A 144,179-nucleotide genomic window follows, 5' to 3' on the forward strand; every position below is an offset into this window, starting at 1 on the left:
CAGAATGGATATCTTGATTGTCAAGGAGGAGAGCTGCTGACTTGCCAAGATGTGACATCACCACCAAGCAAGCCTATCAGAATCTAAGGATCCTACCTGACTTGTCTTTCTTGTTTACATCATGACAAGATTAAACAAAATTCAGCAACAAAAAAAAAGCTGTATTTTCTGTTTTATCCACAAAATGCAAATAAGTAGTAATTCACAATGTTTCCCGTATAAAACTGTTGGGTATTATGTGTTATCTTTACAAAAGAACTGTCTAAGAGCTCCGATAGCTATACCAAAAGTTGTTTGATCCAACTGGCATCCTTAGAGCCCGACACTCTCATCAGAGAGGTTAAAAATGAGGGAAAGGGACAATTTCGATTATTTGTGCTATGGGAAGGTAATATGTTGTATATTCCCTGTGTGATTAACACATTATGAGCCACAGCCTCTTTAAAGTTAAATTAAATAAAGTACCATAATTAAAAAGAAGCTAAACTAACTTGTAGATTGGGTATTTTCAATGTGTTTGCGCAAGATTGTCATACGACAAAGTATAAAATAGTGCTTATGAAAAAATTATGAAAAAATGTAAAAAGTTTGAAAAAAAGAGAGTTTCTGCCCGACAGCAGCAGCGCTATGCTTTTTGTTTATTGCTATTGTTCACCTGCTGTCTCAGATCTAGATGAGTCTCATATCAGACTGCTTGGGTAAAAACAGCTGCACTCTGGGTCCCTGCAGGGTATGATTTCACATTCACTGATTCATCTTTATGTCAACTTGTGTAATTCACTTTTTACTACCCATTAAGACCTGAGGCCGCTACAAATAAAACCCAAGACAAACCATCTTTGATAAAAACCTCTTCAGCTTTATTTTCTACCGGATGTGACTTTTTCAGACGGGGACTGGAATGTTAAGTGTCTTGTGTAGAATAGGGTTGGGGTGTGAGGTATCATTATGTTGGGTTCCAGGGCATGCCGGGGTATAAGGGAATGAGAAGGTGGACCTCTTAGCAAAAGAAAGTTTAGAAAGAGAAATAAACACCCACCTGCCCCTGGGGAGGGTGGAGCAGAGGGGATTAATTAATTATTTATTCATTCACAGATTGGTGTTCAAATCCCTTGCTTGACTTTACAGTGGTCCTTCTCTCTTGATATAATTTCCTGCATGGCCTTCTTGCACAATATACAAAATGGCTCCACCACTTTGAGAACCACTGACATAAGCTATAAGGCATAAGGGACACTAGTAGGAAAGCTTGTGATATATTCTTCGGGACAACTCTATACTTTCTTTGAGTGTTTCCGCTCTCCCCATGTAGGCTGTCTGTCTAGAGGTAGTATAAATTCATTGACACCCTTTTATCCAAGAGACCATACCAAAGTTTTAAATTATAACCAGAGGTTGTGGAATACGCTCGCATGACAAATCCACCAAGGTGGAATATGCTTTTGTATACTATTGTTACATGTCTGTTAGGAATTCAACCCTGTTTATAATGGCTTGCGGCAAACAGAAATGCTCCAGTAGAGGACATTAAAGACTTGGCAAAGCAATGGCAACTTACAGAACAAACTTTATTTATTTTTTCACTTAATTTTGTAGAACAGGGGTCTTCAACGTTTTTTAGGCCAAGGACCCCCTAGCTGAGAGAGATGAAGCAGGGACCCCACACTACATTTTGTAAAAAAATGTTTTGCAGATTAAACTTTTTCATAGATAGGCTAGCTTCATAGACTTGTTGGACAGAACTATCATCACTGTATGCTGGATTCATGTTAACCCATTTAGACGCCTTCTAAATCCTGACCTAAGTTTTCTGAAAAACTTCAAATATTTATTCAAAAATTACCCAAAAAATATATGTTGCTATAGACTGTACATAGCAACAAGAACCCTAAAAGGGGTTCCCGGCTCGAAAGGTATAGTTACATAATGGGGTTTAACCACTTAAACCCTCAATACTTAGTAGACTTGACCCTTGGCTCTGTACTTGGTCTGCTCTTTTCCCCCCTCTAAACCAAACCTTTTTGCGGAAAATAGCAGATCTACAAGCTGTGAGCTTTGTATTTTTGGCTAAAGTTCTCCTCAGAATAGGGATGCTAGGGTTCAAGTGGTTAATGTACAAAAACTCCTATCGCACAGATAGATTTGGAGGACCCCCTGTTGAAGACCCCTGCTGTATATACTTTTTCACCCATTACAATCAAACTACCGCCAAAGAAAAAGAAAAAGAGACAATGTACAATGACAAAAGGTTTACCAACAACTGAGTAGACCGTTGAAAGGTGACAACAACTCTGACTATGACTTGACTCGACCATTCAGGTTCACATCATTTAATATTCATCTAGAGGTCGACTTCTTGCTCTTGAGATATTTCTGTAAAAGAACAAACACAAACGAGAATCAAACAGGGCAACCAAATAGACCAAACTACTTCACTAGCTCCAATTTCTATGTTCATAAAAGTTCCCACAATGTCCAGCAGAGGGCAGCGACTGCAGTTCTTAGAAGTTGTACATCTTGAAGGACCTAATCTGAGTTCCCAGAAGTTTTCGCCAGCTCTCGCATACAAACGGGAGTGGCGAGGAAACTTCTGGGCCAGAGCCCTGGTATTTGTGCGCAGGATGTAACTTACGCTCAGAATCTGAGCGGACACGCCTCTTACCGGTCTGAGAGCTGTGCAACTCGTCTAAACAGTCCGACGAGAGGCAAACAGAAGTACACAACAATGGCGGCCGCAATTTCTCAAGGAGAAATTGCTTCCCGTCGCTCCTATTTACATGCAACACCCACTGCATGTGGATCCGCCCCTTTTCTTCATTGGCTGTTGATTTGAATCAGAACGCAGTGGCCGTGTCCCTGCTGTACAGGCTGTGCGACGTCTCCCAGACTATGAAGGACCAAACCGCTTGTCTGACATGTTTAGACCATGAAGTAGGCCTCATGATATACAGGCTGTTCCTGCCGACCATTCTAGTTTGTTTGCCAAGAAGCCATTGCATTCTAAATCAAGTTGCAGATTTGAAACATGCTTAATTTATGAAAACACAGTGACAGTTCTGTTGCCATTATTATTAATACTAGACCATACCCGGTCGGCGCAGCGCATCCGTGGGGGGATATGCGCACATGATCTGGCAACCCGGGAGGCAGTTCGTCCCATAGCTGGGCAGCCCCGTAACCATGGCGACAGTGTTTGACACAAAAACGCTAATAAGAAGCTGAGATGTGATGAAATTGAAAAACGGGCTTCACAGTTGCGTTCAGATGGTAATGGTCAATGGCTGTGTGCAAAATCAGAGCAATTGGTCCAGCCAGTGAGGAGAACCGGGTATCTTCACTCACGTACTCACCACTACAGAGGTTACTAGAATTATAGTAGGATTATAGTAGGATAGTAGGATGTCAAAATAATGTTAACATTGAGGTTCTTCTTTTTTTCCAAAATTAAGAGTAGCCAATATTTTTTTTTAGGGACGGGTATCATTAGGATTTTAGCAATTCCAATTCTTATAGATTCCCTGTTTAAGAAAAAAAAGAGCTGATGCTGAATCTAAATGATTTTGTCCTAACATTTAAATGATATGTAGCCATTGTTTGCTATAGTAGCCGATAAGCAGAACCAAAATTCTATTCTTTTTATGGGTAACCGATATTTGAAGAAGGCAAACGAGACAGACATCTGCGATGCAACATCATCTTGTGGCACGTGCGTCCAAACTGTACCTGCCAGTTCTCATGGTGCTTCTGGCTCTTGCAGTGGTTCAGCTCCGACTCCCGGCCTCCAGTGAAGAAGCGGTTGCACAGTTTACAGAAAAATCCCTTTTTGGGAACCAGGAACTCCAGGCCTGCAGGGACAATACCAATGTACAGAAGAGTATTGAACACTTTGGAGAAAATCTACCTTTTTAATAAATTATGTGAAATGAGCTTCTCAACGTGTAATCCAGGGGGCCCAACAGGGGTCTGTAAGTGTACAATTCAGTTTTTTCCCCTTTGGGACCACAATCTACACTGTAAAGTCCACAGTCAAATGGAGTTACAGAGTAGACCCGTAACGGTCCATTTGGGCGTCTGGTGGTCCCTTGACCCGACATTGCGGACCAGTGTTATAGCTCGGTGGTTCTCAAGGGGTCCTTGAGGGGGTTCCAGGGGGTCCCCAGATAAATGAGGGATAGTTAGGAACCAAATTGACCCAAGTGGTTGTAACTCTGAGAGTGTACAAATGGAACCGGTTCCATTTGTACACTCTCAGAGTCATGGTGGTCCTTATGGTTGTCTGTGGTCTAATGCAGAGGTTCTCAAAGTGGGGTCCGGGGACCCCCAGGCCAGTACCCTATATGCATCAGCTATTAAAAAAAACATCTTGACATTCTTTGAAAATGTTTGAATATTTTTGACATTTTTAACACCTTGGCACATAATCTATTCAGATGGGGGTCCGCGGCCAATACACATTAACTTAGGGGTCCATGACATGAAACAGTTTGAGAACCAGTGTTATAGCTGACGGCATGGACAGTTATCTCACCAACAGCACTGTTAGGGTCACAGGGAGGAGGAGGAGGAGGAGGGTTGTCAGCAGTGGCTCCATGCGTCTTCTGTTTCTTCTGCATAGGTTCTTCCTCCTTCTCTTCAGGGATCGGGCGCTTCGCTGAAACAAAGAGAATGTTGGGAGTGCCAGGGTTAAATAAAACGAATATTATTGCAAAGCACATTGTGGTGAAGTCATTCTACTGTTTTAAGAAGACTGTAAAAACAACGTTTGATAAATGGCATGATAGCATTATTATATTATAGCTCGGTGGTTCTCAAAGTGGGGTCCGGGGACCCCCCTGGGATCCTTGAGGGGATTCCAGGGGGTCCCCAGATAAATGATGCATAGGTAGGAACCAAATTGACCCAAGTGGCTGTAACTCTGAGAGTGTACAAATGGAACCAAATGGACGGCCATAGCTGAATGGTTAGTGAGCCTGCGTAGGGAGCCAGAGGCCCTAGTTGCCCCAGGTTCGATTCCAGGCCAGGTCAGCATATGTGTCGATGAAATGAAATTTGTCCCTGAGCAAGACTCTTAACCCCTAATTGCTCACAGGTTCTCATTGGAAACAAGACCGCAAGGACTTTCATGAACGACCTGTTAAAAGGAATTATCCTTAACCCTTATGGGTCCATTTGGTTCCATTTGTACACTCTCAGAGTTATGGTTGTCCGTGGTCTAATGCAGAGGTTCTCAAAGTGGGGTCCGGGGACCCCCAGGCCAGTACCCTACATACATCAGCTATTTAAAAAAAAAATCTTGACATTCATACCCCAGATGGAATGATTTGATCCTGGAGAACGCTAACTTTTTTTCTTTTTCTTTAAAGATTTGTTTTTGTCTTTTCGGCCTTTATTGATAGTTTTTTCAGCGAAGATGGATAGGAAAGAGGGAGAGAGAGACGGGGAGAGACACGTGCCAACGGTCGTCGGGAGCGGGACTCGAACCCACGCGGCGCTGTCAGGCTACAATGAGCCTAAGTGTCCGGAACGCTAGGCCAGCGATCCGGGCCGAAGAATGCTAAACTTGAGCACTTTATTCCTTGGGTTTTTATAAGTTTAGATATCAGGCCCAACATTTGAATAAGGTATAATAGGTTATTTTTCTTAACCGGGTGCAAGGATGGAAATGACAAAGTTTCGATGTTACTAAGTCTTCGTCAGATGACCCGTAGTGACGTCGAAGCGTTGTCATTTCCATCCTTGCACCCTGTGTAACCACTTTGTCCATATTATACTTTGACTATTAAAAATAGCAGATATAGAAGCTCATAGCGCGGCACTAGTGCTGCTATAGATCTGCTATTTTATGAAAAATCGTGAACATTTTTGCAAATCTTTGGATATATATATTTTTAAAGCGAAAATGTTTAACTCAAATCTTTGCTTCTTGGGGGTCCCTTGAACTAAATATTTTGAGATGGGGGTCCGCAGCCAAATACATATCCTTTTGGGGTCCTTGACATGAAAAAGTTTGAGAACCACTGAAACATAATTCTCTGTCTAAGACATTTGCAAGAGTAGATTTTGTTAACTTTTGAATTTTACTTTTTTTATTTAATAATTTAAACCTTTATGTATATAAACATGCTTTTATGGATTTGTTGGTCATCCTCAATTTATAAGCCCTTTGGGTCAATTCTTGTTGTTTTTAAATGTGCTATATAAATAACGATGAGTTGATCATTCATCCTACCAGAGACAGAGGCAGCTGTCTTCTCTTTGTCCTCCTCATCTTCCACCTGCTCTACTTTCTCTGTCACCTCCTCCTCAGCCTGGCTGTGGCTGACTGGACCTTGGTTCTCCTGCTCTCCTCCTGCTGTGGGCGTCACACTGGAGGAGCATGTCTCGGGGGTGGTGGCAGCCTTAGGTGAGCTGGATGTCGTAGCTGGAGCAGATGCAGGGAGGGAATCGTCTGCCAGGGTGGAGTTAAAGACATCAAAATGCTTTAGGTCTTTTCAGCAGATTTTGTATTTCGGTGCCAGTCGCGTAGATCTACCCGAACCTATTTAAAGCCGCCACGTGCCAGTCGCGTAGATCTACGCCAACTGGTGCTTTTTCCTTGTTTTCGAAAAAAAAGTTCACATTGCACTTTTTTTCAATTTTCGATACGGCACATTTTATTGTAGCACCACCGGAAATGGAATTATTCGGGATCCGGTTTTGCCGATCCCGTCGGCCTCCGTTCTAATGACGAAACTGAAACGCCATTTTGTCTTTGTAGTTTTTCTCCTCGCTGATCACTGTTTAACATAAACCGTTCTAACTACAACATGGAGGCACCGTTTGACACGTGGTTTTCACTGGTAGAAGCAGGGAGATGTCCGCGAACAAAACAAACAGTGCAGAGGATTTTAACAAGGTCTATGGCGACGTGAATAAAACAACAATAAAACATTGGCACTGGTGAGTACATTATGAGATTAACCTCTGGCATGGAATGTGTTAAGACCGGGAACGCATCAGTGTCATTTTTAGATTTCTTGCTTGTAGATCTGCTATTTTTGAAAAATCACGAAAATGTGTGCAAATCTTTGAATATATATATTTTTTAAAGCGAACATTTGTAACTCAAATATTTGCTGCTGGGGGTCCCTGGAACAAAATATTTAGAGATGGGGGGGGGGGGGGGGGGGTCCACGGCCAAATACATATCGTTTTGGGAGGTCCTTGACATGAAAGTTTTAGAACCACTGATGTGAAATATTTTGTTCCAGGAACCCCCAGATCAAAGATTTGAGTTAAAAATGTTCGCTTTAAAAAAGAAAAAAAAAAAAAATATATATATATATATATTCAAACATTTGCATACATTTTCACGATTTTTCGAAAAAATAGCAGATCTACAAGCTCATAGCGCGGCACCGAGAGCCGCACTTATGAGCTTGTAGATCTGCTATTTTTGGAATAGCCAAAGAATATGGCACGGATGCGTTCCCGGTCTTAAAGGATTAAACTACAGTAAACCTAAACCATCAAATTAAACCAGTTCATAAATATGCAGGAACAGAGGGGGTGGTGCTACCTGCTACAGGCAGAGGCACAGGTGCATCCAGCTGGTAAGAGGAGCACATGGCCTCGGGGGGGACAGGCGAGTGTGGGTGCTGCTCGGCTGTGACGCCCGGGTCCAATGTGGTTGGTTCCACACATGCAGGACTTCCAGAGGCGGTCGCAGTGGTTTCAGACGACTCTGGAGCGGCTGTTGCCAGGGTGAGAGGCCCGGGCGAGCCCTAACAGGTTGACAACAAGTACACGGTCAACACGTTAAACACGGAAAAAAAGATAATGTCCTCCTCCGATTGAGTGTCCACCATGTTCACCATTAAGACAGAGGTGTCAAGCTTGCTGCTACGAAAATCATTTGCTACTTTTTCCATGCTGCGTCTTAGCTTTCCTACCATCTGTCCCTCCTACACTGAATCCCTCTGTTTTTACCGTCATCGCCTTGAATTATAAAAGTTGAAATAAAGTTACTTAAAAGGTAGGGTAAGTGATATTTTGGGGATTTTTTTGTTAAAAAGGTTAAAGTATTATATTCTGATAGTAATCACTGCTACAGAGCGTTTGTTCGGTCACAGGGTCTCTCCAGCTCTTAAGTAAAGATAATAAAGTACATTTTCAGGTAGGTGACAACATTTAAGCCAATCAGGAGAGAGCACTGAAAATGCATTTTCTGTTTAATAATAATAATAATAATAAACTTTATTCGTATAGCCTTTCATGACATGAAATGCAGCGCAAAGTGCTTTACAGAGCAAGAATACAAATACAGTTACAACCAACCAATTTAACAATAAAGCAAAAAAAAAAAAGAATAAGATAAAAGCAAAAGCATAAAACAACATTAACCCTTTCACGCATAACGGTCACTACAGTGGACAGTTATTAAAATGTCATTTTCTATTATAAGAATAGGTTTTGATGTCAGAGTTGCATACTAGCCTATACAGGGGACACTAGAGCATCACCTCAATACTGCCATCCAGTGGCCAGGTGTTGTAACTGCAACATATTTTTTTCAACATCCAAGATGGCTGACAGAAATGTAAACAAGCCCAACAGCTCAGGAATATCTATCCATTCCTTCTAAAGTAGGAGACCCCTGCAGGTAAAAAAAATATTATTACATCAAGTAACATCTAATAAGCACTATAGTTGTGAAAAATTCCCAAGTATTGATTTTATATTAGGAGGAAATTATGATTGATCATCTGTCCACTAAATTGGACCGCATGCATCACTGGCTCTATTTTAACTACAATTCATACTTTTGCTGCCACAGTTTACTCTTGAAAATGTTTCATCTGCAGTAACCTTTTTGGATATAAATCAATGTATTCATGTTATTAGAAAGTAACCTGCATTGTTTGTATCAAAAATAATATTTTGTGCATATTCTTTTACATTATGCGAGTACATTTGTGTCTATTTATATTTTGTAGAGGTCATGTGCAGCTCATTATAGACCTAGGCCTACAGGATAGTGGAGTAACTATTATATGACTAAAGTGAGGATGATGCTAGTAGCCAGTGGTGATCAATGGCTGCCAGAAAAAGAAGGATAAGCAAATATGATTAAAACCTAACTGTGTGATGGGTGATGGTTGATTTAAGAGCTGGAGAGACATGGGAGACTCCTTTTACTGAACAAACACACTATAGCAATGAGTACTATCACAATATAGACCCATTTTGCAATTTTTTGAATAATTGCAAATCACTTACCCTACCTTTAACCCATTTTCAACATATCTTCATATAATTGGTCCTCACTAATGCTCTTACTCATTATAATAAGGTACCATTTTTGTCTACTCAGTCCGTCTCAGAGGAGGGCTGTGGACAGTTCAGAAACCTACCTACCAGTGACATCATCGGTAGGCAAGTTTGGTCATTTAAAAAAAGATTTAACATGTTTTTATTATTATTAATAAATTAAGAACCATAGCTTCTATTATTATAGCATGCACACTGTCCAGGAACAGAAAGCCTGCCGTTTCTATTGGCATGGATTCCCCATCGATGAAGTAACTAATAGTCAACAAAAATAGTTGATATTTGCATGACACCCTTGTGCAACAAAGGATACAATAACGCTCAAGTGGATAATCGATGATTAGATATACTGTGCATGCATACATGCATGCATGTATGCATGCAAACATGCTTCTCAATTATTCAATTAATCGAAAAAGTAATCGATAGAATCGCTAAGAACAAGAACAACAATAGATAGTTGCAGCCCTACACCGAAGATACGTGTTGCATCCGTGATGCATTGTGAGCATGTAGAGTGCTTTTTTGGGGGGCTCCTCTCCTACCTTAATATCCTGCCGGTCTTTACTCGGTCCTTTTCCAGCAGCTTCATCCTTGCTGCTGGTCTTCTCATCAGTAGCGTCTCTCAGCTCGCCCTCCTTCAGCTTCTTGGCATCAAAGTCACGCTTGGTTTCTAATATTCTTCTGTGTGTCTTTGTCTTCAGGTGATTTTCTTGATCATCAAGCCCTAGGTTGCACTTACAGAGTTTACAGCAAAGGTTGACCTTTCCTCTACGATTAAATTCCTTAAGACATTCACCCGTCTCACACTTCTGTCCCAACAGTTGTAAGCTAATTTTGTGTCTTCTTCCCTTCAGGTGCGCCTCTTTAGCCTCCTTCACAAAAATACCATTGCAGAGTTTACAGTGAAGACGGTCCCTGCCGCTAAGATAAATCTCCTCAAAATATCCATCTTCGCCGCTGCTCTTTGCATGACCCTCTGCATTTCTGTTGTCCATCTTAACAGTTTTTTTCTTCTCTCCTGGGACAGATGTGTCATTCTCTTGAGTGGAGTCCTCCTTGTCAGCAGTGGGCACTGTGTGGCTCTCTTTGTCATCGGCAGGCGACTCCTAGGAACAGAAAACAAAGACATGTCAAGCTGGGCAACAGTTCAAATTAAACCAAATCCACGAGAGCAGTATGACAGGAAGTGTTAACTAAAATGAGATAACACCAGCAGTTGATTTCTGGGTCAAAGTGAAAATATGTTTAACACATTAAGACCTGGAACGCATCTGTGTCACTTTTTCATTTGAGCTAAAAAGCATTATTTTACACTTTGGCTATTCAAAAATAGCAGATCTACAAGCTCATAGCGCTGAATGGGTTACGGTATAGTGGTGTCGCTTGCCAAAACTAGAACAGACACAAGCTAACAATGTGTCACATTGCAGCCATTTAAGTTGTAGATCTGTACTTTTTGGCCAGGGACAGCATCGTGAGATGGAGTATAAATTAAGCGTAACAGTATACATTAGTAAATATCTAATTGTTGGCTAATGCAACGATGGGCACGCCATAAGTAGCACATCTACATGCTCACAAGATGTCGCATCTGCAAAGCATTCTGAGCTTGTATGTCAGGTGTTTTCCATGTGCGACACCATCCTACGACCAGCGGTGGACAAAGTACATACTCAAGTAAACACTTAAGTATTCAAAAGTACAAATTACAAAGTACATTTTCAGAAATGTTCAGAGAGGTTCGTACAATTTTCAAAAAATGTGAAAATAGCAGATCTACAAGCTCTCAACACAACATGTTGAGGGTACTTAGCTCTGCTATTTTCACTAGATTTGAAATAGGGCTTAAGTGGTTAATTCATAACATATTTTTGAAAGTTTTGAGAGTCCCTTCCTAGACATGCAGTAGAGTCAAAAGCACAATATTTCTATTTGAAATGTAGCGGTGTTAAAGTCAACAGCTTGCAAAAAACAAATGCTCCCAAAATGTACTTAAGAACAGTACACAAGTAAATGTACTTAGTTACTGTCCACCACTATGACTATGACGAAGTATAAATTGGGCTCAAGGCTGAGCTAGGTGACCTGGGGAAGACGGTGTGACGTCACTGTGGTATCCAAGGAAATGGCAGCTGGCATTACCGGGGAGGCCGCTCACATCTCCCTTACCTTATCTACCATCACTGTAGTGTCCATGGCAACGGCGCCGCGCAGAGGGGAACTGGGGAAGTCGTTTACGTCTCCCACCTTGTCTACCGTCACAAAGTCCTGGAGGTCTGCGAAGTCTTGGAACTGATCCTCCTCTAACTCCACCTGATGATGGTTGATGAAATAGATGAGAACACAACTGGATAGAACACTTTGTTTGGGGTTGTTTTTTACCCCCTTTTTCTCCCCATTGTAGCCGTTATGCCCATTGATTCCTCTCCAACACACGTGTGTTGTCACTGCTTTTGTACCCTACCGACTCACCTGCCAGTGAGGAGCCCCCACCGGGAGGATTCGTCCTACTGCTCTCACCCAACACTCCCTGCTCACAGGTGCCGCCCCAGCCCGTAGGAGTAGCAGTGACAAATATCACCCTCTCCAGCACACGGGCCATTATTGTGTTCGTATAGACTCTCGACAAAGCCGGATGCACCGCGGTGGATTCTAACCCCCAGCCTCCACGATAGTGGGCAGGCACTTTACCACTGCGCCAACCAAGCGCCCATATACAACATATTTAATTGACCTGTAGGATTATTGTTGGATGGTATGTGTGTTTTTTTCTGCACAATGTGCAGAAGAAACACAGTCAGCTGCAACTCACAGGAAGTGTGTTCTCTTTCAACCTCTGTAGCGTAGAGAGTCGTTAAAGGGTCTACACCATGAATTTTAACTTGTATGTGTTTTTTTGGTCTCCCCTACCTCTCTTCTATCCTCAAAAATACCCCAGTTTGAACACTCAGGCTTTCACAGCAAAGGGTTTTCTGTAAATTGGTCTAAAAACAGGCCGAACTGATTTGGCCCCCCTGCCTACGTAATTCCTCCCATTTTTCAGTTCCACCCCCCCCCCCCCCCCCCCAAAAAAAGAAATCCTTTAAAAAAAAATTTTTTTTTTCTTTTTTTTTTTTAATTACTTTTTTCACACAGAACCAGGAGATAACATGCATACAAACTGGATCAATAGCGCCCCGTGCCAAACAGGGCAATGTGGTATTGCAGGTGAAAGTGCTTTATAAGCCAGAGAGAAGTTAGTTGGAATGAGTAATACTGTATCTGAGGCTTGATTTAGGCTCAACCCTTTTGAAAAACGTTTGAGGGACATAAACAATATGATATTAAATATTATTATTATTTTTTTAATTCATGGTGTAGACCCTTTAATTATCTCATGCTTACAAGGAAAATTAACTACCCAATCTCTACTGACAAAAAAACTACAACATTCAGCATTAGTCAGCAAAACAGAACATCTACCGGTATATCAAATACCTTGGGAAGTTCAAGATGAGCAGGCTTGCTGGACGAAGCCTCTCCATCACCAGCAGCAGAGCAAGATGACTTTGTCTCCCTCGGTCCAGAGCTAATCTTGTCCAATTTCTCTCGTGACGTGTTGATGGTTTTGCCCTCTTTGCGTTGTTTGGAGAGGGTCAGTCTTATTTTGTCAGTCTTCACGTATGCTTCCACTTGTGTGGGAGCAGCGTCAGAAAGCTCCTCTACAACCTTAATATCCTGCTGGTCTTCACTCTTTCGTTCTTTTGAAGCTGCTTTCCCAGCAGCGTCATCCTTGCTGCTGGTCTTCTCACCAGTCTCGTCTCTCAGCTTGCCCTTCTTCGCCTTCCTGGCACACTTGTTGGGGAGCGTGGGGAACACCTTTTCTATCAGTGAAGCAACGTGTTTTCTTCCATTCAGGTGTTCGATTTTACTCTTAAGGCTATTGAGGTGGCACTTACAGAGATGACAGTAGAAGTTCATGTTCTTATTAATCTCTTCAACATATTCTTCATTCTGGCTTGACAGCATCTTGTGCCCTTTTCCGTCTTTTTCGTCTTTGTCATCGTCAGGTGACTCCTAGGAACAGAAACCAAGGACACGTCAAGCTGGAAAACAGTTCAAATTAAACCAAATCCACGAGAGCAGCTGACCCGTGTGACAGTGCTGTAAGTGTTAACTAAAAGGTGTTAAACACCTGCAGTTGATTTCTGTTTCACAGTTTAAATCAGTTTGAAACACTTTTACAGGATACAATCATGTAGCTTATCGTTGGCAAGTATCTAGTCTGTCGTCTAAATAATAAAATCATCTGTATTCAGCAGTCAGTGATACTTTGTAAATGACATTAAAACTACTGTAAAAATATAGAAATGTGGGTGCACAGCAGCAACCAGTTGTGGCCATTGGCAATCAACAGACTGCTGCTGATTTTAGGCCATTGGCTCTTAAAGTGGGGTCTAGGGTTCCTTGAGGAGGTTCCAGGGTCTCCCCAGGTTAAATGATTGATAGTTAGGAACCAAATGGACCAGTGCAGGTCTGTAACTCTGAGAGTGTAATCGTACATGTGTAAACTCTCAGAATTATGGGGGTCCGTGGCTTAATGCATATCAAACTGGGGTTACCTTGAGTGAATCCAGGGAGGCAGTCAGCCAGGGAGGCAGCCAGTGAGGTCCCCACACCAGGTTTTGGTCTATGGGGTCTCGCCATGCGGTGAAGTACAGGGGATTGCTCTGGATGATACACGGAAACCTGTAGTAGTGATTCCTGATTTTCACGCCCACGCCATCTGCCAACATCTCACAGAGGATCTGGAATGAGGGAAGGATTGTTTTGGTCAATGAATACCAAGGGTGCAACAGTTACTACTAGTACTAAAGACATTATTAAAAATGAAACAGTGAAATTAGAAGATCTACAAGCTCAAAATCATGTGTTGCAAGTTGGGCTATTCTTTTTATAAATTGCTTGACAATGCTGAACAAAATAGGTCTTAAGTAACCACTTAAAGACAGTCAGTCTAATCGATTTATAGGATTATAAAAATAAAAATAAATCAGATCAGGTTCTTCCGGTGAGCGTCACAACAGAATACAAATTGCATAGAGTTCAACACGGTGCATCGCTCCACTTAAAAGTGCATCACCAGATGTTTCATTAAGTTTGCCGTGTCACCACTTTGCAAAACGTTGCACGCTGTTGGAATCCCCTCGAGTATAATTCCGCCACACAGTTTAGTCCGTTTTAGCTCAGCGGTTCTCAAGACATGGTCCGGGGACCCCCAGGGGTCCAGGCCGGGGGTGCACAGCTAAATGATTGATAGTTAGGAACCAATGGACCCTTATGCTCCGTTCACACTGGCAGATACAGGCTACCATGCTTTTTCAATGGAAGTCAGCGACATGAAGATACAAAGACACATCCGACAGAGTTCATCCAAAGCATTATAAAAAAGGTTTCAACTTCAGATACAAAGATACTGTGTAGCTTTGTATCTTTTGTATCTGCCGGTGTGAACACAGCATTACAGGCCTGGTGGACAAAGTACACTCTCTGAGTTATGGGGGGGTCCTTGAAATTAATATGTTTGAGAAACACAGATTTAGAGTTAGACATTGCTGTACCGGCATGCTGCTGTCATATACACACGGGCTACAAATTCACGCCCACTTTTGACACAGCGCCGCTACTCGAGGTCCTTTAGAACGATGAACTGTAGCTCTCAATGCAATCTCTATGAGGCATTGTAAAATACCGTAATTTCACTGGTTAACTACCGAGGCTGTAGCGATTTTTTTTGTGTTCTAATAAAGTGTCCCATTTGTTTGATGTATCCTTTTTAATGTGACATACCTGCCATCTCAATATACAACCCATAATATACTATAATATTCTCCATCAGTGTCTCAAAAGTTCTAGCATCTGAAATCTAAGGTTTAAGTGGTTGCATGGTATATACGTCACAGACGCATCCCTTGAGGTTTTCAATACCCAGATACATTTGTGTCTCTCATGTATCATTTTTATAGGCTATTTATTTGGACAATTATCCAAACAGCATCTTGCAAGACAATTTGTATATTAATACTAACCTGGAGTATTCACTAAGTAGTTGAAAATGTCGGGATATGTCACGCCTCCATTTAGTTGGGTTATTTCCCCAACTTGCATTCAGGCAAGTTAATACAACAACGGTAAACCCACGCGTTTTAATTTGTCATGTACCGTCGGAGCTCTGTGGTGGGTAGAAACTTAATATAAGCCTCTGAGATGTTCAAAATATAGAAGTATTAACAAAGTCAGTCGGGATTGGGATGAGAATTCCCCACTTCAGAGTGGACGCTCGGCGCTCCTAAAGACAGTAATGTCACTGAAATGTAACTACTGTGTCTGTCTGCCGTCTACCCTCTGCTGTGTTAACATTATGGGTAACTAGGGATGTGCGATATGTATCGGCCAATATAGTTGTTTTTAAATAATCGGTATCGGCCTGATATCGGTAACGGTCTCAAAATGGGGGGGGGGGGGGGGGGGGGTAGGTGTCGGGTTTCACATGGTGTACAGACGTGCGCGCTGCCTCTCATTCACTCAGACAGAGACCGAGTGTGTCTCGTTGTGAACGCTGCACGGCAGTGCTCGCGTGTTGCTCCACTCGTTAATTCATTTGCTTCAGGTGTATAGAGCGTGGCAAAAATCCTGAAGGGGGCGTCAACAAGTGTCTTTTGGTAGCGGCGGACATCTTTGAGGGGTAAAAACCAGGTTGACTTAACATTGCCCCCCTCAAGTATGTCTGCGGCTACTATACCACACCCCCCGTGGTGACGAGTCGTTGGCACGCTCTATAAGCCCAGCGAAGCTTATTAAAGTAGTGATTGGGCTAAAGCAGAGCTTCAAGAACTGTGTTCCAAAAATAAACACGCCACCCCGGCGATTTTACTCATATGGATATAAAGCATCGACTGAAGGTGTAAATGTACACATTTACCCAAAGAGTAACACAATATAAACACTAGAAACGAGTCAAACAACCCAAAGACTACATTTCCCATGAACGCGGCTGCTGTAGGGACAGTGATATCAGACCCGGAAGTAGCAGTTCTTAAGACTTTTAAGGCAGAATTCATTCCATTTTTCGCCAGAAACAGGCTGTATCAAATATGAATGAATATCATAAACGATGCAGAGCCACCCCCCTGACAAAAACGCTGGGGTGGTGTGTTTATGTTTGGAACACAGTTCTTATATGACGTGATCTAAGTCCCAAATGGGGATTTCAACACAAAAAATAAAGCCACAAACCCGTGAAACATTACCCTCTAGTCACATCAGACTTCAGTGCTCTATAGAACATGCTAATGAGTGCTAAGTGCTAACAAGTAACAACAAACAAATGTATGCTAGTAACACACACACACACCCCCACCCACACACACAGTGTAGGACGGTGGTTCTAAAAGTGGGGTCCGGGGATCCCCAGCTAAATGATGGGTAGTTAGGAACCAAATGCACCCTTATGGGTCTGTAACTCAGAATGTACAAATCAAACCAAATGGACCCTTATATGGGTCTGTAACTCGGAGTGTACAAACCAAATGGACCCTTATGGGTCTGTAATTCAGTGTCCAAATGGAACCAATTGGTCACAATTTTCAAAGATAGGCCTACTGGAGAAACTTTTCAATAGCATACTAGATTCTTTTTTGGAAAGATTTAATGTAGCCTACTCTCAGAGAGTCAATATGGTTTTAGAACTAACAGATCAACATCTCAGGCATTGATGGAATCCATTGAAAGAATCACAGATGCAATTGGAATATTAATTTACCTCAAAAAAGCTTTTGACACCATCTATCACAACATATTAATGAACAAACTGGAGAGAATTGGTATTAGAGGCATTGCAGTAGACTGGATTAAAACAAAGTTATTTGGACAGACGTCAACAGTTTGTGAAGCTGGGCAAATACAGCTCAAATCATTTGGACATTGCTTGTGGCGTCTCCCAGGGGTCAGTATTGGGGCCCAAACCTTTTATTCTTTACATCAATGATATTTGCCAAGTTTCTAAGCTGCTGTCACTGGTACTTTTTGCAGTTGACACAAATGTTTTTTTTGCTCTGGGGATTATCCAGAGAATAATATAACATCATTTGGAATAAACAAGCATTGCTGTATCAAATTCAGTGTTTACACGTGTTTTTCAGAACGGATAAAACAGTTTTTTTATCGATCATATCGACATCGGTTATATCGGCGTTATCGGCCATAACAGCAATATATTATATTGGATATCGATATCGGCCAAAATGTCTCATTGGTGCATCCCTATGGGTAACCCATAAAAGTGGCAAATTAATTGTGAAACACATCAATTATTAAGAAAACAAGAAGATATGTTGACAAAGACACTCCATACATTTGGAAACATATTTTTATTTAAATCAATATCGTCTCCAGTTAATGTAGGATCATTTTAAAAGTAGGCTAACTCTCATATCCTCTCATAGGGAATGCATTGTCAGTTGTAGTACATCGTTCTAACGGACCTCCACTGGAGGCGCCGTCTCAAACGTGGGCGTGAAATTTGTAGTTCCTGTGTTGGTCTATAGAGCGTCGCAGTTCCGCCATTTCCTGGTGCCGGAAGTAAATACTCGATGCATTTTTCCCATTGACTTTTCCAAAAATATTTATATCAATCAATTTAAGCCTAGAATCAAGCTATCCAGGATAGCGGTGAATCATGACCATAAAACCTTTTTTTCTGTGATTTTTAAAATTTTTATATTTAATGATATGATACTATATTTAATAAATACCCTTTGTTTTGCCGTTTTCAAAAAAGTTTTTTCACAGAATCAAACGTTTTATGGTCATGATTCACCGCTATCCTGGATAGCTTGATTCTAGGCTTAAATTAATTTATATAAATATTTTTGTAAAAGTCAATGGGAAAAATGCATTGAGTATTTACTTCCGGCACCGGGGACTGCGATGCTCTATAGCAAGTGCAATCTGTTGCTTCTGTTGCCTGTAATGTTTGTTTTGGAGCACCAGAGGGCAAATTGACAGCTTAGGTATAGAGCGTCGCAGTTCCCGCCCACTTCCAGTTGCCGGAAGTAAATACTCAATGCATTTTTCCCATTGACTTTTCCGAAAATATTTATATAAATTAATTTAAGCCTAGAATCAAGCTATCCAGGATCCTGGTGAATCATGACCATAAAACGTTTGATTCTGTGAAAAAACTTTTTTGAAAACGGCAAAACAAAGGGTATTTATTAAACATAGTATATCGTATCATTAAATATATATTTTTTTAAAAATCACAGAAAAAAAGTTTTTATGGTCATGATTCACCAGAATCCTGGATGGCTTGATTCTAGGCTTAAATTCATTGATATAAATATTTTTGGAAAAGTCAATGGGAAAAATGCATTGAGTATTTACTTCCGGCACCCGGATTCTGCGCAACTGCGATGCTCTATAGAAGTGGTGACCGAAATATGCGTTGTGATTCGGTCCAGTAGGTACCTGACCTATAGGGGTTTTGGTACCCAAGCCTACTTATAGGGGAGGGGAACATAGGCTAATCAAATACAAAATAAATATGTTTTTTTTTAGGCATGGCGAATGGCTTGGGCATCCCTGCTCCAACACATGCAACTGTAACGTGTTTCTCACCATGTTGTGATTGAGAACCAGGATGTTGTGGACCGTTCCGATTCGCTCGACCAATTTCTGGACCTCTGAGGATGCGGTGGGCGTGTCAGGAACATTTCTGATCACCAACAGACGATTCCAGCCTACCAGCCGTGCCTCCTGCAAAACATTCCATTAGGGGTGTGCCGATTTTTGAATAGCCAAAGACATCATAAAATGACACAGATGCGACCCCTTCCCGGTCAAATGGGTTAAGGCTCAAGGCCGCTCACATCTCCTACCTTATCTACCATCGCTGTAGTATCCATGGTAACGGCGTTGGGCGGAGGAGAACTGGGGAAGTCGTTTACGTTTCCCACCTCGTCTACCGTCTCAAAGTCCAGGAAGTTTGGGAGGTCTTGGAACTGATCCTCCTCTAACTCCACCTGAGGATGGCGATGAAATAGATGAGAAGACACAGGATAGAATACAACCCTTTTTTTAAACTCTCTCAGTGCCACACAACGAGATATCCCGAGTTGTTTTTAATGCCCTCAGTGCCAAGAACGAAAAATCCTGAGTTAAAAAAAAACAAAAAAAACAGCTCCATCCACTCCTTGTAACTGAAAAAGGCTGTATCTCGCTTCCTAAGCACTTTTTTTTTACTTTGAAAAAAAAAGAAAAATTGCTGGCACAGTATGAACATATTTTTTTATTTCATTGGCACTGAGAGAGTTAATTGACCTTATCATTGTTGGATGGGCGAATGCCCGGGCCGAGCGGTGCGAAGCGGAACATTATTTACTTTTCTAGGGTTTGCCTTGGAAAAGAATAAAAAAAACAACAACCTTAAAATCCAGCTGGTCTTTACTCGGTTCTTTTCCAGCAGCTTCATCCTCGCTGATGACCTTCTCATCAGTCCCGTCTCTCAGCTCGCCCTCCTTCAGCTTCCTGGAGTGCATTCCGTCCTAATTTCACCAAACGATACGATACGATATTTGGCTCACAACTTCGATACGATATCGATACGATACGACACGCTCTTTTTATTATGAAAATATATGGAGGAGGAAAAAAGTAAATGCAAACAAATAATTCTGTTTTTGCATTATTCAGACATGCAAACTTGTAGCTTTTCAGCTACAATAGCCGTTTTCAATCCAAATAGGGCAATAGTGTGACACCTGACCCGAAAAAGAAAAAAACATGTTGTCACCCTTTTCACCTCGGGGCTGTTTGCATGCCTGATTATAATGATTGTAAAAAAATAAAATAATATATATATATTTTTTTTTTTTTCAAAACGATATTTTTTTCCCCAAAACGATACATATCGTCACGAAAACGTATCGCGATATATCGGCACACCCCTACATTCCATCATCAATTAACCACATGAACCCCAACGTCCCTATTCTGGCCATGTCATAATAAGTGTAGGTGAGCATTCGCTTAAAATAGCAGATTGTGTGTTGTGAGCTTGTAGTAAGGGGCCACAGTTAATCAAACTAATCAATGTAATGTGTACTTGTTTGGCAAGGAACGTAGTGAATTTTAATTCTCATAGTTGCCTTATAGTGTGATTACAAGTCACTGGGTGTCATAAGTAAATGAATTAAATTGTGCTGTTCTTGCCATTATTGTTACGTTGTGCTTATCTACCAAGATATTGATTGATTGATTTGGTGGCTTGTAGATCTGCTCTTTAAGGGAAGCAACACCATTGCACGATGGTGTATACATTAAAAAAAATCTGTTGTAATTTATGCATTTTATGGACTTTTGGGTCAACTTCTGTTTTTAAATGAGTCATATAAATAAAGATGGCTTGACACTAAGTCTGCCATTAAGCTAAGAGGGAAAGACTACAATACTTACCCTTGACATAGCTGGACTCAGAAGATTGTACAGCGCCACCTGCAGTACAGTTAGATTATTTTCAGGATTGGCATTTATAGGTGGACAACACAACATTGAAAATACATAATATATATTACATATGACAAAATGTTTACACCATGGAATCAACAAATGCGAATAAACTAGAGCGTAGATAGAGACAGGATTGCAGATTAGGGGTAGAAGCGTACTGGTGTGTTGAGACTGATGGCCAGTTCTAAGTTGGTCATCTTTAGTTCAGAGTCATTGATTTTCATCGGGGCGACGCTGTGGTTCTTCACCATCTCCTCAGCCATCTCCGCGTCTGGCATCAACAGCAGCACCTAATGGACAAACACCAGAAATAATGTATTTTTTAAGTCAGTCATTTATTTGTGATGTCTAAAATAAATGCATTTATTCATTTTTTGCACTGTGCAATTTTTGTTTACAAAGCGTAAAAGGCACACAAAAAAGTAATTTAGAATGATATGTTAGGATAAGGATAATTCCTTTTAACAGGTCGTTCATGAAAGTCCTTGCGGTCTTGTTTCCAATGAGAACCTGTGAGCAATTAGGGGTTAAAAGTCTTGCTCAGGGACAAATTTCATTTCATCAACACATATGCTGACCTGGCCTGGAATCGAACCTGGGGCAACCAGGGCCTCTGGCTCCCTAGGCAGGCTCACTAACCATTCAGCTATGGCCCTGTTCCAGTGTTCAATGCCAAAAAACACAATTAAATCCGTATTCACAATTATTTGGTTTGCAACGGTGTCTCTTCCCAGTGGCACCGGGAAAGATCTCCCTAGGGAGACGCTCGGGGAGGCATCCGTACTAGATGCCCGAACCAGCTGGCTGGCTCCTTTCCAAGTCAAGGAGCAGCGGTTTTACTCCGAGTCTCACCTTATCTCTATCGAGCTTATTCTTTCGGTAATGACCCACACTTGAAAATTGTGAATACAAATTTCCTTATCACCTGTAATCTTCCCCACACCTGTCCTGAACAATCACGATTCATATGATTTGATACCACCGTGGGGTGTGCTTAACAAATCTATTGAGCGTATCTATATTCAACAATGATTATGGAATATAATAACATCAGTTATACAAAATCTCTTATGCAGCCTTGTGAGAACACAATATCAGAATGGTCTGTCCAGCACTCATTGCTGATGAGTGCCAATAGGAAAATGTAGTTTTCAAAACCCTCCCCTGCAATGTGTGTGTGTGACGCCTTCACACCCACCTTTCCTAACTGCGTAGCCAGGATGATGTCAGAGGGCGCTCCAAACGGCTGGCACAGTTTGATGACATCACTCTCAGTCCAGCCGCTCTCAGGAAGCCCAGTGATCAAAACCGTGGATTTTGAACTAAATTCCTCTTCTGTTTTCTTGTCAAGTTCAGGTCCGTTTCCTGTAGGAGAAAACACACAGCTGTCCTGCTAAATTTCTTGTTTAGTCAACCAAAACCTTTCACAGAGACAATACCTGGCCATCTTTAATGAGCAACAGAGTTAACATGGAGTGTAGGAGACGACCCGAGTGAGTGAGTTAGTGAGTGAGTGAGTAATATGAAGCAGGGGCAGCATGGGCATGTGGGCAGTACAGAGCAGAGGAAGACCATCTTTCTTTGGTGTTTCGCCTAACCCTAACCTTAACCTCAAGGGATGTCCGCTGGCCTAGCGGTCCAGGCGCATACCACATAAGCTGGTAATCCAGCATGACATCGCGTCGCGGGTTCGACTATCTATTTCCTATCAGCCTACTGTCCTGTACAAATAAAGGCATGAAAGCCCCAAAAAATATCTTAAAAAAAAAAAAAAAACATAGCCTCACAAAAACTATGCCTAAACCTAACCTTAAAAACACGCCCATCTGGGCGAAACACCTGAAAAAGATGTTCCTGCACAGTGCAGCTGTGCGTGTGTGTGCGTGCGTGTGTGGGGGGGGGCTGGTAATATTTTTCAATTCATTTAGGAATTCAGTGTTCCTAAATACATTTAACAATTTGCACACATCTACTTTTAGTCGCAAATGCGAGTGAAATGGTTACAGTGTTGAGGTCTGACGCTGTTCATTTCCATTACACTTCTGGGTAAAGAGGCTCTCAGGTTGACCTCTGTATATTGAATAAATACTGATGTATATGGTTTATTCTCTCCATGGGCTTTGGCATAATCTTACCTGAATCATCACCACCTATGGCAGACAGCTCCTGGATAGATGTCCTGTGAAGACACAAACACCAATATTTGATTGGCTCAGGGTATGTCATGAGTCCGGAACACCCTGGGGTACAAAAGCATGACTCAGCCTCCTCCTCTTAACATTCTCCTCTCTGCTCGCCAAATGCGCACAGAAAGGGGTGTCAGGTGAGTAGTAAACTCCGAACCTACTAAAACCGGGGTTCCATTCGTAACCTCTAGTTTTACCACGGTTCTACGTTTACTGCGCACTATGGGATTCATAAACTCCCCTTGAGGCAATGAGCCATACAACCCTAACAGGCCCGCACGCCACTCAGCCCCCTAGGCCCCACGGGCACCCCCAACCCACTGGGCTGGGGTGCGGGATAGATAATAAAGGTTAGGCCCTGACAGACTCTAGAGTCCGCCTTATTCACTAACAGGCAGACACGAGCCCGTCTCATAACTCAAAATGAGGAAACAGGGCCCCATCCCCTGGGACCCAGCCCAGCTGGTCCCATGGAAACCCAAAGAGAAGTCGAGAGATAGGGAGAAAAGGCCCCTAGCCTACTCCCCTCCCTCCACTGGCCCGGAGGCAGCAGCCACGCCTAGGACCGTGTGCGCCAAGGATGATGCCGCCACGCCCAGGCTGTAGAAAGCCGCAGAGGTCGATGGAGACGACCAATTTGCAGCCGCACAGATCTCCTGGATCGAAGCTCCCCTGTAGAGAGCCCAGGATGTAGCCATGCCTCTAGTAGAGTGAGCCCTCAGACCTATCGGAACTGGGGCACCACTACTCACATAAGCCAGTCTAATGGCATCACGCTGATATCCCATAGTGAGTAGTAAACGTAGAACCGTGGTAAAACCTCGGATGTGTTATGAGATGTGGGGGAGTGAGAGGGTATGCACAGCAGGCTTGGAAAAGAAGGGAGAACACATCTAACTTACCCTTTACTGACTGCTGTTGAATCGTCTTCTTCTGGTTTCTAAAAGAAACAAGGCAATAAATAACATGCATTTATACCAAGACAATAAATCACATACTGTAAGTAGAGTATTCAGACTTCAAATGGATCACACTGTATCTGAACCACTTTAACTCTATATATGTTGTTGATCCCTAGGGGTCTGTAATTGTTCACCTCTATAACACTCTCTTCGCTGAAAATAGCCGATCTACGAGCTCAAAACACCTCACGCTGTGAGGTTGTAGATCTGCTTTTTTCACTGAATATCCGGCTAGTATGACATGCCCAGGATAGGGATGCTCGGGTTCATGTGGATCTCTTATTGTTTCATGTTTTTCAATCTTCAACACGCATGCAAAATAAATGTTTGTCCCTGATGGAACTATCACTAAATATTAATATATAACTAAATGAATACAATAAATGTGAACCTTGGCTAAAGTGGCAGTAATGGGCTGGTCTCCGATGGAGAGGCTGCTACACTGGGCCAGAGCCAGAGCATCCTCTTCTCTCTCCATACACACCGATGCCTAGGAGGGAAGACAATCACAGTCAGTTTATTCTGCTATTTTCATTAAAAAATAAAGAGAATAATGTTAAGCGTCTATTAAATCGTAATTGAGGCCAAAAGTTTGAATTAATGGTGTTATGAATTTGAAGTCATATCACCCAGACTTAAGGAGAGTACCTTCTGTCCTTGGTCTGCCTCGCTCCCAGACAACAGAACCACGTTGTTGTACTTCCCGAAGTCCCTGACCCACGTTTTCACTTCTTGTTCTGTGGCCGTTGTGGGGATGCCCGTCAGGTACACCAGACACGCTGCAGTGCAGGATGGGGTGAGGGTACTCTGGATCTCTTTCTTGATTTTCTTGGCCGGCGGACCTTTGGCAGACTGGAAAATAAGACTTTTAGGGCTCTTTTCGACTATAAGAGCTAAGTCAGTGGTTCTCAACTGGTGGGCCGTGAGGATATTGCAAATGGCAAAACAATTCAAATAACTTGGCAAAACAGAACGGTTTTAATGATGATATAGCAATAACATTAAGAATGATTATTTTTTATGTCATGGAACTTTTTCTTTAAAACCTTGAAAAGTGAGTTTTCATTGTCACAATGCTAAATAGGAAGTATACGATAATTAAAATAAACATGCTCTGAAATGCATGCGGCCCAACCGTCTGACCACTTAACAGAAACGGAACAGAAAAAAAGCTAAAATATTAGTCAAAAAGAGCCAGAAGAGAGGCAACATTCAGAGTAAGGAAGACCCTGAGCTGAAAAGGCGTTTGCACCTAACTACTTTGGAGTAGTATTGACATGCCAAGGGTGCAATTTGCTCTGTAAAAGATTAAGAATTTCATAATTTAAAACTATATTATGTAACTTCAAATAATAGTCTATTAGACCCACTGTATCATCAGCCTTGGAGCTCCCTGGCTCAGTTCTCTTGGACCCAGGCTTAAGCTTGGTCTTCATTGGGGACTTGGCTGATGATGGTAGTTTGTGTTTTGTGTGTGCTAATCTGAGTTCCCAGAAGTCCTTGCCAGCTCCCGCAGAGTCATCATGTCTGGCAGATACATCGTGGGGACGTTTCAAACCATCGCGAGAAGAACTCCCTGTAGCTGCAGATTGAGGCAGGGGGGGGGGGGAGCGTTGATAAAGAAAGGCGACAAAGGGAGCCCAACGCAACCAATCGACATTGTGATCTGTAGAGCCTTGCTGCTAGGGAGCTAAACCTGCCCTAAAGGAGGTGCTAGAGAACAGGTAATGTGTTCACCAAAAACTGTGATCTGCCAATTAGATGAGATATCTTCTGTACAATTAGAAAATGGCTAGTGGAAAAGGACACAGGGTCATCAAAACCAGTGGGATTGACCAGGATGCCACACAGTCAGGGAATATTATAAAAATATTCAAACAAATTCAGGTGTCTATTAACACATTTTTTTGGAGTTGAAATTCAACTCCCCTAAGGGAACCCGTGATTGCTGCTGATAGTTTGGGTACTGCAACTTTATCTGTGAAAACTCAAAAAAGTATTAATTCTGCCTTAAATAGCGTATGAGGGGTAAAACTAAGTTGTTGTCTTTTTAAAATATATATATATACTGTATATATATTCTGAATCCATTGCAAGCATTTGTTTTGCGCCAAAACGACTCCTTGGCATAAATACTTCCATGCCTACTTTTCCTGCTAGTCGCAAACCCATTTTGTTTGTGTGAAAATGAATATTGCTCGGTGCAATTTCTGCCTATACTTAAAGTTATCCAATTTTCAGCAGATGTCATGGGTTTCACTTGGGGAGTTGAATTTCAACCAATACTCCCTGAATAACAAGACCTATTAGCGCCATATTGTGTATTCTAAAAAATAAAAAAATACAAAAGATCAAAACGATTTACTAAACCAGAGACATCTGTAAACTATGGGATCTTTGAGAGACCTAGTCATTGCTAGACTCTGAATCTGCCTAACTTTTCACCTCACTTTATCTGCCCAACAGAGTCTGCATGTGAACTTTCAACAAGCCAACATTCTTGAAAAACTATGCTCTGATCTGACCAAATAAACAAAGTAAAGGTGTGCCAAGAACTTGATCTTATAAAATATGTTGTGGTTGATTCCACTGACTTGTATGTAGCATCTCTCGTGTAGTATCTCATTTACCTTGGTGGTGACCATGATAGGAGATCCATGACCTCTTGTCCAGCCTTTGAGAGTGGGGACCCCCTCTGTGTTTGTCAGGAGGAGGGCTAGGGCTTGGAGGCCAAGAATGGGACAGGGAGATGGTTTGGCTGTCATCTTTGACCGGGGAGCGTTCCCTCCTAGAGTGGCCAGCAGGAGTTGAAAAGGCAAACACAGATGGGATTCTGTGTTTGCCAGAAAGAGAACTATGGGTTGGAGAACGCTCCTTGGTGTGCCAGGTGGTTTGGCTGTCATCTTGGCCCAGGGAGTGTTCTCTCCTAGAGTGGCCAGGAGGAGACGAAGAGGGAAAGGGAGGTGAAGATAAAATTCTGTAAACGGCAATAGTTTAATTTTAAAGTGACATCTTCCATGTTTTCAATGTTTCAGTGTTAAAAGTGCTTAAAAAACAACATACAATAATACAAAAATAAGTGATACTGACCTTGGTAGCTTGCGTTTCCACTCTGGGTACCTACACAGTACACACACAAAGTTGTTAGCACATTATTTAACACTATAGGCAAGCACTTTTCACATAAAATACACAGTACAGTTTTCAGTAATCATAGGGAGATTCATGGCTTCTACAAGACATTGGGCCCTATTTTGCGTGTCTTAACCCATATAGACCTGAGGCCGATTCTAAAAACGGCTTCTAAATCCTGACTAAAGTTTTCTGAAAAACGTAATGTATGTTGCTATATACTGTACATAACAACATCATCCCCAAAAGGGGTTCCTGTCCTGAAAGGTAGTTTCAAATAGGGGTTCCCGCCCAAAATAGGTTAAGACCTGGAGACGTGGCCAATGCTGTTTGGCCACTCAAAACAGACAAACAGCATTGGCCACCCCTCCAGGTCTCAAGTTAAGTCATAAGACCTGGTACTTAAGACGCAAAATAGGGCTCCATTGTGTTTAAATTCCGCCTTACTTGTTGCGTAGGTCTCGACAGGAATCAGAGTGTTCTACGCTTTTGACATGCTCAATCCAATCCTGGAGAAAAAACAATGAGAGAGAGAGAGAGAGAGAGAGAGAGAGAGAGAGAGAGAGAGAGAGAGAGAGAGAGAGAGAGAGAAATGTCAGGAGAAAAATGGCCAATCATGTGGACGCCAGTTAATTGCAGGCACAAATCAAACACATTAGTAAAAATGCAGATAGAAAGCATATTTAAAGTAGTGTGGCTCTTAATACTGCCATGGCTTGGGTCTCAGGAGGCAATGTAAGCAGCAGAAAATACAAAACCGTTCTGAGAGAAGTATTCCATTAACCTTTTCTTTTAAGACGCAGAACTGAAAACGTGACCCTATTTTTCAAATGTTCCAATTTTAATCTTGTCTGATAAATCTTTTTGTTTTTGTTTTATCACTTTCCCTTGTTTATCCTGTATGAGTTCTCTCTCCTGATTGGATTAAATTGGTATAACAAACTGAAAATATATTTTCTGTTTATTAAAGAACTGGACAGACAGACCCCTGTTACTTTTACTCAGAGCTATTTAACAATAAACTTTTTCCCAAAAAAGGAAATCACTTACACCCTTAGTTCTGATGTGCCATTTTTTTATGTTCTTCTTCTGTGCAGTTTGTGTTTTATTTCTTTATTGCATTGCTGGTCCCATTGTAAGCTTGTATTATTCTTATTGAACCTTTAATGTATGCTATTTAATGACTTCTTTCTTTAAGTAAAGGATTCTAAATAAGCCTGTTGGCTTCTTCCTTTTCTTGCACAATAACTTGTTTTCTTTTGATATGTATTTTTTTTATCAATTTTCAGGCATTTCCCCAGAAGGCCAGACATATCAATCACCAGGATCAATTTAAGATGGGGCTCTTGCCAGTAGCTAACCGGTGCATCAGATCATACTTCATCATTTCAATGTTCCGACTTATCTCCAACGGAACATTTGTTGCATGTCTCCCCCTCCGTCCTCAGTTTCCTGTCCTTCTAAATTACTACACTATTACTCTAAATAAAGCCTAAAAGTAAAACTATATAAAACAATTTTCTGAATAAAATTAACCATGCTGTAGATAGATGACATAAAAAAACAACCATAACCTGTAAAGCAACTACATATTGGTGGCAATCAATCATATTAAATTGACTGAGAGCCCAGATATGTCTCAATGTAAAATAAGAAGACTTGGCTAAACAGACAGAAAGAAAGGTTCTGAGTAATATCCTTCATTATTTAGGCAACTGAATGACAGCGACAATCAAGAGTTGATTCAGCTTCAAGCTGGACTGTTTGTTCTAAATTGCCATCAAGAAGAAATAAAAAGGATGTTCAACTAAATAAATTACATTTATTATAAAAATACATCGATTTCATATCCATACAATTTGCAGACGTATAATTGAGATTGCGAGAACTCATTGTCATTTGACAGTTTCACCATGACCAAGACTATGTAAATCATTATATCATTACTACACCCAAAAACAATATAATTAAGCTGACCAGAGATTATTTTCATTATTGATTCTGGTCCTGGTCCTTTTTTTAAATCTGTTATATTTAATGTTATTTTAATCAGAGTTATATAAAACGAATACTAAGATGTATGTAGGCCATAGTAAACTATAAACCAGATTGCGAAAGAATCCTCGTCTCTTTTCACCTTCAAAAGAGTCCTCTTGATATTGTAATTTCTGGCCTTGTTTTTTCCCTTCACCAGCCACTTATCATAATATTGTTAAACGATCCGATTATATATCTGACATTCAAACCAATGAGAACTGGTAGCCACTGGTCGGCATTGTAGTTTGGAACCAGGGATAAATCAATTGGTTTCAATTAAGGACAACACTGAGCAGAATGACAAAAGATGACATATCTGACAACTGCCTTCATAAAGCGAAAGACTTAAATTCAAAGTGTGCAGGTATTCCTTTAAAGAGACCCATAGACAATGACACAATGACACGTTGGCACTCACCTTAACATGCTCACAGTCTACCTCACACAAGGAGCAGGTATGAGGGTACACCTTTGGAGACTCTGCTGAGAAATCACACATCATGGTGGGAGTGGGTAACCCCATGGTGGTCCCATGTGATTTCAAAACAGGATGTCTGGAATCTCTGGTTGATGACGAGGAATCGTTCCATGTTTCAGATGAAGGGCTTGGTCTGGGGCCGTCTCTACTGTACTCTCGGTCTGGATGACGAGATCTGTACAGTGGGGGAAATTCTCTTGCAGGCGACAGTCGTGTGTTCTTGTGAACCTCACCTCCTGACCTGCAGTAATCCAGGTCAACATGCTTGTTTGGTTCAAAGGGTTGAAGACGAGCATGCCGCCTTTCAGGCATGCTCTCTCTACCACTGCTGTCATCAGTGGCTTGACTAGCATGACCGTAGTCAATGACTTTCCCTGCAGCCTGTGGAACGCTGTGGTACCTGGGCACTTCTGGGGATCGCAAACGTCCAGTATTTCTACCGGAGCGGGCAGGAGGTGGCAGTATATCATGGATGGCGCGTGAAGCACTCTGAGAATATGAAGAGGAAGCCGTACTGTTCTGTCTTTTTGATTTATTCGTCTGGATAAACCGAAGGATGAAGGGTAAATTGTCAGGGTTTAGCTGATCTTCAGGGTACTGACTCAGAAACTCGAGATCCTCATTGGAGAGCCCCAAGGTGGCCAAGATACTCTCTGCACGTTCTGGGGTGTATAAAACTTGCTTATCCACAACTCCACCACCGCCATTTCCACCACCATGGGAGCCCCTAGACTGAGGGGAAGGTGGGTCATAGACAGGGGCTTGCATCCAGGCCTGATTACCAATTGCAGAGGGGCTTCTCTGCGACTGCTGGGTGACAGTGGAGGGAGGACTGGCAAACATTTGGCTGGGGTGTGGGTAGTTTGACCAGTCCATCCCTTGCTGGTGGCCTAGTTGGTTGGAGCTGTAGCCTGCAGTTCCTGACATTTGGTCCGGATTTGGCCGCAACCTTTGGTTCGGGTTTAGCCGGTTCATAAGGTCCATGAGACAATGGCCTATGTCCCCGGATCCCCTGCTAGCCATGGTCGATACCAGCTCGTCAGGCAGATGGCTAGGAGGAGGGTACTTGAAACGATTTTGCTGCTGCTGTTGATTTGGCTGCTGTTGGTGAGGAGTAGGACCGGGCCTATTGGAGGAAGGCTGTGGCGGCCCCTGTTGCTGGCTGTGGTGGTGATATATTGTGTTGCAATGTTTAACCCCACTCCTACACTTCTCAGCACACACTGTGTACTCAGATGTTTCTGGATAGCGGGGAGACAACAATCACGCTGCCGCTATCACGCTGGCTGACAACAGTTTCAGCTGCTGGAGCAGTACGTTGCTGGAGGACGAGCTGGGCCTGAGCTTCAATCTGGACCAATTGCAGAGCTGCCACTGCAGCAGCACCAGCTGCAGCTCCAAAGAGGCAATGGGCCCCTCCGGTGCCGGTGGTGGTGCCAAATGTTCTGCTCTGGCTCAAACGGAGGGGGTGAACAAGATTGATTGTCTCTCTGTGAGCACAGCAAAGCTGGGAGATGGAAAACAGAAATATTAGATTAAAAATGAACAAGCTTTTCCTCTGAAGTCTGAAAATGTTTTGAGACAAAGTCCTTGTCTGTACACGTTAGGGTTGCCACCGTCCTGTAAAATACGGAATCGTCCGGTATTTGGAAACTAAGTTTCCCGTATTGAACTGATACGGGACGCAGTTTGTTCCGTATTTTGAGGTCGGGGAATCAATGTGAATCATTTATATGAAATTACAGTAATTCTGCTGTCCTGCAGCAGCTCCCCTTCCTGTCCCCCTCTCGTTGCTGTGTGACTGTCAGTGGGCTGTGCGAGTCTGGGTCTGGTGTCTGAAAATGCGCTCAGCTCATTGGCTCATTTACTCATGACACGACCAATGAGAGAAACGCTTTCAGTGTTGCTAAGATACGATGTCTGTTGCCCCCCACACCCTCCCTCCATTCAAACCACAACAAACCTGCAGCATGACAATGCGACTACCAGCTCAGAAGACAAGTTGAATGTCTAAAGTAACAAAAAATGACCAAAGTCATAATAAAGCCGCATGCGGCAGGCTTTTTTTGCCCCAATCTTTTCATAGACCTGATTACTTGTTTTTTGGATTGCTTGTTTCTCTAGCCAAACCTGGCAACATTTAGCGTCGCAGATTAACGCTCTAATGTTTTTTATATAAGTGGTGGCAACATTTTTAGACACCACACAGGTCTTCCCAACAATAGCTAAGATTGAAGTCAGTGTGAACATGGCCAAATAATAACTTAATAGCCAAACTAGGTCTAATGAAGCACGCTAGCATTTAGGCTAACCCTCCTGCCTGAAGCTCTCTCCCTTTCTTTCTCTCTGCTGCAAAGAAGGAGAGGCGGGGGCTGCAAAGCGCCGTCTCCCCATTGGCATACAGGGGGGGGGGGTGTAAAGGACTGCCAGGACAGCCAATGACAAATAGGTGTCAAAGGAGGAGAGGCGGGTGCTGCAAAGGACCGTCTCCCCATTGGCGGGAAGTGTGAAGGACAGCCAGGACAGCCAATGACACTTAGGTGTCACTCAGGTGTCGGACTAGGACTAGTGCTGTCTGTAGAGCCGCTAGCTTTCAGCATGCGGCTAAAAACTAAAGACTGAAACGTCAAGAGTAAAAAATAAGGGTGAGTAGACAGTGTGACAAGATTATGTACAAGGCAAACTTTTCAGCCACGGTACTGTAGAATCCACGATGTAAACAACAAAGTAATAAGCAGCATAGAAGCCAGGGAGCAATGACAAAGTCACACACCTTGTCTGCCAGAGGCCCCCAGAGACTAACATGGTGTGCGAAATCATGTCAATCAATCATGTTGATTTTGTGTTTAACCCCAACTCTGGTTGTTGTTACTTAAGCTCGTAGTATGCAAATATGACTAGTTAAACTACTGGGTAACCAGCGGAGTCTGGATACACCTGACAAGCCTGTATGCTTTAGAAAATAGTCTGAAATAAGGTAAAGTATACTTGATTTGAACATGCTGAGCAAGTTAAAACGACAAGCTGTTATAAAAGGTGTTGGTTCAAGTCTCTACAGCTCACAGCTCCAGTCCCTGCATGTAAACAACGTAATAATATAATGTATACAATACATCATAATCAATGTAAACAGCTGCACACGAATGCAAAAGCAACTTCTCTTCCCCGCTAAAGACCATTTTGTCTACTTTATTTATTTTATCCCACATTAATTGTGATTCACAATCTCTATTTTATACAACACATATATTTAATTGTACCTTTTTATCACGTATTATTGTGGATCTCCTGGATGTAGGTGTCAGGTTGTTTGTTTATTCCATAGTTAGGTTTATTCTCTTCAGAGCGACCGTCTCAGGACAGCTCAGGATGACTAATCGAAAGCAGAACGAAGAGAGCTGCGGACAGTCGCCGTCTGAAAACGTCACATCCGGTAGAATAGTATAATATATTTGAAAAGATATGGCAGGGACTCAACCATTTAGATTTCTTGAGGGTCTCAATCTACACTGTATAAATATAATCATAACGGGTCCATTTGGTTCCATTTGTACACTCTCAGAGTTACAGACACTTAAGGGTCAATTTGGTTCCTAACTATTAATTTGGCTGGGGACGTGGGCCTCAAGGACCACTGGCTGAGAACCACTGATGTGGACAGTGGTGGAAGAAGTACTCAGATATTTTGTACTTAAGTAAAAGATAGCAATATTACAATATAAAAATACCTGTGGCCTGTGTTCAAAATGTTACTTGAGTAAAAGTACAAAAGTATTGGCATCAAAATATACTTAAAGTACCAAAAGTAAAAGTACTAAAATGTTTGAAAATAGCAGATCTAGAAGCTCATATCGCATCGTTGTGAGCTTGTAGATCGGATGTATAACAGGGCTGAAATGGTTAATGTGTGTGTAATAATATAATCATTTATATCTGCAAAGTAACTAGTACCTGAAGTTTTCAAACAATTGTTGTGGAGTAAAAGTACAATATTTGCCTCTGAGATGTAGTGGAGTAGAAGTAAAAGTATTGAAAATTGTAAATACTCCAGTAAAGTAACAAGGAAACCAGGAGACCTGGTTCTGCCAGACCCCTAGTGGTTGATATCTGCATGGCCGGACTTCGCATGACGTGTGTGCAGAGGAAAAGAGGGACAGACCGACCGACCGACAAAGCCTCCTAACAAAAATGCCTCAATTGTACTTGAGTACAGTGCTTGAGTAAATGTACTTAGTAACTTTACACCACTGAATGTGGACAGGGTGAGAGAAACACAGAAACAGAGCTGGTAGCTCGAGTAGAATGTTCACTTATACAAAAAATCCTATAATATTGAGCGCTTTTGAAGCATGGCAGGAGTCCCATAAATTATTAGGAAAAGATACATCTCTGATGAGATTGACACCTTTATGGGAAAACCCTAATATTCCATACCCCATAGCTGATGGTATATTGAAGCGATGGGTCAATAATGGAATCAGAACTGTGGGGGATCTATAATAACGATATATTGTCAAACCTTCAACAATCGTCGTCCAAATGAAACCTTCCTAGACATGACCATTTTAAATATCTCCAAATTAGACATTGGATTCAAGAAAAATCTACAGACTTTCCAAATATCCCAAATAAATCCCCTTTGGAAGATCACATGGTTAGTGCACTTGTTACCTCTACCAAAGGTCTAACATCCTCCATAGTATTCTAAACAAAAATCTGCCACTTTATAATGCAATGACTTTTAAACATACATGGGAGACAGACTTGGGATGCACTTATGATGATGTGGATTGGCAAAACATTCTAGAGAGATCTCAGAGTGTTGATTTCTACAAAACATAGACACATGCAATTTAACATTTTTCATAGAACTTACTTTACCCCACTCAGATTGCACAAGATTGATGGGAATATTTCTGCTCTGTGCCAAAGATGTAAAATATCAGAAGGTAACCTGGTTGATATGTTATGGAGCTGCCCATACTTAGATGATTATTGGAAGTTCATCTTGTCCATTGTCTCGGAGGTCGTAGAATTTGACATTCCACATGACACAAGAATATGGTTACTGGGGGACGTCAATCTGCTCAATGTAAACTTTAATAAGAAATATTTTGTGTCGCTCGACAGTACAGCCGCGAAGAAAGTTATTCTAGTTAATTGGAAATCTGAAAATTCGCCTTCACAGAGACATTGGCTAAATGAACTTTCATCTGATTGCACACCAGAAAATATATTGTATAATGTAAGAAGAAAACCTGCAATATTTCAGAAGATCTGGGGTAATTTCTTTGACATTCTTCCATCATTATCTCCTAATAGTTGATTTTTCTATCTCCTCTGGATTTTTATTTTTGTTATATTATATTTGATATTGTCTGAAAGGTGTTGTGAAAAAAGGAAAATAAGAGACTGTTGAGGGTTGAGTAGTATACCATTCTGGGAATGGGTGGGGGGAGGGACTGGGAGGACTGTTTTTGTATTTTTTTCTGTTGTGTTTTTGTGTATCGTGTCTTTTCCTTTATTCTTTGTCTTTTTTATTGTGTCTTGTTTACAAAAAAAGGAAAAAAATAAATGTGATATGTGTACATTGTGCAGTCAATAAATAAATCATTATAAAAAAATAATGTTTGCTTATAATGATGCCCAGAATAGGGACACTATGACACATGAACAAGATATCTTACGTATAGTGCATTACAAACAGTGTGTTCTGCTGCAACTCTACTGCGCTGCTATTATATGATGTCAACTTCCAGGAACCATTGAGAGGCTCCATGATCTGGAACTTGCCGTAATAAATTGGTCCATTGGAGTGAATGGAGTTGTCGGCACTCTCTTCCCATTGCTCTGTTGAGGATGTGGACCTGAATGACCTCAGTTGTGTGTATCACAAGAGGGTCAATAGTAAAGCTCAGAATATTCTTCAGGACCCCTCTATATATACCATCTTTATTGAGTGCTCCCTCTGTAGTACACACACAGTTGTCATATATTATCACCACTTTACCCAAATCCAGCTGAAGTGGAGTTAGGAGTTTTGTCCAAACAAAGTTAGGTGGAGTTAGGTGTCTGAACAGCTGACAATAGCTCCAATCGCTGCTGAGGGAGAGGTTTCAAATGGGGCTAAATTCCTAAAAGCTAACAATGGATCTCCAAGCTCACAATGCATCACAACGTGTGAATTAATGCCCTGATGCTTCATGACACTTATTATATAGGCCTACAACAACAGGACATTAAATATTACAATAACGTCTGCAAAGAGGGGTTCACAGAGTTGGAGTTCCTGTTTCTAAAACGTTGTTGATATTTAGTATGAGTTATTGGTTGATATATTGATTCTTGTACCACAAGTCCATCTGTGCTTATTACCAAGATGTTTTACTGTACCAATTCTTAATAGTTAAATATTGAAATAGAATCCCAATCAATTGTAATGTAAACATTACAAATGTAATAACAAATTCTAAACAACTTCTTATCAGGTAACAACTACATATTCTTGTAACTCATGTCTTGCATTACCAATGCTGGCCAAATCAATCAACTACATGGCAGAAAACACAAGCATCACACATCCCACTACATGCCTGACCTCGCAAAAAAACAACTCCCACAGACGTACAGGGACTGACCTGCTTCACACTGTCACCCGTCTACACATGACATCTTATGTCATATGTCCTTGTTTTGACCTATCAGCGTTTCTGTAAACCCTCTGAAACAGAGAGAATGGTCTTTTTATGTCTGGACTGTGCTTTTCCTCATGTTACGATGACTTTACTGATGTTTAACCAGACTGCCATATGGATTCAATGAATATTATGGTTCTAACCATGGATTGTTGCCCCTTTATCCTTTAATCTGTCTCTAAGTACCGTGATTATAGTTCTTCCTCACCTTTATTACTGAATGTACTATTTGTGCCCCTAGAGAAGATTGCCAATTTCCTAAGTGATCCTGGGCGCTACACCAGCCCTACACCAGTCCCCCACAGCCTAGGGAGGCCAGGGCCGAGCTCATGCTTCCTTCAATGCATGAGAGCCAACTGACCTTCTTGTCACCTGACAGGGGGGAGTTTCCCCGGTAGGACGTATCGCGTGGAAGGAACACGTTATTCCAACCAGTTCCATTCCCCTCCATCAGGCGCTCTGGCTGTCATGGGGGAGGCGGTATAGCAACCAGGATTACTTCATGTTTTTGTGAGGGTATTAACTACCCTCGGAGACACGGGGAGAACATGCAAACTCCACACACAGAGTAGGCCCTTACATCAACCCCACCTAGGGTATGGGCGCTGATGACGCGGAGGAGAGGACACGCCCCCAGCGTCCCCGGCGGGAATTGAACCCAGGACCTTCTAGCTGTGAGGCTAGAATTATTATTTAAAAAATGTAAAAAAAACAATTGTAAAACCTTTAAAAAATATTGCTTTTTAAATGCAAACAAAGTTAGCTAGCTAGCTTACATGTCTTGTACTTGCATGTCATGTGGTGGGATTTCCACAATAGTAATTATTTATTCAATTATTTATTCATTCACAGATTGGTGTTCAAATCCCTTGCATGACTTGCTACAGTGGTCCTTCTCTCTTGATCTAATTTCCTGCATGGCCTTCTTGCACAATATACAAAATGGCTCCACCACTTTGAGAACCACTGACATAAGCTATTGGATATCAATAGAGGGACACTAGTAGGAAAGCTTGTGATATATTCTTCGGGACAATTCTATACTTTCTTTGAATGTTTCCGCCCTCCCCATGTAGGCTGTCTAGAGGTAGTATAAATTCATTGACACCCTTTTATCCAAGAGAACATACCAAAGTTTTAAATTATAACCAGAGGTTGTGGAATACGCTCGCATGAAAAATCCACCAGGGTGGAATATGCTTTTGTATACTATTGTTACATGTCTGTTAGGAATTCAACGCTGTTTATAATGGCTTGCGGCAAACAGAAATGCTCCAGTAGAGGACATTAAAGACTTGGCAAAGCAATGGCAACTTACAGAACAAACTTTATTTTTTTTTCACTTCATTTTGTAGAACAGGGGTCTTCAACGTTTTTCAGGCCAAGGACCCCTTAGCTGAGAGAGATGAAGCAGGGACCCCACACTACATATTGTAAAAAAATGTTTTGCAGATTAAACTTTTTCATAGATAGGCTAGCTTCATAGACTTGTTGGACAGAACTACCATCAGTGTACGTTGGATTCATGTTTACCCATTTAGACACCTTCTAAATCCTGACCTAAGTTTTCTGAAAAACTTCAAATATTTATTCAAAAATTACCCAAAAAATATATGTTGCTATAGACTGTACATAGCAACAAGAACCCTAAAAGGGGTTCCCGGCTCGAAAGGTATAGTTACATAATGGGGTTTAACCACTTAAACCCTCAATACTTAGTAGACTTAACCTTTGGCTCTGTACTTGGTCTGCTCTTTTTCCCCCTCTACACCAAACCTTTTTGCGGAATATAGCAGATCTACAAGCTGTGAGCTTTGTATTTTTGGCTAAAGTTCTCCTCAGAATAGGGATGCTAGGGTTCAAGTGCTTAATGTACAAAAAATCCTATCACACAGATAGATTTGGCGGACCCCCTGTAGTAACTGTGAGGACCCCTGTTGAAGACCCCTGCTTTAGATACTTTTTCAACCATTACAATCAAACTATCGCCAAAGAAAAAGAAAAAGAGACAATGTAACAAAAGGTTTACCAACAACTGAGTAGACCGTTGACAGGTGACAACAACTCATGACTTGACTCGGTCATTCAGGTTCACATCATTTAATATTCATCTAGAGGTCGTCTTCTTGCTCTTGAGATATTTCTGTAAAAGAACAAACACAAACGAGAATCAAACAGGGCAACCAAATAGACCAAACTACTTTACTAGCTCCAATTTCTATGTTCATAAAAGTTCCCTTAATGTCCAGCAGAGGGCAGCGACTGCAGTTCTTAGAAGTTGTACATCTTGAAGGACCAAACCGCTGGTCTGACATGTTTAGATCATGAAGTAGGCCTCATGATATACACGCTGTTCCTGCCGACCATTCTAAAGCATACCGTAGTTTGTTTGCCAAGAAGCCATTGTATTCTAAATCAAGTTGAAGATTTGAAACGTGCTTAAAATTATGAAAACACAGTGACAGTTCTGTTGCCATTATTATTATGTCAAAATTATGTTAAGGTTTTTCTTTTTTTCAAAAATTAAGAGTAACCAATAATTGTTTTTAGGGGCGGGTATCATTAGGATTTTCGCAAATTCCAATTCTTATCGATTCCCTGTTTAAGAAAAAAAAGAGAGCCGATGCTGAATCTAAATAATTTTGTCCTAAAATGTAAATGATATGTAGCCATTGTTTGCTACATATAGTAGCCGATAAGCAGAACCAACATTCTATTCATTTTATGGGTAACCGATATTTGAAGAACGCAACGAGACAGACATCTGCGATGCAACATCATCTTGTGGCACGTGCGTCCAAACTGTACCTGCCAGTTCTCATGGTGCTTCTGGCTCTTGCAGTGGTTCAGCTCCGACTCCCGGCCTCCAGTGAAGAAGCGGTTGCACAGTTTACAGAAAAATCCCTTTTTGGGAACCAGGAACTCCATGCCTGCAGGGACAATACCAATGTACAGTATAGAAGAATATTGAACATTTTGGAGAAAATCAACCTTTTCAATACATTGTGTTAAAATGAGCTTATAGCTCACCGCCTCTCAACGTGTGGGCAGGGGGTCCACCAGGGGTCTGTAACTCTGAGAGCGTACAATTCAGGGTTTTTTTCCCCGTTTGGGACCACAATCTACACTGTAAAGGCCACAGTGTTAATTTAAACTAACTCAAATGGACCCGTAATGGTTCCATTTGTACACTCTCAGAGTTACAGAGTAGACACGTAACGGTTCCATTTGGACCTCTGGTGGTCCCCGGACCCGACGTTGCGGACCAGTGTTATAGCTTGGTGGTTCTTAAAGTGGGGTCCGGGGACCCCCAGGGGTCCTTGAGGGGGTTCCAGAGGGTCCCCAGATAAATGAGGGATAGTTAGGAACCAAATTGACCCAAGTGGCTGTAACTCTTGAGTGTACAAATGGAACCAAATGGACACTTGGTTCCATTTGTACACTCTCAGAAATATGGTGGTCCTTATGGTTGTCCATGGTCTAATGCAGAGGTTCTCAGGTATCAGCTATTAAAAAAAAAACATCTTGACATTCTTTGAAAATGTTTGAATATTTTTAAAATTTTTAACACATTGGCTGCCAATCACGCATAAATGCGATCTATTAAATAGCGCACTTGGCCACCAAGATCGCATAAACACGATCTATTGAAAAAAATGATTTTTTTTTTTAAATGTATTTTTTTATTTGACCCAAAGACCAAGGAGATATGACTCCCATCCACTTACACTTACACTTACACACACAGTTGTTAACCAAAAACTGAATAAATCTGTATCTCGGCTCCTGAGTACTTTTGTTTTTTCAATGAAAAATCTCTGGCAGACAACTGCAAAAAATCTGAAATAATTCTGGCAGATATTGTGTTAACACCAAAAAATCTTGTATGGTTTCCTTGGCACATAATCTATTCAGATAGGGGTCCGCGGCCAAATACACATTAACTTAGGGGTCCATGACATGAAACAGTTTGAGAACCAGTTATAGCTGACGGCATGGACAGTTATCTCACCAACAGCACTGTTAGGGTCAGAGGGAGGAGGAGGAGGAGGAGGGTTGTCAGCAGTGGCTGCATGTGTCTTCTGTTTCTTCTGCATAGGTTCTTCCTCCTTCTCTTCAGGGATCGGGCGCTTCACTGAAACAAAGAGAATGTTGGGAGTGCCAGGGTTAAATAAAACTAAATATTATTGCAAAGCACATTGTGGTGAAGTCATTCTACCGTTTTAAGAAGACTGTAAAAACAACGTTTGATAAATGGCATGATAGCAATGTCATATTTTGTCTATGATAGCCCAGATGGAATGATTTGATCCTGGAGAACGCTAACTTTTTACATTTATTTTTCAAGATTTGTTTTCGTCTTTTCTGCCTTTATTGATAGTTTTTTCAGTGAAGATGGATAGGAAAGAGGGAGAGAGAGACGAGGAGAGAGGCAAAGGTCGTCGGGATCGAGACTTGAACCCACGACACGCTGTCAGGCTACAATGAGCCTAAGTGTCCGGAACGTTAGGCCAGCGATCCGGGCCGAAGAATGCTAAACTTGAGCACTTTATTCCTTGGGTTTTATAAGTTTAGATATCAGGCCTAACATTTGAATAAGGTATAATAGGTTATTTTTCTTAACCAGGTGCAAGGATGGAAATGACGAGGTTTCGATGTTACTACGTCTTCGTCAGATGACCCGTAGTGACGTCGAAGCGTTGTCATTTCCATCCTTGCACCCTGTTAACCCATTCAAACCGGAACACATCTATCTAACCACTTTGTCCATATTATACTTTGGCTATTAAAAAATAGCAGATATACAAGTTCATAGCGCGGCACTCGGTGCTGCTATAGATCTGCTATTTTGAACATGTTTGCTAATCTTTGGATATATATATTTTTAAAGTGAACATTTTAAACTCAAATCTTTGCTTCTCGGGGGTCCCTGGAACTAAATATTTTGAGATAGGGGTCCGTGGCCAAATACATACAATTTTGGGGGTCCTTGACATGAAAAAGTTTGAGAACCACTGATATAGAAACATATATTTTTTCATAAAACTGTTAGGATTTAGAAGACATTTGCCAGAGTAGATTGTGTTAACTTTTTAATTTTACTTTTTGATTTAATAATTTAAACTTTTATGTATATAAACATGCTTTTATGGATTTGTTGGTCATCCTCAATTGATAAGCCCTTTGGGTCAATTCTTGTTGTTTTTAAATGTGCTATATAAAAGACGATGAGTTGATCATTCATCCTACCAGAGACAGAGGCAGCCGTCTTCCCTTTATCCTCCTCATCTTCCACCTGCTCTACTTTCTCTGTCACCTCCTCCTCAGCCTGGCTGTGGCTGACTGGACCTTGGTTCTCCTGCTCTCCTCCTGCTGTGGGCGTCACACCGGAGGAGCCCGCCTCCAAATCGGGGGTGGTGGCAGCTGGAGCAGATGCAGGGAGGGAATCGTCTGCCAGGGTGGAGTCCATATTGGCTGTAGTTAAAGACATCAAAATGCTTTAGGACTTTTCAGCAGATTTTGTATTTCGGTATTAACTCATTTAGACCGGGAACGCATCTGTGTCATTTTTAGATTTCTTTGGCTATTCATAAATAGCAGATATACAAGCTCAGAGTGCCGCGCTATGAGCTTGTATATCTGCTATTTTTTTTAAATCATGAAAATGTGTGCAAATCTTTGAATATAATTATTTTTAAAGCGAACATTTGTAACACAAATCTTTGCTTCTGGGGGTCCCTGGAACAAAAATATTTAGAGATGGGGGGGGCGAAATACATATCGTTTTGGGAGGTCCTTGACATGAAAGTTTTAGAACCACTGATGTAAAATATTTTGTTCCAAGAACCCCAGATCAAAGATTTGAGTTAAAAATGTTTGTTTTAAAATATATATATATTCAAACATTTGCATAGATTTTCACGATTTTTATCACGGCACCGAGAGCCGCACTATGAGCTTGTAGTTCTGCTATTTTTGGAATAGCCAAAGAAAATGACACAGATGCGTTCCCGGTCTTAAAGGATTAAACTACAGTAAACCTAAACCATCAAATTAAACCAGTTCATAGATGTGCAGGAACAGAGGGGGCGGTGCTACCTGCTACAGGCAGAGGCACAGGTGTATCCAGCTGGTCAGAGGAGCACATGGCCTCGGGGGGGACAGGCGAGTGTGGGTGCTGCTCGGCTGTGACGACCGGGTCCAACGTGGGTTCCACACATGTAGGACTTCCAGAGGCGGTCGCAGTGGTTTCAAACTTCTCTGGAGCGGCTGTTGCCAGGGTGAGAGGCCCGGGCGAGCCCTAAGAGGTTGACAACAAGTACACGGTCAACACGTTAAACACGGTAAAAAAAGGACAAGATATTGTCCTCGTCCGATTGAAATGAAGCGTCCACCATGTTCACCGTTAAGACGCAGAGGTGTCAAGCTTGCTGCTACGAAAATCATTTGCTACTTTTTCGATGCTGCACTCTACAACAGTGGCTCTCAACCAGTGGTCCTTGAGGGGGTTCCAGGTGGTCCCCAGCTAAATAGCTGAGAGTTGGTAACCAAATGGACCCTTATAGATCTTTAACTCTTGAGAGCGTAAAATGCATTTTACGCTCTCAAGAGTTAAAGAGTTACAAGAAGTCTACACATTTAGAAAACATAGAAGAATTAAGTTTTGGGTCTGGGAGGCTAAAGCTTATCAAACGGTGGTCCGTGGCTCAAATGCTGAATAAATAATGGACCTTGATATGAAAAAGGTTGAAAAGCACTGCTCTACAACAAACAAAAAGTCAAACTCTGCCAAGTCGCAGTTGGCTTGTGAACTTCCTTTAAATTATCAAGTTCAAAGTGTTTTCTCCCTAGTGAGACCTCTGTGTGTGAATGGGTACTTGAATCACTTTTTTGTCATATTTGTTCAAGAAATAGTAAATATTTGAGGTGTGGCAAAACGTTGATTTGAGGTGACTGTTACAAGGTGACAAAAGTTCATTTTCAAATCTGATTATTATGCTGTACTGTACTCGTTAAGACCTCAGATGGCCATTATGCTCACAGCAGCCAAAGACCAGCTGGGTGGACATTCAGATAACTGAGAATGCACACACCACCACATTAAGTTAATTAACTTTTCCATTGATGTCAGACGTAACCTTGGACCAATGCAAATGTGGGCTGTTGTCACCTTGATCTTCTAATGGTCCCCACATTCTTTTTTTTTTGGGGGGGGGGGCGGGGGGCAGATGACAGTGAAGTGACAATTTAAGGACTTTTAAGACCTTTTTAAAAGGTCTTGAAAGTTGTTACAAGGCGTTGTGAGCTTGTAGATCTGCTATTTTCACAATAATTAGCTGTGGAACCGAGTCAAACTAAATGTAATGCCTCAACTCCTATATTCCAAGTTCCAAGTAAATATCCCTTCTTTTTTCTTAATTATTTTTTTGTTTAATTATTATTTCAAAAGATTTTCAAACACTACAATAATAATATAATAAGAATAATAATAATTAAAAAAGCAGAATTCAGAAATGTTCACAAAACCATGCTACAAATTGTCAAAAAATTAAAAAATTAAAAGCGGAGTTAAAAAGTTATGTGGAAGCGCCGTTCTGATGGAATTACCCGAGGCGTGTCTTCTGGGACGGGCGTGGCCTCGGCCTCCGACTCCTCTTCTGTGCTCTTCACCATCACCACCGCTTCTGAGGTATCCATGGGTACGACAGCGGGCGGCGGAGGACAAGCGGGGAGGTCGGACTCGTCTCCCGCCTCCTTTGCCGTCGCTGTGGTATCCGTGGCAACGGCAACGGCATCGGGAGGGGGAGGGGGAGGACCGGTGATGTCGTTGACGTCTCCCACCTCGTCCACCGTCACAAAGTCTGTCATGTCAAACGGGAAGTCTTGGAACTGGTCCTCCTCCGACTCCACCTGAGGATGGTGATGAACACGACAGGATACAGAATACAACACATTTTACAGACCTGAAGGATTATCGTTGGCTGGTAATATAATTGCCGATGGGTAAATATGCAGACGACAACTTTCACGTATGTGCAAATGTACTGTGACAAATATCAAGAAAACAAAAAAAATGAATAGACTGAAGTAAGGGTATTAACTGTACATGTACCGTATTGGTACAGGGCATGTTTTTAATACAGAAAACGATATCTGAAGTGATTTTAGGCCGCAGTTTCTAAATAAAATGTGCAGACTTATTGAGTGCTTCAGTGCCTCATTTGGGTAGTATATTTTGAAGTGCCCAGGTAAATTGTCTTTATTCATATTATAGTCCTCTACTGTGCGCGTTAAGACGTCCCTTTGAAACTCTATCAAATACCTTGGGAAGTTCAAGATGAGCAGGCTTGCATGAAGAATCCTCTCCATCACCAGCAGCAGAGCTAGACGACTTGGTCTCCTTTGGTCCAGAGTTAATCTTGTCCAATTCTTCTGGTGAAGAATTTCTCTCTTCGGGTTGTGTGGCGAGGGCCATTTTTATTTTGACCGTCTTAGCGTCCGCTTCCGGGTTGCAGACTTGTGTGAGAGCAGCGTTACTATTGATCTTCTCCTCAGTATTGTCTCTCAGCTGGCCACTCGTGGGCTTTTTTTCCCACTTGTCCAGTTTTTCTTTACACTCGAGTTCTAATCTTCTTGCGTGTCTCTCTGACTTCAGGTGCTCGTCTTTAGCATTAACCTTTATGCTACATTTACAGAGTTTACAGCTGAGAAGAACGACCCGGCCATCACGATTATGAACCTCCTCAACATACTCATCCAGCTCACTATTCTCTACTAGCAGTTGTAAACTAATAGCGTTATCAGTCTTCACGTCCGCTTCCGGGTTGCATACTTGTGTGGGAGCAGCTTTGGAAAGCTCCTCTCCAACCTTAATATCCTGCTGGTCTTTCCTCAGTTGTTTCCCAGCAGCTTCATCCTTGGTGCTGGTATTCTCATCTGCATAGTCTTTCAGCTTGCCGTCCTTCATCCTCTCCCACAGTGAAGCAATGTGTTGTTTTCCTTTCAGGTGTCCGTTATAAAATTTACTTGGGACTTTGCACTTACAGACAGAACAGTAGAGCATGGTTGATTTCCCATTAACCTCTACAATACATTTATCCTCGCTTAAGATCTCAATCTTGTCTCTCTTCTCGCCGCGGTACAGGCTCAGGCTTTGCAGCATCTTGTGCATTTTTTCATTCAGGTGGGAGTCTACAAATTTAGCGTCTCTACTTTTCAATTGGCTTTCACAGAGTGTACAGAAGAAGTCTATGGCAGTGCCATCGTAACAAATGTCCACAAGATGGTCATACGTTCCATTCTGTTGAGGAGTGAGCACTATGTGGCTGTCTTTGTCATCATCAGGTGACTCCTAGGAACAGAAAAAAGGACACGTCAAGCTTGTTAAAATGAGACCGAATCCATGGGAAAAACTGACCTGTGCGACATTTTAAATGTGACTTCCTGTCACGCATGTATCTTATTGTTAGCAAGTATCTAAACAGGATAAAAAGGCTTGTTAACCAACTGTGAGTTGTCATCTAAATCAAGGGTTCCCAAACTTTTCAGGCCGCGACCCCCAAAATAATCAAATTTGAACTGGGGACCCCTCCACCCTGACAAGCACATGGAATTGTAGGCATTACATTTAGCTTGACTCGGTTCCACAGGCAATTGTGAAAATAGCCAAACTACAGGCTTAACAGGTTCCTGTCTCTCCCCTATTGTCTCCATCTTAGCTTTCCTACCATCTGTCCCTCCAACACTGACTCCCTCTAAAAAATGTTACCGTCATCGCCTTAAATTATAAAAGTTGAAATAAAGTTACCACTTAACCCATTTTCAACATATCTTCATATAATTGGTCCTCACTAATGCTCATTATAATATGGTACCATTTTTGTCTACTCAGTCCGTCTCAGAGGAGGGCTGTGGACAGTTCAGAAACCTACCTACCAGTGACATCATCGGTAGGCAAGTTTGGTCATTTAAAAAAAGATTTAACATGTTTTTATCATTATTAATGCAAGAACCATAGCTTCTATTATTATAGCGTGCAAACTGTCCAGGAACAGAAAGCCTGCCGTTTCTATTGGCATGGATTCCCCATCGATGAAGTAACTAGTAGGTGAGTTTCTGAACTGCCCACACCCTCCTCTGAGACACAGCCTGAGAGGACAAACATAGTAATACAAATAATAATAATAATAATAAGCATTAGTGAGGACCTATTAAATGACGATAGGATGAGAATGGGTGAAGTGGTCCTTTAAGTCAGGGGTTCCCAAAGTTGGGGTCTCGGGACACTGACGGACGACGGTGGGGTCACGAAATTATTTTGGGTCTATTTGTTTTTTCTAAATCACTTTTTTTTACAGACACATTTCAATCTACAGACACATTCTGACCAATCTAAAAATGATTACAAATAGTACATTTTACGCATCTCATTAAGTACTGTAAATGTGATTGATTGAATTATATATTAACAAGATTATTAACAGTACAAGTAGTAGGCCTACCGTCAAAAGTAATACTAAAATACATTACAAATGCACACAGAACGTGCAAGTTTATGTGCATAAATTACCTCCACGGTTAGGTGGGGTCGCGAGTCAATGGCCGGCTGGCCGCATTATTTTGGTGTCGCGGGCTGAAAAGTTTGGGAACCCATGCTTTAAGTTGTCAACAATTTAAGATCAAAGTTGCTAGGAATGTTCTCAAAATCCCTATATACCTATAGCAATTCATGCCACCTAATAGCTATGCAGGTATCCAGGGCTGGCCAATACCATCTGAAATGATTAGGCTAGATGGTGGCTAGTAATGCCTAATTTATACTCGGTAGTACAACGGTGTGGCGCAACTAAGTAGGCCCAACTAATAGATGTAACCATTTTTTTTTTTATTATTATGATAAAATTGATAATCGACCATTTAATAAAAAAAATATCTATCCTTATTTTGTCATTACAGGTGAAACATGTCCCAAAAAAATTGATATTAAGGGGAGAAAATGGAAAAGTGCAAAATGTATAACTGATTTCATGTAAAAACTGAAACTAATAAAAATATTTGTTAAAAAAAAAAAAAAAAAAAAAGTGATATTTGCATGACACCCTTGCGCAACAAATACAATAACACTCAAGTGGTAGGATAATCGATGATTAGATATACTGTGCATGCATGCATACATGCATGCATACATGCATACATACATATATTTATAAAACATGCTTCTCAATTATTCAATTAATCAAAAAAGTTATCGATAGAATCGCTAAGAACATAATAGATAGTTGCAGCCCTACACCGAAGATACGTGTTGCATCCGTGATGCATTGTGAGCTTGTAGAGTGCTTTTTTTGGGGGCTCCTCTCCTACCTTAATATCCTGCTGGTCTTTACTCTGTCCTTTTCCAGCAGCTTCATCCTTGCTGCTGGTCTTCTCATCAGTATCGTCTCTCAGCTCGCCCTCCTTCAGCATCTTGGCATCAAAGTCACGCTTGAGTTCTAATAGTCTTCTGTGTGTCTTTGTCTTCAGGTGATTTTCTTGATTACTAAGCCCTATGTTGCACTTACAGAGTTTACAGTGAAGGTTGACCTGTCCTCTACGATTACAGAATTCCTCAAGATATTCATCCGTCTCACACTTCTGTCCCAACAGTTGTAAGCTAATTTTGTGTCTTCTTCCCTTCAGGTGCTCCTCTTTAGCATCCTCCAAAAAAATACCATTGCAGAGTTTACAGTGAAGACGGTCCCTGCCGTTAAGATAAATCTCCTCAAAATATTTATCTTCGCCGCTGATCTTTGCATCACCCCCTGCATTTCTGTTGTCCATCTTAACAGTTTTTTTCTTCTCTCCTGGGACAGATGTTTCATTCTCTTGAGGAGTGGAGTCCTCCTTGTCAGCAGTGGGCACTGTGTGGCTGTCTTTGTCATCAGCAGGTGACTCCTAGGAACAGAAAACAAAGACATGTCAAGCTGGGCAACAGTTCAAATGAAACCAAATCCACGAGAGCAGTATGACAGGAACTTGGAAGTGTTAACTAAAATGAGTTAACACCAGCAGTTGATTTCTGGGTCAAAGTGAAAATATGTTTAACCCATTAAGACCTGGAACGCATCGGTGTCACTTTTTCATTTGAGCTAAAAAGCATTATTTTACACTTTGGCTATTCAAAAATAGCAGATCTACAAGCTCATAGCGCACCGAGTGCCGCGCTACGAGCTTGTAGATCTGCTATTTTAGAAACATTGTGAAATGGACCTTCTGGGGGTCCCTGGAACAAAATATTTTGAGATGGGGGTCAGCGGCCAAATTCATATCATTTTGGAGGTCCTTGACATGAAAAAGTTTGAAAACTAGAGGTTACGCAGGTAACCCCGGTTCTTTTAGTTCTGGAGCGAGACACTCACTATGGGAAACAGCGCCATCTGGCGATGCAACAGAGCTACACAATACGCTCCCGGGGCCCATTCATTGGGCTAGAGGGTATGTCACGTCACCGGCTGTCCCTTCCCCTTTCCGGAAGGACATATAAGGCCTGGTCGTGACCAAGGGGCAAGGCTGAGATATTTACTATGAGGCCAACCCGGATGTTTAGTAAATGTCCAGCTTGAGGCGCTGTTTCACCCGTGCCGACCTGTGAGTTCAGAAAGAATTTATTTTAACGCAAGCCGATGGGTTTTTACCAACTTTCAGACTCGATTTTCTTACTGTAATAAAAATTGTCATAAATTCTATATGCTTCCAGTCGCTAGTTTAAAGTCTCCTTTCAATCATCAGGATATGCGTTTTGCTAAATTATGGTTCTATTTATTATAAAATTGACGATAAAGTAGGCTATTCTCTAGGAGGGGCGGGATGATTTGATTGACACGCTACACAACCAATAGCATTCATTCCCCGCCCCCCGCTCTTGATTGACAAGTTACCCAACCAATAATGGTCTGAACTCATTCTGACGCGTAGTGAAAGATGGCGGAGCCACAGTCTGCAGCAAAGGATTCATTTTCGGTCTGTAGAAAGCAGCGGAGGGGGTTTGTCCATCTCATTTATACAGTCTATGGTCGTGACGTAGTACTTCCTCTTAACACAGGTCCTCTGTTTGCAGTGGCGAAACAAAGGGGCGTTTGGTGAGTGTCTCACTCCAGAACTAAAAGAACCGCGGTTACCTACGTAAACTCTAGTTCTTTGTCGTTCTTTCGTGAGACACTCACTATGGGATCTATAAACCCCCCGGAAGCGTTAAAAACGTTCAATCCCTGGAAAAAACGCACATACCCCCTCCGGCTCAGGGGCCCGCACACGGCGGGGCCCCAGCCTCTGGGGCGTCCAGACCCACCGGGCCCGGGCGCGGCATAAGGGATAAGAGAAAGGAGACCCTGACAGACAGAAGTCTGCCTTATTCAGCTAATAGACGACAAGGTCCATCACCTACCAATCCTACAATAAGGGAACAGGGCCCCCTGCTCCCGAGACCAACAGATCGTTAGCCCCCGGGATCACGTCAGGAGGAGAAAGGCACCTCAAGTAGATGAGGCTGCCACGCCCAGGACTGCGTGCGCCACCGAGGAAGCCGCCACGTCCAGGCTGTAAAAGGCTGCAACGGTCGAAGGAGACGACCCTTTTTTGTATATATTTTTTATTTTTTCATGCTTTTTTTGTACATAGTGGTATTTTTTTTCCTCTGTATTTTTATGTTGATTTTTGAACTGTTTGGTTGCTACTCTATATGTCTATGAAATTCATTCAAGAACCCCAACGGAAACAAGTCCGCAAGGACTTTTTTGGCCGGACCTTTTAGACAAAAGTATTATAAATGTAACTGTGTTGTTTTACATACTTTTGCCTAATAAAAATTTCAATCAATCAATCAAAGCGGCCGTGCAAATCTCCTGGACCGAAGCCCCCCTAGAGAGGGCCCAGGATGCAGCCACCCCCCTAGTCGAGTGCGCCCTCAGTCCAACAGGCACTGGAGTCCCACCACTAGTATAGGTGAGCCTTATGGCCTCAACTATCCATCTGGAAAGCGTCGGCTTAGCGACCGCCTTCCGCTGGTCACCTCGGCCATAAGAGACATACAGCTGCGTCGACGACCTGCTGGCTACCGTCATCCGACAGTAGAGCCTCAAGGCCCTCGCTGGACAAAGACAGTGTAACCGTTCATCCTCCGCCGAAGCGAAAGGAGGTGGATGAAACGCTACCAACTCGTCCGGAGCCGGTGCTACTACCCCGGTCTTGGTAACGAACGCCAGGTTCGGCTTCAGCAGAACCCTCCTGTCATCACCAGAGAACCTCAAGCACTCCAAACTCACCGAGAGTGCATGCAGGTCACTAACCCTCTTAGCCGTAGACAGGGCCACCAGGAGGACCATCTTAAGGCTAACTATTTTCAGGCTCGCAGTCTCGAGAGACTGAAAAGGAGAGAGGCAAAGTGCATTCAGCACTACCGCCAAATCCCAGGCTGGAAACAGAGGCCTGTTAGTCGGCCTGGCGCCGCCCATGAACCGCCGTACCAGGGGATGCTTGCCAACCGTCCCGCCCTCGAAACCTTCGTGGCAGGCGGAGATGGCCCCCTGGTACACCTAGACCATTGAAAAAGCCAAGCCCTGATTTAACCTGCTCTGCAGGAAAATAAGAATGCTAGGTACCGGCGCCCGAAAAGCCACCACCACCGGTGACTGCACTTGGCACCATGACACAAAAAACAGCCGCACAAGTCTAAGTTGGCCGTTTCACGGGCCAGACTCACAGGTCCAGGTCCCGGGGGCTGGGGTGGTTGATCTCGGTCCCCGCTTGCTGCAGCAGGTCCGCGATCGGAGGGAGGGGCCACGGTTCGGCGTAGAGGAGAGGAGTTATCTTCGATCTCCACACGCCCCATGCTGGAGCTACTAGTACCAGCAGAACAGACAAGCCCTGGAGCCTGACCCTCTCCAATGTTGGGCGGATCAGCTCCAGCGGCGGGAATGCATATAGCAGTTCCCTCGGCCAGCTGTGAGCCAACACGTCCAGCCCCAACGAGAGGTCCGTCGCCTTCACCGAGAAAAAGCGAGAGCACTTCGCGTTCTCTGCTGAGGCAAACAAATCGACCTGTGGTCGGCCGAACCTGGTCCAGATCATTTCCGCTATTCTCGGATTGAGTGACCAATCCGAGTACCAAAGCCTGCCCCTGGACAGCAGATCCGCCCCGCCGTTCTGGAGGCCTGGGACATGGACCGCACAGACTCACAGCAGGCGCGAGTCGCACCACATTGTCAGCTCGCGGGCCAGGCTGTCCAACATTCGTTGAGCCTAAGCCTCCCTGCTTGTGATGTAGCACATGGTCGTAGTGTTGTCCGTCCTGACCAGGACATGGCAACCGCTGATGCGCGCCTCAAGTCGAGGCGCGCGTCGAGACCCCATGGTAGGTGGGATGTTGAGATCCCGCACCCACCTCTGAAACGGTCTCATAAAGAGTCTGCCTAGGCGGACCAGGTGTATGGCCGAAGCCATGAGACCCGCTGCCTGCAAGCACAGCCTGTACGTGACTTTCTCTCCTACTTGAAAAGACCTCACACAGGCTAGGAAACTGTCTATCCTCTCCTTGGATAGACGTGCCACCAGCGTGGTTGAATCCAGTGAAATCCCTATGAAAGAGGTTTGTTGACATGGAATCAGCACGCTCTGAAACCCAACAACGTCAGATGGGAGATAGCTATCTCCGTGTGTCTCGCCACCTCTCGACTGGAGTCCCCTGCCAGGAGCCAGTCGTCGATGTAAGTCGACAAACGTATCCCGTCTCCTCAACGGAGCTATAGCCGCCCCGTGCATTTCACAAACACATGGGGGCTCAGGGACATTCCAAACGGGAGGACCGTGTACTCGTACACTTGTCCCTCGAACCCGAAGCGCAGAACCTTTCTGTGCGGTGGGTAGATGGGAATGTGGAAATACACATCCTTTAGGTCTATGCTGGTGCACCAGTCGCCCTGACGCACCGTGCGTAATAACGTCGCGGTTGTCAACATGCAAAACTTGTCGAGACCTCTCAGATCCAGGATGCGTCGTACACCCCCCCACCCTATTTCTTGACCAGAAAATATTTTGAGTAGAAACCCAGTCGTTTCTGAACCGGAGATAATTCTCTGATGGCGCCCTTGCTTAGGAGAGAGAGAACCTCCTCTCGTAAAGTTATCGCCGCTCCGCCCGTCGCACGGGAGAACACAACCTTGTCTGACATAGGGGGTTTCGTGGAGAATTGCAATTTGTAACCCTTCTGTATGGTGCGCAGCACCCAAGGAGACGGGTGGCAAGCTTTCCACTGCGTTAAGCAGCGAGCTAGGGGGTTGGGGAGGGTTGCTGGTGTCACTTGTCCCACAAACCGTTCGGTCGTTGCCATGGTGAGGTGTCCGATCACTCCGGTGGGACCACACGTGTGGTGCCCACTAGAGACAGTATAGGCGTTATATGACTGACTGGGAGATTCAAGGAAGTCACGTCACCCCGCACGCGAACACGATGCCTCCCTGATGCCAACATCCGGTCTGAGCAGGTTGTCGCCATCTTGCCTACCTTCCGTGCGGCCATCTTGTGAAACCCTTTTACTACAGTGGCGCCTTCTCCCGGATGGGAGATATGGGAGATAAAACCGGCGTGACCCCTGTGCCAAGGTGCAAAGGCGCCCTCTGGCGGACAGAGGTGATACTGATTTTATTACCTGCATTGGTGTAAATACATCAGTAGGTTTGTCCCACAAGTGTTCGGAAAACCGAGAACTGGGTTTACCGAGCACTGTGGGCTCATAGGGGGACCATCGAGAACGGGGGGCCGCCATGTAGGTGGCTCCCGTTCTCCCAGGTCTACATGCAGGGTTGGAGTAAGACAAGGTTTTGTACTTTGCAGCAAATCTATTGGAACAAATACCGGGGATTGCATTACAGACCTCACAGAAATGTGCGAATTTTTTTGCTGTTTGGCCGTGGAGGAGTGGTCCAAGACTCTGTCCTCGAGGTGCAAAAAGGGTCCCTGTCTCTTCCCCGTTAGAACCGGGGGGGTCCGCGTCCGTCCAGTCTGGCCGTGCAGCTCTGGGTGGAGTGCCCTCCTCTCGCCGCAGGTCTCTCCCCTCGGGGTCTGTTGTTGGAGGAGGAGGCGAGCGGTTCGAAGACGCCCATGGCGGCCTCCTGGGTCGTCCTCCTCTCCTCTGTGAAGGACTTGATGAACTTGGCACCGTCCTTGAAGAGGTTCTCTGGGTCCAGGTCGAGGTCCATAAGCTGCTTTCTGGCCTCCTGGCCGGCCTCGCCGGGGAAATGAACAAGGTCCAGCCACCTGGTCCGTTCCTGCATGGCGCAGAGGTCCATGGACCGACCGGTCCAATGAGTGGCGTGCAGGTTCAGCTGAATGATCAGCTGCATCACCAGCTCGATCTCCTCAGCGTGGTCGCCTAGTGCAGGTTTCAGGTCCTGAAGCAGCGCGCTCAAGGAGCCTTGTAACAGGGTGCTGGCGTTGAGAGTCTTGGCGACGAGGGCCATCGCTTTGAAAGACTTCTCTGTGGCTGCTGAGGCAGCTTTCTCTTTCTGGAGGGCGAAGGTAGGCTTGGAGGTGAGGGAGACGCGTCCCCTACTCATCGCCCCCAGACTGGTGGCCAGAACAGAGTCCATGGGGGGGAGACTGAGTCCCAGTCCCACCCCCCCTGCCACGTTGGTGTCGAAGCTGAGCTTCACAGGGTCAGCGTGGCCCTTCCAGGAGGATTGGAGAGCTTCCTTGAAGCCCGTGGCCACTGGGAGCTTCCTGATCCGCGGGCGGCGAGGCTCTGGGGCAACCATGCCCGGGAAGGAGGGTGTAGCTGCGGAGGTGGAGGCCTGGGGTTCCTCTACCTGGAGCTGCTGGCCACATCTGAGCACCGCCCGATGGAAGGCCGTGGAGACGGAGAGTTTGGGGACTCTCGGGGCCTCGTCCGTAGGGGCCTGGAGAGATATATAGGTTTTTCAGTTTTTAAAAGCGTGTAGCCTTGTAACATCTGCGAACAGAGGAACTGAAGAGGGAGTACTACGTCACGACTGGGCCTTATATGTCCTTCCGGAAAGGGGAAGGGACAGCCAGTGACGTGACATACCCTCTGCCCCAACGCAGCGTCTTGGCGGCCCCTTGTGGTCAAACCAACGAACGTACATTAGTAGCGTGATAGTAGCGTCGCTCCTTTTGAACCAAGTAGCGTTTTCTGTAGTGTAGCTATTTTTAGACCCAAGTAGTGATGTAACGTCCATCAACGCTACACACTCCTCTCTGGAGAAAAGTTGACTGCTAAATAAAGTTTTGTGAAGAAAAAAAAATCCACGGAGAAAATCCATGATGATTGGTTGGTTTAGATATGACAACTCACGATTGGGTAAGGAACATTACGGGTAGGCCAATCAGAGGCAGGATAAGGCGGGTCATGCCAAATCAGGAAGGAAATCAAAAAACAGACCAGAGACCACATGAAGACTGAAGAGAGCAGTCCGCGATGTGCAGTGGGATCCATAATAACGTGTCCGCAATACTTTTCAGCTGTGTGTGGTACTTTTAGATGGATCATACAGTGACAGAAAGTCAAGATCTATCCACCGTCCCAGCCATGGCTGTTGATAGCAGCCACAGAGCATGGATCACAGATGATATATTATAACTATGATCACAGACAGAGCCAGCTAGTTTTGATAGCCATTAGAAATAGTGCTGCCAAATTGTGCGAAAGAAACAAGCAACCAGGTCTATAAAAATAAGCCCAAAATAATCTGATGAAAAGCTTTACATAACCATTGCATTGTCAACTGTTCCCAAACAGCACACAAGTCAATGCCCTTTTTTGTCAACAGATAACTAATAGATAGCTGCTATTTCACTGTAGGCAGAAAATGAATAACATTATGGGGTGGGGAAAAGAAAAGGCAAACTAAAATAAATACATACAGTAGGCTACATAAGAGGGAAAAGATAGTCTAGAGCACGTGGTTCTCAACCTGTGGGTCGGTACCCCCAGGGGGGTCCCCAGATGATTTTTGGGGGGTCCCCAGATGACAGTGAAGTGACATTTTAATACAAAAAAAAAAGAAAGAAAAAAAAGTAGATCATTACAATCAACAAACTATACTATAAAAACTGTCAGATATTGGCCAAATAGTCAAATAATATAAGAAAGAGGCAAAAATTGTGAAAATAGCAGATCTACAAGCTCACAACGCTCGCATTGTGTGTCATTGTGAGCTTGTAGATCTGCTATTTTCACAATTTGTATCTGTGGAACCAAGTCAAACTAAACAATGCCTCAACTCCTACATTCCAAGTGCTTGTCAGGGTGGGGGGGTCCCCAGTTAAAATATGATTATTTTGGGGGGTCCCCGGTTCAAATATTATTTTGGGGGGTCACGGCCTGAAAAAGTTGAGAACAACTGATCTAGAGCAGTGTTGATAATTCATATCTTTTATATACATTTATTTGGATTTAAATACAGTCTAAATTGATCAATTGATTTTACTTACAAAATAAGGAATATATAAGAATATTATTGGAAAATGTCAGTTTTGTTTGACATCACACATATACATTATAATAAACAATCAAACTGAGCATTTCTGCCTGCCTATTTGTTTGGTGGAAAGTTGTTCTTGATCATGAAGTTGATAAAAGTAATTCAAATAAGTAGTGTCGATGTAGCTAGCTACTTTTGCCGTGTAGCTTGTAGTGTAGCTTACTACATTTCTCTGACGATAGCTTCCGTTGTAGTTGAGCTACATTTAATCGAGAGTAACTGGTAGTAGCTTGCCCATCACTGCATTCAAACTGGGAACGCCCATTTTAGTTGTTGCTGTATATCGCTGTTGTCGGGCAAAAACCTCTTATCTCAATCACTCATATCCTAACTGTGTTTTTTCGTAAATGAATGCCCTACTTGATCATACTACAGCGTTTCAAATTCAAAAATAGCAGATACAAAAGCTCGAAACGTAGTGCAAAGCTATTTTTTTTTTATTTGAATACTGAAAAGTAACAGTTATGGACATATGAGGTTTCCACCCAACAGAGACGATATATAGTAACATCATTCTATTTTTGCTAAAGTTTTTCCGAGAACTTCCGAGAAATTTAGAAGGAGTTTTTAGAATCGCCATCAGGTCTAAATGGGTTACGGTATAGTGGTGTCGCTTGCCAAAACTAGAACAGACATAAGCTAACAATGTGTCACATTGCAGCCATTTAAGTTGTAGATCTGTACTTTTTGGCCAGGGACAGCATCGTGAGATGGAGTATAAATTAAGCGTAACTAACAGTCTACATTAGTAAATATATAATTGTTGGCTAATGCAAAGATGTGGCACGCCGTAAGTAGCACATCTACATGCTCACAAGATGTCGCATCTGCAAAGCATTCTCAGCTTGTATGTCAGGTGTTTTCCATGTGCGACACCATCCTACGACCAGTGGTGGACAAAGTACATACTCAAGTAAACACTTAAGTATTCAAAAGTACAAATTACAAAGTACATGTTCAGAGAGGTTCGTACAATGTTCAAAAATTGTGAAAATAGCAGATCTACAAGCTCTCAACACAACATGTTGAGGGTACTTAGCTTAGCTCTGCTCTTTTCGCTAGATTTGAAATAGGGCATAAGTGGTTAATTCATAAGATATTTTTGAAAGTTTTGGTCCTTAAGAGTCCCTTCCTAGACATGCAGTAGAGTCAAAAGTACAATATTTATATTTGAAATGTAGCGGCGTTAAAGTCATCAGCTGGCAAAAAACAAAATTAAAAAACAAATGCTCCCAAAATGTACTTAAGAACAGTACACAAGTAAATGTACATAGTTACTGTCCACTAGGGCTTTCACGACTAGAGATTTTTACAGGTCGACTAATTTGACCCAGTGGTAGTCGACTAGTCGAAATTTAAATTAAAAAAAAAAAATTACAAAAAAAAAATGTTTTTTTTTTTTTTGGGTGGCACTGTTTTAATACCATCCTACTACTATATTACTATTATTATTATCCTCCTGCCCTTATTTTTATGGCGTTTTAAGGGAAGCGCTTCTGGCACAGCAGCACAGCACCACAGCAGCGTCTCCAAGGATCCCCATTGCCCAATAATAGGCTTTTATTGGGCATGCTTTTGACCCCCTTTTGATAAAAAATAAAGTCAGGAGGATAATAATAATAGTAAGATGGGCCATTACTATAGCATTAAAAATTAAAGTAAAAAAAAAAAAAAAAAAAAAAAAAAGTTTTTTTTTTTTTTTCTCTTCAACTATTCGACTAGTACCAACAAGGTCGACTAGTGGTTATACTAGTCGACTAGTCGACTAGTTGGTGAAAGCCCTACTGTCCACCACTATGACTATGACGAGGTATAAATTGGGATCAAGGCTGAGCTAGGTTAGCCTGGTAAACCCTCCCTCCGGAAATCTCATTTCCATTTGATTCCAGGAGTGAGTCTGGCCTGATTGCCCATTGTGGGAGTTTCTAGCGGAATTAAAAACTAACCGAGCCAATCAGCGTCCTCGCTCATTGTTTTGTGATTGACAGCGGGGGTAGGCCAATCAGGTGGAACCAGAGTGGTTCACACGTCATTAATCAATACACCTTTCATACAAGCTGCTCATTAACATCAAAGACAAACCAATTACTCCTGGCGATAATCACTGCAGCCTAAAGTGGCTTAATTGGACATCAAATGGCCACTTGGACATCAAAGCTACATTACTCCCACCCATCTCCAGCCCATATAGGTCTGCAGGCCAGACTCACTCCTGAAATAAAATACAATTGAGATTTCTGGAGGGAGGGTTTACCAGGCTAGAGCTAGGTGACCTGGGGAAGACGGTCACATCTCCATTCTTTTGTGATATCACTGTGGTATCCATGGAAATGGCAGCTGGCAGAACCGGGGAGGCCGCTCACATCTCTCTTACCTTATCTACCATCACTGTAGTATCCATGGCAACGGCGCTGGGCAGAGGGGAACTGGGGAAGTCGTTTACGTCTCCCACCTCGTCTACCGTCACAAAGTCCTGGAGGTCTGGGAAGTCTTGGAACTGATCCTCCTCTAACTCCACCTGAGCATGGTGATGAAATAGATGAGAACATAACTGGATAGAATACAGCACTTTTTTGGGGGATGTTCTTTACCCCCTTTTTCTCCCCAATTTAGCCGTTATGCCAATTGATTCCTCTCCAACACACGTGTGTTGTCACTGCTGTTGTATCCTACCGACTCACCTGCCAGTGAGGAGCCCCCACCGGGAGGATTCGTCCTTCTCCTCCCACCCAACACTCCCTGCTCACAGGTGCCGCCCCAGCCCGTAGGGGTACAAAGCAGTGACAAATATCACCCTCTCCCGAACACGGAACACATTATTGTGTTCGTATAGACTCTCGACAAAGCCGGATGCACCGCGGTGGATTCTAACTCTCAGCCTCCACAATGGTGGGCAGGCACTTTACCACTGCGTCAGCGAGCGCCCATATACAATATATTTAATTGACCTGTAGGAGTATTGTTCGATGGTATGTGTGTTTTTTTCTGCACAATGTGCAGAAGAAACACAGTCAGCTGCAACTGACAGGAAGTGTGTTCTCTTTCAACCTCCGTAGCGTAGTGAGTCGATAATTATCTCATGCTTACAAGGAAAATGAACTACCCAATCTCTACTAACAAAAAAACTACAACATTCAGCATTAGTCAGCAAAACAGTAGCCTGGGTGCCAGCCTGCTTCGCTACGTTCGGCGGATTTTTTTTTCTCTCTGCGCTTATAAGTCTGGAATGCCTCATATCTCCAGGAGGCGGGACACAGCAGCCAAGGTTCGAAACCTACCGTGGCTTCTGATTGGTCTGTGGTGCGGGGCGGGACAAAAAAAACGGTGTGATCGTTTTGATTCGTCATTCGTTTGAACAACATCCAATCAGCAACGACGTTGCCTAACGTAACATATGTAGTTCCAGTGTAGTTCTACAAGACGAGTCAATCGGGGGCATTCCAGACTGATAAGCGCAGAGAGAAAAAAAAATCCGCCGAACGTAGCGAAGCAGGCTGGCACCCAGGCTAGCAAAACAGAACATCTATATCAAATACCTTGGGAAGTTTAAGATGAGCAGGGTTGCTGGACAAAGCCTCTCCATCACCAGCAGCAGAGCTAGATGACTTTGTCTCCCTCGGTCCAGAGCTAATCTTGTCCAATTTCTCTCGTGACGTGTTGATGGTTTTGCCCTCTTTGCGTTGTTTGGAGAGGGACAGTTTTATTTTGTCAGTCTTCACGTATGCTTCCACTTGTGTGGGAGCAGCGTCGGAAAGCTCCTCTCCAACCTTAATATCCTGCTGGTCTTCCCTCTTTCGTTCTTTTGAAGCTGCTTTCCCAGCAGCGTCATCCTTGCTGCTGGTCTTCTCACCAGTCTCGTCTCTCAGCTTGCCCTTCTTCGCCTTCCTGGCACGCTTGTTGTCCAGCGACTTCTTTTCTATCAGTGAAGCAACGTGTTTTCTTCCCTTCAGGTGTAGGATTTTACTCTTAAGGTCATTGATGTAGCACTTACATAGATGACAGTAGAAGCGCCTGAGGTTAATGTTCTTATTAACCTCTTCAACATATTCTTCATTCTGGCTTGACAGCATCTCGTGCCTTTTTCCGTCTTTTTCGTCTTTGTCATCGTCAGGTGACTCCTAGGAACAGAAACCAAGGACACGTCAAGCTGGAAAACAGTTCAAATTAAACCAAATCCACGAGAGCAGCTGACCCGTGTGACAGTACTGTAAGTGTTAACTAAAAGGTGTTAAACACCTGCAGTTGATTTCTGTTTCACAGTTTAAATCAGTTTGAAACACTTTTACAGGATACAATCATGTAGCTTATCGTTGGCAAGTATCTAGTCGTCTAAATAATAAAATCATCTGTATTCAGCAGTCAGTGATACTTTGTAAATGACATTAAAACAACTGTTAAAATATAGAAATGTGGGTGCACAGCAGCAGCCAGTTGTGGCCATTGGCAATCAACAGACTGCTGCCAATCAACAGACTTTTAGGCCATTGGCTCTTAAAGTGGGTCTAGGGGTCCTTGAGGAGGTTCCAGGGTCTCCCCAGGTTAAATGATTGATAGATCGATCTGAGAGTGTAATCGTACATGTGTAAACTCTCAGAATTATGGGGGTCCGTGGCTTAATGCATACCAAACTGGGGTTACCTTGAGTGAATCCAGGGAGGCAGTCAGCCAGGGAGTCAGCCAGTGAGGTCCCCACACCAGGTTTTGGTCTATGGGGTCTCGCCATGCGGTGAAGTACAGGGGATTGCTCTGGATGATACACGGAAACCTGTTGTAGTGATTCCTGATTCTCACGCCCACGCCAGCTGTCAACATCTCACAGAGGATCTGGAATGAGGGAAGGATTGTTTTGGTCAATGAATACCAAGGGTGCAACAGTTACTACTAGTACTAAAGAGATTATTAAAAATGAAACAGTGAAATTAGAAGATCTACAAGCTCAAAATCATGTGTTGCAAGTTGGGCTATTCTTTTTATAAATTGCTTGACACTGCTGAACAAAATAGGTCTTAAGTAACCACTTAAAGACAGTCAGTCTAATCGATTTATATGATTATAAAAATAAATCAGATCAGGTTCTTCCGGTGAGCGCCACAACAGAATACAAATTGCATAGAGTTGAACACGGTGCATCGCTCCACTTAAAAGTGCATCACCAGATGTTTCATTAAGTTTGGTGTGTCACCACTTTGCAAAACGTTACACGCTGTTGGAATCCCCTCGAGTGAAATTCCGCCACACAGTTTGGTCCGTTTTAGCTCAGCGGTTCTCAAGACGTGGTCCAGGGACCCCCAGGGGTCCAGGCCGGGGGTGCCGAGCTAAATGATTGATAGTTAGGAACCAATGGAACCTTATGCTCCGTTCACACTGGCAGATACAGGCCACCATGCTTTTTCAATGGAAGTCAGCGACATGAAGATACAAAGACACATCCGACAGAGTTCATCCAAAGCATTAAAAAAAAAGGTTTCAACTTCAGATACAAAGCTACAAAGATGTTTGAGAAACACAGATTCAGCGTTTTGGCCATTTTTGTACCGGCATGCTGCAGTCATATACACACACGGGCTGACACGGGTGCCTACAAATTCACGCCCACTTTTGACACAGCGCCGCTACTCGAGGTCCTTTAGAACGATGAACTGCAGCTCTCAATGCAATCTCTATGAGAGGCATTGTAAAATACCGTAATTTCACTGGTTAACTACCGAGGCTGTAGCGATTCTTTTTGTGTTCTAATAAAGTGTCCCATTTGTTTGATTTATCCTTTTTAATGTGACATACCTGCCATCTCAATATACAACCCATAATATACTATAATATTCTCCATCAGTGTCTCAAAAGTTCTAGCATCTGAAATCTAAGCTTTAAGTGGTTGCATGGTATATACGTCACAGACGCATCCCTTGAGGTTTTCAATACCCAGATACGTTTGTGTCTCTCATGTATCATTTTTATAGGCTATTTATTTTGGACAATTATCCAAACAGCATCTTGCAAGACTATTTGTATATTAATACTAACCTGGCGTATTCACTAAGTAGTTGAAAATGTCGGGATATGTCACGCCTCCATTTAGTTGGGTTATTTCCCAAACTTGCATTCAGGCAAGTTAATACAACAACGGTAAACCCACACGTTTTAATTTGTCATGTACCGTCGGAGCTCCGTGGTGGGTAGAAACTTAATATAAGCCTATGAGATGTTCAAAATATAGAAATATGAACAAAGTCAGTCGGGATTGGGATGAGAATTCCCCACTTCAGAAGTTTAGAGTGGACGCTCGGCGCTCCTAAAGACAATGATGTCACTGAAATGTAACTACTGTGTCTGTCTGCCGTCTACCCTCTGATGTGTTAACATTATGGGTAACAAGGGATGTGCGATATATCGGCCAACCGATATATATCGGCCAATATAGTTGTTTTTTAATGAATTGGTATCGGTCTGATATCGGTCTCAAAATGGGGGGGGGGGGGGGGGGGGGGTAGGTGTCGGGTTTCACATGGTGTACAGACGTGCGCGCTGCCTCTCATTCACTCAGACAGAGACTGAGTGTGTCTCGTTGTGAGCGCTGCTCGGCAGTGCTCGCGTGTTGCTCCACTCGTTAATTCATTTGCTTCAGGTGTATAAGCCCAGCGAAACTTATTAAAATGGTGATTGGGCAAAAAAAGAGCCTCCGCGACCGTGTTGGTGGACACACACACATAGCAGTAGTTAGGCGCTGTTTGGCAATACTTGTTGCTATAGAGCAAGTCCTGACGTCACTAACAGAGGGCGCTTTTCGCTGGTTTGTGGCTTTACTTTGTGTGTTGATATCCTCATTAGGGAATCTTAGATCGCTTCAAGAACTGTGTTCCAAAAATAAACACGCCACCCCGGCAATTTTACTCATATGGATATAAAGCATCGACTGAAGGTGTAAATGTACACATTTACCCAAAGAGTAACACAATATAAACACTAGAGTCAAACAACCCAAAGACTACATTTCCCATGAACACGGCTGCTGTAGGGACAGTGATATCAGACCCGGAAGTAGTAGTTCTTAAGACTTTTAAGGCAGAATTCATTCCATTTTCGCCAGAAACAGGCTCAAATATGAATAAATATCATAAACGATGCAGAGCCACCCCCCTGACAAAAACGCTGGGGTGGTGTGTTTATGTTTGGAACACAGTTCTTATATGACGTGATCTGAGTCCCAAATGGGGATTTCAACACCAAAAATAAAGCCACAAACCCGTGAAACATTACCCTCTAGTGACATCAGACTTCAGTGCTCTATAGAACATGCTAATGAGTGCTAAGTGCTAACAAGTAACAACAAACAAATGTATGCTAGTAACACACACACACAGTGTAGGACGGTGGTTCTAAAAGTGGGGTCCGGGGATCCCCAGCTAAATGATGGGTAGTTAGGAACCAAATGGACCCTTATGGGTCTGTAACTCAGAATGTACAAATCGAACCAAATGGACCCTTATATGGGTCTGTAACTCGGAGTGTACAAACCAAATGGACCCTTATGGGTCTGTAATTCAGTGTCCAAATGGAACCAATTGGTCACAATTTTCAAAGATAGGCCTACTGGAGAAACTTTTCAATAGCATACTAGATTATTTTTTGGAAAGATTTAATGTAGCCTACTCTCAGAGAGTCAATATGGTTTTAGAACTAACAGATCAACATCTCAGGCATTGATGGAATCCATTGAAAGAATCACAGATGCAATTGGAATATTAATTTACCTCAAAAAAGCTTTTGACACCATCTATCACAACATATTAATGAACAAACTGGAGAGAATTGGTATTAGAGGCATTGCAGTAGACTGGATTAAAACAAAGTTATTTGGACAGACGTCAACAGTTTGTGAAGCTGGGCAAATACAGCTCAAATCATTTGGATATTGCTTGTGGCGTCTCCCAGGGGTCAGTATTGGGGCCCAAAACTTTTATTCTTTACATCAATGATATTTGCCAAGTTTCTAAGCTGCTGTCACTGGTACTTTTTGCAGTTGACACAAATGTTTTGCTCTGGGGATTATCCAGATAATAATATGACATAATTTGGAATAAACAAGCATTGCTGTTTCAAATTCAGTGTTTACACGTGTTTTTCAGAACGGATAAAACTGTTTTTTTATCGATCATATCGACATCGGTTATATCGGTTATCGGCCATAACAGCAATATATTATATTGGATATCGATATCGGCCAAAATGTCTCATCGGTGCATCCCTATGGTTAACCCATAAAAGCGGCAAATTAATTGTGAAACACATCAACTATTAAGAAAACAAGAAGATATGTTGACAAAGACACTCCATACATTTGGAAACATATTTTTATTTAAATCAATATCGTCTCCAGTTAATGTAGGATCATTTTAAAAGTAGGCTAACTCTCATATCCTCTCATAGGGAATGCATTGTCAGTTGTAGTACATCGTTCTAACGGACCTCGACTGGAGGCGCCGTCTCAAAAGTGGGCGTGAAATTTGTAGTTCCCGTGTTGGTCTATAGCAAGTGCAATCTGTTGCTTCTGTTGCCTGTAATGTTTGTTTTGGAGCACCAGGGGGCAAATTGACAGCTTAGGTATTGAAGTGGTGACCGAAATATGCGTTGTGATTCGGTCCAGTAGACCTATAGGGGTTTTGGTACCCAAGCCTACTGGGAACATAGAATAATCAAATAAAAAATAAATATGATTTTTGTGAGGCATGGCGAATGGCTTGGGCATCCCTGCTCCAACACATGCAACTGTAACGTGTTTCTCACCATGTTGTGATTGAGAACCAGGATGTTATGGACCGTTCCGATTCGCTCGACCAATTTCTGGACCTCTGAGGATGCGGTGGGCGTGTCAGGAACATTTCTGATCACCAACAGACGATTCCAGCCTACCAGCCGTGCCTCCTGCAAAACATTCCATCATCAATGTCATATGTCATAATAGGTGTAGGTGAGCATTCGCTTAAAATAGCAGATTGTGTGTTGTGAGCTTGTAGTAGGGGGCCACAGTTAATCAAACTAATCAATGTAATGTGTACTTGTTTGGCAAGGAAAGTAGTGAATTATAATTCTCATAGTTGCCTTATAGTGTGATTACAAGTCACTGGGTGTCATAAGTAAATTAATTAAATTGTGCTGTTCTTGCCATTATTGTTACGTTGTGCTTATCTACCAAGATATTATTGTTATTGATCTCAGATTTAGGAAAAAAGTCGTTTCCCAAAAAGAACAGATCTACAGTACAAGCTGTCACAGTCTAAATACAATGCATTGATTTGGTGGCTTGTAGATCTGCTCTTTAAGGCAAGCAACACCATTGCACGATGGTGTATACATTAAAAACAATCTGTTGTCATTTATGCATTTTATGGACTTTTGGGTCAACTTCTGTTGTTTTTAAATGAGTCATATAAATAAAGATGACTTGACACTAAGTCTGCCATTAAGCTAAGAGGGAAAGACTACAATACTTACCCTTGACATAGTTGGATTCAGAAGATTGTACAGCGCCACCTGCAGTACAGTTAGATTATTTTCAGGATTGGCATTTATAGGTGGACAACACAACATTGAATGGGAAGGAAATCAGGACTAAGTTATAAGTTATGTCCCAAAAAGACAGAAATAATCAAAAAATATATATAAACTAGAAAATGTGCTCCTCGGAGCACAGGTCTCCGCCAGTACTGTTCCTGATTAATCCTGTCTTACCTATTTATATTACATATTGTCACGTGTCACCTGACCAATGTTAGCTTGGCTGATGGAAGCTCACTTCAAAAAATATAAATGATTTTTTAAGTGACACACCTATTTATAGGTTTGTATTTCGTCATGCGTCTCGCTAGCCAATCAAAGCACACCCTTTCAACAAATTGTCACGTGTCACGTGAAGCTTGACCAATGTTAGCTTGGCGGACACACGGAAGGACGGAGACGAAAACATACTCTCCACCTCTGGCGGAGACAATAAAATACATAATATATATTACATATGACAAAATGTTTACACCATGGAAATAACAAATGCGAATAAAGTAGAGTGTAGATAGAGACAGGATTGCAGATTAGGGGTAGAAGCATACTGGTGTGTTGAGACTGATGGCCAGTTCTAAGTTGGTCATCTTTAGTTCAGAGTCATTGATTTTCATCGGGGCGACGCTGTGGTTCTTCACCATCTCCTCAGCCATCTCCGCGTCTGGCATCAACAGCAGCACCTGATGGACAAACACCAGAAGTAATGTATTTTTTAAGTCAGTCATTTATTTGTGAAGTCTAAAATAAATGCATTTATTAATTTTTTGCACTGTGCAATTTTTGTTTACAAAGCCTAAAAAGGCACACAAAAAAGTAATCTAGAATTATATGTTCCAGTGTTCAATGCCAAAAAACCCAATTAAATCCGTATTCACAATTATTTGGTTTGCAACGGGGTCTCTTCCCAGTGGCACTTGTAGCAAGGATCTCCCTAGGGAGGCATCCGTACTAGATGCCCGAACCACCTACTGTAAGCTGGCTCCTTTCCAAGTCAAGGAGCAGCGGTTTTACTCCGAGTCTCACCTTATCTCTAAGGGAGTATCCGCGATCTTATTCTTTCGGTAATGACCCACACTTGAAAATTGTGAATACAAATTTCCTTATCACCTGTAATCTTGCCCACACCTGTCCTGAACAATCACGATTCATATGATTTGATACCACCGTGGGGGTCGGCTTAACAAATCTATTGAGCGTATCTATATTCAACAATGATTATAGAATATAATAACATCAGTTATACAAAATCTCTTATGCAGCCTTGTGAGAACACAATATCAGAATGGTCTGTCCAGCACTCATTGCTGATGAGTGCCAATAGGAAAATGTAGTTTTCAAAACCCTCCCCTGCAATGTGTGTGTGTGACGCCTTCACACCCACCTTTCCTAACTGCGTAGCCAGGATGATGTCAGAGGGCGCTCCAAACGGCTGGCACAGGTTGATGACATCACTCTCAGTCCAGCCGCTCTCAGGAAGCCCAGTGATCAAAACCGTGGATTTTGAACTAAATTCCTCTTCTGTTTTCTTGTCAAGTTCAGGTCCGTTTCCTGTAGGAGAAAACACACAGCTGTCCTGCTAAATTTCTTGTTTAGTCAACCAAAACCTTTCACAGAGACAATACCTGGCCATCTTTAATGAGCAACAGAGTTAACATGGAGCGTAGGAGACGACCCGAGTGAGTGAGTGAGTAATATGAAGCAGGGGCAGCATGGGCATGTGGGCAGTACAGAGCAGAGGAAGAGCCTCTTTCTTTGGTGTTTCGCCTAACCCTAACCTCAACCTCAAGGGGCGTCTGCTGGCCTAGCGGTCCAGGCGCATACCACATAAGCTGGTAATCCAGCATGACAGCGTGTCGCGGGTTCCCAACTCCCGTTCCCAACGACCTTTGCTGTATGTCTCCCCCCCATCTCTCTCCCCATTTCCTGTCAGCCTACTGTCCTGTACAAATAAAGGCATAAAAGCCCCAAAAAATATATCTTAAAAAAAAAAAAAAAACCTTAGCCTCACAAAAACTATGCCTAAACCTAACCTTAAAAACACGCCCATCTGGGCGAAACACCTGAAAAAGATGTTCCTGCACAGTGCAGCTGTGCGTGTGTGTGTGTGCGCGTGCGTGTGTGGGGGGCTGGTAATATTTTTCAATTCATTTAGGAATTCAGTGTTCCTAAATACATTTAACAATTTGCACACATCTACTTTTAGTCGCAAATGCGAGTGAAATGGTTACAGTGTCGAGGTCTGATGCTGTTCATTTCCATTACGCTTCTGGGTAAAGAGGCTCTCAGGTTGACCTACTGTATATTGAATAAATACTGATGTATATGGTTTATTCTCTCCATGGGCTTTGGCATCATCTTACCTGAATCATCACCACCTATGGCAGACAGCTCCTGGACAGATGTCCTGTGAAGACACAAACACAAAGTAGTGTAACTAGAGGTTACGATGTGAACACAGTTTTAGTAGGTTCGTAGTTCACTACTCACTATGGGATATCAGCGCCCCCAGGCGATGCACAGAGCAACATACACACTCTCCCGGTGCCAATATTTGATGGGCTCAGGGTATGTCACAAGTCCGGAAGACCCTGGGGTATAAAATAGTGACTCAGCGTGACTCAGGCTCCTCCTCTTAACATTCTCCTTTCTGCTCGCCAAATGCGCACAGAAAGGGGTGTCAGGTGAGTAGTAAACTCCGAACCTATTAAAACCGGGGTACATTCGTAGCCTCTAGTTTTACCACGGTTCTACGTTTACTACTCACTATGGGATTCATTAACTCCCCTTGAGGCAATGAGCCATACAACCCTAACAGGCCCGCACGCCACTCAGCCCCCTAGGCCCCGCCCTCACGGGCGTGACCTACGGCCCCACGGGCACCCCCAACCCACTGGGCTGGGGTGCGGGATAGATAATAAAAGTTAGGCCCTGACAGACTCTAGAGTCCGCCTTATTCACTAACAGGCAGACACGAGCCTGCCTCATAACTCAATATGAGGAAACAGGGCCCCATCCCCTGGGACCCAGCCCAGCTGGTCACATGGAAACCCAAAGAGGAAGTCGAGAGATAGGGAGAAAAGGCCCCTAGCCTACTCCCCTCCCTCCACTGGCCCGGAGGCAGCAGCCACGCCTAGGACCGTGTGCGCCAAGGATGACGCCGCCACGTCCAGGCTGTAGAAAGCCGCAGAGGTCGATGGAGACGACCAATTTGCAGCCGCACAGATCTCCTGGATCGAAGCTCCCCTGTAGAGAGCCCAGGATGTAGCCATGCCTCTAGTAGAGTGAGCCCTCAGACCTACCGGAACTGGGGCACCACTACTCACATAAGCCAGTCTAATGGCATCTCAGATCCATCTAGAAAGCGTCGACTTAGTAACCGCCTTCCTTTGAACCCCATGGACAAAAGAGACAAAGAGCTGCATCGATGATCGATTGGCCGCTGTCCACTGACAATAGAGCTTCAAGGCTCTCACTGGACAGAGACAATGCAACCGCCTAACCTCCGCCGAAACGAAGGGAGGCGGATGGAAGGCCACCAAATCAACCGGATCCGGGGCAACCTCCCCGGTCTTGGTAACGAACATCAAGTTAGGTTTAAGCAAACCCCTCCTGTCGTTTCAAACTTCATGCACTCCGAACTCATCGAGAGTGCTTGCATGTCACTGACCCGTTTAGCCGTATTTAACAATACCTCATCTGTCATAGGAGGTTTCATGGAGAATTGTAGCCTGTAACCCTTGTGAACGGTGCACCCAAGGATTCGGCTTGCAAAGTTTCCATTGATCCAAGCACCGAGCGAGCTGGTTGCTGCTGGGTGCTGATTGCTGATGTCATCGGTTCTGCGGAACACGTGATCGTTTCCATGGAGACCGGAGACGCTGACTCCGGGGATGTGTGTGGGGGGGGGGGGGGCAGGACACGCTGATATCCCATAGTGAGTAGTAAACGTAGAACCGTGGTAAAACCTCGGATGTGTTATGAGATGTGGGGGAGTGAGAGGGTATGCACAGCAGGCTTGGAAAAGAAGGGAGAACACATCTAACTTACCCTTTACTGACTGCTGTTGAATCGTCTGCTTCTGGTTTCTAAAAGAAAGGAAACAAGGAAATAAATAACATGCATTTATACCAAGACAATAAATCACATACTCTAAGTAGAGTATTCAGACTTCAAATGGATCACACTGTATCTGAACCACTTTAACTCTATATATGTTGTTGATCCCTAGGGGTCTGTAATTGTTCACCTCTATAACACTCTCTCCGTGAAAATAGCCGATCTACGAGCTCAAAACACCTCACGCTGTGAGGTTGTAGATCTGGTATTTTCACTGAATATCTGGCTAGTATGACATGCCCAGGATAGTATTGTTTCATGTTTTTCAATCTTTAACACGCATGCAAAATAAATGTTTGTCCCTGATGGAACTATCACTAAATATTAATATATAACTACAGTAAATGAATACAATAAATGTGAACCTTGGCTAAAGTGGCAGTAATGGGCTGGTCTCCGATGGAGAGGCTGCTGCACTGGGCCAGAGCCAGAGCATCCTCTTCTCTCTCCATACACACCGATGCCTAGGAGGGAAGACAATCACAGTCTGTTTATTCTGCTATTCCGCTATTTTCATTAAAAAATAAAGAGAATAATGTTAAGCGTCTATTAAATCGTAATTGAGGCAAAACGTTTGAATTAATGGTGTTATGAATTTGAAGTCATATCGCCCAGACTTAAGGAGAGTACCTTCTGTCCTTGGTCTGCCTCGCTGCCAGACAACAGAACCACGTTGTTGTACTTCCCGAAGTCCCTGACCCACGTTTTCACTTCTTGTTCTGTGGCCGTTGTGGGGATGCCCATCAGGTACACCAGACAAGCTGGAGTGCAGGATGGGGTACTCTGGGTGTACTCTTTCTTCATTTTCTTGGCCGGCGGATCTTTGGCAGACTGGAAAATAAGACTTTTAGGGCTCTTTTCGACTATAAGAGCTAAGTCAGTGGTTCTCAACTGGTGGGCCGTGAGGATATTGCTAATGGCAAAACAATTCAAATAACTTGGCAAAACACAACGGTTTTAATGATGATATAGCAATAACATTAAGAATGATTATTTTTTATGTCATGGAACTTTTTCTTTAAAACCTTGAAAAGTGAGTTTTCATTGTCACACTGCTAAATAGGAACTATAATACTTTAGTTCCATTGATCCAAGCCAGAAAACAATCAATAAATTGATCATTAAAATAAACATGCTCTGAAATGCATGCGGCCCAACCGTCTGACCACTTAACAGAAACGGAACAGAAAAAAAGCTAAAATATTAGTCAAAAAGAGCCAGAAGAGAGGCAACATTCAGAGTAAGGAAGACCCTGAGCTGAAAAGGCGGTTGCACCTAACTACTTGGGAGTAGTATTGACATGCCAAGCGTGCAATTTGCTCTGTAAAAGATTAAGAACTTCATAATTTAAAACTATATATGTAACTTTAAATAATAGTCTATTAGACCCACTGTATCATCAGCCTTGGAGCTCCCTGGCTTAGTTCTCTTGGACCCAGGCTTAAGCTTCGTCTTCATTGGGGACTTGGCTGATGATGGTAGTTTGCGTCTGGCAGAGTCATCATGTCTGGCAGATACATCGCGGGGACGTTTCAAACCAACGCGAGAAGAACTCCCTGTAGCTGCAGATCGAGGCAGGGGGGAAAAAAGGGAAGCATTGATAAAGAAAGGCGACAAAGGGAGCCCTACGCAACCAATCGACATTGTGATCTGTAGAGCCTTGCTGCTAGGGAGCTAAACCTGCCCTAAAGGTGGTGCTAGAGAACAGGTAATGTGTTCACCAAAAACTGTGATCTGCCAATTAGATGAGATATCTTCTGCACAATTAGAAAATGTGGCTAGTGGAAAAGGACACAGGGTCATCAAAACCAGTGGGATTGACCAGGATGCCACACAGTCAGGGAATATTATAAAAATATTCAAACAAATTCAGGTGTCTACAAACACTTTTTTTTTTTTAAGTTGAAATTCAACTCCCCTGGGGGAACCCGTGATTGCTGCTGATAGTTTGGGTACTGCAACTTTATCTGGGAAAACTCTAAAAATTATGAATTCTACCTTAAGTAGCTTATGATGGGTAAAACTAAGTTGTTGTCTTTTAAAAAGTATTCTGAATCCATTGCAAGCATTTGTTTCGCGCCAAAACGACTCCTTGGCATAAATACTTCCATGCCTACTTTTCCTGCTAGTCGCAAACCCATTTCGTTTGTGTGAAAATGAATATTGCTCGGTGCAATTTCTGCCTATACTTAAAGTTATCTAATTTTCAGCAGATGTCATGGGTTTCACTTGGGGAGTTGAATTTCAACCAATACTCCCTGAATAACAAGACCTATTAGCGCCATATTGTGTATTCTAAAAAAAACTGAACTGTCGGTTGTCTCAGACAAGCTTTGAAACATCATCACATAATTTACTAAACCAGAGACATGTGTAAACTATGGGATCTTTGAGAGACCTAGTCATTGCTAGACTCTGAATCTGCCTAACTTTTCACCTCACTTTATCTGCCCAACAGAGTCTGCAGGTGAACTTCCAACAAGCCAACATTCTTGAAAAACTATGCTCTGATCTGAATAAATAACAAAGTAAAGGTGTACCAAGATCTTATAAAATATGTTGTGGTTGATTCCACTGACTTGAATGTAGCATCTCTCGTGTAGCATCTCATTTACCTTGGTGGTGACGATGATAGGAGGTACGGGGGGTCTGGTATGATCTCCTGTCCTGCCTTTGAGAGTGGGGACCCCCTCTGTGTTTGTCAGGAGGAGGGCTAGGGCTTGGAGACCAAGAATGGGACAGGGAGATGGTTTGGCTGTCATCTTTGACCGGGGAGCGTTCCCTCCTAGAGTGGCCAGCAGGAGTTGAAAAGGCAAACGCAGAGGGGATTCTGCGTTTGCCAGAAAGAGAACTAGGGGTTGGAGAACGGGACATAGAGCGAGAACGCTCCTTGGGGTGCCAGGTGGTTTGGCTGTCATCTTGGCCCAGGGAGTGTTCTCTCCTAGAGTGGCCAGGAGGAGACGAAGAGGGAAAGGGAGGTGAAGATAAAATTCTGTAAACGGCAATAGTTTAATTTTAAAGTGACATCTTCCATGTTTCAGTGTTAAAAGTGCTTTAAAAAACAACATAAAATAATACAAAAATAAGTGATACTGACCTTGGTAGCTTGCGTTTCCACTCTGGGTAGCTACACAGTACACACACACACAGTTGTTAGCACATTATTTAACACTATAGGCAAGCAAGAAGTCCAACAACACACCTTTCACATAAAATACTGATAGGTTGCTCTATCATTTATCATTCACCTTAGGCTTTTGATCACACCGTGTATAAACTTTTATCGCAAATAACTTGACACGTGACAAAAAGAGCTCAAGTAACTTGTACAAGGAGCACGAACACCTCTATAACCGGAGTCATACTGATGGTACTCAGCTGGTGCATAGGCACCGTCGGAGGTGCGTCAGGCAGAGATGCCCTGCAGGCACCAACATCTGCCTGTAAACAAAATTTGCTTTCTGGGAAACCAGTGACTACTGAGAAGAGATCAGTTGGAGTCCAGGGAAGACTGGAGGACTGTCAGGAAAGTCTGACTGGCAGCGGGGAAGACTGCACCTGGGGTGGGCGGGCTAGTTACCCTTCCCCACAGGCCAAGTAAGGCCAACCCAAGCAAACTACAAGAAAAGGAAAGAAAAGACAACCCAAAGGTCCTCCGAGAGGTGGGATGCAAGAAGGACCAATAAGGACGGACACAACGGAAACAAACGGAACGGACAAGACAAAGGAAAAGATTCTCAGGACATACACTTGTGGATGGACAAGGGAAACAACCTTCAGAGGTTTGAGAATACACCAAGGGATCAACAAGTGTCCCAGGGATGACCAAATGCAACCTTGCACTGCCCAGGCAGATGAGACAAGAAGGGAACAAAGCCAGGTTGAGCACCACAGCGCTATTGAGCCCACTGTTGCAGATGGTCAAAATACACCAGAACCCCCTGACACCAACTCCCCGGTGAACCCTCAAGCGGAAGAAAGGACCCCAATAACCGAGAACAGAAGAAAGGAGAAAGAGCCTGGCAGGAAAAAGAACATCATGTGGCCAAAGGCAAATGACTCTGAGATCTGGAGTAAGTTGGACAATGCCCTGGCACTCACTCTTAAGAACTCCCTTAAAGGCAAAGTGGAAAACAAAGTGAACATCTTTAGTGAGATAATCTACGATGAATGCCTTTGCAGGTTTGGTCAAAAAGGGAAGATGAAGGAACACATGCCCAAAGCCAAGAGTAGAAGAGAAAAGGAAATCCTTCAGCTCGTGAAAGAACGAAGAGCCCTTCGCAAGGCTTGGAAAAAGGCGGAGGCACATGAGAGGAAAGCCCTGCAAGCTTTATGGGATGAAGTGAAGAGCCGCCTAACATCTCTCAGGAGGGCTGAACGTATTAGGAAGAGGAGGAAGAGGAAAGAGAGTGAACGTTCAAGATTCCTAAAGGACCCCTTCAAAATGGCCAGAAGCCTGCTGGACGAGAAAAAGAGTGGCACCTTGGTCATGGCAAAGGAAGACCTCGAGGAGCACCTAAGGAGGCAGATGTCAGATGCAGGAAAGGATATCCCCCTTGGGTCCCCTGGCCATGTTCCCCAACCAGCTGCTCCAACCACAGAGTTTGAATTAGTACCACCCAAGCTGAGCGAAGTGAACGATGTAGTAAGAAGAGCACGGTCAAGCTCCGCCCCCGGGCCGAATGGTATTCCATACAAGCTCTACAAAAGATGCCCTCAAGTCCTGGAAGAGCTATGGAAACTGATGAGGTTGATCTGGAAACAACAGAGTGTTCCCGTCGAGTGGCGCAGAGCGGTGGCCATACTGATTCCAAAAGAACAGGAGTCATCTACCATCGGACAATTTCGAAGCATTGCTCTCCTTAACGTAGAAGGAAAGATTTTCTTCTCTGTCATAGCCAAAAGAATGACCAAGTTCTTGCTACAAAACAACTACATTGACACAAGCTGTCAGAAAGCTGGAGTCCCAGGGTTCTCGGGGTGTTCGGAACACGCAACGATAATCTGGGACCAAATCCAGTTTGCCAAGAGAGAAAAGAAGGACCTCCATGTTGTATGGTTGGACTTGGAGAACGCATATGGGTCTGTCCCACATCAGCTGATAAGCTTTGCCCTGGACTTCTTCCATGTGCCGGTATGGGTCAAGAACATCATACAGAGCTACTATGCAGATGTGAGGATTTGCCATTCGCTGCAGAATTATACAACTGACTGGCAGCAACTTGGCAGGGGAATAGCTATGGGATGTGCCATCTCACCCATCCTCTTCACAGCCTCCTTTGAGGTCATCCTGATTGGAGCGCGGACAATGGTCAGAGGAGTGCGCAATAGTGCAGGCCTACGATTGCCACCTCTTCGCTGCTTCATGGATGATGTCACAAGCCTACTGCAGACAGCTGCATGTACAGCACGGCTCCTCAAGAGGTTTGAAGAGTTACTGTCCTGGGCCAGGATGAGGATAAAATCCGCCAAGTCTCGCAGCCTATCAATCCGCAAGGGTAGACATATTGACTCAGTCTCTTTTCGAGTGGCAGGAGAGAGAATTCCAGTGCTTGCAGAACAACCACTCAGAAGCCTGGGCAGAGAATATACAGCTGATCTCACAGACAGGCACATGGCAGCTGCAGTCACAGACCAACTGAAAGAGGGATTAAAGAGGATTGACCAGAGCTACCTTCCTGGCAAATACAAAATCTGGTGCTATCAATTCACACTGTACCAGCGTGTGATGTGGCCACTAAAGATGTGTGAAATAACATTAACAACAGTCACAAAACTGGATGCAAAGGCAAACAACTACATCCGTAAGTGGCTTGGACTTCCAAGATGCCTCTCTGATGCCGCCCTGTTTGGGAGAAACGCACTGCAGCTACCACTGAAGAATATCTCAACTGGGTACAGGCTGGAAAAGTCCAGGCTGGTGCTGGAAATCAGACAGTCAAGTGACCTTTTGGTCAGGAATGCAGGTGCCAAGATCCGGACAGGCAGAGCATGGAAGGCAGAGGACTGTGTGGATGACGCCATCTCCAGATTAAAGCACCAAGAGCTTGTCGGAAGAACACAGCAAGGAAGGCGTGGCTTGGGCTGGGGAGAGCCACAGAAGCTGTGGTCAAAAGCATCCTTGAAAGAAAGGAAGAATCTGGTGGTCACAGAAGTGACAAGGATGGAGGAAGACAGGTTCTTTGCCAAGTCTATTGGCCAATGCCAGCAAGGCCAGTGGACAAAGTGGGAGGGCCTCCTACCAAGGTCAGTAAAATGGAGTGACCTGTGGAAGATGCCTCAGGCAAGGCTTTTCTTATTAGAGCTACTTATGACACCCTTCCAAGTCCAACAAACCTGGCACGATGGTATGGCTCCGAGGACATCTGTGGCCTTTGCGAAACAGCCAAGGGAAATCTCCGCCACATCCTGTGTGGCTGCCGGACGGCCTTGGCCCAGGGTCGTTATAGGTGGCGGCATGACCAGGTACTAAGGAAGCTAGCAGAACACACAGAAAGCATGAGAGTCCTGGCCAATGAGAAGTCAGGATTCCAACAGAGGCAGCTGGTTCAGTTCGTAACAGCAGGAAAAGCCAGGAAAAACTGCCCAAGAGCGGACAAAACATCGGTCCTGGCTCCAGGCAAAGACTGGTCAATGAGAGCAGACCTTGACAAACAGTTACGCTTCCCCATTGACATCACCATCACCACACTGAGACCCGACATGGTCCTGTGGTCGACAACCGAGAAGCAAGTCCTGTTAGTCGAGTTGACGGTCCCATGGGAGCAGAACATTCAGGAAGCGTACGAGAGGAAAAAGGCACGGTATGCCGAGCTAGTGGCAGAATGCCAAGAGAAAGGCTGGAGAGCAACAACCTATCCAGTGGAAGTTGGATGCCGCGGCTATGTTGGCCTCTCAACCAACCGCTTCCTGAGGGACATTGGTCTCACGGCAGCAAAGGTCAAGAAGGTCCTAAAGGATCTCTCGGAAGAAGCGGAAAAAGGAAGTTTCTGGCTCTGGCTGCGAAGAAAAGACAGGGGGTGGGGGAAACGAGATGCCACCTAGTGAAAAAACCTGATAATCGAAATCCAGCTGCAGGGAGCGGCAGGGAGACGTCCCTGACCGTTGCCCCACCATCCTGAGATGTTCTGGCGATAAAGGGGGCGAAACATCAGTGAAGGATGGCTCCCAGCTGAAGACCCTGCAGCTGGTATTTAGATATTGGCTGAAGTGGGTCTGACAGAAGTGCCCCGAGAGGTTCCAACATCAACCTAAAATATTCAACCATCAGGTATGCGGCCAGGTGCAAGCCTGGCTCAGGGAGGAGGACGCCCCTGCCATGCAGAGTCCAGCGGCACTCCCTGGTGAGCAAGGGGAAAAACACCAGGCCAGGATGGCTCCCAGCTGAAGACCCTACAGCTGGTGCATAGGCACCGTCGGAGGTGCGTCAGGCAGAGATGCCCTGCAGGTACCAACATCTGCCTGTAAACAAAATATGTTCATCACTTCCTACACCTCATTTATTGTATTAGCAGAACACAGAAAATAGAACATGTGGGTGGACCTTAAAAAGTAATAGAGTACAAAAAGTAATCAGTACAAAGGTATTTTACCCACACCAATGGAATAAGCACTTCTGTGTGCTCTGCTTGGTCTCCCAGAGATAAGGGAAGTATGTGGCTTCACTCTAACTATCAACAGACCACTTAATATCAGCCCCTTAACTCTCTGCACTACTCACACAATAGAAATTAACATTTATGCATTACTTAGATGAACACATTAACATAAGAACAGAACTTTTAAACACATATTACCCCATTTACTTTATGACTGATAATCGGATCCTTCAAATACACAGTACAGTTTTCAGTAATCATAGGGAGATTCATGGCTTCGACAAGATATTGGGCGCTATTTTGTGTGTCTTAACCCATATAGACCTGAGGCCGATTCTAAAAACGGCTTCTAAATCCTGACTAAAGTTTTCTGAAAAACGTAATGTATGTTGCTATATACTGTACATAACATCATCCCCAAAAGGGGTTCCAGTCCTGAAAGATAGTTTCAAATAGGGGTTCCCGCCCAAAATGGGTTAAGACCTGGAGGCGTGGCCAATGCTGTTTGGCCACTCAAAACAGCATTGGCCACGCCTCCAGGTCTCAAGTTAAGTCATAAGACCTGGTACTTATGACGCAAAATAGGGCTCCATTGTGTTTAAATTCCGCCTTACTTGTTGCGTAGGTCTCGACAGGAATCAGAGTGTTGTAAGCTTTTGACATGCTCAATCCAATCCTGGAGAAAAAACAATGAGAGAGAGAGAGAGAGAGAGAAATGTCAGGAGAAAAATGGCCAATCATCTGGACGCCAGTTAATTGCAGGCACAAATCAAACACATTAGGAAAATGCAGATAGAAAGCATATTTAAAGTAGCGTGGCTCTTAATACTACCATGGCTTAGGTCTCAGGAGGCAATGTAAGCAGCAGAAAATACAAAACCGTTTTGAGATTCCATTGACCTTTTCTTTTCAGACGCAGAACTGAAAACGTGAGCCTACTTTTCATTTCTCTTGGCTGTGTCAGCTGTACATTTCAAACTTGAAAAAATATCTGTGTAAGGGGTTAAGTGTCTCAGGAACACTTTGTCTCTAACTGGTGATCTTCTGATTACCAGACCGCCTGTGTCTACAGTACCCACTCAGCTACAGCTGTCCTCTAGTACTGATTGTATATTGTATATGCAAATGTTGATGCTCAGCACCACTATAACATGTCTATATAACATAAGATGTTCTTTTTCTTTTTTTAAGTTAAAGCTCTACTGTATATACTGATCATTGCTGCAGAGTGTGTTCAGTAACAGGGGGTCTGCCTGTCTTTCCAGCTCTTTAATAAACAGAAAATAAATGTTCAGGTGGGTCACCAATTTCATCCAATCGGGAGAGAGAGCCCATTCATAGCTTCAATGTTACAGTGTTCCAATTTTAATCTTGTCATAAATAAATCTTTTTGTTTCATCAATTTCCCTTGTTTATCCTGTATGAGTTCTCTCTACTGATTGGATGAAATTGGTATAACAAACTGAAAATATATTTTCTGTTTATTAAAGAGCTGGACAGACAGACCCCTGTTACTTTTACTCTAGAGCTATTTAACAATAAACGTTTTCCCCAAAAAAGTAAATCACTTACACCCTTAGTTCTGATGTGTCATTTTTTTTATGTTCTTCTTCTGTGCAGTTTTTGTGTTTTATTTCTTTATTGCATTGCTGGTCCCATTGTAAGCTTGTATTATTCTTATTGAACTTTTAATGTATGCTATTTAATGACTTCTTTCTTTAAGGAAAGGATTCTAAATAAGCCTGTTGGCTTCTTCCTTTTCTTGCACAATAACTTGTTTTCTTTTGATATGTATGTTTTATCAATTTTCAGGAATTTCCCCAGAAGGCCAGACATATCGATCACCAGGATCAATTTAAGATGGGGCTCTTGCCAGTAGCTAACCGGTGCATCAGATCATACTTCATAATTTCAATGTTCCGACTTATCTCCAACAGAACCTTTGTTGCATGTCAGTTTCCTGTCCTTCTAAATTACTATACTATTACTCTAAATAAAGCCTAAAAGTAAAACTATATAAAACAATTTTCTGAATAAAATGAACCATGCTGTAGATAGATTACATAAAAAAACAACCATAACCTGTAAAGCAACTACATATTGGTGGCAATCAATCATATTAAATTGACTGAGAGCCCAGATGTCTCAATGTAAACTAAGAAGACTTGGCTAAACAGACAGAAAGAAAGGTTCTGAGTAATATCCTTCATTATTTAGGCAACTGAATGACAGCGACATCAAGAGTTGATTCAGCTTCAAGCTGAACTGTTTGTTCTAAATTGCCATCAAGAAGAAATAAAAAGGATGTTCAACTACATAAATTACATTTATCATAAAAATACATCGATTTCATATCCATACAATTTGCAGACGTATAATTGAACTCATTGTCATTTGACAGTTTCACCATGACCAAGACTATGTAAATAATTATATCATTACTACACCCAAAAACAATATAATTAAGCTGACCAGAGATTATTTTCATTATTGGTTATTGGTCCTTTTTTAGAATCTGTTATATTTAATGTTATTTTAATCAGAGTTATATAAAACGAATACTAAGACTTTGTATGTAGGCCATAGTAAACTATAAACCAGATTGCGAAAAAATCCTCGTCTCTCTTCACCTTCAAAAGAGTCCTCTTGATATTGTAATTTCTGGCCTTGTTTTTTCCCTTCACCAGGCACTTATCATAATATTGTTAAACGATCCGATTATGTATCTGACATTCAAACCAATGAGAACTGGTAGCCACTGGTCGGCATTGTAGTTTGGAACCAGGGATAAATCGATTGGTTTCAATTAAGGACAACACTGAGCAGAATGACAAAAGATGACATATCTGACAACTGCCTTCATAAAGCGAAAGACTTAAATTCAAAGTGTGCAGGTATTCCTTTAAAGAGACCCATAGACAATGACACAATGACACGTTGGCACTCACCTTAACGTGCTCACAGTCTACCCCACACAAGGAGCAGGTATGAGGGTACACCTTTGGAGACTCTGCTGAGAAATCACACATCATGGTGGGAGTGGGTAACCCCATGGTGGTCCCATGTGATTTCAAAACAGGATGCCTGGAATCTCTGGTTGATGACGAGGAATCGTTCCATGTTTCAGATGAAGGGCTTGGTCTGGGGCCGTCTCTACTGTACTCTCGGTCTGGATGACGAGATCTGTACAGTGGGGGAAATTCTCTTGCAGGCGACAGACGTTTGTTCTTGTGAACCTCACCGCCTGACCTGCAGTAATCCAGGTCAACATGCTTGTTTGGTTCAAAGGGTTGAAGACGAGCATGACGCCTTTCAGGCATGCTCTCTCTACCACTGCTGTCATCAGTGGCTTGACTAGCATGACCGTAGTCAATGACTTTCCCTGCAGCCTGTGGAACGCTGTGGTACCTGGGCACTTCTGGGGATCGCAAACGTCCAGTATTTCTACCGGAGCGGGCAGGAGGTGGCAGTATATCATGGATGGCGCGTGAAGCACTCTGAGAATATGAAGAGGAAGCCGCACTGTTCTGGCTTTTTGATTTATTCGTCTGGATAAACCGAAGGATGAAGGGTAAATTGTCAGGGTTTAGCTGATCTTCAGGGTACTGACTCAGAAACTCGAGATCCTCATTGGAGAGCCCCAAGGTAGCCAAGATACTCTCTGCACGTTCTGGGGTGTATAAACCTTGCTTATCCACAACTCCACCACCGCCGCCATTTCCACCACCATGGGAGCCCCTAGACTGAGGGGAAGGTGGGTCATAGACGGGGGCTTGCATCCAGGCCTGATTACCAATTGCAGAGGGGCTGCTCTGCGACTGCTGGGTGACAGTGGAGGGAGGACTGGCAAACATTTGGCTGGGGTGTGGGTAGTTTGACCAGTCCATCCCTTGCTGGTGGCCTAGTTGGTTGGAGCTGTAGCCTGCAGTTCCTGACATTTGGTCCGGATTTGGCCGTGACCTTTGGTTCGGATTTAGCCGGTTCATAAGTTCCATGAGACAGTGGTCTATGTCCCCGGATCCCCTGGTAGCCATGGTCGATACCAGCTCGTCAGGCAGATGGCTAGGATGAGGGTACTTGAAACGATTTTGCTGCTGCTGTTGGTGAGGAGTAGGACCGGGCCTATTGGAGGAAGGCTGTGGCGGCCCCTGTTGCTGCTGGCTGTGGTGGTGATACATTGTGTTGCAATGTTTAACCCCACTCCTACACTTCTCAGCACACACTGTGTACTGAGATGTTTCTGGATAGCGAGGAGACAACAATCACGCTGCCGCTATCACGCTGGCTGACAACAGTTTCAGCTGCTGGAGCAGTACGTTGCTGGAGGACGAGCTGGGCCTGAGCTTCAATCTGGACCAATTGCAGAGCTGCCACTGCAGCAGCACCAGCTGCAGCTCCAAAGAGGCAATGGGCCCCTCCGGTGCCGGTGGTGGTGCCAAATGTTCTGCTCTGGCTCAAACGGAGGGGGTGAACAAGATTGATTGTCTTTCTGTGAGCACAGCAAAGCTGGGAGATGGAAAACAGAAATATTAGATTAAAAATGAACAAGCTTTTCCTCTGAAGTCTGAAAATGTTTTGAGACGAAGTCCTTGTCTGTACACGTTAGGGTTGCCACCGTCCTGTAAAATACGGAATCGTCCCGTATTTGGAAACTAAGTTTCCCGTATTGAACTGATACGGGACGCACTTTGTTCCGTATTTTGAGGTCGGGGAATCAATGTCAATCATTTATATGACCATTTATTTGAGAAATTAAAGTAATTCTGCTGTCCTGCAGCAGCTCCCCTTCCTGTCCCCCTCTTGTTGCTGTGTGACTGTCAGTGAGCTGTGCGAGTCTGGGTCTGGTGTCTGAAAATGTGCTCAGCTCATTGGCTCATTTACTCATGACACGACCAATGAGAGAAACGCTTTCAGTGTTGCTAAGATACGATGTCTGTTGCCCCCCACACCCTCCCTCCATTCAAACCACAACAAACCTGCAGCATGACAATGCGACTACCAGCTCAGAAGACAAGTTGAATGTCTAAAGTAAAAACTAAAGACTGACACGTCAAGAGTAAAAAATAAGGGTGAGTAGACAGTGTGACAAGATTATGTACAAGGCAAACTTTTTCAGCCACGGTAGAATCCACGATGTAAACAACAAAGTAAAAAGCAGCATAGAAGCTAGGGAGCAATGACAAAGTCACACACCTTGTCTGCCAGAGGCCCCCAGAGACTAACATGGTATGCGAAATCATGTCAATCAAATCAAAGCATGTTGATTTTGTGTTGAACCCCAACTCTGGTTGTTGTTACTTAAGCTCGTAGTATGCAAATATGACTAATTAAACTACTGGGTAACCAGAGGAGTCTGGATAAACCTGACAAGCCTGTATGCTTTAGAAAATAGTCTGAAATAAGGTAAAGTATACCTGATTTGAACATGCTCGAACATTTGACATTTAAGGCCTAATTGCAACTATTACTATAACATTTGTAGATGGCATAAACAATAAGTTGAAGGGTACATTTAGCAGGTTCAAATACTTATTTCATTCAATTTTCCAAAGCATTATTTTATTAACCTTTTCATATTTTGAAAACAATTGGCAATGTCATACTGTAAAACATACATACACAATACATGTGTGGTGTATGGCTTAAGCATTGCATTTCCTTGTGATTATGGTAATATAGGACTTGTGTTGACTTGTTACAGTAAATGTTGTAATTGTGTGTTATGGGTATAACTGTTCCGAAATGCATAGATGTATATGCATGTCAGGGGTTGAGGGGCTGGCTCCCCAACATTTTTCTATCCCACGCGGCCCAGGATAGGTGTCCCTTATTTCAGTTTCTGAAAGGTGGCAACAGCCCTGCCTACACCTCACTACAAGTTGTCAGTCTTCCTGTGTGTGTGGCCTCATTACATCACAGAATAAATGCAGCGAGATTTGAAATCTCCTCTGTGTCCAATGCATCCACCATGGTTCTCTTCAGGACAGGAAAGCAAAGCAGTGTTAATGCAAAAACAGTGAAATCAATAATCAATGAAATTACTATCATTGGTAACACCCGTGTTTAAAGTACCATTTCATGTCAATGTGGCCGCTGTGGAAAGAAGGCGAAATAAAATATTCCATGTCCATAGAACATTTGTATTTTAGATGGGGGTGGGGGGCAGAGTGTTCCCACTAAGCAAAGTAGGCTTTCAACATCTTAAAACCGTCTTTGTTTTGGAGAGTAGCTAAAGCGTATTCTTTATCTTTACTTGTCAAACTTGTCTTTACTCTTTACTGTCAAACTGGCCCCTGTCTTAACCTTTGAGTTGCTTGCGGCTAGCCTAGTCCATAGCGTTAGAAGGAGTTCTCCTCGCTATGGACCAGAGCTAAGCTAATGCTAAGCTCCGATCGGAACCTCTTCGCTATCGTGATTCGTGGAGGGTGAGTTTCCAAACTGGGGGGGGGGCTAGCTAATGCTAATGTTAATGCTAACATTACAATGTCTGAATGACTGAATAGTAGCCTCGATCTCCAGACTTTTATTTTAACTGAATACTGATTGAACAGTGAACACTTTATTGACAGTTTGCAAGGACACACCCAGTTCAACACAAGGCCTGTTAAGAGGATCTTTAAACCCAAGAAAGCACTAATGGCTGCAGTTTCCATCCTTTGTACTGCTGCTGTGTGATGAGCAAGTTAAAACGACAAGCTGTTATAAAAGGTGTTGGTTCAAGTCTCTACAGCTCACAGCCTCCAGTCCCTGCATGTACACAACGTAATAATATAATGTATACAATACATCATAATCAATGTAAACAGCTGCACACGAATGCAAAAGCAACGTCCCTTCCCCGCTAAAGACCATTTTGTCTACTTGATTTATTTTATCCCACATTAATTGTGATTCACAACCTCCATTGTATACAACACATATATTTAACCTTTTGTACCTTTGTACCTTTTTATCACGTATTATTGTGGATCTCCTTGGATGTTGGTGTCAGGTTGTTTGTTTATTCCATAAAGTTAGGTTTATTCTCTTCAGAGCGACGCAGTCTCAGGACAGCTCAGGATGACTTATCGAAAGCAGAATGAAGAGAGCTGCGGACAGTCGCCTTCTGAAAACGTCACATCCGGTAGAATAGTATCTAACTATATAAATGGCGAGCAACTTCCGCACCCTCGGTGGTGACACCCCACAGCTCTGTTATCGACTAAACAACGCACCGCCAGACCACATGTCGCCTACTGACTCGCCACGCCGGCCGCGCTGAATTTACGCCTCGCGTAGGGGACATCTCACTGCTCACTACACCGTTTCCACCGCGCAACATAATTAATTCTACTCACCAAATGTCGGACAAAACGGAAGGGGAGCCCGCTTCGTACCGTTTACCGTGCGCACGACCTCATCAGCACAACAGCAGGCAGCCGCTGCGGGGTTTTTTCCTTTTTTTCAAAACTTTTTTTTTGGTCACCATTTTCTCCAGGCACCATTTCTGGTGTAACGTCGGGTGTTTGTTTTCACCAGCCAATCACCTTTCACGTTGCCACGTCCGTTGCCACGTCGCGCTGACGTACGCTAAACAAGCGCTGCCGTCCGCACAATGCAAACGAGCCCAAAGGCGCGCAAAAATAAGCCGACCATTGCTTTGACACAAAGTCAGACCTGGCAACGCAGCCTACGCCAATCATGTGTGAGAGATCTACAAGCTATGGGGCAGAGACGCCACCGTATCTTAGCAACAACTACAGCGCTCACTCTCATTGGTCGTGTCACGCTAACAGCAGTCTCCAGACAATGGCATCGCAGACAGCTTGCTGTTACTGCTGTAGCCATCACAGGCAGTTGCAGCACGACGGACAGGGCGCTGTGATAGCTGCCATGTCGCTAACGCTAACCTGGTTGTCATGCCTGCAGCGGCTGTGCAATCACTTTGTCAACAATGCACGTTCGTGTGGTGAATGTCTATATTGCTGCTCAGTTCCTCCATTGTAGATGGTGTATGTTTGTGTGTGTCTTCTGGAGAACTATGTACCTCCACAGCAACTACAGTAACTAACGTGCAACGCATGTTAGGCTGCATTATGGTCATGTAGTAATTTCAGATAATTTCGCTCCGATTACAGCAGTGTTTATCAACCCTTTCACGCCGCCCCCCCCCCCCCCCAAATACACGTACTTGATCTGGGACCCCCCCATTCTGTTTGACTCCGTTCCACAAGTAAATATTGTGAAAATAGCCGATCTACAAGCTCGAAACGCCTCACGTTGAGAGGCTTTGTAAGCTTGGACATCGGCTATTTCCTACATGATTGCCTCTTTCTTACATTCTTTGCCAATGTGGCCCATGTTTTCATAGCATAGTTTATTGACTACTTCTGTTGCAGAAATGGCCATTTCCTTTACTTTCGGTTTTTTATTGTCTCCGCCAGGCCGAAAGGCATGGCGCAAGACTATGTTTCACCCCCTGTCCGTCCGTCTGTGATAGCTAATCTCTCACATCGTTGACTTGATCGCAGGAAAATAACAGCCCGATGTGGAGAGCCAGTGAGAGCTGGATAAACGACGTAAAATGTGTCCAAAGGAGTCTGTACGCCTGTCGATAAATGAACACATGACGTCGGTGGGAGAGGAGATATTGTGTCTTTTGGACAAACAGCAGCGTGGTGCTGATGTTTGTTGTGTGAAGCAGCTTAATGTCAGAGTGTTTGGGTTGGAGCGCCTCAGTGCGGCTGCAGAGTTCATGTGCAGCCTCTTCCAGAGAGACACAGACACACTAGAAACTCTGCTGGGGAAAAAAAACACTGCTGGGTATTGACTTTCCTATGGACATTGATCTACACACTGCAGGTATATCTGCTACACACACAACATCAAACTACACACTGCAGGTATGATGCAGCGTTTGCATTACAGCCAGCATGCCAGCGTAGTTCCCATATGGTTTCAAGGTGGGCTAAACCATATGGACCCCATGTCAGCAATGTCAGCGGCATCCACTTCAGTCCCAACTGCGATGCCCATGCAGGCTATAAGTAGCTTCTACCTGGCCCTTAGGTGGGCCCCAACTAGCCATGTTTATGTGGGACCAAGGCGGCTCCTAACTGGGTTTGCCCATGCAGGCTTTAACTGGGTTCTACCTGGGCCCTAGGTGTACCCTAACCAACCACAGTGCAGTGCCCATCGCTCCAATTGTTGTGACGTCAGGGCTCTCAATACTGCACATTGGTGGAGGAGGAGGGGCCGCAGGGCGACCGCACACATCGCTGAACCAATGGTAGCCCACGGATGTTTCCTCTGTGGATTTACAATCTGCCCCTCTATGCCACATATCATCCGCACTACAGGGTCTTCACTGACCGAGCCACGGCCCCACTGACCCTCATGACGCTACGCCACTTAAACGTGCGGCAGCATGCGCTGGGTTGCCAGGTTTGCACAGCCTGCGCCAGAAACAAGCAACCACCTTCATGAAAAAAAACAAAACACCAAAATGGTCCGCAATGTTCCAGGGGTGTCCCCGCGCGTCCCAACACTCCACAGGGGGTCAGTGGAGCATCAGGGGGTCCGCGGACCCCCTGTGGACCCCCTGAAACATAACAAATATTATTTCTTCAAATTTTTTCCTTTTTCAAAAAAACTTTTCCCCAGTTTCACTCCGGCGATTTGGGTCCCCCAATATACACACGGCCACGCTGGGCCCCGTGCGCGGCTGGGGTTGAGGGGGGCGTAGCCCCCCGAAACTCTAGTGTATAATATATTTGAAAAGATATGCCAGGGACTCAACCATTTAGAGTTCTTGAGGGTCTCAATCTACACTGTATAAATATAATCATAACGGGTCCATTTGGTTCCATTTGTACACTCTCAGAGTTACAGACACTTAAGGGTCAATTTGGTTCCTAACTATTAATTTGGCTGAGGACCCCCTGGAACACCCTCAAGGACCACTGGTTGAGAACCACTGATGTGGACAGTGGTGTTAGAAGTACTCAGATATTTTTTACTTAAGTAAAAAATAGCAATACTACAATACAAAAATACCTGTGGCCTGTGTTCAAAATGTTACTTGAGTAAAAGTACAAAAGTATTGGCATCAAAATATACTTAAAGTACCAAAAGTAAAAGTACTAAAATGTTTGAAAATAGCAGATCTAGAAGCTCACATCGCATCGTTGTGAGCTTGTAGATCGGAGGTATAAAATAGGGCTGAAATGGTTAATGTGTGTGTAATAATATAATAATTTATATCTGCAAAGTAACTAGTAACTGAAGTTTTCAAACAATTGTAGACAACAATTGACACCTTTATGGGAAAACCCATAACCCCATAGCTGATGGTATATTGAAGAGATGGGTCAATATGGAATCAGAACTGTGGGGGATCTATATAATAACAATATATTGTCAAACCTTCAACAATTGTCGTCCAAATGTAACCTTCCTAGACATGACCTTTTTAAATATCTCCAAATTAGACATTGGATTCAAGAAAAATCTACACTTTCCAAATATCCCAAATAAATCCCCTTTGGAAGATCACATAGTTAGTGCACTTGTTACCTCTACCAAAGGTCTAACATCCTCCATAGTAAATCTGCCACTTTATAATGCAATGACTTTTAAACATAAATGGGAGACAGACTTGGGATGCACTTATGATGATGTGGATTGGCAAAACATTCTAGAGAGATCTCAGAGAGTGTTGATTTCTACAAAACATAGATGCAATTTAACATTTTTCATAGAACTTACTTTACCCCACTCAGATTGCACAAGATTGATGGGAATAGTTCTGCTCTGTGCCAAAGATGTAAAATATCAGAAGGTAACCTGGTTCATATTATGGAGCTGCCCATACTTAGATGATTATTGGAAGTTCATCTTGTCCATTGTCTCGGAGGTCGTAGAATTTGGAAGTAATTTAGAAAGTTATTCTAGTTAATTGAAAATCTGAAAATTCGCCTTCACAGAGACATTGGCTAAATGAACGTTCATCTTATTGCACATCAGAAAATATATTGTATAATGTAAGAAGAAAACCTGCAATATTTCAGAAGATCTGGGGTAATTTCTTTGACATTCTTCCATCATTATCTCCTAATAGTTGATTCTATCTCCTTTGGCTTTTTATTTTAGTTTTATTATATTTGATATCGTCTGAAAGGTGTTGTGAAAAAAGGAAAATAAGAGACTGTTGAGGGTTGAGTAGTATACCATTCTGGGAATGGGGTGGGGGGAGGGACTGGGAGGACTGTTTTTGTATGTTTTGTCTTCTTTCTGTTGTGTTTTTGTGTATCGTGTCTTTTCCTTTATTCTTTGTCTTTTTTATTGTCTTGTTTTTAAAAAAAAAGAAAAAAAAAGAAATGTGATAATGATATGTGTACATTGTGCATTGTCAATAAATAAATCATTATAAAAAAATAATGTTCGCTTATAATGATGCCCAGAATAGGGACACTATGATACATGAACAAGATATCTTACGTATTACAAGTGCATTACAAACAGTGTGTTCTGCTGCAACTCTACTGCGCTGCTATTATATGATGACAACTTCCAGGAACCATTGAGAGGCTCCATGATCTGGAAATTGCCGTAATAAATTGGTCCATTGGAGTGAATGGAGTTGTCGGCACTCTCTTCCCATTGCTCTGTTGAGGATGTGGACCTGAATGACCTCAGTTGTGTGTATCACAAGAGGGTCAATAGTAAAGCTCAGAATATTCTTCAGGACCCCTCTATATATACCATCTTTATTGAGTGCTCCCTCTGTAGTACAAACACAGTTGTCATATATTATCACCACTTTACCCAAATCCAGCTCAAGTGGAGTTAGGAGTTTTGTCCAAACAAAGTTAGGTGGAGTTAGGTGTCTGAACAGCTGACAATAGCTCCAATCGCTGCTGAGGGAGAGGTTTCAAATGGGGCTAAATTCCTAAAAGCTAACAATGGATCTCCAAGCTCACAATGCATCACGTGTGAATTATTTTTTTTTTTTTTTCTAAATTTTTATCCCACGATTTTGTAACCCCTATTTTTTCACCCTAGTGCCAATGCCTAAGCGTGTAATCCTGGGCACTACCTTCCCTCTGCCAACCTAGGGAGGCCAGGGCCGAGCTCATGCCTCCTTCAATGCATGAGAACCAACTGACCTTCTTATCACCTGACAGGGGAGAGTTTCCCTGGTTGGACGTAGCGCGTGGAAGGAACACGTTATTCCAACCAGTTCCCTTCCCCTCCATCACATAGAAGCCCCGCCCCGATCTGCGGGCTGCAGTCAGGGGCTTCTCCTCCATCAGGCGCCCCGGCTGGCCAGGGGGAGGCAGTATAGTGACCAGGATTACTGCATGTTTTTTGTGAGGGTACCTACCCTAGGAGACACGGGGAGAACATGCAAACTCCACACAGAAAGGCCCTTTCGCCAACCCCACCTAGGGTGTGGGCACTGATGACGCGGAGGAGAGAACACGCCCCCAGCGCCCACAGCGTCCCCTGCGGGAATCGAACCCAGGACCTTCTAGCTGTGAGGCGACAGCGCTACCGACTGCGCCACCGTGCCCCCCACAACGTGTGAATTAATGCCCTGATGACACTTATTATATAGGCCTACAACAACAGGACATTAAATATTACAATAACGTCTGCAAACGTCTTGATCTTTAGTTATTGGTTGATATATTGATTCTTGAACCACAAGTCCATCTGTGCTTATTACCAAGATGTTTTACTGTACCAATTCTTAATAGTTAAATATTGAAATAGAATCCCAATCAATTGTAATGTAAACATTACAAATGTAATAACAAATTCTAAACAACTTCTTATCAGGTAACAATTGTTGTCCTTTAATCTGTCTTTAAGTACCGTGATTATAGTTCTTCCTCACCTTTATTACTGAATGTACTATTTGTGCCCCTAGAGAAGGTTGCTAAGCCTCAAGCACTGTAGTACTATTTTTTTTATTATTATTAATAAAAAATAAAAAAAGGATTGTAAAACCTTTAAAAATATTGCGTTATAAATGCAAACAATGTTAGCTAGCTAGCTTACATGTCTTGTACTTGCATGTCATGTGGTGGGATTTCCACAATAGTAATTATTTATTCAATTATTTATTCATTCACAGATTGGTGTTCAAATCCCTTGCATGACTTGCTACAGTGGTCCTTCTCTCTTGATCTAATTTCCTGCATGGCCTTCTTGCACAATATACAAAATGGCTCCACCACTTTGAGAACCACTGACCTAAGCTATTGGATATCAATAGAGGGACACTAGTAGGAAAGCTTGTGATACATTCTTCGGGACAACTCTATACTTTCTTTGAATGTTTCCGCCCTCCCCATGTAGGCTGTCTAGAGGTAGTATAAATTCATTGACACCCTTTTATCCAAGAGAACATACCAGTTTTAAATTATAACCAGAGGTTGTGGAATACGCTCGCATGAAAAATCCACCAAGGTGGAATATGCTTTTGTATACTATTGTTACATGTCTGTTAGGAATTCAACGCTGTTTATAATGGCTTGCGGCAAACAGATATGCTCCAGTAGAGGACATTAAAGACTTGGCAAAGCAATGGCAACTTACAGAACAAACTTTATTTTTTTTTTCACTTAATTTTGTAGAACAGGGGTCTTCAACGTTTTTCAGGCCAAGGACCCCTTAGCTGAGAGAGATGAAGCAGGGACCCCACACTACATATTGTAAAAAATTGTTTTGCAGATTACAATTTTTCATAGATAGGCTAGCTTCATAGACTTGTTGGACAGAACTATCATCAGTGTATGCTGGATTCATGTTAACCCATTTAGACGCTTTCTAAATCTTGACGTAAGTTTTCTGAAAAACTTCAAATATTTATTCAAAAATTACAAAAATAATATATGTTGCTATTGCTATATACAGTACTGTACATAGCAACAAGAACCCTAAAAGGGGTTCCCGGCTCGAAAGGTATAGTTACGTAATGGGGTTTAACCACTTAAACCCTCAATACTTAGTAGACTTGACCTTTGGCTCTGTACTTGGTCTGCACTTTTTCCCCCTCTACACCAAACCTTTTTGCGGAAAATAGCAGATCTACAAGCTGTGAGCTTTGTATTTTTGGCTAAAGTTCTCCTCAGAATAGGGATGCTAGGGTTCAAGTGGTTAATGTACAAAAATCACACAGATAGATTTGGAGGACCCCCTGTAGTAACTCTGAGGACCCCCTGTTGAAGACCCCAGCGTTAGATACTTTTTCCCCCATTACAATCAAACTACCGCCAAAGAAAAAGAAAAAGAGACAATGTAACAAAAGGTTTACCAACAACTGAGTAGACCGTTGACAGGTGACAACAACTCATGACTTGACTCGGTCATTCAGGTTCACATCATTTAATGTTCATCTAGAGGTCGTCTTCTTGCTCTTGAGATATTTCTGTAAAAGAACAAACACAAACGAGAATCAAACAGGGCAACCAAATAGACCAAACTACTTCACTAGTTCCAATTCCAAAGTTGTACATCTTCAACGACCAAACCGCTGGTCTGACATGTTAAGACCATCAAGTACGCCTCATGATATACATGCTGTTCCTGCCGACCATTCTAAAGCATACCGTAGTTTGTTCGCCAAGAAGCCATTGCATTCTAAATCAAGTTGCAGATTTGAAACATGCTTAATTTATGAAAACACAGTGACAGTTCTGTTGCCATTATTATTATTATTATGTCAAAATTATGTTAACATTGAGGTTTTTCTTTTTTTCCAAAATTAAGAGTAGCCAATAATTGTTTTTAGGGGCGGGTATCATTAGGATTTTAGCAATTCCAATTCTTATCGATTCCCTGTTTAAGAAAAAAAAGAGAGCCGTTGCTGAATCTAAATCATTTTGTCCTAAAATTTAAATTATATGTAGCCATTGTTTGCTACATATAGTAGCCGATAAGCAGAACCAAAATTCTATTATTTTTATGGGTAACTGATATTTGAAGAACGCAAACGAGACAGACATCTGCGATGCAACATCATCTTGTGGCACGTGCTTCCAAACTGTACCTGCCAGTTCTCATGGTGCTTCTGGCTCTTGCAGTGGTTCAGCTCCGACTCCCGGCCTCCAGTGAAGAAGCGGTTGCACAGTTTACAGAAAAATCCCTTTTTGGGAACCAGGAACTCCATGCCTGCAGGGACAATACCAATGTATAGAAGAATATTGAACACTTTGGAGACAATCTACCTTTTTAATAAATTATGTGAAATGAGCTTCTCAACGTGTAATCCGGGGGCCCAACAGGGGTCTGTAAGTGTACAATTCATTTTTGTTTCCCTTTGGGACCACAATCTACACTGTAAAGTCCACAGTGATTATTTAAACTAACTCAAATGGACCCGGAATGGTTCCATTTGTACACAGAGTTACAGAGAAGACCCGTAACGGTCCATTTGGGCCTCTGGTGGTCCCTTGACCCGACATTGCGGACCAGTGTTATAGCTTGGTGGTTTTCAAGGGGTCCTTGAGGGGGTTCCAGGGGGTCCCACTCCCCAGATAAATGAGGGATAGTTAGGAACCAAATTGACCCAAGTGGCTGTAACTCTGAGAGTGTACAAATGGAACCAAATGGACCCTTGGTTCCATTTGTAAACTCATAAATATGGTGGTCCTTATGGTTGTCCGTGGTCTAATGCAGAGGTTCTCAAAGTGGGGTCCGGGGACCCCCAGGCCAGTACCCTATATGCGTCAGCTATTTAAAAAAAGCATCTTGACATTCTTTGAAAATGTTTGAATATTGTTGACATTTTTAACACCAAAAAATCTTGTATGGTTTCCTTGGCACATAATCTATTCAGTCCGCGGCCAAATACACATTAACTTAGGGGTCCATGACATGAAACAGTTTGAGAACCAGTGTTATAGCTGACAGCATGGCCAGTAATCTCACCAACAGCACTGTTAGGGTCACAGGGAGGAGGAGGAGGAGGAGGGTTGTCAGCAGTGGCTGCATGTGTCTTCCGTTTCTTCTGCATAGGTTCTTCCTCCTTCTCTTCAGGAATCCGGCGCTTCACTGAAACAAAGAGAATGTTGGGAGTGCCAGGGTTAAATAAAACGAAATATTATTGCAAAGCACATTGTGGTGAAGTCATTCTACCGTTTTAAGAGGACTATAAAAACAACGTTTGATAAATGGCATGATAGCAATGTCCTATTTTGTCTATGATAGCCCAGATGGAATGATTTGATCCTGGAGAACGCTAACTTTTTTCTTTTTAGCGGTGCCAACCGCTCTATACGTGGCTTTGACTCGGTGTCTGTGTGTCTGTGTGTCCGTCTGTGTGTCCGTATGAGCCCGGGATGAGCACGGCAAAGAAGCAACACATACAAACACACGCACACACACACACACGGACTTGGAGATTGCCTATGCCATCTCTCCTCTCATTTGCCACACGTGCCACCGGTTATCAAAGAGGGGTCCAGGGACCCCCAGGGACCCCCAGGGACGTCCGCCCGTATGAGCACGGGATTTTAAACAGCTATAACTCCAGTTTGCAGCATGCCACCAAGTCCAAATTTGGTATGTGGACTTAGACCACCAATACGGGCCGAGCATGAATTGCCCCGCCCCCTCTGTCTTCCCATTGGCTGGCCTTTAAACAGCCATAACTCAAGTTCGCAGCATGCTACGGAGTACACATTTTGGACATGGACTAAAACCACCAATAGGGACAAACTGTAATTACTTAAGCCCCGCCCCCTCTGTCTGCCCATTGGCTGGGCTTTAAACAGCCATTATTCAAAGGCACCGCTTCCTTCACACAGGGTGTGATTTTTTTTAAAGATTTGTTTTTGTCTTTTCTGCCTTTATTGATATTTTTCAGCGAAGATGGATAAGAAAGAGGGAGAGAGAGACGAGGAGAGAAACGTGGCAAAGGTCGTGAACGGGAACGGGAACGGGACTCGAACCCACAACGCGCTGTCAGGCTACAATGAGCCTAAGTGTCCGGAACGCTAGGCCAGCGATCCGGGCCGAAGAATGCTTACTTGTAACCTTGGGGAACTTGAGCACTTTATTCCTTGGTTTTTGTAAGTTTAGATATCAGGCTTAACATTTGAATAAGGTATAATAGGTTATTTTTCTTAACCAGGTGCAAGGATGGAAATGACAAGGTTTCGATGTTACTACGTCTTCGTCAGATGACCCGTAGTGACATTGAAGCGTTGTCATTTCCATCTTTGCATACATTAACCCATTCAAACCGGTAACACCGGTACTATTAAAAAATAGCAGATATACAAGCTCATAGCGCGGCACTCGGTGCTGCTATAGATCTGCTATTTTGAACATTTTTGAAAATCTTTGGATACTGTATATCGTCGGTGTCCAGCCAGGACCAGCTAACTCCATTTTCATTTTTCTTTCTTTCATAAATCAAGGCTATTGAACACCCTTTAGGTCTGTGTAAAATATCAAAACATTTGAACCAATGAAAAGTATTAAAAAGCGCCTCTGACAAAAACTCCCAACTCCATTGGATCCTCAAACTGTCCGTCAAAAACAAACAACTCCCCCCTCTCCTCTACAGCGCTGCTTTTCAACAGCATGAGTAGAGCGCGTTGTGCAGTGAACGAGGAGGAGGACCACGTAAACAAGCTCCCCGTAGTCTGTTAAAACTATGCAGTGTACCTGTTTATCAAACTTAGCACTGACGCTAATGTTATGAAAACAAGTAATTATATTTCTAAAATCTATTAAGTGTTTAATGAGGAGAGCAATGTGACAAGAAGAAAGGCGTTCATAGCATTTCTGTCGCGCTATTCTACTACCTCTTTGCAGAAGTTATTGTAATATTTAAAGTCCTGTTTATTATTGTAGGCCTATATAATAAGTGGCATGAAGCATCAGGGCATTAATTCACACGTTGTTGTGATGCATTGTGAGCTTGGAGATCCATTGTTAGCTTTTGAGAATTTGTACCCTTCAGAAACCTCTCCCTTAGCAGCGAGTGGAGCTATTGTTGTTTGGACACCTAACTCCACTTCAGCTTGATTTCTGCTCGTCTGAAACTGCTAACTCCACTTGCGCTGGGTAAAGTGTTGATTTACCCGCGATTTGGTTAAAGTGTTGATAATATAATGACACATGCAAGTATCTGACAATATATAAAGTCACTATACCAACTTTGATGAGGCAGTGTTGCTTTGTTTTAAAAATATAAGGTTTTCTTCATTTCCTGAAAAACGTATATTTTGTTTTTGCGTTTCCTGAACAATGAGCGTTTTGGAGTTAGCAGTTTCTGGCTGGACAGCAGAGATATATCTCTGCTGTCCAGCCTGCTAACTCCAAAACGCTCATTGTTCAGGAAAAACAAAACATACGTTTTTCAGAAAATGAAGAAAACCTTATATTTTTAAAACAAAGCAATACTGCCTCATCAAAGTTGGTATAGTGACTGAATATATTGTGAGATACTTGCATGTGTCATTATATTATCAACACTTTACCCAAATCGCGGGTAAATCAACACTTTACCCAGCGCAAGTGGAGTTAGTAGTTTCAGACGAGCAGAAATCAAGCTGAAGTGGAGTAAGGTGTCCAAACAACAATAGCTCCACTAACTGCTGAGGGAGAGGTTTAAAAAGGGTACACATTCCCAAAAGCTAACAATGGATCTCCAAGCTCACAATGCATCACAACAACGTGTGAATTAATGCCCTGATGCTTCATGACACTTATTATATAGGCCTACAATAATAAACAGGACTTTAAATATTACAATAACTTCTGCAAAGAGGTAGTAGAACTAGCGCGACAGAAATGCTATGAACGCCTTTCTTCTTGTCACATTGCTCATTAAACACTTCAAGATTTTAGAAATATAATTACTTGTTTTCATAACATTAGCGTCAGTGCTAAGTTTGATAAACAGGTACACTGCATAGTTTTAACAGACTACGGGGAGTTTGTATCGTGGTCCTCCTCCTCGTTCACTGCGCAGCGCGCTCTGCTAATGCTGTTGTTTGTTTTTGACGGACAGTTTGAGGATCCAATGGAGTTGGGAGTTTTCGTCTGAGGTGCTTTTTAATACTTTTCATTGGTTCAAATGTTTAGATTTTTTACACAGACGTAAAGGGTGTTCAATAGCGTTGATTTATGAAAACAAAAAAAAGATGAAAATGGAGTTAGCTGGTTCGTCCTGGACACCGACGATATATTTTTAAAGCGAACATTTTTAACTCAAATCTTTGCTTCTCGGGGGTCCCTGGAACTAAATATTTTGAGATGGGGGTCCGCGGCCAAATACATATAATTTTGGGGGTCCTTGACATGAAAAAGTTTGAGAACCACTGATATAGAAACATTTTTTTTTTTCATAAAACTGTTAGGATTTAGAAGGTACATTTGCCAGAGTAGATTTTGTTAACTTTTGAATTTTACTTTTTGATTTAATAATTTAAACCTTTATGTATATAAACTTGCTTTTATGGATTTGTTGGTCATCCTCAATTGATAAGCCCTTTGGGTCAATTCTTGTTGTTTTTAAATGTGCTTGATCATTCATCCTACCAGAGACAGAGGCAGCTGTCTTCTCTTTGTCCTCCTCATCTTCCACCTGCTCTACTTTCTCTGTCACCTCCTCCTCAGCCTGGCTGTGGCTGACAGGACCTTGGTTCTCCTGCTCTCCTCCTGCTGTGGGCGTCACACTGGAGGAGCATGTCTCGGGGGTGGTGGCAGCCTTAGGTGAGCTGGCTGTCGTAGCTGGAGCAGATGCAGGGAGGGAATCGTCTGCCAGGGTGGAGTTAAAGACATCAAAATGCTTTAGGTCTTTTCAGCAGATTTTGTATTTCGGTATTAACTCATTAAGAACGCGAACGCATCTGTGTCATTTTTAGATTTCTTTGGCAATTAAAAAAATAGCAGATCTACAAGCTCATAGCGCGGTAGATCTGCTATTTTTGAAAAACCACGAAAATGTGTGCAAATCTTTCAATAAATATATTTTTTAAAGCGAACATTTGTAACTCAAATCTTTGCTGCTGGGGGTCCCTGGAACAAAATATTTAGAGATGGGGGGGGGTCCGTGGCCAAAATACATATTGTTTTGGGAGGTCGTTGACATGAAAAGGTTTTAGAACCACTGATGTAAAATATTTTGTTCCAGGAACCCCCAGATCAAAGATTTGAGTTAAAAATGTTCGCTTTAAAAAAAAATATATATAATATATATTCAAACATTTGCATACATTTTCACGATTTTTCAAAAAAATAGCCAAAGAAAATGACACAAATGCATTCCCAGTCTTAAAGGATTAAACTACAGTAAACATAACCCAAATTAAACCAGTTCATAGATATGCAGGAACAGAGGGGGCGGTGCTACCTGCTACAGGCAGAGGCACAGGTGTATCCAGCTGGTTAGAGGAGCAAATGGCCTGGGGGGGGGACAGGCGAGTGTGGGTGCTGCTCGGCTGTGCCGACCGGGTCCAACGTGGGTTCCACATATGCAAGACTTTCAGAGTGGTTGGTCGCAGTGGTTTCAAACTTCTCTGGAGCGGCTGTTGCCAGGGTGAGAGGCCTGGACGAGCCCTAAGAGGTTGACAACAAGAACACGGTCAACACGTTAAATACGGTAAAAAAAGGACAAGATAATGTCCTCGTCCAATTGAAATGAAGCGTCCACCATGTTCACAGTTAAGACACAGTGGTGTCAAGCTTGCTGCTACGAAAATCATTTGCTACTTTTTCCATGCTGCACTCTACAACAGTGGCTCTCAACCAGTGGTACGAGGACCACCAGTGGTCCTTGAGGGGGTTCCAGGTGATCCCCAGCTAAATAGCTGAGAGTTGGTAATCAAATGGACCCTTATAGATCTTTAACTCTTGAGAGCGTAAAATGCATTTTACGCTCTCAAGAGTTAAAGAGTTACAAGAAGTCTACACATTTAGAAAACATAGAAGAATTAAGTTTTGGGTCTGGGAGGCTAAAGCTTATCAAGCGGTCCTCCGTGGCACAAATGCAGAATAAATAATGGACCTTGATATGAAAAAAGGTTGAAAACCACTGCTCTACAACAAACAAAAAGTCAAACTCACAGTACTCTGCCAAGTCGCCAAGCAGCAGGTGGCTTGTGAACTTCCTTTAAATTATCAAATTCAAAGTGTTTTCGCCCTAGTGAGACCTCTGTGTGTGAATGGGTACTTGAATCACTTTTTTGTCATATTTGTTCAAGAAATAGTAAATATTTGAGGTGTTTCAAAAAGATTTGAGGTGACTGTTACAAGGTGACAAAAGTTCATTTTCAAATCTGATTATTATGCTGTACTCGTTAAGACCTCAGATGGCCATTATGCTCACAGCAGCCAAAGACCAGCTGGGTGGACATTCAGATAACTGAGAATGCACACACCACCACATTAAGTAACTTTTCCATTGATGTCAACCGTAACCTTGGACCAATGCAAATGTGGGCTGTTGTCACCTTGATCTTCTAATGGTCCCCACATGCTTTTTTTTAATTTTCAAACACTACAATAATAATATAATAATAATAATTAAAAAAGCAGAATTCAGAAATGTTGACAAAACGATGCTACAAATTGTCAAAAAAAATAATAAATAAAAGCGGAGTTAAAAAGTCATGTAGAAGCGCCGTTCTGATGGAATTACCCGAGGCGTGTCTTCTGGGACGGGCGTGGCCTCGGCCTCCGACTCGCGTTCCTCTTCTGTGCTCTTCACCATCACCACCGCTTCTGAGGTAACAGAATCCATGGGTACGACAGCGGGCGGAGGAGGACAAGCGGGGGGGAGGTCGGACTCGTCTCCCGCCTCCTCTACCGTCGCTGTGGTATCCGTGGCAACGGCATCGGGAGGGGGAGGACCGGTGATGTCGTTGGGGTCTCCCACCTCGTCCACCGTCACAAAGTCTGTCATGTCAAACGGGAAGTCTTGGAACTGGTCCTCCTCCGACTCCACCTGAGGATGGTGATGAACACGACAGGATACAGAATACAACACATTTTACTGACCTGAAGGATTATCGTTGGCTGGTAATATAATTGGCGGTGGGTAAATATGCAGACGACAACTTTCACGTACTGTATGTGCAAATGTACTGTGACAAATATCAAGACAACAAAAACAAAGGGGACTGAAATATTATTATGAATAGACTGAAGTAAGGGTATTAAATGTACATGTACCGTTTTGGTACAGGGCATATTTTTAATACAGAAAACGATATCTGAAGTGATTTTAGGCCGTAAGACTGCATTTTCTAAATAAAATGCGCAGACTTATTGAGTGCTTCAGTGCCTCCTTTGGGTAGTATATTTTTAAGTGCCCAGGTAAATTGTCTTTATTCATATTATAGTCCTCTACTGTGCGTGTTAAGACGTCCCTTTGAAACTCTATCAAATACCTTGGGAAGTTCAAGATGAGCAGGCTTGCATGAAGAATCCTCTCCATCACCAGCAGCAGAGCTAGACGACTTGGTCTCCTTTGGTCCAGGGTTAATCTTGTCCAATTCCTCTGGTGAAGAATTTCTCTCTTCGGGTTGTGTGGCGAGGGCCATTTTTATTTTGACCTTCTTCACGTCCGCTTCGGGTTGCAGACTTGTGTGAGAGCAGCTATTGATCTTCTCCTCAGTATTGTCTCTCAGCTGGCCACCCGTGGTCTTTTTGACATCTAAATAACACTCGAGTTCTAATCTTCTTGCGTGTGTCTCTGACTTCAGGTGCTCGTCTTTAGCATTAGCCTTTATGCTACATTTACAGAGTTTACAGCTGAGAAGAACGACCCAGCCATCACGATTATGAACCTCCTCAACATATTCATTCAGCTTACTATTCTCTACTAGCAGTTGTAAACTAATAGCGTTATCAGTCTTCACGTCCGCTTCCGGGTTGCAGACTTGTGTGGGAGCAGCGTTGGAAAGCTCCTCTCCAACCTTAATATCCTGCTGGTCTTTCCTCAGTTGTTTCCCAGCAGCTTCATCCTTGGTGCTGGTCTTCTCATCTGCATAGTCTTTCAGCTTGCCGTCCTTCATCCTCTCCCACAGTGAATCAATGTGTTGTTTTCCCTTCAGGTGTCCGTTATGTCCCCCATTACTTAGGACATTAAATTTGCACTTACAGAGAGAACAGTAGAAGATGGTTGATTTCCCATTAATCGCTACAATACATTTATCCTCGCTTAAGATCTCAATCTTGTCTCTCTTCTCGCCACGGTACAGGCGGCTCAGGCTTAGCAGCATCTTGTGCATTTTTTCATTCAGGTGGGAGTCTACAAATTTAGCGCCTCTACTTTTCAATGGGATTTCACAGAGTCTACAGAAGAAGTCTATGGCAGTGCCATCGTAACAAATGTCAACAAGATGGTCATACGTTCCATTCTGTTGAGGAGTGAGCACTATGTGGCTGTCTTTGTCATCATCAAGTGACTCCTAGGAACAGAAAAAAGGACACTTCAAGCTGAGCACCAGTTAAAATGAGACCAAATCCATGGGAAAAACCTGTGCGACAGGAAGTCACATTTTAAATGTGACTTCCTGTCACACATGTATCTTATTGTTAGCAAGTATCTAAACAGGATAAAAAGGCTTGTTAACCAACTGTGAGTTGTCATCTAAATCAAGGGTTCCCAAACTTTTCAGGCCGCGACCACCAAAATAATCAAATTTGAACTGGGGACCCCCCCCCACCCTGACAAGCACATAGAATTGTAGGCATTACATTTAGTTTGACTCGGTTCCACAGATAATTGTGAAAATAGCCAAACTAAAGGCTCACAAGACAGCTTTCCTGTCTCTCCCCTATTGTGTCCATCTTAGCTTTCCTACCATCTGTCCCTCCTACACTGAATCCCTCTGTTTTTACCGTCATCGCCTTAAATTATAAAAGTTGAAATAAAGTTACTTAAAAGGTAGGGTAAGTGATATTTTTGGGATTTTTTTGTTAAAAAGGTTAAAGTATTATATTCTGATAGTAATCATTGCAACAGAGCGTTTGTTCGGTCACAGGGTCTCTCCAGCTCTTACTGTAAGTAAAGAGAATAAAGTACATTTTCAGGTAGGTGACAACATTTAAGCCAATCAGGAGAGAGCACTGAAAATGCATTTTCTGTTTAAGAGCTGGAGAGACATGGGAGACTCCTTTTACTGAACAAACACACTATAGCAATGAGTACTATCACAATATAGACCCATTTTGCAATTTTTTGAATAATTGCAAATCACTTACCCTACCTTTAACCCATTTTCAACATATCTTCATATAATTGGTCCTCACTAATGCTCTTGCTCATTATAATAAGGTACCATTTTTGTCTACTCAGTCCGTCTCAGAGGAGGGCTGTGGACAGTTCAGAAACCTACCAACCAGTGACATCATCGGTAGGCAAGTTTGGTCATTTAAAAAAAGATTTAACATGTTTTTATTATTATTAATAAATTAAGAACCATAGCTTCTATTATTATAGCATGCACACTGTCCAGGAACAGAAAGCCTGCCGTTTCTATTGGCATGGATTCCCCATTGATGAAGTAACTAATAGTCAACAAAAATAGTTGATATTTGCATGACACCCTTGTGCAACAAAGGATACAATAATGCTCAAGTGGATAATCGATGATTAGATATACTGTGCATGCATGCATGCATACATGCATGCATGCAAACATGCTTCTCAATTATTCAATGAATCGAAAAGAAAGTCATCGATAGAATCGCTAAGAACATAATAGATAGTTGCAGCCCTACACCGAAGATACGTGTTGCATCCGTGATGCATTGTGAGCTTGTAGAGTGCTTTTTTGGGGGGCTCCTCTCCTACCTTAATATCCTGCCGGTCTGTACTCGGTCCTTTTCCAGCAGCTTCATCCTTGCTGATGGTCTTCTCATCAGTATCGTCTGTAAGTGTGTTGTAAGCTAAATTTGTGTCTTCTTCCCTTCAGGTGCTCCTCTTTAGCCTCCTTCGCAAAAATATTTATATAAACATTGCAGAGTTTACAGTGAAGACGGTCCCTGCCGTTAAGATAAATCTCCTCAAAATATCCATCTTCGCCGCTGCTCTTTGCATCACCCTCTGCATTTCTGTTGTCCATCTTAACAGCTTTTTTCTTCTCTCCTGGGACAGATTTTTCATTCTCTTGAGGAGTGGAGTCCTCCTTGTCAGCAGTGGGCACTGTGTGGCTGTCTTTGTCATCGGCAGGCGACTCCTAGGAACAGAAAACAAAGACATGTCAAGCTGGGCAACAGTTCAAATAAAACCAAATCCACGAGAGCAGTATGACAGGAAGTGTTAACTAAAATGAGTTAACACCAGCAGTTGATTTCTGGGTCAAAGTGAAAATATGTTTAACCCATTAAGACCTGGAACTGCTGTTGTATCCTACCGACTCACCTGCCAGTGAGGAGGCCCCACCGGGAGGATTCGTCCTACTCCTCCCACCCAACACTCCCTGCTCACATGTGTCGCCCCAGCCCGTAGGAGTACAAGCAGTGACAAATATCACCCTCTCCCGCACACGGGCCATTATTGTGTTCGTATAGACTCTCGACAAAGCCGGATGCACCGCGGTGGATTCTAACCCCCAGCCTCCACAATGGTGGGCAGGCACTTTACCACTGCGCCAACCAAGCGCCCATATACAACATATTTAATTGACCTGTAGGATTATTGTTGGGTGGTATGTGTGTTTTTTCTGCACAACGTGCAGAAGAAACACAGTCAGCTGCAACTGACAGGAAGTGTGTTCTCTTTCAACCTCTATAGCGTAGAGAGTCGTTAAAGGGTCTACACCATGGCATGAATTTTAACTTTTTTGTGTTTTTTTGGTCTCCCCTACCTCTCTTCTATCCTCAAAAATACCCCAGTCTGAAAACTCAGGCTTTCACAGCAAATCTGGGGTTTTCTGTAAATTGGTCTAAAAACAGGCCCAACTGATTTGGTCCCCCTGCCTACGTAATTCCTCCCGTTTTTCAGTTCCAACCAAAAAAAAAAAAAAAAAAGTAAAAACAAAAAAAAATCGTATATTCACACAGAACCAGGAGATTACATGCATACAAACTGGATCAATAGCGCCCCGTGCCAAACAGGACAATGTGGTATTGCAGGTGAAAGTGCTTTATAAGCCAGAGAGAAGTTAGTTGGAATGAGTATATCTGAGGCTTGATTTAGGCTCAAACCTTTTGAAAAACGTTTGAGGGACATAAACAATATGATATTAAATATTATTATTATTTTTTAAATTCATGGTGTAGACCCTTTAATTATCTCATGCTTACAAGGAAAATTAACTACCCAATATCTACTGACAAAAAAACTACAACATTCAGCATTAGTCAGCAAAACAGAACATCTACCGGTATATCAAATACCTTGGGAAGTTCAAGATGAGCAGGGTTGCTGGACGAAGCCTCTCCATCACCAGCAGCAGAGCTAGATGACTTTGTCTCCCTCGGTCCAGAGCTAATCTTGTCCAATTTCTCTCGTGACGTGTTGATGGTTTTGCCCTCTTTGCGTTGTTTGGAGAGGGTCAGTTTTATTTTGTCAGTCTTCACGTATGCTTCCACTTGTGTGGGAGCAGCGTCGGAAAGCTCCTCTACAAGCTTAATAGCCTGCTGGTCTTTACTCTTTCGTTCTTTTGAAGCTGCTTTCGCAGCAGCCTTCTTCGCCTTCCACCTGGCACGCCTGTTGGGGAGCGACTTATTTTCTTTCTGCCTGGCACGCCCGTTGGGGAACCACTTCTTTTCTATCAGTGAATCAACGTGTTTGCTTCCCTTCAGGTGTAGGATTTTACTCTTAAGTTCATTCATGTAGCACTTACAGAGATGACAGTAGAAGCGCCTGAAGTTCATGTTCTTATTAATCTCTTCAACATATTCTTCATTCTGGCTTGACAGCATCTCGTGCCCTTTTCCGTCTTTTTCGTCTTTGTCATCGTCAGGTGACTCCTAGGAACAGAAACCAAGGACACGTCAAGCTGGAAAACAGTTCAAATTAAACCAAATCCACGAGGGCAGCTGACCCGTGTGACAGTACTGTAAGTGTTAACTAAAAGGTGTTAAACACCTGCAGTTTATTTCTGTTTCACAGTTTAAATCAGTTTGAAACACTTTTACAGGATACAATCATGTAGCTTATCGTTGGCAAGTATCTAGTCTGTCATCTAAATAATAAAATCATCTGTATTCAGCAGTCAGTGATACTTTGTAAATAACATTAAAACAACTGTTAAAATATAGAAATGTGGGTGCACAGCAGCAACCAGTTGTGGCCATTGGCAATCTGCTGCTGATTTTAGGCCATTGGCTCTTAAAGTGGGTCTAGGGTTCCTTGAGGAGGTTCCAGGGTCTCCCCAGGTTAAATGATTGATAGTTAGGAACCAAATGGACCAGTGCAGGTCTGTAACTCTGAGAGTGTAATCGTACATGTGTAAAGAATTATGGGGGTCCATGGCTTAATGCATTCCAAACTGGGGTTACCTTGAGTGAATCCAGGGAGGCAGTCAGCCAGGGAGGCAGCCAGTGAGGTCCCCACACCAGGTTTTGGTCTATGGGGTCTCCGTCTCGCCATGCGGTGAAGTACAGGGGATTGCTCTGGATGATACACGGAAACCTGTTGTAGTGATTCCTGATTCTCACGCCCACGCCAGCTGTCAACATCTCACAGAGGATCTGGAATGAGGGAAGGATTGTTTTAGTCAATGAATACCAAGGGTGCAACAGTTACTACTAGTACTAAAGAGATTATTAAAAATGAAACAGTGAAATTAGAAGATCTACAAGCTCAAAATCATGTGTTGCAAGTTGGGCTATTCTTTTTATAAATTGCTTGACACTGCTGAACAAAATAGGTCTTAAAGGAGCTACACCATGAATTTAAATAATAATAATAATATTTGATATCATATTGTTTATGTCCCTCAAACGTTTTTCAAAAGGTTTGAGCCTAAATCAAGCCTCAGATATACTCATTCCAACTAACTTCTCTCTGGCTTATAAAGCACTTTCACCTGCAATACCACATTGTCCTGTTTGGCACGGGGCGCTATTGAGCCAGTTTGTATGCATGTTATGTCCTGGTTCTGTGTGGAAAAAGTAAAAAAATAAAATAAGAAAAAATTAGAAAAAAAAAAAAAATGAAAAAAAATTGGATTTTTTTTTTTGGTTAGAACTGAAAAACGGGAGGAATTGTTCCCAGACGTGACGTAGGGTGGGGGAACAAATCTGACGGACTGTTTTCAGACCAATTTACATAAAAACCACAGATAGCCTATGAAAGCCTGCATGCTCGAAGTCGGGTATTTGTTGGAACAGAAGAGAGGTGGGGGAGACCAAAAACACACAAAAATGAAGAAAAAGTTAAAATTCATGGTGTAGACCCTTTAAGTAACCACTTAAAGACAGTCAGTCTAATCGATTTATATGATTATAAAAATAAAAATAAATCAGATCAGGTTCTTCCAGTGAGCGTCACAACAGAATACAAATTGCATAGAGTTGAACACGGTGCATCGCTCCACTTAAAAGTGTATCACCAGATGTTTCATTAAGTTTGGTGTGTCACGACTTTGCAAAACGTTGCACGCTGTTGGAATCCCCTCGAGTGAAATTCCGCCACACAGTTTAGTCCGTTTTAGCTCAGCGGTTCTCAAGACGTGGTCCGGGGACCCCCAGGGGTCCAGGCCGGGGGTGCCCAGCTAAATGATTGATAGTTAGGAACCAATGGACCCTTATGCTCCGTTCACACTGGCAGATACAGGCCACCATGCTTTTTCAATGGAAGTCAGCGACATGAAGATACAAAGACACATCCGACAGAGTTCATCCAAAGCAAAAAAAAAAATATATATATATATAGCTGCAAGCAGCGATAATACGGGGCCAGGTAATGAAGAGAGAAAAAAGAAAGAAGCAATGATAAGTAATATGCACAATAAGCCATTGAAACATAGAATACTGAACTTGAGAGAAAAAAGACCATGCAATTAACATGAGGATTTTAAACCCTCACTAACCCTAACCTCAGTAAAACAACTTCTAAGCCTATCCTCAAGACACACTATGTGTTATCCGAATAATGCCAAATTATGATCACCTCAGTACATAGTCGTGGACAGGGATCGAACCAGCAACCTACGGACTCCAAGACTGCCTTTCTTCTCATTGAGCTAGATATATGGCCTCTCTGATAGTGTCTGTTGATATTTATAAGTATTTCCGTTCATTTTGAACCAGGCCTCTGTGTCCTGAAAGACTCTAGATCACTGGTTCACAAACCATTTACCAATAAAGGCATTTTTGTGTCTCCTCAGAACGAAAACTAGTGAAAGTAGCCGATCTACAAGCTCACAAAACGTTGCTATCTGAAAAGTTGTGAGGTTGTAGATCGGCTATTTTCAAAATGAAGTATATCACACATTAAAAGAGAGACAAAACTATAAGTAATATGCACAATAAGCCATTGAAGACTGAGCTTAAGGTCATGTTTTTTGCAATGCCACCTCTTACCGAGAGAGAGAGAGAGAGAGAGAGAGAGGGGGGGAATAGATTGAAGAGAGATGGAAGCAGATTGGATTGATTGGACATCTCAACCTATTGGCATTAACAGGAATCGAACCCTCAACCTTCGGATTGACATGCTGCAACACTACCTATAGTGCTATAGCTTTGTCCAGGCTGAGGTTGTCTGTTGAAGATAAAACTGAACCAGTGAAAGCAGCCGATCTACAAGCTCAGAAACACGTTGCTATCTGAAAAGTTTTGAGATTGTAGATCGGCTATTTTCAGAATGAAGTATGTCATACATTGAAAAAACGTACTCTCAAATAAGCATTTCAGGTTATCTTTACCATTTGCACATGTATTCATTGATACAGTCATGTTGTTTGCAATTCAACTTAAATGAAGTCTGCACCAAGTGAGGCTTGAACTGGCGACATTGAGATTGAGAGACACTCATTTAAGGGAGACGCCATTGGACCAACAGACAAGGTACTGTGAAAAAGGAGATCACACAGATGATACAGTTTCACGCAAATAGCTGAAAAATCCTGGGTTTAAGTGTTTTTCAAACTGCTCAAAATTGCGGACAATCTAAGGGCGGAGCTTACTGGTCAAATCGATAGATGTGTTCCTCATGAGTCAAGGCACAAGTGTAAGCAAGTTTCACAACTTTCGGCCAAACGAGGCATGACTTTTGCCTGTTTAAAGTTTGCATTTTCAAAAAATTGCTATAGCGCCCCCCTTTGGCCAATTGGAGTGAGATTGGTTTCAGTGATATTTGGAATGACTCTCTACATTACTGCAACGTTTCAAAGAAATGTGAGTCTTGCATGTATGTGTTAGGGGCAGATGAATAATTTTCATAAAACTGCAATAGTTAAAATCTATGGAATCCTGGGATTTTGGCGCAATCTGCACGAAACGTTTAACACTTGAACTTTGGACCTCTGCCGACAACTTCTAGGCGGCGGAATTTCCATAAGTGAAAAAATGCAGAAGTTAGGAGCCAATGGCTGTTTTTCATATAATTCAAAATGGTGGGCGATCTAAAGGTCAGAGGTCAAAAGTCAGACCACAAAAGTTGTCGGGCATGAAGAGACGCATGTGTGTATCGAAGTTTCATGGTTGTAGGTCAAACAGGGCATGAGTTGTACCTGTTCAAAGTTGGCACTTTCAATTGAGTGCTATAGCGCCACCCTTTGACGAATGAGTGTGAGAATTATTTCCTGGTAGTTTTTCATGAGCATCTACCATATGGCCGAGTTTCGTAAAAAGCGTATGCACGGTTAAGCCAGAACTGGCAAAAACAAGTATTTTTCAAACTGCTCAAAATTGCGGAAAATCTAAGGGCGGAGCTTAATGGTCAAATCGATACGTGTGTTCCTCATGAGTCAAGGCACATGTGTAAGAAAGTTTCACGACTTTTGGCCAAACGAGGCATGACTTATGCCTGTTTAAAGTCTGCATTTTCAAAAAATTGCTATAGCGCCCCCCTTTGGCCAATTGGAGTAAGATTGGTTTCAGTGATATTTGGAATGACCCTGTACATTTCTGCAAAGTTTCAAAGAAATGTGAGTCTGCATGTATGTTTTAGGCGCAGATGAATAATTTTCATAAAACTGCAATAGTTAAAATCTATGGAATCCTAGGATTTTGGAGCAATTAAATCTGCACGAAACGTTTAACACTTGAACTTTGGACCTCTGCCGACAACTTCTAGGCGGCGGAATTTCCATAAGTGAAAAAATGCAGAAGTTAGGAGCCAATGACTGTTTTTCATATAATTCAAAATGGTGGGAGATCTAAAGGTCAGAGGTCAAAAGTCAGAGGGTGAAAGTTGTTCAGCATGAGGAGACGCATATGTGTATCCAAGTTTCATGGCTGTAGGTCAAACAGGGCATGAGTTGTACCTGTTCAAAGTTGCCATTTTCAATTGAGTGCTATAGCGCCACCTTTGGACGAAAGATTGTGAGAATTATTTCTTGATAGTTTTTCATGACCATCTACCATATGGCCGAGTTTCGTAAAAAGCGACTGCACGGTTCAGCCAGAACTGCGAAAAGTGGCAGAAGAAGAAAAAGAAGAAGAAGTGACAGAATACTGCCAATAACAAAACAGGTCCAGAGCTGAGCTCTGGCCCCGTAATAACTTCAGATACAAAGCTACAAAGATGTTTGAGAAACACAGATTTAGCGTTTTGGCCATTTTTGTACCGGCATGCTGCAGTCATATACACACACAGGCTGACACGGGCGCCTACAAATTCAAGCCCACTTTTGACACAGCGCCGCTACTTGAGGTCCTTTAGAACGATGAACTGCAGCTCTCAATGCAATCTCTATGAGAGGCATTGTAAAACCGTAATTTCACTGGTTAACTACCGAGGCTGTAGCGATTTTTTTTTGTGTTCTAATAAAGTGTCCCATTTGTTTGATTTAACCTTTTTAAAGTGACATACCTGCCATCTCAATATACAACCCATAATATACTATAATATTCTCCATCAGTGTCTCAAAAGTTCTAGCATCTGAAATCTAAGGTTTAAGTGGTTGCATGGTATATACGTCACAGACGCATCCCTTGAGGTTTTCAATACCCAGATACGTTTGTGTCTCTCATGTATCATTTTTATAGGCTATTTATTTTGGACAATTATCCAAACAGCATCTTGCAAGACTATTTGTATATTAATACTAACCTGGAGTATTCACTAAGTAGTTGAAAATGTCGGGATATGTCACGCCTCCATTTAGTTTGGTTATTTCCCCACTTGCATTCAGGCAAGTTAATACAACAACGGTAAACCCACACGTTTTAATTTGTCATGTACCGTCGGAGCTCCGTGGTGGGTAGAAACTTAATATAAGCCTATGAGATGTTCAAAATATAGAAATATGAACAAAGTCAGTCGGGATTGGGATGAGAATTCCCCACTTCAGAGTGGACGCTCGGCGCTCCTAAAGACAGTAATATCACTGAAATGTAACTACTGTGTCTGTCTGCCACGCGGATGCCACATAGTCGGAGAAAAGGTCTGTCGGATTAACGCATGCCTCCCGTCTGCCGTCTACCCTCTGCTGTGTTAACATTATGGGTAACTAGGGATGTGCGATATATATCGGCCAATATAGTTGTTTTTAATTACTCTGTATCGGTCTGATATCGGTAACGGTCTCAAAATGGGGCGGGGGATAGGTGTCGGGTTTCACATGGTGTACAGACGTGCGCGCTGCCTCTCATTCACTCAGACAGAGACTGAGTGTGTCTCGTTGTGAGCGCTCGCGTGTTGCTCCACTCGTTAATTAATTTGCTTCAGGTGTATAAGCCCAGCGAAGCTTATTAAAGTGGTGATTGGGCAAAAGCAGAGCTTCAAGAACTGTGTTCCAAAAATAAACACTCATATGGATATAAAGCATCGACTGAAGGTGTAAATGTACATATTTACCCAAAGAGTAACACAATATAAACACTAGAAACGAGTCAAACAACCCAAAGACTACATTTCCCATGAACGCGGCTGCTGTAGGGACAGTGATATCAGACCCGGAAGTAGTAGTTCTTAAGACTTTTAAGGCAGAATTCATTCCATTTTCGCCAGAAACAGGCTGTATCAAATATGAATGAATATCATAAACGATGCAGAGCCACCCCCCTGACAAAAACGCTGGGGTGGTGTGTTAATGTTTGGAACACAGTTCTTATATGACGTGATCTAAGTCCCAAATGGGGATTTCAACACAAAAAATAAAGCCACAAACCCGTGAAACATCGCCCTCTAGTGGCAGTGACATCAGACTTCAGTGCTCTAGAACATGCTAATGAGTGCTAAGTGCTAACAAGTAACAACAAACAAATGTATGCTAGTCACACACACACACACACACACACACACACACACACACACACACACACACACACACACACACACACACACACACACACACACACACACACACACACACACACACACACACACACACACACACACACACACACACAGTGTAGGACAGTGGTTCTAAAAGTGGGGTCCGGGGATCCCCAGCTAAATGATGGGTAGTTAGGAACCAAATGGACCCTTATGGGTCTGTAACTCAGAATGTACAAATCAAACCAAATGGACCCTTACAGGTATATGGGTCTGTAACTCGGAGTGTACAAACCAAATGGACCCTTATGGGTCTGTAATTCAGTGTCCAAATGGAACCAATTGGTCACAATTTTCAAAGATAGGCCTACTGGAGAAACTTTTCAATAGCATACTAGATTCTTTTTTGGAAAGATTTAATGTAGCCTACTCTCAGAGAGTCAATATGGTTTTAGAACTAACAGGTCAACATCTCAGGCATTGATGGAATCCATTGAAAGAATCACAGATGCAATTGGAATATCAATTTACCTCAAAAAAGCTTTTGACACCATCTATCACAACATATTAATGAACAAACTGGAGAAAATTGGTATTAGAGGCATTGCAGTAGACTGGATTAAAACAAAGTTATTTGGACAGACGTCAACAGTTTGTGAAGCTGGGCAAATACAGCTCAAATCATTTGGACATTGCTTGTGGCGTCTCCCAGGGGTCAGTATTGGGGCCCAAACCTTTTATTCTTTACATCAATGATATTTGCCAAGTTTCTAAGCTGCTGTCACTGGTACTTTTTGCAGTTGACACAAATGTTTTTTTGCTCTGGGGATTATCCAGAGAATAATATAACATCATTTGGAATAAACAAGCATTGCTGTTTCAAATTCAGTGTTTACACGTGTTTTTCAGAACAGATAAAACTGTTTTTTTATCGATCATATCGACATCGGTTATCGGCCATAACAGCAATATATTATATTGGATATCGATATCGGCCAAAATGTCTCATCGGTGCATCCCTATGGGTAACCCATAAAAGTGGTAAATTAATTGTGAAACACATCGACTATTAAGAAAACAAGAAGATATGTTGACAAAGACACTCCATACATTTGGAAACATATTTTTATTTAAATCAATATCGTCTCCAGTTAATGTAGGATCATTTTAAAAGTAGGCTAACTCTCATATCCTCTCATAGGGAATGCATTGGCAGTTGTAGTACATCGTTCTAACGGACCTCGACTGGAGGCGCTGTCTCAAAAGTGGCCGTGAAATTTGTAGTTCCCGTGTTGGTCTATAGCAAGTGCAATCTGTTGCTTCTGTTGCCTGTAATGTTTGTTTTGGAGCACCAGGGGGCAAATTTACAACTTAGGTATTGAAGTGGTGACCGAAATATGCGTTGTGATTCGGTCCAGTAGGTACCTGACCTATAGGGGTTTTGGTACCCAAGCCTACTTATAGGGGAGGGGCACATAGGCTAATCAAATAAAAAATAAATATGATTTTTGCGAGGCATGGCGAATGGCTTGGGCATCCCTGCTCCAACACATGCAACTGTAATGTGTTTCTCACCATGTTGTGATTGAGAACCAGGATGTTGTGGACCGCTCCGATTCGCTCGACCAATTTCAGGACCTCTGAGGATGCGGTGGGCGTGTCAGGAACATTTCTGATCACCAACAGACGATTCCAGCCTACCAGCCGTGCCTCCTGCAAAACATTCCATCATCAATTAACCATATGAACCCCAACGTCCCTATTCTGGCCATGTCATAATAGGTGTACTGTAGGTGAGCATTCGCTTAAAATAGCAGATTGTGTGTTGTGAGCTTGTAGTAGGGGGCCACAGTTAATCAAACTAATCAATGTAATGTGTACTTGTTTGGCAAGGAACGTAGTGAATTATAATTATCATAGTTGCCTTATCGTGTGATTACAAGTCACTGGGTGTCAAAAAAGAACAGATCTACAGTACAAGCTGTCACAGTCTAAATACAATGCATTGATTTGGTGGCTTGTAGATCTGCTCTTTAAGGGAAGCAACACCATTGCACGATGGTGTATAAATTAAAAACAATCTGTTGTAATTTATGCATTTTATGGACTTTTGGGACTTGACACTAAGTATGCCATTAAGCTAAGAGGGAAAGACTACAATACTTACCCTTGACATAGCTGGATTCAGAAGATTGTACAGCGCCACCTGCAGTACAGTTAGATTATTTTCAGGATTGGCATTTATAGGTGGACAACACAACATTGAATGGGAAGGAAATCAGGACTAAGTTATAAGTTATGTCCCGAAAAGACAGAAATAAGCAAAACATATATATAAATAAAATACATAATATATATTACATATGACAAAATGTTTACACCATGGAATCAACAAATGTGAATAAACTAGAGTGTAGATAGAGACAGGATTGCAGATTAGGGGTAGAAGCGTACTGGTGTGTTGAGACTGATGGCCAGTTCTAAGTTGGTCATCTTTAGTTCAGAGTCATTGATTTTCATCGGGGCGACGCTGTGGTTCTTCACCATCTCCTCAGCCATCTCCGCGTCTGGCATCAACAGCAGCGCCTGATGGACAAACACCAGAAGTAATGTATTTTTTAAGTCAGTCATTTATTAGTGAAGTCTAAAATAAATGCATTTATTCATTTTTTGCACTGTGCAATTTTTGTTTACAAAGCCTAAAAAGGCACACAAAAAAAGTAATTTAGAATTATATGTTCCAGTGTTCAATGCCAAAAAACACAATTAAATCCGTATTCACAATTATTTGGTTTGCAACGGGGTCTCTTCGCAGTGGCACTTGTAGCAAGGATCTCCCTAGGGAGACGCTCGGGAGGCATCCGTACTAGATGCCCGAACCACCTAAGCTGGCTCCTTTCCAAGTCAAGGAGCAGCGGTTTTACTCCGAGTCTCACCCTATCTCTAAGGGAGTATCCGCGATCTTATTCTTTCGGTAATGACCCACACTTGAAAATTGTGAACACAAATTTCCTTATCACCTGTAATCTTCCCCACACCTGTCCTGAACAATCACGATTCATATGATTTGATACCACCGTGGGGGTGGGCTTAACAAATCTATTGAACGTATCTATATTCAACAATGATTATGGAATATAATAACATCTGAGAACACAATATCAGAATGGTCTGTCCAGCACTCATTGCTGATGAGTGCCAATAGGAAAATGTAGTTTTCAAAACCCTCCCCTGCAATGTGTGTGTGTGACGCCTTCACACCCACCTTTCCTAACTGCGTAGCCAGGATGATGTCAGAGGGCGCTCCAAACGGCTGGCAGAGTTTGATGACATCACTCTCAGTCCAGCCGCTCTCAGGAAGCCCAGTGATCAAAACTGTGGATTTTGAACTAAATTCCTCTTCTGTTTTCTTGTCAAGTTCAGGTCCGTTTCCTGTAGGAGAAAACACACAGCTGTCCTGCTAAATTTCTTGTTTAGTCAACCAAAACCTTTCACAGAGACAATACCTGGCCATCTTTAATGAGCAACAGAGTTAACATGGAGCGTAGGAGACGACCCGAGTGAGTGAGTGAGTGAGTAATATGAAGCAGGGGCAGCATGGGCATGTGGGCAGTACAGAGCAGAGGAAGAGCCTCTTTCTTTGGTGTTTCGCCTAACCCTAACCTTAACCTCAAGGGGCGTCCGCTGGCCTAGCGGTCCAGGCGCATACCACATAAGCTGGTAATCCAGCATGACAGCGTGTCGCGGGTTCGACTCCCGTTCCCGACGACCTTTGCTGTATGTCTCCCCCCCATCTCTCTCCCCATTTCCTGTCAGCCTACTGTCCTGTACAAATAAAGGCATAAAAGCCCCAAAAAATATCTTTAAAAAAACAACAACCTTAGCCTCACAAAAACTATGCCTAAACCTAACCTTAAAAACACGCCCATCTGGGCGAAACACCTGAAAAAGATGTTCCTGCACAGTGCAGCTGTGTGTGTGTGTGTGTGTGTGTGTGTGTGGGGGGGGGGGGGGGGGGCTGGTAATATTGTTCAATTCATTTAGGAATTCAGTGTTCCTAAATACATTTAACAATTTGCACACATCTACTTTTAGTCGCAAATGCGAGTGAAATGGTTACAGTGTCGAGGTCTGATGCTGTTCATTTCCATTACGCTTCTGGGTAAAGAGGCTCTCAGGTTCACCTACTGTATATTGAATAAATACTGATGTATATGGTTTATTCTCTCCATGGGCTTTGGCATCATCTTACCTGAATCATCACCACCTATGGCAGACAGCTCCTGAATAGATGTCCTGTGAAGACAAAAACACAAAGTAGTGTAACTAGAGGTTACGATGTGAACCCAGTTTTAGTAGGTTCGTAGTTCACTACTCACTATGGGATATCAGCGCCCCCAGGCGATGCACAGAGCAACATACACACTCTCCCGGTGCCAATATTTGATGGGCTCAGGGTATGTCACAAGTCCGGAAGACCCTGGGGTATAAAAGCGTGACTCAGCGTGACTCAGGCTCCTCCTCTTAACATTCTCCTCTCTGCTCGCCAAATGCGCACAGAAAGGGGTGTCAGGTGAGTAGTAAACTCCGAACCTATTAAAACCGGGGTTACATTCTAGTTTTACCACGGTTCTACGTTTACTACTCACTATGGGATTCATAAACTCCCCTTGAGGCAATGAGCCATACAACCCTAACAGGCCCGCACGCCACTCAGCCCCCTAGGCCCCGCCCTCACGGGCGTGACCTACGGCCCCACGGGCACCCCCAACCCACTGGGCTGGGGTGCGGGATAGATAATAAAAGTTAGGCCCTGACAGACTCTAGAGTCCGCCTTATTCACCAACAGGCAGACACGAGCCTGCCTCATAACTCAATATGAGGAAACAGGGCCCCATCCCCTGGGACCCAGCCCAGCTGGTCCCATGGAAACCCAAAGAGGAAGTCGAGAGATAGGGAGAAAAGGCCCCTAGCCTACTCCCCTCCCTCCACTGGCCCGGAGGCAGCAGCCACGCCTAGGACCGTGTGCGCCAAGGATGACGCCGCCACGTCCAGGCTGTAGAAAGCCGCAGAGGTCGATGGAGACGACCAATTTGCAGCCGCACAGATCTCCTGGATCGAAGCTCCCCTGTAGAGAGCCCAGGATGTAGCCATGCCTCTAGTAGAGTGAGCCCTCACCACTACTCACATAAGCCAGTCTAATGGCATCTCGGATCCATCTAGAAAGCGTCGCCTTAGTAACCACCTTCCTTTGAATCCCATGGCCAAAAGAGACAAAGAGCTGCATCGATGATCGATTGGCCGCTGTCCTCTGACAATAGAGCTTCAAGGCTCTCACTGGACAGAGACAATGCAACCGCCTATCCTCCGCCAAAACGAAGGGAGGCGGATGGAAGGCCACCAAATCAACCGGATCCGGGGCCACCTCCCCGGTCTTGGTAACGAACATCAAGTTAGGTTTAAGCAAACCCCTCCTGTCGTTTCAAACTTCATGCACTCCGAACTCATCGAGAGTGCTTGCATGTCACTGACCCGTTTAGCCGTATTTAACAATACCTCGTCTGTCATAGGAGGTTTCGAGCGAGCGGGTTGCTGCTAGGTGCTGATTGCTGACGTCATCGGTTCTGCGGAACATGTGACCGTTTCCATGGAGACCGGAGACGCTGACTCCGGGGATGTGGGGGGGGGGGGGGCAGGACACGCTGATATCCCATAGTGAGTAGTAAACGTAGAACCGTGGTAAAACCTTGGATGTGTTATGAGATGTGGGGGAGTGAGAGGGTATGCACAGCAGGCTTGGAAAAGAAGGGAGAACACATCTAACTTACCCTTTACTGACTGCTGTTGAATCGTCTGCTTCTGGTTTCTAAAAGAAACAAGGCAATAAATAACATGCATTTATACCAAGACAATAAATCACATACTGTAAGTAGAGTATTCAGACTTCAAATGGATCACACTGTATCTGAACCACTTTAACTCTATATATGTTGTTGATCCCTAGGGGTCTGTAATTGTTCACCTCTAGAACACTCTCTTCGCTGAAAATAGCCGATCTACGAGCTCAAAACACCTCACGCTGTGAGGTTGTAGATCTGCTATTTTCACTGAATATCCGGCTAGTATGACAGGCCCAGGATAGGGATGCTCGGGTTCATGTGGATCTCTTATTGTTTCATGTTTTTCAATCTTCAACACGCATGCAAAATAAATGTTTGTCCCTGATGGAACTATCACTAAATATTAATATATAACTAAATGAATACAATAAATGTGAACCTTGGCTAAAGTGGCAGTAATGGTACACTTGGCCAGAGCCAGAGCATCCTCTTCTCTCTCCATACACACCGATGCCTAGGAGGGAAGACAATCACAGTCAGTTTATTCTGTTATTTTCATTAAAAAATAAAGAGAATAATGTTAAGCGTCTATCAAATCGTAATTGAGGCAAAAAGTTTTAATTAATGGTGTTATGAATTTGAAGTCATATCGCCCAGACTTAAGGAGAGTACCTTCTGTCCTTGGTCTGCCTCGCTGCCAGACAACAAAACCACGTTGTTGTACTTCCCGAAGTCCCTGACCCACGTTTTCACTTCTTGTTCTGTGGCCGTTGTGGGGATGCCCGTCAGGTACACCAGACACGCTGCAGTGCAGGATGGGGTGAGGGTACTCTGGATCACTTTCTTGATTTTCTTGGCCGGCGGACCTTTGGCAGACTGGAAAATAAGACTTTTAGGGCTCTTTTCGACTATAAGAGCTAAGTCAGTGGTTCTCAACTGGTGGGCCGTGAGGATATTGCAAATGGCAAAACAATTCAAATAACTTGGCAAAACACAACGGTTTTAATGATGATATAGCAATAACATTAAGAATGATTCTTTTTTATGTCATGGAACTTTTTATTTAAAACCTTGAAAAGTGAGTTTTCATTGTCACACTGCTAAATAGGAAGTATACGATCATTAAAATAAACATGCTCTGAAATGCATGCGGCCCAACCGTCTGACCACTTAACAGAAACGGAACAGAAAAAAAGCTAAAATATTAGTCAAAAAGAGTCAGAAGAGAGGCAACATTCAGAGTAAGGAAGACCTGTGTATCCTGCTATATGCATTTAATGCAACTGCTATGGAAAAACCCAATAAACAAAGTTAAAAAAAAAAAAAAAAAGAGTAAGGAAGACCCTGAGCTGAAAAGGCGTTTGCACCCAACTACTTTGGAGTAGTATTGACATGCCAAGGGTGCAATTTGCTCTGTAAAAGATTAAGAACTTCATAATTTAAAACTATATATGTAACTTTAAATAATAGTCTATTAGACCCACTGTATCATCAGCCTTGGAGCTCCCTGGCTTAGTTCTCTTGGACCCAGGCTTAAGCTTGGTCTTCATTGGGGACTTGGCTGATGATGGTAGTTTGCGTCTGGCAGAGTCATCATGTCTGGCAGATACATCGTGGGGACGTTTCAAACCATCGCGAGAAGAACTCCCTGTAGCTGCAGATTGAGGCAGGGGGGGGGGGGGGGGGAGGGAAGCGTTGATAAAGAAAGGCGACAAAGGGAGCCCAACACAACCAATCGACATTGTGATCTGTAGAGCCTTGCTTCTAGGGAGCTAAACCTGCCCTAAAGGAGGTGCTAGAGAACAGGTAATGTGTTCACCAAAAACTGTGATCTGCCAATTAGATGAGATATCTTCTGCACAATTAGAAAATGTGGCTAGTGGAAAAGGACACAGGGTCATCAAAACCAGTGGGATTGACCAGGATGCCACACAGTCAGGGAATATTATAAAAATATTCAAACAAATTCAGGTGTCTACTAACACTTTTTTTTTTTTAAGTTGAAATTCAACTCCCCTGGGGGAACCCGTGATTGCTGCTGATAGTTTGGGTACTGCAACTTTATCTGTGAAAACTCAAAAAAGTATTAATTCTGCCTTAAATAGCGTATGAGGGGTAAAACTAAGTTGTTGTCTTTTTAAAATATATATATATATATATATATATTCTGAATCCATTGCAAGCATTTGTTTTGCGCCAAAACGACTCCTTGGCATAAATACTTCCATGCCTACTTTTCCTGCTAGTCGCAAACCCATTTTGTTTGTGTGAAAATGAATATTGCTCGGTGCAATTTCTGCCTATACTTAAAGTTATCCAATTTTCAGCAGATGTCATGGGTTTCACTTGGGAAGTTGAATTTCAACCAATACTCCCTGAATAACAAGACCTATTAGCGCCATATTGTGTATTCTAAAAAATAAATTAAAACAAAAGATCACTGGAAAGTTTCTAACCCTTTTCAACTATGGATCCAATTTTCACACATTTCCTTGCAAACAAGCAGGATGAGTGCCTACTAAATCTAGAAGTGAAGAACCCATACTTTAAGATGCACAGAACTGACCTGTCGGTTGTCTCAGACAAGCTTTGAAACAACATCACATAATTTACTAAACCAGAGACATCTGTAAACTATGGGATCTTTGAGAGACGTAGTCATTGCTAGACTCTGAATCTGCCTAACTTTTCACCTCACTTTATCTGCCCAACAGAGTCTGCATGTGACAACAAGCCAACATTCTTGAAAAACTATGCTCTGATCTGACCAAATAAACAAAGTAAAGGTGTGCCAAGAACTTGATCTTATAAAATATGTTGTGGTTGATTCCACTGACTTGTATGTAGCATCTCTCGTGTAGTATATCATTTACCTTGGTGGTGATCATGATAGGAGGTCCATGAACATGATCTCCTGTCCTGCCTTTGAGAGTGGGGACCCCCTCTGTGTTTGTCAGGAGGAGGGCTAGGGCTTGGAGACCAAGAATGGGACAGGGAGATGGTTTGGCTGTCATCTTTGACCGGGGAGCGTTCCCTCCTAGAGTGGCCAGAAGGAGTTGAAAAGGCAAACGGAGAGGGGATTCTGTGTTTGCCAGAAAGAGAACTAGGGGTTGGAGAACGGGACATAGAGCGAGAACGCTCCTTGGTGTGCCAGGTGGTTTGGCTGTCATCTTGGCCCAGGGAGTGTTCTCTCCTAGAGTGGCCAGGAGGAGACGAAGAGGGGAAGGGAGGTGAAGATAAAATTCTGTAAACGGCAATAGTTTAATTTTAAAGTGACATCTTCCATGTTTTCAATGTTTCAGTGTTAAAAGTGCTTAAAAAACAACATACAACTAGACGCGTCGCAATTCCGGGGAAATTGCAGAGTGTGGTTGCGCCGACGCGGTCGGGACTCCAGTGATACGCCGGGAGGAATACCGTCGGAGACTGCGCCAATTACATCGTCACGTCGCTCATGAGATCGCCTGCGTTTCATTTTGAGAGGATTGATCCCCCAAAAATCATGTTTTTGCATCAAACGGTTACGTTTCGAGCATTCGTGGCGCCCCCTATGGATCAAAGTAGAAATGCTTTTGGGGATTGGTTTAGTATACCACCCTCGACATGTGATTCAAATTTGGGATTGACAGGACGTTTTGTTCGTGATTTATGGCATTTTTGGTCAAACGGGCCCCTCCCGCTAACTTTGGAAGCCATTTACGGACGGACGGTACGGACTATCAAAATTCCGCTTGGATAGGTTTATCGCATGGGTCCATAGATCACGTGTACCGATTTGTGTGAGATTTGGAAAAAAATTGAAGGAAAAGGAGCAAAAAGTGTGTTTTGAAGAAAATTCAAAATGGCGGAAAATCTATCCTGACGCAAATGGGCGTGGCCTATATGGGAAGATGCGTCGTGAGCCAAGGAATCCAGGGAAAAAGAAATTTTGATTTTACGACCTACGGTTCAAGAGTTATAGGCCAAAAGGTAAAGGGGGCTGTTATAGCGCCACCATGTGGCCGACTGGTGTGATTATTTTCTTCATAATTTTTCAAAAAACTATTAACCTCCCCTCCAAGTTTTGTAACTGTAGCCCTTACGGTTTCCGAGAAAAAAGTACTTGAATGGGAGTTTTTGCAATTCCCATTAAAGTGGATGGGGAAATTTAATGCACTAATAAATCAATATCAAAAAATCTATCCTGACGCAAATGGGCGTGGCCTATATGGGGAGATGCGTCGTGACCCAAGGAATCCAGGTGAAAAGAAATTTTGATTTTAGGACCTACGGTTCAAGAGTTACGGGCCAAAACGTAAAGGGGGCTGTTATAGCGCCACCATGAGGCCGAATGGTGTGATATTTTGTTAAATAATTTGGGACTTAATTATGAATTATCCCTCCAAATGTGATAACTGTAGCTGTTAAGGTTTCTGAGAAAAAAATACTTGAATTTGAGTTTTTTCACTTTTCCATTAAAGTGGATGGGGACATTTAATGGCACTAATAAATTAATATCAATTAAAATATTCAACCAATGTCTTAGCAAAATACAAGCACACGATTCCCGTTCAAGACGGTCATTTTGATATATGGCACAACATTAGGGTATAAAAACTGTGGGAGGAGTAGCGGTTTGAAATAAAGTTTATCTATAAATAAATAAAGAAAGAAAGCTATAGAGTACTATAGTCTGGTTGCCCTGTTGGGCAACCACACTAATAATACAAAAATAAGTGATACTGACCTTGGTAGCTTGCGTTTCCACTCTGGGTACCTACACAGTACACACACAAAGTTGTTAGCACATTATTTAACACTATAGGCAAGCAAGTAGTCCAACAACACACTTTTCACATAAAATACACAGTACAGTTTTCAGTAGTCCATGATCATAACACCAGAGGCAGCTCCACAAACCATGTTCAACCCAGATTTGGCACAACAAAGGGAATGAACTCTTTCTCATGCTATTCATCTAAAATGTGGAATGCCCTACCAAAAGGAGTAAAGGAGTGTAAAACCCTACTTACTTTCAAAAATGCCCTAAAGATACACCTTCAGGAGGCTGCAATTCAAAAATGGCCCCTGTCCAAGTCCTAACCTACCCCATGTCCTAACCTAACCTACCCCCCCCCCCCCCCCCTCTCTTTCTTTTTTGTACATATTTTTCACCCTTCATACTTCATACCAGTAAACTGTAAACTGATTGTATGACATTCTGTATAGTAGTGTGTATATCTGTCTGTCTCTTATATGTCAACATGATTTGTGTGCATGGGGATCTCATCTTAAACAAGCTACGTGCTTAACTGAGCTATCCAGTTTAGTAGACCTTGTATTGCGAATTTGTACTTCCATGTACTGTTATGTACTGCCATGTACTGTTCTCATGTCTTACTAAATAAAGTACATCAATCAATCAGTAATCATAGGGAGATTCATGGCTTCTACAAGACATTGGGCCCTATTTTGCGTGTCTTAACCCATATAGACCTGAGGCCGATTCTAAAAACGGCTTCTAAATCCTGACTAAGGTTTTCTGAAAAACGTAATGTATGTTGCTATATACTGTACATAACAACATCATCCCCAAAAGGGGTTCCTGTCCTGAAAGGTAGTTTCAAATAGGGGTTCCCGCCCAAAATGGGTTAAGACCTGGAGGCGTGGCCAATACTGTTTGGCCACTCAAAACAGACAAACAGCATTGGCCACGCCTCCAGGTCTCAAGTTAAGTCCTAAGACCTGGTACTTAAGACGCAAAATAGGGCTCCATTGTGTTTAAATTCCGCCTTACTTGTTGCGTAGGTCTCGACAGGAATCAGAGTGTTCTACGCTTTTGACATGCTCAATCCAATCCTGGAGAAAAAACAATGAGAGAGAGAGAGAGAGAGAAATGTCAGGAGAAAAATGGCCAATCATCTGGACGCCAGTTAATTGCAGGCACAAATCAAACACATTAGTAAAAATGCAGATAGAAAGCATATTCAAAGTAGTGTGGCTCTTAATACTGCCATGGCTTGGGTCTCAGGAGGCAATGTAAGCAGCAGAAAATACAAAACCTTTCTGAGAGAAGTATTCCATTAACCTTTTCTTTTAAGACGCAGAACTGAAAACGTGACCCTATTTTTCAAATGTTCCAATTTTAATCTTGAAGTCATATTATCATCATTAATCTTTTGATCACTTTCCGTTGTTTATCCTGTATGAGTTCTCTCTTCTGATTGGATTAAATTGGTATAACAAACTGAAAATATATTTTCTGTTTATTAAAGAGCTGGACAGACAGACAGACCCCTGTTACTTTTACTCAGAGCTATTTAACAATAAACTTTTTCCCAAAAAAGGAAATCACTTACATCCTTAGTTCTGATGTGCCATTTTTTTATGTTCTTCTTCTGTGCAGTTTGTGTTTTATTTCTTTATTGCATTGCTGGTCCCATTGTAAGCTTGTATTATTCTTATTGAACTTTTAATGTATGCTATTTAATGACTTATTTCTTTAAGGAAAGGATTCTAAATAAGCCTGTTGGCTTCTTCCTTTTCTTGCACAATAACTTGTTTTCTTTTGATATGTATTTTTTATCAATTTTCAGGAATTTCCCCAGAAGGCCAGACATATCGATAACCAGGATCAATTTAAGATGGGGCTCTTGCCAGTAGCTAACCGGGGCATCAGATCATACATCATCATTTCAATGTTCCGACTTATCTCCAACGGAACCTTTGTTGCATGTCTCCCCCTCCGTCCTCAGTTTCCTGTCCTTCTAAATTACTATACTATTACTCTAAATAAAGCCTAAAAGTAAAACTATATAAAACAATTCTCTGAATAAAATTAACCATGCTGTAGATAGATTACATAAAAAAACAACCATAACCTGTAAAGCAACTACATATTGGTGGCAATCAATCATATTAAATTGACTGAGAGCCCAGATATGTCTCAATGTAAACTAAGAAGACTTGGCTAAACAGACAGAAAGAAAGGTTCTGAGTAATATCCTCCATTATTTAGGCAACTGAATGACAGCGACATCAAGAGTTGATTCAGCTTCAAGCTGAACTGTTTGTTCTAAATTGCCATCAAGAAGAAATAAAAAGGATGTTCAACTAAATAAATTACATTTATTATAAAAATACATCGATTTCATATCCATACAATTTGCAGACGTATAATTGAGATTGCGAGAACTCATCATCATTTGACAGTTTCACCATGACCAAGACTATGTAAATCATTATATCATTACTACACCCAAAAACGATATAATTAAGCTGACCAGAGATTATTTTCATTATTGATCCTGGTCCTGGTCCTTTTTTAGAATCTGTTATATTTAATGTTATTTTAATCAGAGTTATATAAAACGAATACTAAGACTTTGTATGTAGGCCATAGTAAACTATAAACCAGATTGCGAAAGAATCCTCGTCTCTTTTCACCTTCAAAAGAGTCCTCTTGATATTGTAATTTCTGGCCTTGTTTTTTCCCTTCACCAGGCACTTATCATAATATTTTTAAACGATCCGATTATGTATCTGACATTCAAACCAATGAGAACTGGTAGCCACTGGTCGGCATTGTAGTTTGGAACCAGGGATAAATCGATTTGTTTCAATTAAGGACAACACTGAGCAGAATGACAAAAGATGACATATCTGACAACTGCCTTCATAAAGTGAAAGACTTAAATTCAAAGTGTGCAGGTATTCCTTTAAAGAGACCCATAGACAATGACACAATGACACGTTGGCACTCACCTTAACGTGCTCACAGTCTACCCCACACAAGGAGCAGGTATGAGGGTACACCTTTGGAGACTCTGCTGAGAAATCACACATCATGGTGGGAGTGGGTAACCCCATGGTGGTCCCATGTGATTTCAAAACAGGATGTCTGGATGACGACGAAGAATCGTTCCATGTTTCAGATGAAGGGCTTGGTCTGGGGCCGTCTCTACTGTACTCTCGGTCTGGATGACGAGATCTGTACAGTGGGGGAAATTCTCTTGCAGACGACAGTCGTGTGTTCTTGTGAACCTCACCTCCTGACCTGCAGTAATCCAGGTCAACATGCTTGTTTGGTTCAAAGGGTTGAAGACGAGCATGCCGCCTTTCAGGCATGCTCTCTCTACCACTGCTGTCATCAGTGGCTTGACTAGCATGACCGTAGTCAATGACTTTCCCTGCAGCCTGTGGAACGCTGTGGTACCTGGGCACTTCTGGGGATCGCAAACGTCCAGTATTTCTACCGGAGCGGGCAGGAGGTGGCAGTATATCATGGATGGCGCGTGAAGCACTCTGAGAATATGAAGAGGAAGCCGCACTGTTCTGTCTTTTTGATTTATTCGTCTGGATAAACCGAATTATATAGGGTAAATTGTCAGGGTTTAGCTGATCTTCAGGGTACTGACTCAGAAACTCGAGATCCTCATTGGAGAGCCCCAAGGTAGCCAAGATACTCTCTGCATGTTCTGGCGTGTATAAACCTTGCTTATCCACAACTCCACCACCGCCATTTCCACCACCATGGGAGCCCCTAGACTGAGGGGAAGGTGGGTCATAGACAGGGGCTTGCATCCAGGCCTGATTACCAATTGCAGAGGGGCTTCTCTGCGACTGCTGAGTGACAGTGGAGGGAGGACTGGCAAACATTTCGTTGGGTGTGGGTAGTTTGACCAGTCCATCCCTTGCTGGTGGCCTAGTTGGTTGGAGCTGTAGCCTGCAGTTCCTGACATTTGGTCCGGATTTGGCCGCAACCTTTGGTTCGGGTTTAGCCGGTTCATAAGGTCTATGTCCCCGGATCCCCTGGTAGCCATGGTCGATACCAGCTCGTCAGGCAGATGGCTAGGAGGAGGGTACTTGAAACGATTTTGCTGCTGCTGTTGATTTGGCTGCTGTTGGTGAGGAGTAGGACCGGGCCTATTGGAGGAAGGCTGTGGCGGCCCCTGTTGCTGGCTGTGGTGGTGATACATTGTGTTGCAATGTTTAACCCCACTCCTACACTTCTCAGCACACACTGTGTACTGAGATGTTTCTGGATAGCGAGGAGACAACAATCACGCTGGCTGACAACAGTTTCAGCTGCTGGAGCAGTACGTTGCTGGAGGACGAGCTGGGCCTGAGCTTCAATCTGGACCAATTGTAGAGCTGCCACTGCAGCAGCACCAGCTGCAGCTCCAAAGAGGCAATGGGCCCCTCCGGTGCCGGTGGTGGTGCCAAATGTTCTGCTCTGGCTCAAACGGAGGGGGTGAACAAGATTGATTGTCTTTCTGTGAGCACAGCAAAGCTGGGAGATGGAAAACAGAAATATTAGATTAAAAATGAACAAGCTTTTCCTCTGAAGTCTGAAAATGTTTTGAGACGAAGTCCTTGTCTGTACACGTTAGGGTTGCCACCGTCCTGTAAAATACGGAATCGTCCCGTATTTGGAAACTAAGTTTCCCGTATTGAACTGATACAGGACACACTTTGTTCCGTATTTTGAGGTCGGGGAATCAATGTCAATCATTTATATGACCATTTATTTGAGAAATTACAGTAATTCTGCTGTCCTGCAGCAGCTCCCCTTCCTGTCCCCCTCTCGTTGCTGTGTGACTGTCAGTGGGCTGTGCGAGTCTGGGTCTGGTGTCTGAAAATGCGCTCAGCTCATTGGCTCATTTACTCATGACACGACCAATGAGAGAAACGCTTTCAGTGTTGCTAAGATACGATGTCTGTTGCCCCCCACACCCTCCCTCCATTCAAACCACAACAAACCTGCAGCATGACAATGCGACTACCAGCTCAGAAGACAAGTTGAATGTCTAAAGTAAAAACTAAAGACTGAAACGTTAGAGTAAAAAATAAGGGTGCGTAGACAGTGTGACAAGATTATGTACAAGGCAAACTTTTTCAGCCACGGTAGAATCCACGATGTAAACAACAAAGTAAAAAGCAGCATAGAAGCCAGGGAGCAATGACAAAGTCACACACCTCGTCTGCCAGAGGCCCGCAGAGACTAACATGGTGTGCGAAATCATGTCAATCAAATCAAAGCATGTTGATTTTGAGTTTAAAGCCAACTCTGGTTGTTGTTACTTAAGCTCGTAGTATGCAAATATGACTAGTTAAACTACTGGGTAAACAGAAGAGTCTGGATAAACCTGACAAAATTGCTTGTCAGGTTTGTCAGACAAGCAATTTTCCAAAGCATTATTGTATTAACCTTTTCATATTTTGAAAACAATTGGCAATTTCATACTGCAAAAAAAGACATACACAATATATGTGTGGTGTATGGCTTAAGCATTGCATTTCCTTGTGATTATGGTATTGTTACAACAATGTTACAGTAAATGTAGTAATTGTGTGTTATGGGTATAACCTTTCCGAAATGCATAGATTTATATGCATGTCAGGGGTTGGGGGGCTGGCTCCCCAACATTTTTCTATCCCACACGGCCCAGGATAGGTGTCCCTTATTTCAGTTTCTGAAAGGTGGCAACAGCCACCAGCCCTACACCTCACTACAAGTTGTCAGTCTTCCTGTGTGTGTGGCCTCATTACATCACAGAATAAATGCAGTGAGATTTGAAATCTCCTCTGTCTCCAATGCATCCACCATGGTTGTCTTCAGGACAGGAAAGCAAAGCAACGTTAACGCAACAACAGTGAAATCAAATAAATAAATTACTATCATTGCTAACAGCTGTGTTTAATGCAACAACAGTTAAATCAATGAAATTACTATCATTGGTAACACCTGTGTTTAAAGGGTCACCAGACATGTCAACCCAAGACAACTCGACCAGCCGCGAATTTGAGACAGCTGGACCCAAATCGACCGGGTCTGGTTGTCTGAAGTAGTAGCTCTGTGTAAACAAGGACACGGTCATATGCTGTGTAGCATACATATTCACCTTGTAAACAAAATGTAAGTAAGATGAAATATGCAATATAAATGAAATCCCAATTATAATATTTGCATCTCATATACGACAACACTGAACGTCACTTTATGATGTTCTGTAAACGTCCTCTGGGTGGCTCCCTTTAGCTTCCATTAGCCTCCATTAGCTTTGTAACGAGTGCAACAAAAACACCAACACAGTCCCACACCAATACAGTCTTGAAGCTAAAGCATTCATAGAAACTTATTATAACATGGCAACTTTGCACTTTACCTGAAAAGGGGAGAATAAAGTGAGTGCAAGAATAATTGTCAGACAACACAGATTGAGGATCGCCAGGCTGAACCAATTGATAATAGACACACTGTAAGGATTTAGAGCTGAGGTAAGGAGGTGTCTAATGGCTGTGCTTGAAAGCCTTATCACATCAAGAAGACAATAGGGCTTGAGGTAAGGAGGTGTCTATCTCAATGGCTGTGCTTGCTTGAAAGCCTTTGGGCTTGTTTCACCCTGACAGACAAATAATAATTCTTTGGTAAATCAATGTACATATTATTATTATTATCTCTCTCTCTCTCTCTCTCTCTCTCTCTCTCTCTCTCTCTCTCTCTCTCTCTCTCTCTCTCTCTCTGGGTCGAGTTGTCGGGTCCAAGCGGGTCGAAAGCGGGTCGACCGGTCCGGGTCGAGTTGTCTTGGGTTGACATGTCTGGTGACCGTTTAAAGTACCATTTCATGTCAATGTGGCCGCTGTGGAAAGAAGGCGAAATAAACTATTCCGTGTTCATAGAACATTTGTATTTTAGATGGGGGGGGGGGGTCTGTTCCCACCAAGCAAAGTAGGCTTTCAACATCTTAAAACCGTCTTTGTTTAACTGAATATTGGTTGAACACTTATTAACGGTTTGCAAAAACAAGCCCAGTTCAACACAAGGGCTGTTAAGAGGATCTTTAAACCCAAGAAAGCACTAATGGCTGCAGATTCCATTGGGTTCCTTTGTTTCAAGTTAAAACGACAAGCTGTTATAAACGTGTTGATTCAAGTCACTACAGCTCACAGCCTCCAGTCCCTGCATGTAAACAACGTAATAATATAATGTACACAATACAATACATCATAATCAATGTAAACAGCTGCACATGAATGCAAAATCAACTTCTCTTCCCTGCTATAGACCATTTTGTCTACTTTTTTTTTTACCACATTAATTGTGATTCACAGCCTCCATTGTATTCAATACATATATTTAATTGTACCTTTTTATCACGTATTATTGTGGATCTCCTTGGATGTTGGTGTCAGGTTGTTTAACTTGTTTGTTTATTCTCTTCAGAGCCACGCAGTCTCAGGACAGCTCAGGCTGACTAATCGAAAGAAGAATGAAGAGAGCCGCGGACAGTCGCTGTCTGAAAACGTCACATCCGGTAGAATGCCTGTGGCCTGTGTTCAAAATGTTAACAAAAAAAGTAAAAGTACAAAAATATTGGCATCAAAATATACTTAAATAACCTAAAGTTAAAGTGTTTGAAAATAGCAGATCCACAAGCTCACAACGCGTCGCATTGTTGTGAGTATTGTATTTTCAAATAGCCAATCTATAAAATAGGGCTAAAATGGTTAATGTATGTGTTATAATATAATAATTTATAGGCTATCTGCAAAGTAACTAGTAACTAAAGTTTTCAAATAATTGTAGTGGAGTAAAGAGTACAATATTTGTCTCTGAGATGTAGTGGAGTAGAAGTAAAAGTATTGAAATTTGTAAATACTCCAGTAAAGTAAAAATGCCTCAATTGTGCTTAAGTAGGCTACAGTGCTTGAGTAAATGTACTTAGTAACTTTACACCACTGAATGTGGACAGGGTGAGAGAAACACAGAAGCAGAGCTGGTAGCTCGAGTAGAATGTTCGCTTATAATGATGCCCAGAATAGGGACACTATGATACATGAACAAGATATCTTACGTATTACAATATCTTACGTGTTCTGCTGCACCTCTACTGCGCTGCTATTATATGATGACAATTTCCAGGAACCATTGAGAGGCTCCATGATCTGGAAATTGCTGTAATAAATTGGTCCATTGGAGTGAATGGAGTTGTCGGCACTCTCTTCCCATTGCTCTGTTGAGGATGTGGACCTGAATGACCTCAGTTGTGTGTATCACAAGAGGGTCAATAGTAAATCTCAGAATATTCTTCAGGACCCCTCTATATATACCATCTTTATTGAGTGCTCCCTCTGTAGTACAAATACAGTTTGTCACCCTTTTATCCAAGAAACCACAATAATAATAGCTCAGATTAATATAGTGCTTTTCTAAGTACAAAAAGTCGATTTACATACAAAGTTTATAACCAGAGGTTGTGGAATATGCTTGTGTATGCTATTGTTACGCCTTTTAGGAATTCAACCATGATTATGTTAGTTTAATCCAAACATTATAAAACATTTTAGATATAGATATACATTTTTGTATGTTTTATTTATTGACAAAAGTGCATAATGACCACCTATTTGTAAATATATGCCAAAAGGATAAAATACATTATCTTGAGAGCTTATTTCCATTGTGGTCCCTTTCTCTCAGAGACAAACAGAAAAATAAAATCAATAGTACTACATTCATACAATTTTGTGTGTGTTAGACTAGTAAAAAAAAACAATAAAGAACATCATGGGTACTGTAAAAGGAACCTGCTACAACTCAACTGATGGTTAGGTCCAGCAGCTATTCAGTCAGCTCTTTATGGAGGACTCGGAAGGGTAACAGGAAAGGTGGGCACCAAAACATTCTGGGCACTATGGAAAACTGGGCACCTAGAAGAGTGGGCACTAGGGAAATGTGGAAACCAGGAAGACTGGGCAATAGGGAAATCTGGGCACCAAAAGAGGGTGGGCATGAGAAAACTGGGCACTAGGGAAGAGTGGGCATGCACTTTGGGGGGAGAAGAGTGGGCTCTAGAGAAGAGTGGGCACCATGGAAGTCAACAATAGAGCTAATCAACTTAAGAACAAGTCCTTTCCAAAGAAGCCTTTTAATTTATTTACAAACGTATGTGGAGCTCCCTCTGGAGGAATAACTGTGTACATCACACTGTCCTTGGGAAAGTAACTGACTAGATGTTTGGGTACCACCTTGTTTAATCCTGTGGTCCACAGTCCACACAGTTTAATATCCGATACTCCCTCCACCCTCAGACACTAAAATCTTTGGTGGAGTTCAAGGATCAAACTAACTAATTTATTTTTGAGAGGTCTGTAGATTATTTTTAAGGATCTAGTGTACCATGATGTGCAGGTGTAAACAAAATGGAATTGAACGAGTGCTCCTGCCAATATTTCAAGAGCACTTCAATATGCATGTCAAGTGTCTTCACATGCAGTTCTACCTTCCATCACACAGGGCAAAGGCTAGGTATTATATGTGCTCTATAAATAAAGTGGATTGGATTGGATGCGCTTATCCAGAGCTTGTCAACATGAACTCTAGTCAATAAACAAGGTAAATAATCACATAAAGCAGACACGTTATAAATTGCTACTACACCAGAGGCCAGAAGTATTTAAAACATAAGGAAACAAACTTTAACTTGTTTATTCTCTTTATAAAGTTTTTTTAAATCTTCAAAATATTTTTCTCCCATGAAAATTCAAAGAGATGAAAGAAGGAAAGGTGACAATGTAACAAAATATTTACCACCCAACTTCATACATATTTCATAATCTGCTGCGACTGAGGAACTTACCTTTATTAATTATTAATGTATTTTTTAGTACACACAATATTTTATTTCACATTTTCCTTTTTTCCTCTATATATTTTTTTTTTACTGCAATTTGTGGGAGCTTGCATAGCAATTTCACCCTCTCTTTTACAACTGTAAACATCTGATAATGAACTTAAAATTCAACTAGGAGTTGACTTCAGACTCACCAAAGCATTAAGCCTGATTTAAACGTTGTCGTATGACGGTGTCACGCACCATAAATCGCCAATCTACAAGCGCACAATACGTGGCATGACTGGCATCCATGTAGAAAGAAAATGTTAATACATCAGAAGGGGCTTATTTGATTCAAATAAACTCCAATCAGCATATCAGCAGTTCTCAGGGTTAGTGTTGTAGTCAAGTACATACACACTTCGTCACATGAACCCAGTGCTGGCTTAGGATCGAATCACATCAGAACATTATTTACTCTATGACTCAGAAAATAAACGTAATGGGAAATTACCCAATCTACTGACGAATAAACATCCACTCACTCAAAACATCCAGTCGGCGTTGGAAAGCTCCTCTCCAACCTTAATATCCTGCTGGTCTTTACTCAGTTCTTTCCCAGCAGCTTCATCCTTGCTGCTGATCTTCTCATCTGTATCGTCTTTCAGCTTGCTCTCCTTCAGCTTCTTCCACAGTGAAGCAATGTGTTTTTTCCCCTTCAGGTGTATGTATTTATCTCTAAGGTTTTTTATGTAGCGCTTACAGAGATAACAGAAGAATGGTTTGTGTAGTGTCATTATCAAATTAACCTCTACAATACATTCATCCTGGCTGAAGATCTCAATCTTTTGGTCTTCTCTCTTCTCGCCAAGGTACAGGTTCAGGCTTAGCAGCTTGTTGTGTATTTCTCCGTTCAGGTGGGTGTCTACATATATAGCGTCTCTACTGTTCAATGGGCTTTCACAGAGTGTACAGAAGAAGTCTATGGCAGTGCCATCGTAACAAATGTCCACAAGATAGTCATTCTGTTGAGGAGTGGAGATCTCCTTGTCCTCCTTGTCAGCAGTGGGCACTGTGTGGCTGTCTTTGTCATGGGCTGGTGACTCCTAGGAACAGAAAACAAGGACACGTCAAGCTGGACAGTTAAAATGAGACCAACTGTCAGCTGTCATCTAAATCAGTGGTTCTCAACCTGTGGGTCTGGACCCCCCACATGATTTTGGAGGGGGCCCTGGAGTGACAGTAATGTGACAATTTAAGGACTTTTAAGACATTTTTAATACCAAAAAAGAAAAAAAAAGACCATTACTGCATCAAAAGTAATCAACAAACTATACTATAAAAACTGGTCAAACATTGGCCAAATTGTCAAATATAAGAAAGACGCAACAATTGTAGATCTGCTATTTTCAAAATATTTATCTGTGAGACTGTGTCAAACTAAATGTAATTCCTCAACTCCTACAATTCCAAGTGCTTGTCAGGATAGGGGGTCCCCAGTTCCAATATAATTATTTTGGGGGGCCGGGGGGGGGGGGGTCACTGCCTGAAAAGGCTGAGAACCACTGATCTAAATCAAGGGTTCCCAAACCTTTCAGGCCGCGACCCCCAAAATAATCATATTTGAACTGGCCTGACAAGCACTTGGAATTGTGGGCATTACATTTTAGTTTGACTTGGTTCCACAGATAAAATATTGTGAAAATAGCTTGTAGATCAGCTATTTTTACAATGTTTGAATCTTTCTTACGTAATATTTGACCATTTGGTAAATTTGGTATTAAAAAGATCTTAAAAGTAATGACATTGTCCCTTTAGAAATGTGCAGATACCCTGAATATAATTATTCTGTATGTTGGTTTGTTTACTGTTGAGTGAGAAGACAATGTTGCACATAAAGCTCATCATCTGGAGACCCCCCAAAACCATTTGGGACCCCAGTTTTGGGAAGCACTGATCTAAATGATCAAATAAAATCATCTACTTCTAAACATGGTAATAAAAATAACAATAATGAGCATTAGTGAGGACCTATTAAATGAAGATAGGTTGAGAATGGGTGAAGTGGTCCTAAGTGTTTAACCCATTCAGTCAATATTTTAACCCATTCAATCCGGGAACGCATCTCTGTCATTTTAAGACTTCTTTAGCTATTCAAAAATAGCAGATATAGTTCTTTAGCTATTCAAAAATAGCAGATATACAAGCTTGTAGATCTGCTATTTTTGAAAATTCGTGAAAATGTGTTATATCCCTTTCCCTCTCTCTCTCAAATCAAGAACAATGCACACACATTTCATTGAAGATGAATACAGCTGTATATTGCACCCCATTCGGAGCGTGTTAAACCAGGAAGATGGAATAAACGCACGGCCCCAACCCGTAAACAAACATCACCATTTTTATCAGATGTCCGATAAATTGTAATCATTCCGGACACGGTGACCGGCAGTTTAAAATCGTAGCACAACCTCTGAGATATATATATATAAATTCATTAGAAAAACATGCTTCTCAATTATTCAATTAATCTAAAAAGTTATCGACAGAATAATCGCTAAGAACATAATAGATATTTGCAGCCCTACGCCGAAGATATGTGTTGCATCCGTGATGCATTGTGAGCATGTAGAGTGCTTTTTTTGGGGCTCCTCTCCAACCTTAATATCCTGCCGGTCTTCATCCTTGCTGCTGGTCTTCTCATCAGTATCGTCTCTCAGCTCGCCCTCCTTCAGCTTCTTGGCATCAAAGTCACGCTTGAGTTCTAATATTCTTTTGTGTGTCTTTGTCTTCAGGTGATTTTCTTTATTATTAAGCTGTATGTGGCACTTACAGAGTTTACAGTGCAGACGAACAAGCTTTCCTTTAGGATCACGGACTTCCTCAAAATATTCATCCGTCTCACTCTTCTGTCCCAACAGTTGTAAACTAATGGTGTGTCTTCTTCCCTTCAGGTGCTCCTCTTTAGCCTCCTCAAAAAAAATACCATTGCAGAGTTTACAGTGAAGACGGACCCTGCCGTTAAGATTAGGAATCTCCTCTAAATATTCATCTTCGCCGCTGATCTTTGCATCACCCTCTGCATTTCTGTTGTCCATCTTAACAGCTTTTTTCTTCTCTCCTGGGACAGATGTTTCATTCTCTTGAGGAGTGGAGTCCTCCTTGTCAGCAGTGGGCACTGTGTGGCTGTCTTTGTCATCGGCAGGTGACTCCTAGGAACAGAAAACAAAGACATGTCAAGCTGGGCAACAGTTCAAATTAAACCAAATCCACAAGAGCAGCTGACCTGTATGACAGGAAGTGTTAACTAAAATGAGTTAACACCAGCAGTTGATTTCTGGGTCAAAGTGAAAATCAGTTTGAAACACTTGTACTGGGTAGAATCATTAGTAAGTACGCCCCATTCACTCAACACAACATACATTATACAGTGCATTGGACTTACTAACTTATCCCATTGAGACCCGCTCACCTATACGTTTGTTATACCTTTCAAGCTGGGAACGCCTCTGTGTAATTTTAGTTTGACACAGGTTTAGGTCATGGCTCCAAATCGGGACATGATACAGGTGTGTACCAATTTTCGAAACCGTACTGTGGGGCGTCAACGTTGACATTTTGTCGGGGGCGCTATTGAGCCATTAGGCCACACCCATTTTTAGACCATTAAAATACGAAATCTCTCGCCACTTGTGATGTGTGTGCAAAGTTGTATAACTTTTTGAGTATGTTTAGGCCCTAAAAACGCGCGGGAATAATAATCTTTGCAATTTCAATAGGGCTTCGCACTGGTGCAGTGCTCGGGCCATAATAAGCGGGGAATATGACAAAGGAGGTTGTGCAGTCTGTGCGTGTTTCCCCCATACCTTCTATATACTTTCCCAATATGGACGTCCTCCACTGTCGTGCCAAAATATGGACATCTATGACATCACATCATGGCATGTTAGAGTACTGTAGCACCATATATGGAATTCTAGTTATTGTACATCATGGACATCACAACAGAAATCATATAGAAGGAACCTATAACCCGTATATGCATTCTGCTGAGGTTTAGCTGTCAAACTGTGTTTGACATCGCAGACAGTCTAAAGTGAATCTCCGAACTGCATTCCTTACTTACTGTAGAAGACACGCCAGAGCATCTATAAGTGTTCTGACCTTGGGAAGTCATTGCTGTCACACCTTTTTGACCCAAACACAGAGGGAGGTGCAGGGAAATCATTTCATTTTACAATCTACAGCCGACCAAAAGTGTAACATCCAAACAGACTCACAGAGCTCAAACTACGTTGTGATTGATTTCCACGAACATGGGAACTACAGGAGAGGTGGATTTCAGCAGCCCTACTCGGGTTTGCACCGAGAATCTCCTGCGCTGGGATCTGAGCCCTAAACAGATCCGGAAGATGTCTGAGGAGCTCATTGCCAAGACCAAGAATGTGTGCTGTGCCGTCGGTACCCTGGACCTGGGCAGTGTCACAAAAAGAAAAGAAAGCATCAGCAACTTTGGAACAATTTCGACTTTATAACAATGTCAATAGGGCTTCTTACTGGTGCAGTGCCCGGGCCCTAAACATAGCTAAAGTAGCAATAAACAACCCGAAAATTCAAAATATTCGGCAGGCGAATTTTGACGCGTCTGCCTCTATACATCTAGCGCGACGCATATATGCGTATAAAATTCAGTAAGTCAATAAAGCTGTGTTGTGCCGTGTGTTTTTCAGTTCCACAGAGAAACAATGGAGTCTAAATCCTCAAGTGATGATGAGCAATGGTGGAAAAAGTACTCAAATGTTTTACTTAAGTAAAAGTATCAATACTGCAATGTAGAAATTCTCTGTTACAAGTAAAAGTCCAGAATTCAAAATTTACTTTTAGTAAAACCACAAAGGTATTGGTATCAAAATATACTTAATAAGTACTAATAATACAGAATGTCCCATTTCAACATTTCAAAACGTATAAAAACCTTTTGAAAATAGCAGATCTACAAGTTCACAATGTGAGCTTGTAGATCTGCTCTTTTCGCTATATTTGAAATAGGGCTTACGTGGTTAATTCATAATATATTTTTGAACGTTTTGGTCCTTAGAGTCCCTTCCTAGACATGCAATAGAGTCGAATATAATATAATAATATATAGTACAATATTTCTATTTGAGATGTACAGTCATCAGCTAAGAAATAAAAGCTCCCAAAATGTACTGAAGAACAATACACAAGTAAATGTACTTAGTTACTGTCCACCACTGCCTATGACCTAGGGAAGTCGGTCACATCTCTCATCTTGTGTAACATCACTGTGGGATCCATGGAAATGGATATAGAACTGATACTACACACAATCTGTTGTCAATTAAATAAGCCGTCTGCCGGCATATGCAGATGTCTTAGAGATTTTAAAATGGTCCAAACATGTTAATATGGGCGCTCGGGTGGCGCAGTGGTAAAGTGTTTGCCTGATTCAACCAATTCAATTCTGATTTGGGTACAACCCTACTCTTATCCAAAGGCATCATCCGTTGAGGGATGCAAAATGTAATAGCCAGTTAACTCATTCACTGCCTGAATTATTTCTGGCCGCGTTTGCCCACTGCCAAGATTTTTCATTGAAAAAAAAGTACTCAGGAGCCGAGATACAACATTTTAAAGTTTTAAGTTAACAAGGAAGTGGATGGGAGTCTAGATCTTCAAAAAATGAATTTCAAAAATCAAATCACTTCTTTTTTTTTTGTCGTTTTAGTCGTTCTAGGCAGGGAATGAGACGTGACCCCCTCCAGGGTCAAGTTAACTGGCTAAATGAGGTCAATATGAATTCTACAGAATGCAACCCGCCTCACCATTTTAAATAGACACTTTGAAATCACTTAATCCAAAGGTTTCACAAGGCCAACACGCCGCCAGAAGCAGGTTTGAGCCCAGTGAGACCTGCTTGAGTAAGTTGCAAGCCGAGCGAATGCTCGTCCCGAGCGGTGCGAAGCAGAACATTTTTTACACAATCCAATCTCAACTGAGAAAAAAAACAACAACATCCAGTTATTTGTCAGCAAAACACAACAACTATATCAAATACCTTGGGAGGTTCAGCATGCTTGCTGGAAGAAACCCCTCCATCAACAGGAGCAGAGCTAGATGACTTGGTCTCCTTGTCCAATCCCTCTAGTGACGTGTTCATGTGTTTGCTCTCTTCAGGTTGTTTGAAGAGGGAGACTTTTATCTTGTCAGTCTTCACGTCCGTTTCCGGGTGGCACACTTGTGTGGGAGCAGCGTTGGAAAGCTCCTCTCCAACCTTAATATCCTGCTGGTCTTCACTCTTTCGTTCTTTTGAAGCTGCTTTCCCAGCGGCGTCATCCTTGCTGCTGGTCTTCTCACGAGTCTCATCTCTCAGCTGGCCCTTCTTCGCCTTCCTGGCACGCTTGTAGTCCAGCTGGTTCTTCATCATTGAAGCGATGTGCTTTCTTCCCTTCAGGTGTAGGAATTTACACTTAAGGCCATCCATGTAGCACTTACAAAGATGACAGTAGAAGCGCCTGAGGTTAATGTTCTTATTAACCTCTTCAACATATTCTTCATTCTGGCTTGACAGCATCTTGTGCCCTTTTCCCTTCAGGTGGGCGTCTATATGTATAGGGTCTATAGATAGAGCATCTGTAGTTTCAATCCTGCTGTCACAGAGTTTACAGTGGAAGCCTATGACCGTGCCAGCATAATATAGTTTCTCAAGATAGTCACACTTTTCATTCTCTTGAAGAATGGAGTCCTCCTTGTCAGCAGTGGGCACTGTGTGGTTGTCCTTGTCATCGTCAGGTGACTCCTAGGAACAGAAATCAAGGACACGTCAAGCTGGACAACCGTTCAAATGAAACCAAATCCACGAGAGCAGCTGACCTGCATGACAGGAAGTTTAACTAAAATAGTTAGGAACCAAATGGACCAGTGCAGGCCTGTAACTCTGAAAGTGTACTCGTACATGTGTAAACTCTCAGATTGATGGGGGTCTGTGGCCTAATGCATACCAAACTGGGTTTACCTTGAATGAATAAAGGGAGGCAGTCAGCCAGGGAGGCAGCCAGTGAGGTCCCCACACCAGGTTTTGGTCTATGGGGTCTCGCCATGCGGTGAAGTACAGGGGATTGCTCTGGACGATACACGGAAACCTGTGGTAGTGATTCCTGACTCTCACGACCGCACCAGCTGTCAACATCTCACAGAGGATCTGGAATGAGGGAAGGATTGTTTTGGTCAAAGAATACCAAGGGTGCAACAGTTACTACTAGTACTAAAGAGTTTAATAAAATTATAGAAACAGTGAATGTGAGTAAATTGAAAAAATGTTAATTGTGTGACACTGCTAAACAACAAAGTGTAAAATAGGTCTCATGTGGTTAATCAGTCTAATTGATTCATATGAAATATATGAAAAATAAAATCAGATCAGGTACTTCCGGAGAGCGTCACAACAGAATATAGATTGCAAAGAGTTGAACACGGTGCATCGCTCCACTTTAACCCTTTTGGGCGGGAACCCTTTTTTGTAACAACCTTTCAGGAGGGGAACCCCTTTTGGGGTTCTTGTTGCTATGTACAGTATATATAGTATACATATACAGTATATAGCAACATATATATTTTTTAATTTTTGAATAAATATTTGAAGTTTTTCAGAAAACTTCTGAAGGCGTTTTTGGAATCGGCCTCAGGTCTAAATGGGTTAAAGTGTATCCTCAGATCACCATCAGGTCACCAGATGCTTCATTAAGTTTGGCGTGTCACCACTTTGTACAACGTTGCACGCTGTTGAATCCCCAAGAGTGCAATTCCGCCACACAGTTTAGTCTGTTTAGCTTAGCGGATCTCAAGACATGGTCCAGGGGGTGTGCCCAGGTAAATGATTGATAGTTAGGAACCAATGAATCCTTGTGCTCCGTTCACACTGGCAGATGCAAAGATACAGGCTACCATGCTTTTTCAATGGAAGTCAGTGACATAAAGATACAAAGATACATCTGTACAACGTTTGTAGCTTCTACAAAAACTACAAAAGCTACAAAAGAAGTTGAGCTGGTTTAAACTTCAGATACAAAGCTACAAAGATGCTGTGTAGCTTTGTATCGTTTGTATCTGCCGGCGTGAACAGAGCATTACAGTCCTGGTGGACAAAGGACACTCTCTGAGTTATGGGGGGGCCCTTAACTCAGAGAGTGTAATATGTTTGAGAAACACAGAATTAGCTTTAGCCATTTTTGTAGCCGACATGCTGCTGTCATAGCAAGTGCAATGTTGTTTACTAGTTGCACGTGCAGTGATGCTTTTGTTGCCTGTAATGTTTGTTTTGGAGCACCAGGGGGCAAATTGACAACATAGGTATTGAAAGTGGTGACCGAAATATGTGTTGTGATTCGCTCCAGTAGGTACCTGAGTGTTGGTACCCAAGCCTTCTTATAGGGGCGGGGCACATAGGCTAATCAAAAACAAAATTATAAACATGATTTTTGTGAGGCATGACGAATGGCTTGGGCATCCCTGCTCTAACACATGCCAACTGTAACGTGTTTCTCACCATGTTGTGATTGAGAACCAGGATGTTGTGGACCTTTCCGATTCGCTCGACCAATTTCAGGACCTCTGAGGATGCGGTGGGCGTGTCAGGAACATTTCTGATCACCAACAGACGATTCCAGCGTACCTCCTGCGAAACATTCCATCATCAATTAACCACATGAACCCTAGCGTCCCTATTCTTACGTTTCGCTTATCTACCAAGTGATTGTTACTGGTCACAGATTCAGGAAAATAGTCGCTTAATAGAAAGAACAGATCTACAGTACAAGCTGTCAGAGTCACGATACAACGCATTGATTTGGTGGCTTGTAGATCTGCTCTTTTTGGCAAAACAATCTGTTGTAATTTATGTATTGTATGGACTAAGCTAGGACAGCTCAGAGGGAAAGACTAAAATACTTACTGATGTGTCTTTAGATTGATTCAGAAGATTGTACAGCGCCACCTGCAGGACAGTTAAGATTATTTTCAGGATTGGCATTTATTCACCTGTTTCCTAGGCTTTTTACTTCCTGTGTGTTTTCCACTTCCTGTCGATTTGATCCAATGAAATCCAATGAAACTGGTCAGATGACTAATGATATCCAATGAAATCCGACAGGAAGTGGAAAACACACAGCCTAGGAAACAGGTGAATAGGAGGACAGCACAACATGTCAACATTGAATGGGAAGGAAATCAGGACTAAGAAAAAGACAGACTCTAAAAGCATACAGGCTATAAATAGAATAAACAAATAAAATACAAAATATATTTGAAAAAGAGAAAAGGACAAAAATAAATGTTTACACCAAGAAATCAACAAATGCGAATAAACTAGAGTGTAGATAGAGACAGGATTGCAGATTAGGGGTAGAAGCGTACTGGTGTGTTGAGACTGATGGCCTGTTCTAAGTTGGTCATCTTCAGTTCAGAGTCATTGATTTTCATCGGGACGACGCTGTGGTTCTTCACCATCTCCACAGCCATCTCCGCATCTGGCATCAACAACAGCGCCTGACGGACAAACACCAGAAGTAATATATTTCTTAAGTGCAGAAGTCACCGTGGGGTGGTATCAAATCATCGTATTCAACAATGATTATGGAATATAATAACATCAGTTATACAAAATCTCTTATGCAGCCTTGTGAGAACACAAATATCAGAATGGTCTGTCCAACACTCATTGCTGATGAGTGCCAATAGGAAAATGTAGTTTTCAAACCCTCCCCTGCAATGTGTGTGTGTGACGCCTTCACACCCACCTTTCCTGACTGCGTAGCCAGGATGATGTCAGAGGGAGCTCCAAACGGCTGGCACAGTTTGACGACATCACTCTCAGTCCAGCCGCTCTCAGGAAGCCCAGTGATCAAAACCGTGGAATTTGAACTATATTCCTCGCCCGTTTTCTTGTCAAGTTCAGGCCCGTTTCCTGTAGGTGAAAACACACAGCTGTCCTGCTAAATGTCTTGTTAAGTCAACCAAAACCTTTCACAGAGACAATGTAGCTGGCCACCTTTAATGAGCAACAGCGAGTGAGTGAGTGAGTGAGTAATATGAAGCAGGGGCAGCATGGGCATATACAGTGTTTCACCTAACCCTAACCTTAACCTCACAAAAACTATGCCTAAAACTAACCTTAAAACCACGCCTAACTGGGCAAATCACCTGAAAAAGATGTTCATGCACAGTGCACCTGTGTGTGTGTTTGTGTGAACTCAAGGAGAAAAGAGAGCAGAAAATGATTAAATGAAACAGTGTTGTTTGTACAGTGAATCGTTACAGTGAACTCTGTTCATTTCAATTACGCTTCTGGGTAAAGAGGCTCTCAGGTAGACCTATAGTATATTAAATCAATACTGATGTATATGGTTTATTCTCTCCATGAGCTTTGGCATCATCTTACCTGAATCCTCACCACCTATGGCAGACAGTTCCTGGGTAGATATTCTGTGAAGACACAAGTACAAAGAAGTTTGATCTCTGATGGGTTTTGTTAGAGATGGGGGAGTGAGAGGGTATGTACAATAGGCTTGTAAAAGAAGGGAGAACACATCTAACTTACCCTTTACTGACTGCTGTTGAATCGTCTGCTTCTGGTTTCTAAAAGACAGGAAACAAGGCAATAAATAAAATGCATTTATACCAAGACAATAAATCACATACTGTAATTAGAGTATTCAGACTTCAATGGATCACACTGTATCTAACTACTTAAAACTCTATATATGCTGTTGATCCCCAGGGGTCTGTAATTGGTCACCTCTTTTTCCCCCTCTACAACAATCTATTTGCTGAAAATAGCCGATCTACAAGCTCAAAACACCTCACGCTGTGAGGTTGTAGATCTGCTATTTTCACTGAATATCCGGCTAGTATGACATGCCCAGGATAGGGATGCTAGGGTTCATGTGGATCTCTTATTACTCATAACCATTGTTTCATTTTTTTCAATCTTCAACACGCATGCAAAATAAATGTCCCTGATAAATGTCCCTGATGGAACTATCACTAAATATTAATATATAACTAAATGAATACAATAAATGGGAACCTTGGCTAAAGTGGCAGTAATGGGCTGGTCTCCGATGGAGAGGCTGCTACACTGGGCCAGAGCCAGAGCATCCTCTTCTCTCTCCATACACACCGATGCCTAGGAGGGAAGAAAATCACAGTCTGTTTATTCTGCTATTCCGCTATTTTCATTAAAAAATAAAGAGAACAATGTTAAGTGTCTATTAAATCGTAATTGATTCAAAAAGGTTTGAATTAATGGTGTTAAGAATTTGGAGTCATATCGCCCAGCGCTAAGGAGAGTACCTTCTGTCCTTGGTCTGCCTCGCTGCCAGACAACAAAACCACGTTGTTGTACTTCCCGAAGTCCCTGACCCACGTTTTCACTTCTTGTTCTGTGGCCGTTGTGGGGATGCCCGTCAGGTACACCAGACACGCTGCAGTGCTGGATGGGGTACACTGGGTGGACACTTTCTTCATTTTCTTCTGGGTGGACACTTTCTTCATTTTCTTGGCCGGCGGATCTTTGGCAGACTGGAAAATAAGAGATTTTTAGTGCTCTTTTCGACTGTAAGAGCTAAGTCAGTGGTTCTCTTTTTGCTTTTAAAAGAGTCCTCTTGATATTGTAACTTCTGGCCTTGTTTTTCCCTTCACCAGGCACATCACTATTGTCACAAATTATATGATTATGGATCTGACATTCAAACCACTGGGAACTGGTAGCCACTGGTCGGCTTGCTGTTTGGTACCAGCGATAAACCAATTGGTTTCAAATAAGAACGACACTGAGCAGAATGACAAAAGATGACAACAACATATCTGACACCTGCCTTTGTAAAGCGAAAGACTTAAATTCAAAGTGTGCAGGTATTCCTTTAAGGAGACCCATAGTCATAAGATGACACGTTGGCACTCACCTTAACGTGCTCACAGACTACCTCAAACAAGGAGCAGGTATGAGGGTACACCTTTAGAGACTCTGCTGAGAAATCACACATCATGGTGGGAGTGGGTAACCTCATGGTGGCCCCATGTGATTTCAAAACAGGATGTCTGGATGATGACGAAGAATCGTTCCATGTTTCAGATGAAGGGCTTGGTCTGGGGCCGTCTCTACTGTACTCTCGGTCTGGATGACGAGATCTGTACAGTGGGGGAAATTCTCTCGCAGGCGGCAGCCGTGTGTTCTTGTGAACCTCACCGCCTGACCTGCAGTAATCCAGGTCTACATGCTTGTTTGGTTCAAAGGGTTGCAGACGAATGTGCAGCCATTCAGGCATGTCCATTTCATGTTTAGAAATGGACGATGGAGGATGAGGAAATGCCACATTAACCTTCCTTTCAGAGGATGCCGGATCTCGTTTGGAAGTCTGTCTACCACTGCTGTCATCAGTGGCTTGACTGGCATGACCGTAGTCAATGACTTTTCCTGCAGTCTGTGGAACGCTGTGGAACCTAGGCACTTCTGGGGATCGCAAACGTCCAGTACTTGGCAAGGAGTGGGCAGGAGGTGGCAGTATATCATGGATGGCGCGTGAAGCACTCTGAGAATATGAAGAGGAAGCCGCACTGTTCTGGCTTTTTGATTTATTCACCTGGAGAAACCGAAGGATGAAGGATAAATTGTCAGGGTTTAGCTGATCTTCAGGGTACTGACTCGGAAACTCAAGATCCTCATCGGAGAGCCCCAAGGTGGCCAAGATACTCTCTGCACGTTCTGGGGTGTATAAATCTTGCTTATCCACACCTCCACCATCGCTATTTCCACCACCATGGGAGCCCCTAGTCTGAGGGGAAGGTGGGTCACTGACAGGGGCTTGCATCCAGGCCTTATTACTCCAGCCTAGTTGGTTGGAGCTGCAGCCTCCAGTTCCTGACATTTGGTCCGGATTTGGCCGTGACCTTTGGTTCGGGTTTGGCCGGTTCATAAGGTCCATGAGACAGTGGTCTATGTCCCCGGATCCCCTGGTAGCCATGGCCGATACCAGCTCGTCAGGCAGATGGCTAGTAGGAGGGTACTTGAAACTACTTTGCTGCTGCTGTTGATTTGGCTGCTGTTGGTGAGGAGTAGGACCAGGCCTATTGGAGGAAGGCTGTGGCGGCCCCTGTTGCTGGCTGTGGTGGTGATATATTGTGTTGCAATGTTTAACCCCACTCCTACACTTCTCAGCACACACTGTGTAAC

The 144,179-nt window shown here is 42.7% G+C and overlaps 3 protein-coding genes across 5 annotated transcripts; all 3 read right to left on the bottom strand.

The window, feature by feature from the left end:
* Positions 1 to 1,174: 1,174 nt before the first annotated feature.
* Positions 1,175 to 84,217, bottom strand: LOC311058056 (uncharacterized protein). Its single transcript, XM_084075359.1, has 34 exons — positions 84,093 to 84,217; positions 80,096 to 81,653; positions 77,762 to 77,823; positions 72,647 to 72,676; positions 72,165 to 72,490; positions 70,942 to 71,111; positions 70,180 to 70,380; positions 69,915 to 70,013; positions 69,481 to 69,518; positions 67,794 to 67,867; positions 66,815 to 66,981; positions 65,982 to 66,113; positions 65,371 to 65,409; positions 64,663 to 64,800; positions 60,608 to 60,705; positions 24,656 to 24,857; positions 24,399 to 24,497; positions 23,948 to 23,985; positions 22,995 to 23,038; positions 22,058 to 22,224; positions 21,018 to 21,149; positions 20,806 to 20,844; positions 19,776 to 19,895; positions 19,230 to 19,373; positions 18,970 to 19,107; positions 13,914 to 14,099; positions 12,790 to 13,368; positions 11,482 to 11,625; positions 9,855 to 10,418; positions 7,559 to 7,763; positions 6,230 to 6,448; positions 4,529 to 4,651; positions 3,724 to 3,845; positions 1,175 to 2,373 (listed from the first exon to the last, which is right to left on the bottom strand). The coding sequence occupies exons 2-34, from the start codon at positions 81,323 to 81,325 to the stop codon at positions 2,338 to 2,340; spliced, it is 6,105 nt and encodes a 2,034-aa protein (XP_083931485.1). The 5' UTR covers positions 81,326 to 81,653; positions 84,093 to 84,217; the 3' UTR covers positions 1,175 to 2,337.
* Positions 84,218 to 90,578: 6,361 nt separating this feature from the next.
* Positions 90,579 to 102,099, bottom strand: LOC311058137 (uncharacterized protein; the record flags this gene model as incomplete). Of its 3 annotated transcripts, none has more annotated exons than XM_084075452.1 (6): positions 98,791 to 98,916; positions 97,504 to 97,709; positions 96,690 to 96,881; positions 93,066 to 93,188; positions 92,185 to 92,306; positions 90,579 to 91,563 (listed from the first exon to the last, which is right to left on the bottom strand). In XM_084075452.1, exons 2-6 carry the CDS (start codon positions 97,622 to 97,624, stop codon positions 91,528 to 91,530), a joined length of 594 nt encoding a protein of 197 aa, XP_083931578.1. In that variant the 5' UTR covers positions 97,625 to 97,709; positions 98,791 to 98,916. The 3 variants fall into 3 exon arrangements, with proteins under 3 accessions (XP_083931578.1, XP_083931577.1, XP_083931576.1); XM_084075451.1 differs by having other exon boundaries at positions 96,690 to 96,908; XM_084075450.1 differs by lacking the exons at positions 90,579 to 91,563; positions 92,185 to 92,306; positions 93,066 to 93,188; positions 96,690 to 96,881 and adding exons at positions 99,530 to 100,564; positions 101,953 to 102,099 and having other exon boundaries at positions 97,539 to 97,709; positions 98,791 to 99,096.
* An 11,326-nt stretch (positions 102,100 to 113,425) lies between these two features.
* LOC311064917 (uncharacterized protein) lies at positions 113,426 to 125,141 on the bottom strand (the record flags this gene model as incomplete). Its single annotated transcript, XM_084084979.1, has 12 exons — positions 124,077 to 125,141; positions 122,110 to 122,171; positions 121,060 to 121,089; positions 119,207 to 119,526; positions 117,818 to 117,987; positions 117,006 to 117,209; positions 116,773 to 116,847; positions 116,322 to 116,359; positions 115,472 to 115,621; positions 114,746 to 114,789; positions 113,759 to 113,925; positions 113,426 to 113,461 (listed from the first exon to the last, which is right to left on the bottom strand). Exons 1-12 carry the CDS (start codon positions 124,968 to 124,970, stop codon positions 113,426 to 113,428), a joined length of 2,190 nt encoding a protein of 729 aa, XP_083941105.1. The 5' UTR covers positions 124,971 to 125,141.
* Positions 125,142 to 144,179: the final 19,038 nt, after the last annotated feature.

This window comes from Gymnoscopelus microlampas, assembly GCF_963454915.1.
Source record: "Gymnoscopelus microlampas genome assembly, chromosome: 2".
In the NCBI taxonomy this organism is placed as follows: domain Eukaryota; kingdom Metazoa; phylum Chordata; class Actinopteri; order Myctophiformes; family Myctophidae; genus Gymnoscopelus; species Gymnoscopelus microlampas.

Coding starts and splice junctions, on each gene's coding strand:
- LOC311058056 (XM_084075359.1), bottom strand. CDS start 81,325: ATGTATCACCACCACAGCCAGCAGCAACAGGGGCCGCCACAGCCTTCC. Junction 65,410..65,981: donor CCATCAGTCTCAACACACCA/GTATGCTTCTAC, acceptor ACTGTACTGCAG/GTGGCGCTGTACAATCTTCT. Junction 10,419..11,481: donor CTACAGTGATGGTAGATAAG/GTAAGGGAGATG, acceptor TTCTGTTCCTAG/GAGTCGCCTGCCGATGACAA.